The sequence below is a fragment of the Monodon monoceros genome, unplaced genomic scaffold (assembly GCF_005190385.1).
Source record: "Monodon monoceros isolate NGI ecotype Baffin Bay Population unplaced genomic scaffold, NGI_Narwhal_1 Super_Scaffold_7, whole genome shotgun sequence".
Taxonomy (NCBI): domain Eukaryota; kingdom Metazoa; phylum Chordata; class Mammalia; order Artiodactyla; family Monodontidae; genus Monodon; species Monodon monoceros.
Window position 1 is genome coordinate 24,378,122 of NW_021703784.1, and position 144,179 is coordinate 24,522,300.

The window sequence follows — 144,179 nt, forward strand, 5'->3', positions numbered from 1 at the left end:
CCAGAGACTGATTCATACTTAAAATATTTATAATGCCAAATGGTAATGTAAAAAACAATTAGGGAACAGAGATTATGATATCATTGATGATATTTGCTAAACCAAAAAGCAGCTGTGGGATAAATAAATTATTAGTTTCATCATGAATGAAAGCTTCAAAACATATGGCAATCTACTTATACAAGGGATAGGACTGAGAGTTATAGCAGCTGAAATAAGCTCTTATGCCACGCATTCTAATTAATGAAGTCCCAATCCCAATAATTAAAATGGAAACTATGTTTAAAAGCTATGTAAAGACCTTTGAATCTTCAGTCATTAGCTTGTTTGAAACTAATTTTTTAAAGAGGCTTAATGAGCTCTCCTTAAGCATTTACCACAATCATCTTGCTTTGTAACAAAAAAGCAAAAAATCAAACACAGCAAATTGTGAATTATTTTGATGGCATCTGAAACATTATAGAGAGTACATAGACAGTATAGAAATTGTCTAATTACATTGAGAATGGAGTTATTTATCCTTTAGAACACAATGTTTATTTTATAGACATAGATGATTGGAGTTGACACAATATTCTCTTTTTAAATGTGCATATCTTCCATTTTATAGCACAGAAACTGATGTAAAATAAGACTTGCTTGTGGTCAGCATAAGTGAGTCGGAGGGTTAAAAGCTCCTGGGATGCAAGAACATGCTGTCTTCAGATTCTTTAAATTCAAAGTATTTACTGAAGACTTAGAATGTGAACTGAGCACACAATTTCAGTTAAAGCTCTCTCTGGGTGACAGCCCGCATAAGTTGTCATTAGAGATCACTGAAGTAAGGCTATCTTCACTAAGTCATATCCATATGAAACTTCGCTGAAAATAGAAACTATAGTCTAATTGCCTTGAGATTTTAGCAACTTCAGTATTTCCTTGATCACTCTTTTTCTCATGTACTATCAGAATTATAAGGCAGGACATGTTTGGCAGACACTACAAAAAGGAACAATACAAAAACCTGAAATAGAAGTGTTTTCTGTTCTATTTTAAGGAATAATCACTTGATAAGAAAGTCCCGAATTAACTGCTTCACTATACATTTTAGCAGAGAGTAATTTTTATGATTTTAAAAACTTATTGTAAAATATGAAGTAGAAATTTAACCATACATATGATAAACATATGAGGCTCTTCTGAAGATGGTCCCTAGAGATAACTAGATTTGTTGACAGAAGTGCAATCTAGAATGGCACTCTATCATCATTTGCTTGAGATTGGCAAACTGGAATCTTCAGAAAATGAAGATTTTCTGTAGTGGTTTGATCTTCCACTTCCCTGGAAAATTCCTATAATGATCAATAGTGAAAGTACCCACTGGGTCTTCAGAGACACAAATGTAAGTGGTGAGCTATTTTTTGGAATTAATTGCATTTGGAACCTTCTCAGTAGGTACTCTCTGGTACTACAAGCATATGGTCATTTTCACATAGTGCTATTTCTGTAAAATCTATATTCTTTCCATCATCAGAATCCGCTTCCTTAAAGACAGCTGGACTAAATCAGAAAATGATTGCAATTTATTATCTTTTCCTATTTGAAGCAACAGATTTGCTAAAACCAAAACATCTGCTTACCTTATTTCAGGAATCTGTGCCAAAGCAACAGAATATTGATCAGCATCTCAAATATTACATTTAAATACCGTCTTTTATATAAAAGTAATAAAACTATTTGTTTGATGATGTTTTTTACCTGAGGAAACCAGGATGGTAGCAGAATAGTGAAGGAGCCCTTTGGGTATTAGTCAAAGGGCAGACCAACTGTTTTTTTTTAATGCAATGAGATGCATTCACCCAAGTACCAGTTACCAATCCTTGCACTTGTCCCTTTTCACCTCCCTCTTCCATTCCCATCAGCAACTATGTAACGTCCTTTAGAATCCCCTTCTCACTTCCCTCATCTTCAGCAGGCTTCTCTGTCCTCTGAGGCCATCAACTTCCAGCTCCACTCCATTAGGTATAAAGCCATGGGTTTCTATCTTCCTTGCCTCCCAGGATAAGATCCTACTCTCATTCAAAGCCAGACCTGTCAAAACTGCCAGTCATCTTACTCCCTGACTGGAGCTGCTCAGAAGAATTCAGTGTCCTTCCCAGGCTCCTAGAGTGGACCCTGCAAGTCTTGTATCTTATGATGTAGATCCCTTCCCCCACCCCACTTCCCCTACTCATCTTTGTATGTTTTGGCACTTCTCACTAAATCTAGCAAGCTGAGCTGTGTTGAACTGAAACTACTCACTTTTAAGCATGAGTTATTTTCAATAGCTAGAACCAGAACTGGGCTTGTCCCAGATTGCCTGCAGAACAGCATATGATCTCTGCTCCACTTTATTTTTTCAAACCATAGTGACCCCAGAAAGAGGAATGAGAAATTTCCAGTGACTATAAAGTTGCCAAATAAAATACAGGCTGCTCAGTCAAAAGTGAATTTCAGATGAACAACAAATTTAAAAATTTTTGGTGTAAGTATATCCCAAACAGTGCATGGGATATACTTATACTAAAAACAATTATTCATTGCTTATCTGAAATTCGAATTTAACTGATGAACAGCCTGTATTTTTATTTGCTGAATCTGGCAGCTCTACCAGTGACTCTTTAAAAATTCTCAGAGGACTCAAGGAATGCTTCTTTAGAGCACCTGGATGTTTGTATCCAAGCTCTGCACACTTCTCAGTTGGCCATATTTTATGTCTGTTAATGCAGCTGGGTTACTTTCTGAGCATCTCAGTAACATACTTTAGGAAATGCTGTTTATTATATAAAATTTTTACTTATCTTGTTAATTTCATAGAATTCCCTTCTAATACCATCTATCAATAATTTCAGCACAAAGAATACTGTAATGTTGCCCCAAATGTCGTGGAAAGCTGATATTCATAGAGTCATTACTATGCCTGAATTAAGTCCTTGTATTAATAATTAAATTTTTTTGAAAATTTAATTTTGAAAACACAATATGGGAAATAAATGTCTTTCATTTTGGGATTCCTTTTCTTCATTAATCAAGCACAGTGAGACATACTGTCCTCACTAACAGGCTGGGGAGAAGCAGCCTGGCAGGTGGAAGTGGAGCCTGTGGTGTAACTGCAGTGGGTCTTTTTTGGAAGAGCCTTCTCTAAATGTGGAACATCTGTAAACTGAATTGCTTCAGCTTCACTGTGTATGGGCTGGCAAGAGAAGAGAGTTGCCTCTTTCAGCATCATGTAAATCTTGGAGTCTTGAAATCTTGGTCAACAGAGGAATTCCTCACAGGTCATTTAGAGACATATCTTGTCTCGTTAAGGGAGGAAAAAGCAGGTTTCTTCTGCAAAGGAGCACCATTTTAGAATATTAACTGTTGTGTGTGTCGGTTTACTGATTAATGGTGATGGTGCAATGGAAGTTATACCCTAAAGTGTAAGGAAAGATGCCCTACAGCTTGTTCCAATCCTGAAAGTTCGTTACATTAATGTGTTCTTTCAGTGTTCTTGACAGTGATTACAGAAAAGACGTTCATTTCTTATTTTCCATGAAAGAATTTAGGAAAGATAGATGCCTCCCAGTGTAGAGGGATACAACTTTTGCCTTCTTCAAAATTTCAACTAGATCTCATATTCAACTTTAAGGGAGAGAATGACTAAGTCTGTGTAACTACCTGGTGTTGTAAGATGATAATGAATTAAGACGTTTATTCCAACATAAGCCCATTACCTGCTTTCCACCATATTGGCAGCTCCGGTTTGTCAGGCTCCAGGCACAACACGCACACTGCAGAGATGCAGAACAATGCCTGGATATCTGCCCAAGACTGGTCTCTCCAAAGGACAGACTCAATTTATGGTACCCATCTAAAGCTCACTGGGGGTTATTAGCGTCTTTTTCCTATTTGGTACAGGGAAGGGATGAGATTTGGAAAGCTGAGGCACGGGGCTTCCACCTGCCTGTGTGCAGAGCAGAAAAGCTGAGAAACATATTCATTAAACTTGATCTGAAGCAACCGAGCCTGCGAGGTCGTTCCTGAAATATTCATAAGGTGTGTTACCAGACTCGCTACTTAGAGGTGGAGTAGAAACACGGTGAAAAGGGGCACTCTGTACTCACACTTGGGGAAAAAAAGGCACTCACAACAGCACGCCTCACCACCACACTTCACTGTTTTGCTTTTAATAGGTCTGTCAGCCGTGGCACCCCACTCGCCTGTTCAATTCTACCTGCCTAGGAAAGAAGGTGCCCCAATAAGTGAGGGGAACCTGGCAGTAGGAGGAGGCACCGCGCGCCAGCCCCTCAGACAGTTCCTCCGGGTTCGCAGCGCTGATGACCCCCCAGCTCTGCGGTCCGCCAATCCGAAGTCCTACACTGCCCCAGAGGCCTAAGGCCATGGGGCAGAGGACCTCAGGACCTGGACAGGACACTCGCCCGGGCCAGGCCTACCTTCGTCCCCACCTCCCATTTTGGCCTCTGCCAGGCATGCCTCCTCCAGAGCCCTCGGCGTTCAGTTACTACGTGACCCGCGCCCGGGCCAAGATGCAGCTCTTGCGCAGACCTGTATCCCCCGGGTGTTCATTTTGGGGGTCAAGATGGGAGAACAGATGACGGTCTTGAGTGACCACGAAGCCTCTGAACCGAAGTAGTATGCACGTTCATTCCTGCCCCCTCTGCCCATAGTCTTGGCATTTCTGCTGCGCCCCATACACAGCGCAGCTCTCACGGTGCCAAAAGTCCTCGCCGCCACCTCTCTCCTCTTCAAGGGCATTCGCCCCTCTCCCCTCCGCTCCTCTAGGGTCGCCCCTGGACGCAGCTACTCACATGAATTTAGCGGCGGCAGAAGCTCAGCAGGTCCTGGCGTGCGGCAGTCGCGTCTCCATCTCCGCGTTCCCCAAGGGTTCCAGCTGCAAGCTCCACCGCGGCGATCGACGAGGTCGGTCCCCGGCGCAGAGCCTAGACCAGGGTGGCCGCGGCTGCAGCACCGGCTGCGGGCGCGGGAGGGGCGGAGGCGGGGCAGGAATCTGGGTCGCTAGGAGCAGAGCAAGCTGGGATGGACCCCAGGAGGCCGGCGGCAAGGAGGCAACAGAGAGCAGCCCGGGTAGGGAGTGCGGAGGTTTCCCTGGAAGCACACCGCGGGCGGCGACTGAGCATGCCCAGTCGCCAAGCCGCCCACACGGTGCGGGGGAGGGAGCGCGCGAGTCTGGAGGGAAAGGGTTAAATCTGCGGACCCTGCTTCTTAGGCAGAGAGCGGGGAGTAGGCTGCATTGGCAGAGTTTAATTGCTCCTGGGTCTACCCCCGAGAGGAGCCGTGGGCTAGAAGATGGTGAACCTCGGAAGACTGTCTATGGGATTCCCAAAGAGTCCTGGAATAAGAAGGCAAGGTGTACTCCTCGCTCCCTCCCCAGAGAATTGTTCAGAGGGCCAAGTTTGTTTTTTAGCTTAGCTCCAACCTCTGCGATCTCACCGAGTGGCTCCCCTAATCCAGACATCCACCCCTCACCTGCTTTCCTGTGCCTGGGGACCTCTCCTGCAGGAATGCCGGGGCAATCCCCACCTTTCCCGACTACTGGACTAGTCGGGTCAAGTTCTCAAAGAGCCAGCTCCTAGGTTTGTAATTGAGAGATGGCCTCAGTCCTCTCAGGTTACATATTTGCATTTTAATCAGGTTTCAGAAACAATACCTTAACCCTGGGGTTAATTATAATGGATGAATTATAGACACCAAAGGCTGGGGCTATAGGACTTGGACCAGAACTCACTTCACACACACACACACACAGACACACACACACACACACACACACACACAAGAGACCTGTGCCTTTCTTTCGTATTATGTTTCATATTAGTAACGAATGTTTCTCTCTAATGAGAAAGTTTCTTAAGTTAGAGGCAGCATAGGGCAGGGAAAGACAATGACCTTCATGGTCGGCCTTGATTTCAGTTTCATTTACCACCACAGTAGTTTACCCAGCTATTCTGCCCTCTCTTACCTGATCTATAAAATGGAGAGTGGTAATCCCTGTCTCTCTGGACTGTTGCGAGGATTAAGTAAGGCAATAAATGCAAAGCACCTGTTCCATAGTAGATGTTCACTAAATAAAAGTCTCTGCAGGTTCCACCTCCACTATACTATTTTTATGAAAGGTTAGATTAGTGATAGTCCTTAAACGCTGAACATTTATTGTGTTCCTTCCTCACATTAAATAATAATAAACCCTTGATCCTTCTAGCTTTTTATTGTTTTTAGAAGCATTAGTCTCTATTACCTTTTCTTTCAACTCTCCAGTTTCTTCATACTTCCTGAATAAACCTCTTGGAAAAAGTTAGACCAAGGCCATATATGAGTCCTCTTTGGAAGGAAAAGCTTTTCAGGAGAGATTCACTGTGGGCAGGTTTATCCACATGACAGAAGGATTTTACTCCAAATTCTTTTTAAAGTAATTTAATTTTCTTACATTTCCCTGTGGTCCTTCTTTCATAACTATTCCATAAAGTAAGGTATACCTGTATGGAAGGAAATTTACTTTCCGCTGACACTAAGTACATTTTAAAGTATCTGTGTTTGAAAAATAAACTTTTCAATATCCCCCAAACATACTATGTGTTTCATAATGCTTTGCCTTTATTTATGGTGTTCCAACCTTTCTGGAAGACTCTTCTCTTTCCATTCCACTTCACAAAGTCCTACCCATTCTTCAAGTGCAAATGCCACCTTCTTTCTGAAAGCTTCCCCAACCCCCAAGGCAGAGTTAATGCTCTGCTGCCAGAGCACCAGTGCATACTGGTATCACAGCACTTATCACAGTCTACTGCTATTGTTTAATCGATGTAAAACAATTTACTGAGCAACTATTATGTGCAGGCACAGTTCTGGGTGCTGGGAAAACAACAATGAACAAGACTGACAAGGTCCCTGCCCTCATGGAACTTAGAATCTAGTTTGAAGAAAATAGGCAATAAACACCTAAAAAGTGAATAATCTCCAAGGACACAAGTCAAGTATTTTTTGTCTTTGTGTTGTTCATCAAATTAATCTATAGGCCTTGACTCATTCTCTCAAAAACATCAATAAAAATATTAATATTGGCCCTAGGTCGACCAAACTACATGGACATGGATCCCTGCCAATGATTTTTACTCCTTTCATTTGACTCCCTCAGCTAATTTCTCTAGGTAGATACCTGCAATTCATATGATGAATGAAAGGGGATGGAGGAAGCCCAGAGAGTTTAATCTCCATACCAAATTATATCTTTTTTCTAAGCTCAAGGAATGACATTTCTCCAATGGCCAGATTCAGTCTGGACTCCCATATCTCCTACATCTCAAACATCTCCTTCAGGATCATGTACCACTCACAAACCCTCACCTTCTCACCACCTTTGTCCTCTATTTATGTCAATTCTCTGTTGTATATCATTTGACTGTTTGGATCTACCTACTGTCTGAATAACTTAAGCTTTTCTCTCTGTTTCTCTTACTGTCTGAATGTGAAACAGACTTGGCACCACTTAGAACCAACTTTTCCAAAGTATATTTGTACACATATATTCCATAGCAATTAGTGACAGCCTTGCCACCTGTTAACATTTAACTCAGGGCAGGATCTATATTCATCCTTGTATTAAAGAATTTAACAGACAGTTAATATGTGACAGATCCTCAATAAAAGATTGTAAAATGAATGAATGAATGTATACAGGTTCTCAACCCTTCTTGATTCCTCAGATTATAGGTCTTTTCTAATTGGTCTTCCTAATAAACCTAGTATTTGGGTCAGTTTTTCCCTTTCCTAGTCTACTAATTTCCCTCCAGTCACAAATTCACAGATTTCTACAATTCAGGGTCCACATAGCATTGTGAAAGAAAAATCCTAGCCATAATTCGTTACAAGTGTGTGTGTTTTAGCTAAAGCCACAACCTATCATCTATAAATCAGTATCACTATTGCTTCCTCCAATCCACAGCAACTATCTTAAAATTTTTTCTCTTTCCACCTCCTCAACCCACCATGTTTTTAACAATGTACATCCAGCTCTCCCCACTGCACCAGAGAAGAGAGACCATTGAGTACCATCACCTTAGGAATTACCTTATTATTGTATTTCCTCCACACCCTTTCTTTCCTCTTCCTAATCATCTCAGCAGAGTAGGTATTCTCTTCATTCTTGAGCTAGTCTGTACCAATAGGCTATCCTCTTCCATCTTTATTCCCTTTCTTCTGGCTATCACCAACTTTTCTCTTTCTCTCATCTCTCTCAACTATCTTCCACCTTCTAATAAACATATCCAGAGTTTGTTAAGAAAACTGACTTGACCATAGTGCCCTTTTAAGATATCTAAAAATAAACTATCTATTATAAAGCTCCCAGGGTTTTAAAGAATGAGTTTTAAAGAAAACTCCTTGGCCCATTCCCATTTCTAGGCATTTCTTTTCTGCTTCATCATGGCTACAGTTACACCTGCCAAGCCTATAAGTACGCAAAGGTGCAAGACCTTGTGCTCTGCTAACTGAAGCAGCTTTCCTACATATCCCCATCATTAAACATCTTTTATCTTTTAGTTGACTACTAGGTACTGTTCAAGGAAAACTACTATGATATGCAGCTTTGTCATAGGTAAACAAATAAAGCATTTCTCATCAGTTAATAAACATTGGAAAAATACAGCTAATAGATAATCTAGTAGGATGACATGCAGAGAGGTTTACAGAATTTCAGGTAATAGACTTGTTGGAGACTAATATATCTTTGAATTAATCCAGGAAATTCTCATGGGCTGCCAAACTGGCAGGGACCCATGCCCAGGTAATTTGAAGGAAATTGATATCAACCAGCATTCTTGGCCTTACCCCAGTGAATAGAAATTGACTAAATGCCAGACCAGAAATTCAGGGAAGGCTTTACTGGGGCTCCTGCAGCTGCAGGAGGGAGTGAAAACAAGCAACGGTTTCCCTTTCTTGCTCCCCGAGGGGAGGGCAAGCTGGTTCCTTATATGGAGTGAGGGTAGGTAGTGGTGAGTCTATGAGTCAGGCTGAAGGGGTAGCTTAGGTGTTTTGTCCACCCCTTTGGTGGTGATGAGTGCAGGGGTTTTTGCTGCTGACACCCTGTTTTTGCTCCCAGCTCTTCAGAAGTGGCAGTTGGGTTTTTTGGTCTTTTTATATCTTCTTGTCCTTAATTTGCCCCAACTGCACATGCATACAATTATTTTTAGTCTCTTATAGTTTCTTTGGATTTTGTTGCTCAAGGAGACGTTTGTCCAAGTGCAAGTATTGCAGCACTGCAGCAAAGGGTCCCAGGTCCCAGCCTGTCTCACGATTAATTGTTTGAATGAAGGCTGTAAAGTGTTTGGTGACATTTGCTACAACAGTGTTACATAATATTCAAGCACCAGCCTGGAAGTTAAGGGACCTGGACTTAACTTCTTTCAACTTTATCTCTAAAGTGAGGATGATAATAATAAAGAATATTTACCTCATGTTGTCGCTGGAAGGATTAAATTAGTAAATGATTTGTAAAGTGCTTAGCATAGTGGCTGGTCCATAGTGGTCCATAAATGTTAGCCATGAATCCAGCTGCATTATTTCTGGATAAAAAGTGTATTTAACAGAGTACCATGAGATCAACAGAGAGGTAGTTGAAGAAACTGAGATCACCTGATGTAGTATTTAGAAGTGATGAGTAGAGAATCCATGGAGGAGGAAGTTGTACCTCTAAAGTCTGCCCAAATTACGGCAGTGGGTCTGAGGAGGAAGGGAAGACCTAGGAGATGCTGTGCTCTGTCATCTGTTTGGACTCCACATTTGTCCATTAAAAGTGACAGAGTTTGGGTCTTTTCCAGACAGATGGATCTCTTACTGAGCACCATCCTTAGGAATTCATTTGAATACGAACTTCCCCACCCAAAGGTCTCTTTCTTTAGCAAGTTTAGATTGAGCAATGGGCAAGTAAGAATTTCCTGCCTGGATTATTTTGTGGGTGGAGTGGGAGTCCTGGCCCATTTATCTATTTTTAATCTAGCTCTGGTCTTAAGTGTTGTGACTTGAAGAATTGGTAGTAGGAGAAGTATGTATTGTATGTATTGTCTTCACAATGAAAGTAGAAATGAAACCTCTGAGCTTAAAAAGTATTAGGCCTTGTCTCAATTTTACTTAATTGTTGTATAAAATTTAAAAATTAATTTAAGACCACTCTGTTTTCCAATAGAATAAATTTTATAGACCTATGGAGTTCTATGTACAAAACTGAAGTGACAGTTGGACCCAGTATGGTTGTTAATATCTATATTGATAAAATTGTGACTGAGATTATGTGAGTTATTCATTCTGCCAGAGAATGCTTTAAACAAAATAAACTAAGATTCTTAGACATGCTGCTATGGCAGTAGTTCTCAAAACATGATCTAGAGAAGGCTTTCCAGTGGCCTAAAGACTGGTCCAAAATGATTATTTTTAATTAATTAATTTATTTTTTTTTTTGGCTGCATTGGGTCTTCATTGCTGCGAGTAGGTTTTATTTAGTTGTGGCAAGCAGGGGCTACTCTTCGTTGCGGTGGCTTCTTTTGTTGCAGAGCACGGGCTCTAGGCATGCAGGCTTCAGTAGGTGTGGCACGCAGGCTCAGTAGTTATGGCTCGTGGGCTCTAGAGCTCAGGCTCAGTAGTTGTGGTGCACAGGCTCAGTTGCTCCACAGCATGTGGGATCTTCCAGGACCAGGGCTCGAATCCATGTCCCCTGCATTGGCAGGCGGATTCTTAACCACTGTGCCACCAGGGAAGTCCCCAAAATGATAATTAATTCACTTAATAATTCACTTAATAGTCAGTTATTAAGTACCTAGTATATATAATACACTATCTTAGATGCTGGGGGTACAAAGATGAATAAAACACTGTCCATGATCTTGAAGAACTCATAAGCGAGATAGAGCCACAACCATTTCTTCAAGGTCAGGAAACAACCAACCTACCAAATACATAGAAATAAAAATAGCAAATTAAGCAAAATGAGGTGACAGAGAAACATGTTCCAAATGAAGGAATAAGATGGAACAAAACCTCAGAAGAAGAACTAAATAAAGTGAAGATTAGGTAATCTACCTGATAAAGAGTTCAAGGTAATGATCATAAAAATGATCAAAGGACTTGGGAGAAGAATGGATGAACAGAGTGAGAACTTAGAAGTTTTTAATAAGGAGTTGGAAAATATAAAGATGAACCAAACAGATGAAGAACACAATAACTGAAATGAAAAATATGCTAGAAGGAATCACTAGTAGACTAGATGACACAGAGGAACCAATCAGTGAGCTGGATGACAGAGTAGTGGAAATCACTGAAGCTGAACAGAAAAAAGAAAAAAAAGAGATGAAGACAGTCTAAGAGACCTCTGAGATAACATCAAGCACACTAGCATTCACATTATAGGGGCCCTTGAAGGAGAAGAGAGAGAAAAAAGGGACAGAGAACATATTTGAAAATATAAGAGCTAAAAACTTCCCTAACCTGGGAAAGGAAACAGACATTCAGGTGCAGGAAGCACAGGGTCCCAAACAGGATCAACACAAAGAGGACACATTGTAATTAAAATGGCAAAAATTAAAGATAGAGAATATTAAAAGCAGCAAGGGAAAAGCAACAAGTTATGTACAAGGGAACTCCCATAAGGCTATCAGCTGACTTTTCAGCAGAAACTCTGCAGGCCAGAAAGGAGTGGCATGATATGTTTAAAGTGGTGAAAGGGGAAAACCTGCAACCAAGAATACCTGGCAAGGCTTTCATTCAGATTTGAAGGAGAGATCAAAATTTTATGGACAATTTGTCTGTTGATGGACATTTAGGTTGCTTCCATGACCTGGTTATTGTAAATAGTGCTGCAATGAACATTGGGGTGCATGTGTCTTTTGGTTTATGGTTTTCTCTGGGTATATGTCCAGGAGTGGGGTTGCTGGGTCATATGGTAATTCTATTTTTAGTTTTTTAAGGACACTCTATACTGTTTTCCGTAGTGGTTGTATCAATTTACATTCCCACCAACAGTGCAAGAGGGTTCCCTTTCCTCCACACCCTCTCCAGCATTTATTGTTTGTAGATTTTCTGATGATGCCCATTGTAACTGGTGTGAGGTGATACCTCACTGTAGTTTTGATTTGCATTTCTCTAATACTTAGTGATGTTGAGCAGCTTTTCATGTGCCTCTTGGCCACCTGTATGTCTTCTTTGGTGAAATGTCTATTTAGGTCTTCCGCCCATTTTTGAATTGGGTTGGTTTTTTTTTTTGATATTGAGCTGCATGAGCCATTTATATATTTTGGAGAGTAATCCTTTGTCCGTTGATTCATTTGCAAATATTTTCTCCCATTCTGAGGGTTGTCTTTTCATCTTTTTTATAGTTTCCTTTGCTGTGAAAAATCTTTTAAGTTTCATTAGGTCCCATTTGTTTGTTTTTGTTTTTATTTCCACTACTCTAGGAGGTGAGTCAAAAAAGATCTTTCTTGTCAAAGAGTGTTCTTCCTATGTTTTCCTCTAAGAGTTTTATAGTGTCAGGTCTTACATTTAGGTCTTTAATCCATTTTGAGTTTATTTTTGTGTATGGTGTTAGGGAGTGTTCTACTTTTATTCTTTTACATGTACCTGTCTAGTTTTCCCAGCACCACTTATTGAGACTATCTTTTCTCCATTGTATATCCTTGACTCCTTTGTCATAGATTAGTTGACCATAGGTGCATGGGTTTATCTCTGGGCTTTCTACCCTGTTCCACTGATCTATATTTCTGTTTTTGTGCCAGCACCATATTGTCTTGATTACTGTAGCTCTGTTGTATAGTCAGGGAGTCTGATTCCTGCAGCTCCATTTTTTTTTTTCTCAAGATTGCTTTGGTTATTCAGAGTCTTTTGTGTCTCCATACAAATTTTAAGAATTTTTGTTTTAGTTCTGTAATAAATGCCATTGGTAATTTGATAGGGATTGCAGTAATCTGTAGATTGCTTTGCGTAGTATAGTCATTTCACAATTTTGATTCTTCCAGTCCAAGAACATGGTATATCTCTCCATCTGTTTGTGTCATCTTTGATTTCTTTCATCAGTGTCTTATAGTTTTCTGAGTAGAGGTCTTTTACCTCCTTGGGTAGGTTTATTCCTAGGTATTCTATTTTTGTTGCAATGGTTAATGGGATTGTTTCCTTAATTTCTCTTTCATTTTTAGTGTACAGGAATGCAAGAGATTTCTGTGCATTAATTTTGTATCCTGAAACTTTACCAAATGCATCAATTAGCTCTAGTAGTTTTCTGGTGGCATCTTTAGGATTTTGTATATATAGTATCATGTCATCTGCAAACAGTGACAGTTTGAATGGTTAAAGATGTGGTACATATATACAATGGAATATTAGCCATAAAAAGGAATGAAACTGGGTCATTTGCAGAGACATAGATGGACCTACAGCCTGTGATACAGAGTGAAGTAAGTCAGAAAGAGAAAAACAAATATTGTATATTAACGCATATATGTGGAATCTAGAATAATTGTACAGATGAACCGGTTTGCAAGGCAGAAATAGAGACACACGTGTAGAGAACAAACATATGGACACCAAGGGGGGAAAGCACGGGGGGCATGAATTGGGAGATTGGGATTGACATATATACATTAATATGTATAAAATAGATAACAAATGAGACCCTGATGTATAGCACGGGGAACTCCACTTCACTGTACAGTAGAAATTATCACAACATTGTAAAACAACTATACCCCAATAAAAAAAAATTTAATGTTTTATGGACAAGCAGAGATAACAGAGTTCAGTCCCATGAAACCAGCTTTACAAGAAATGTTAAAGAAGTTTCTCTAAGTGAACAAGAAAAGGCCACAACTAGAAACATGAAAATTATGAAAGGAAAAAGTTCATTGCTAAAGGCAAATATACAGTAAATGTAGTAAATCAACCACGTGCAAAGATAGAAGGAAGGTTAAAAGACAAAAGTGGTAAAATCGTCTATATCCTCAATAAGCAGTTAAGGAATACACAAAACAAAAAGATGTAAATATGATGTGAAAAGCAGTAAATGTGGTGCGTGGAGTAAAAATTCAGGGTTGTTAAACTGCATTTGAAATTAAGAGATCAGCAACTTAAATTAATTATGTATATAGATTGCTATATATAAACCTTATAGTAACCACAAATCAAAAATCTATAATAGATACAGACACAAAGAGAAAGGAATCCAAACAACAATAAAGAGTCATCAAGTCACAAGGGAAGAGAACAAAAGAAGAAAGGAACAAAAAAGAGCTACAAAAATGACCCCAAAACAATGAACAAAATGACAGTAAGTACATACCTATCAATAATTACTTTAAGCATAAATGGATAAAACGCTCTAGTCAAAAGACATAGAGTGGTTGAATGGATACAAAAACAAGACTCATGTATTTGCTGCCTACAAAAGTCTCACCTCAGACCTAAAGACACACACAGGCTGAAAGTGAGGGCATGGAAAAAGGTACTCCAAGCAAATGGAAATTTTCTAAAAATCTGAAGTAGCAGTACATATGTCAGACAAAATAGACTTTAAAACAAAGACTGTAACAAGAAACAAAGAAGGATAATACATAATGATCAAAGGATCAATCCAACATAAAGATATAACAATTGTAAATATATATGCACCCAGCATAAGAGCACCTACATACATAATGCAAATACTTACAGAAACAAAGGGAGAAACTGACAGGATGTTAAAATAGGAGACTTTAACATCCTACTTATTGATACATCAATGGAAGATCATTCAGACAGAAAACCAATAAGAAAACACTGCCCTGAAAAGACACGTTAGACAAAATGGACTTAATAGATATGTATAGAACATTCCATCAAAAAGCTGCGAATACACATTCTTTTCAAGTGCACGTGGGATATTCTCCAAGATAGATCACATGCTAGGTCACAAAATAAGTCTCAGTAAAATTTAAGAAAACTGAAGTCATATCAAGCATCTTTTCCAACCACAATGCTATGAGACTAGAAATCAGCTACAAGAAAAAAAAAACTGCAAAAAACCAGCCACAAACATGTGTGCACATTCACACACACACACACACACACACACAACTGGGTGTTTTCTTCAGCTTTGTTTCCAATAAAGAAGTAAATCTCTACTAATCCTCCTTCTCCTCTCATCTCAATCACCCAGTCAGACTCCTTTGTGCTTGGTATTTGTTTAAGATGTCATTCCCCCATGGCAATGCAGGTCCAAAACATCTGTGAGTCTTGGTGCCCTCACTCTGTCAGCCAAGTCCAAGAAAATTTAATTAATCTCTAAAAGATGGCTGATCCTGCAGCAATCCAAGAATAAGAAAATAATGTTAGACAACAAGACAATAGTTCAAATATATTGCGACTGACACTGTATGATGTTCCTACTTGGAAAAAATTTTTTAAACAAATGGACTTTCTTTTCAGATTTATTTACTTATTTATTTATGGCTGTGTTGGGTCTTAGTTGTGGTACATGGGATCTTTGTTGAGGCATGCAGGATCTTTTGTTTTGACGTGCAGGATTCTCTCTAGTTGTGGCGTGCAGGTTTTTCTCTTCTCTAATTGTGGTGTGCAGGCTCTAGGGTACATGGGTTCTGTAGTTGTGGCACGCAGGCTCCAGAGCATGTGGGCTTTGTAGTTGCAGCACGCAGCCCCCCTAGTTGAGGCGCACAAGCTCAGTAGTTGTGGCATGCAGACATAATTGCCCTGTGGCATGTGGGATCTTAGTTCCCTGACCAGGGATTGAATCTGTGTCCCCTGCATTGTACAGCAGATTCTTTACCACTGGAACACCAGGGAAGTCCCTACTTGGAAATTTTAATGGGCCCATCCTGCAATGGCCTTTGCTGATGGGCAGCCTCAGGCAGGGGCATTGACATTTAATCTGGCTGCTTCTATACCAGAATATATTTTTATGGAGGAAATTTACACTTTTGAAGACAGTTTTGACGAACAGTCAAGTTTAGCGGACAGGAGAAAATTTAGGCTTCTATGGGGTCTATGAAAATTAGGCTGTGAATCAAATTAAGAAGTTATGGAATTTCTTCCTAGAAATTTATGCTACTTAGGTTGAACTGAAACCCTTTGGTGAAATTCCAGAAAGACAAGTTGTCTGTTTTGATGCCAAGATACACTTTGAGGACAATTCAAGATATATACAAAAAGATATATTTGCCATGGACAACAAATTAAAAATGCATCTACTCAAAATTAAGTCGGTAGATATGACCTAAAATACATAAAACTAAATGGGAATGGGAATACCAACTGTTTGTGAATGGTGCTGGACTAGACATAGCTCCATATGACATCATTTCTCTTCATGGTCAAAGCCCAACCAACTTCTTGGATCTCAGTGTTAGGGAAGCTCAGTGTATTAAATATTTTATTTGCTCATTGCTGATCCTAAGGTAAATAGTGAAATTTGCTATCATTGCTGATGATATCATCAAAGACTGCTGAACACTAGAACTCATAGCTCTGGTGGTCAGGCTTGAAGGAATCAATGTCCAAGAGTCTCAGAACATATTCAACAATATCCAGCTCCCTGTAACTTCTGGCATTGACTTGGAAGATGCAGTCAGGAAAGCTGTGGCCAGCATGGCAAGGAAGTGGTTCTTTTTTTTCTAATCCATTGTGTGGATAGAAGTCTCCATTCCTAGAAAAAGAGACATTTCTCATCATTAGGAGAAAATAGGTTTCCATTTAGGGAAAGAAAAAGTAAGTTAGAGTCAGGAATCATATGGAAAAATTTAAAATCTGTACTTTTTTCAAGAATAGATATATAAGTAGCCTAAATTATTTGGATCTCACATACAGTTTTCATTAAAATAATGGCCTGTTTTCTTATGTTATGTTCTTTACAATGGTAAATCTGCCAGTGAACAGCATTTTGTTGACTTTTGGGAGCAATCTAAATGGCCATTGTGGATACAGTGAAAAATTCAAATCAGGACCTAGTTTATTTAAGAGAATTCTGCTGGACCTGTAAGTCCAGAGTTAAAAAAAAAAAAAAGGAAGGGGAAAAATATCTCAGGCAAAATTACACTTAAAACAGATGGTTTGGTCATATTAAACTATTGAAAGGAGGGACTTCTCTGGTGGTCCAGTGGGTAAAACTCCACACTCCCAGCACAGGGGACCTGGGTTCGATCTCTTGTCAGGGAACTAGATCCCACATGCATGCAGCAACTGAGAGTTCACATGCCACAACTAAGAAGTCCACATGCTGCAATTAAGAAGCCCACATGTCTCAACTAAGACCCAGAGCAGCCAAAATAAATAAATAAATAAATAATTGAAAGGATACAGCTGAAATACAGCTATAACAAAAGTTATAACAAATGGCTATTACACAACATAATTACAAGTTTCTTATTCCAACACATATTGTGAATTCATTATTTTATTCCAAAATATTTTTATATGGTTTACCCCACATATATATTGTGCCATTTGCCTTTATCTTGTATACTCTCTTTATCTTACAATCAATATAAAACCTAAAGGCTTATTTGCGTCTGTGGAACAGACTTCTTTTATTTCAAAACTGAATAATTCTGATTCTTCGAAAATCTATGTAATTCATTCATTTTCAAGTAAGATAGCATTGAAGATCAAGTTTGTTATAGATATTAGTGCTTTAAATTGATTTTTTCTTCAGAATCTACCAGCTTTCTGCTGAAAGAGGGGAAAATATAATAAAGAAAGCATGGATTTTTTTCATGATAGTTATTTATGTGGTGGAGAAGAATTTGATTTAGGTTTTTGTTAACATGGGTGAGGTATTCATCCATCCAGAATTTTCTGAGACTCTCCAGATCTCAAATATTTTCTTTTATCGTCAGGTTGTATTTTAAATGATGAGTCTCAATATTTGGTTCATAAAATATGTTACCATATAATGGAGACATTTCTCCTACTAAGTTAATATGAAAACTGAAAAAGGTGACGATTACAATGATAAGTGTGCTCTCCCACTTGTTGTTGTGCTATGTCTCTAATAATAAACTTTGTACCTGTTTTTACTGTTTTGCCTCCTTCAGAAATGCATTTTTCATTGTGGGCAAGGGCCAGGACGTGTGGTGGCTAAGATTCCTGGTTTTCATCCAGGCTACCCTGGTTCAATTCCTGGGCAGGGAATTAAGATTTCACTTCACCCCACCACTCACTGCTGTCTCTCCAAGATCAGTTCCTGATCTTAGAGGAAATGTTTTCAGCTTTTCACTGTTGAGTATGATGTTAGCTGTAGGTTTGTCATATATGGCCTTTATTACGTTGAAGTATGTTCCCACTATGCACACTTTCTGGAGACTTTTTATCATGAATGAGTGTTGAAGTTTTTCAAATGCTTTTTTTTCATCTGTTGAGATGATCATATGGTTTTTATTTTTCAATTTGTTGATGTGGTGTATCACACTGATTGATTTGCAGATATTGAAGAATCCTTGCATCCCTGAGATAAATCCCACTTGATCATGGTGCATGACCCTTTTAATGTATTCTTGGATTTGGTTTGCTAGTATTTTGTTGAGGATTTTTGCATCTATGTTCATCAATGATATTGGCCTGTAATTTTCTTTTTTTGTGTGTGTGGTATCCTTTTCTGGTTTTGGTATCAGGGTGATGGTGACCTCATAGAATGAGTTTGGGAGAGTTCCTCCCTCTGAGATTTTTTGGAATAGTTTCAGAAGGATAGGTGCTAACTCTTCTCTAAATGTTTGGTAGAATTTGCCTGTGAAGCCATCTGGTCCTGGACTCTTGTTTGTTGGAATTTTTTAAATCACATTTTCAATTTGAGTACTTGTGATTTGTCTGTTCATATTTTCCATTTCTTCGTGGTTCAGTCTTGGTAGATTGTACCTTTTTAGGCATTTGTCCATTTCTTCTAGGTTGTCCATTTTATTGGCATATAGTTGCCTGTAGTAGTCTCTTATGATCCTTTGCATTTCTATGGTGTCTGTTGTAACTTCTCCTTTTTCATTTCTAATTTTACTGATTTGAGCCCTCTCCCTCTTTTTCTTGATCAGTCTGGCTAAAGGTTTGTCAATTTTGTTTATCTCTTCAAAGAACCAGCTTTTAGTTTCATTGATCTTTTCTATTGTTTTCTTTGTCTCTATTTCATTTATTTCTGCTCTGATCTTTATGATTTCTTTCCTTTCACTAACTTTGGGTTTTGTTTGTTCCTCTCTCTCTAGTTGCTTTAGGTGTGAGCTTGGGTTGTTTATTTGAGATTTTTCTTGTTTCCTGAGGTAAGATTGTATTGCTAGAAACTTCCCTCTTAGAACTGCTTTTGCTGCACCCCATAGTTCTTTTTTTAAATTAATTTTTATTGGAGTATAATTGCTTTACAGTGTTGTGTTAGTTTCTGCTGTGCAGCAAAGCGAATCATTTATGTATACACATATATCCACTCTTTTTTAGATTTCCTTCCCATTAGGTTACCACAGAGCATTGAGTAGAGTTTCCTGTGCTATACAGTAGGTTCTCATTAGTTATCTATTTTATACTTGGTAGTGTATACATGTCAATCCTACTAATTATGTAACCTAGGGAAAGTTGCTTAACGTTGCTGAGCCTCAGATTCCACATTTGTAAAATTGAGGACATAAAACTTATCCCTAGGGTTGTTCTTGCTAGGATTAAATAATAAAGTATGTTAAGTGTAGTAAGTACTTAATACCTCACTAAAATGTAGCTGTAGATAGATATGTTTTATAAAACAGTGCCCTTTTATTCATGTAAGAACACAGACATGAATATAAATCACTCTTAAAAACTATTTCCTACTTAAACAGCTTATACCGTTTGTCTTTTAAGTCTCAGTTGCTATATCTGTAAAATGGGATATGGAGATATTAATAATTAGAATAGTTTTGAGATAATTTTATGGGTTCTTTAATAATCTGATAATCTGAGCACTGTATCATCTGGCTTCTTGGTCCCTTGTACCTTATAAAGTTACAACATTTCACCTGAAATAAAAATTCAAAATATATTAGAAACTTGACAGTTCGTTACTCTGGAGGAGATTTTTTTTTTAAGTTTTTATTTATGTATTTATTTATTTATTTATTTTGGCTGCATAGGGTCTTCATGGCTGTGCGCGGGCTTTCTCTAGTTGCGGCAAGCAGGGGCTGCTCTTCGTTGCGGTGAGCGGCCTTCTCATTACGGTGGCTTCTCTTGTTGCAGAACATGGGCTCTAGACACACAGGCTGCAGTAGTTGTGGCACGGTTGGCTCAGTAGTTGTGGTTCACGGGCTCTAGAGAGCAGGCTCAGTAGTGGTGGCACACAGGCTTAGTTGCTGCACGGCATGTGGGATCTTCCCGGACCAGGGATCGAACCCATGTCCCTTGCATTGGCAGGTGGATTCTTAACCACTGCACCACCAGGGAAGCCCTGGAGCAGATTTTTAAAGAGCTCTATGTTGATAATTTTCTTCAGTGGTTGCTAGCAAGATTGCTTGTTACGCATGCAGATTGTTGGGCCCTGGCCCCAGAGATTTTGAAACACACACTATAATCCAATAGAGAAACTATTAAAATTTATATTTGGTTTTAGCTGACTTATTATATCTAATGGGGTCTGGAACTCTGCGTTTTTAACAAGTACTCCAGTGATTCTGATACAGCTAGTCTGAGGACCATCCTTTGAGAAATATGCCCAAGGGCAGTGACCTCTAATGTGCAGTGTACATAACGTAGGTTATCTGGAAGAATATGTTAGAAATTCTATTTATAGTTTTGTCAAAATCAAATTAATCTCCACTCATATTTAGTATGCTGGAGGTTTCATTAGGTCTGCATGTCTGATTGTCACATGTCACAGATTCTGATAGGTGCTCTAAAAAAACACTGTAGAGTGGGAGTTCGCAGGCAGGGGAGCTGCCTCTGGCACCCTCCCTCCTTAGCTTTAAGCAAGACATGATTTTTGTGCCTGGTAAATTCTTACATAACCCAAAAACTAATTTTGAAAAATGGACAAGTGGGTTAGAAAACTCTAAATTCCCTACAGTGAAACTGAAGATAATAACTGAAGCACAGATAACCAACAGAAAATGGCAAAATAGATGCTCCTAGTATGAGGTCTTAGCCATAATGTAAGCAAAAGCTAAGACCATCTAAATCAGCTCTAACAAATATCCCCAAATTAGAAATGATCATGAAGATTATATGAAATATGGATTTACATCCAGGATAGTTAATGATGAAATTGCCATCTCTGGGCAAGTATCTTTGTATTTTGGGGTCTTTGAGAGATTAATGATAGTATGAAGCCATTAAATTAGTTAGACATTTTAAAATGAATTGTTTATAAATTTTTTAACATCTTTATTGGAGTATAATTGCTTTACAATGTTATGTTAGTTTCTGCTGTATAACAAAGTAAATCAGCTATACATATATCCCCATATCTCCTCCCTCTTGCGCCTCCCTCCCCTATCCCACCCCTCTAGGTCATCACAAAATATCAAGTTGATCTCCCTGTGCTATGCAGCAGCTTCCCACTAGCTATCTATTTTACATTCGGTAGTGTATATATGTCAGTGCCACTCTCTGACTTTGTCCCAGCTTACCCCACCCACACCGTGTCCATTCCCTATGTCTGCGTCTTCATTCATGTCCTGCTCCTAGGTTCATCAGAACCATTTTTTTGTTTTTTAGATTCCATATACATGTGTTAGGATATGGTATTTGTTTTTCTCTTTCTGACTTACTTCACTCTGTATGACAGACTCTAGGTCCATCCACCTCAATACAAATAACTCAATTTCATTTCTTCTTATGGTTGAGTAATATTCCATTGTATATATGTGCCACATCTTCTGTATCCATTTATCTGTCAGTGGACATTTAGGTTGCTTCCATGTCCTGGCTACTGTAAATAGTGCTGCAATGAGCATTGTGGTACATGTCTCTTTTTGAATTATGGTTTTCTCAGGGTATATGCCCAGTAGTGGGATTGCTGGGTCGTATAGTAGTTCTATTTTTATTTTTTTAAGGAACCTCCATACTGTTCTCCATAGTGGCTGTATCAGTTTACATTCCCATCAACAGTGCAAGAGTGTTCCCTTTTCTCCACACCCTCTCCAGCATTTATTCTTTGTAGATTTTTTGATGATGGCCATTCTGACCGGTGTGAGGTGATACCTCATTTTTGAGATAAATCTTTTCTTGTAGAGTTAAGAGAAACATTAAAAAAAATTGTTTTATCATAACTTTTAAAAATCCATAAATCCCACCCCTCTGGCCACCCTAAATATTTTCCTGCACCCTGAGTTATCTGTTATCTCTTTACTCTCTTTTACTTGAAAAATATGTTGCAGAACAATATTCTGTGATGTAAGCAGGTCTTCAGCCTCTAGAATAAACCATGTTCTGGGGGAGGGGTGGTGGTGGGAATTGGCCAATACTTTGCAGCTAACATGTTTTGCAATGGACCAAAAAACAATCCTCCAAGCAGAGTTTTATGTTTTGTATTACAAATTAAAGTCTGGCTCCTTTTCTTTTTCTTTTTGGTAACGTTTGCCTCTCATTACTGCATGGGAATATTTTCACCATATGACTTACAAAACTGGAAACTTTTCATTGAATTTTTATCACTATAGCATGAATAATTCATTCAGTCCTCAAATGTCACAATGAACATCAAGTGGTTTTACATAATACATTCTTGATGGAGTTTCAAGAAGCCAGCAATCCAGGGATGCAGCAGAGAAGACAACGTTTGGAAAGGAATTTCATATAAATTTATCATTTAACCAGGAAGGATAAAATAAGTGGACAGAAAAGACTGAGAAATAAAAGTGTGGGGTTTTTAAAACCAAAAATAGGAAAAAAAGCAAAACTAACACACTTGCCACTGGGGACAGAGGGGGAAAAAAACAGAAGGTAGCCAAAAACAGATGGTCTGGTGGGGGGGCAGGAGGGGAAATTAGGAACCTCATAAGTATAGGAATTGAATTTGAAACTGTAGTAAAATGGTATTACATTTCAGAACCATAATAAATATTTACAATTTTCAAGGACTCTGGGAACATTTTCAATGTTATCTGAGTGAGGAATCTTGAATGAAATATAATAGCTATTAGAATTCTACCTTTGAATGTTTATTAGTTGATAAGAGTACTCCTCCTTCTAGTATCCCTTTCTTTTGAGATTGACCATATTATGGTAATCCAGCCAAATGAAATTTTCAAGCCCTTTATGGAACAGGCTTTTAATTATCTATCCAACTGCTGTTCTCTCATTTTTTCTTGCTAATAGAACCCTAATTTTATTTTTCTCCAGATAGAGTGTAGCTTATCAAGATCTCTTCATCTCAGGGAGGATGGGTCTCATACCAGCCCCATGGAATTAATCATCACTAGCTTACACTAGTCATAGTAATCCCACTCCCTTTAGCTAATGATTGGCCTGGGGTAAGCATGTGTAAGAGTTTTCTATTGCTGTTGTACCAAATTATCACAAATTTATTATTTCACAGTTCTGTAGGCCAGAAGTTGGGGTTGGCTCGCTTGGTTTCTCTGCTGAGTTTTTAAGGACAGAATCAAGGGGTTGACTGGCTGGGCTCTTATCAAAATGCTCTGGGAAGGATCTGCTTCCATGTTTATTCATGTTGTTGGTAGAATCCGGTTCCTTGAGGTTGTAGGACTGAGGTCCCCATTTCCTTGTTGGCTATCAGCTGGGGGCTGCCCCTAGCTCATAGGAGCATCTTTTCAGTCTTTGCACATGGACCGTTGCATCTCAGAGACAGCAAGGGTGTGTTGAACCTTTCACACTTGGAAACTTTCTGACTTTTGCTTGGTCTCGCTTGCTCCAGCCCTGGTAAACATTTTGCTCTTAAGGACTCATGTGGTTATATTGGACGCCTAGATAATCTATTTAAAGTTTTGCAAACAATTATATCTGCATATTCACAGATTCCCAGGATTAAGGTGTGGATATCTTTGGGGGTCCATTATTCTGCCTACCATTATATGTAACACATAAATATTCAAAGAAAAAAGGGGAATTCCATTGGAGGCTTCATTTCCTAGGTGAAAAGATAGAGACTCTGCTCTTTTTATCCAGCTAGAGACACTAGTGGGGGACAATGTGTCTCGAGTGGCAGCAGCTACCTTGTAACCAGGAGACGTCAAGAATGAAGATAAAAGTCAACATACCAAGGATAGTGGAGCAGGAGACTAGAAAGCACCTAGGTCCTCTTGATGACATTTTTTATTAATTATTTAATTTATTTATTTTTGGCTGTGTTGGGTCTTCGTTTCTGTACGAGGGCTTTCTCTAGTTGGGGCAAGTGGGGGCCACTCTTTATCGCGGCCTCTCTTGTTGCGGAGCACAGGCTCCAAATGTGCAGGCTCAGTAGCTGTGGCTCACGGGCCCAGTTGCTCCCCGGCATGTGCGATCTTCCCAGACCAGGGCTCGAACCCGTGTCCCCTGCATTGGCAGGCAGATTCTCAACCACTGAGCCACCAGGGAAGCCCTTGATGATATTTTTGAATAGCAGAACCATGCCAGTGATTGCTTTTGTCTGGATGGCTTGTCATTTGAGGAAAAGTAATGATTTGTTTACAAGCAATCAGTTCAGTTTTCTGTCACTGGCAACCAAAAGCAATCTAAATGTTATGTTGCTCCTAGCCCTGATTTCTGGAACTGTACTGTGGGACACATCTCTACTTTTCTACACTTTAAAATGTAGTGTTGGCCAATCTGATTAATTTATATTGTAATTCATAATAAATATCTTCAGTGGTGGTGTCAACCTTAGCTTCACCTTGAGGCTGTATTCAGAATTACAGAGTCCAGGAAGAGGGTCCAGAGGTCAGCAAACTATAGCCCATGAGCCAAAGCCTGCTGGCATAAGCCATGGAGTTAAGAAAGGTTTTCATATTCTTTTTTTTTGACCTGCACCACACATCATGTGGGATCTTCCCTGACCAGGGATTGAACCCGTGCCCCCTGCATTTGGACCGCAGAGTGTTAACCACTGGGCCACCAGGGAAGTCCAAAAGGCTTTCATATTCTAAAAGATTGTAACTCCACACCGCCTGCCCCCCAACAACAACAACAAAAAAGAATATGTGACCACAAAACTGAAAGTTTATTATCTGGGCCTTTATGGAAAAATCATGCCAACCTCTGCACTAGTCCCAAAGAGGATTCACCTATCATGAAGTTGAGACTGGGGTTTTACTAAGGAAAGAGTTATTAGGTAAGCATTCAATACCTTTGAAAAATTATTATAAATCACTGTGTAAAGCTTTTGGCACAGGTAAAGATGAATTCTATCTTCAAATTAGGTTTCTTTTCAGTTCAACATTTATTGAATTTCTATTATTACAAGAGTATGGAAGACACTGGAGTTACATAATGAATAAAACAGGGTCTTAATGTAGCTAGAAATCACTTCAGGGAGTCATCTTCTCTGGCAGAAATTATTCACACAATATTCTGAGCAAAAGATAAGGGCCTGTATAAAAAGGATTGCATGCAAAATTTTATATGGATTGGGAATTCCCTGGCAGTCCAGTGGTTAGGACTTGGCTCTTTCACTGAGGGGGCCTGGATTTGATCCCTGGTTGGGGAACTAAAATCCCACATGCTGCACAGTGTGGCCAAATTAAAAAAAATTTTTATATGTATCTGCTTTTTTCTAAGGATATGAAAATAAGGATGGACAGCAAGTGGTTGGAAATTTGGGCCTGTAACTCAGGATCAGAAGAGTAGAAAAGGAATGAACAACCATTTAATAGCTACTTTATATATGTTAGTTAAATTGTTATATCAATCCCCAAAGGTAAATGCTGTTTTGCAATTTCTGCTTCACGTCATACTCCAATGACCATATTGCTTTCACTAAATCAAACTGTCTCCTAAAGAGAAGCAGGGACTGAAGATAAGATTAGGAGAAGAGTCACAAATCTCTTTAAAATTCTGGAGAGCCAGATAGGGAGACTGTAGAATAAAAGAGTCAAACACAAAACCTGAAGGATTGCCTGCATTTAATCATGGAAAAAGGAGAGAAGCTAGTGAAAAACTCTGAAAACAAGTGATCAGAATGTGTAAGGAAAACTAGGAGAGAATTGTTTCACAGAGGCCAGGAAATTTAAAAGGTTTAAAAGCTCCAGTACCTTCAAGCAGGGTGGATGTAGAGATGAAATAAACTGAATTTGGTCAACAGGACATAAGGTGATATTTTGTTTTGCTGTCCAATTTTTTTCCCTTTTTAAAATTAATTTTTATTGGAGTATAGTTGTTTTACAATGTTGTGTTAGTTTGTACTGTACAGCAAAGTGAATCAGCTATACATATACATATATCCCCTCTTTTTCGGATTTCCTTCCCATTTAGGTCACCACAGAGCACTGAGTAGAGTTCCCTGTGCTATACAGTAAGTTCTCATTAGTTATCTATTTTATACATAGTATCAATAGTGTGTATATGTCAATCCCAGTCTCCCAATTCATCCCACCCCCTACCCTCCTTTCCCCCCTGGTATCCCTACGTTTGATTTCTACATCTGTGTCTCTTTCTGCTTTGCAAATAAGTTCATCTATACCATTTTTTCTAGATTCCACATATATGCATTAATATACGATATTTGTTTTTGTCTTTCTGACTTACTTCACTCTGTGTGACAGTCTCTAGGTCCATCCATGTCTCTACATTGTTGTCCAATTTGGTAGCCACTAGCTAAATGCAGCTATTTACATTTAAATTAATTAAAAAGTCAAAATTCTGCTCCTTAGTTGTATTAGCCACATATGAAATGCTCAAAAGCTACATGTGGCTAGTGGCTAGCATATTGGACAACTCAAAAAAAATTTCCATCATCACAGAAAGTTCTACTGGAATGTATTTTTTTAAAGCATCCAGTAGTGCAGAAGCAAGAATGCAATGGGGAGATTTAACACGTTTTCCCTTATGCCCTCTCTAGTAGTTTGCAACATCTGGTTGATTTGATTTCTCTAGCTTGAGTTTGTGTCTTCACTTTTGCTATTCATTTTCAGCCTCACGCTCGTTTTACTGGACTATTGCAATGGCTGCCTATCTGCTTCCCCAACTTGTTCCTTCCTCCTTCTAATCTTTTCTCCATACAAATCATTCATCCACTCAACAACACTCTTGTCAATGCCACTTTTCCTGATAGTCCACTGTGGTAGGGTGCAAATGGGGGCACTGTCTCAACACCATAAGTGATTTCCTTCCCGCTCCCAAGTTTCCTTCCCTGCACTCACACAGCTCATAATCCAATGCAAGCAGCATAATTATAATACATTCATATCACACAAATAACGTTAGAGCAGGAACAATAGCTAATCATCACCCTCTCTTGTGTCTTTTATTTCTGATCTGTTACCAAATCTTTTCCCTTTTCACTTCACCACTGCAATAGCCTGTTACCTAGTCTTCTTTTAGTCTCTCTTCCTACCTTCCACCAGAAGCTCCGGTCAAATTACCCAATTTCTTTCAGGGATCCCCTTAGGCCTACAGAACAGAATGGCGTAAATTCTTCTAAAATGTAGCACAGCCCATCTTTCCTCTCCTACCTCCCTCAACATTCTTCCACACATCTTTCTATCACCCGGTAGTATTCACCATTCCCCTGGCACATTCACGCATATTCACCTCCCACTCTCTTGTCTATGCGGTGTCATCTTTCAGACCCAAAGCTTCTCTCCCATTCCCTTAAGACTCAGGAGGTAAGATGCACAGAGCCCAAGGCGGAGGGGGTCATTACTCAGGGACCGAGGGACAGAAACCTGTTTGACCGTGTCCATTTGGGGAGCTACCCCAAATAAGCTGCACTAACAACCCTTGCTATGCCCCCCGCAAAAGTCAATCTAATTTTCACTGTACCGGAGAGCAAGCCCTTCTCTAGTCAAAGACTCTTGGCAGAGAAACAGGCACTAAAGGCTCTGGGAGGCGAAAGGGATTGTGGGAACGCCGGTCATCTCCCCGCAGACTCATGGGAAATGTAGTGCAGTTTTCTCCAACATGGCTGCGCCCAGGAGAGTTGACGTGCTTGTACCCTCTGCGGCTTCTTGGGATAGAGTGGGAGAAGCTGCCGAAGGAGAGAGCACCCGCGTGGCGAGAACCCAGCCTGAGTCAAGGCGGAGGTTTGTGGCACTTCTTATTGGCGGACATGATGGATGCAAATCGCCGCTTTCTCTTTTTGGCCTCTTCCGGTCTCCTCTATCTGCCTCAAGAGCTTCGGACCTCACCAGGGAGAGGAGGGATGGTCCGTGGGCAGTAGGTTGTCTGTGCGTGGGGTGGTCCTGTCAGAGTTTGAGGTGCACGTGCTTGTGTTTGTTGCGGGTGCTCGCGTTGTGTCTGTGTCAATCTTCTGTTTCTTTTGGGGTTGGAGACAGGCGGTTGCAACCTGAGGAGTGTTGGTCAGTGGTGTTAGCTTCAGGGGTTTTTTTGACCCTGCCAATGCAGTGAAGAAAGGATGTTGCTGGTGGTCTGGTAACTTACAAAGCTGAATCTTCCTATGCCCTTTTTTGAGTAAAACCGGAGACCCCTGGGCTTGTGGTACTGTGAGCCTATAGTTTTGGCTGATTTCATTTAACAGATACTTACTGAGTACTTGCTGAACTCTAGGCACTCAAGTTATGTGCCTTCAAGTAGGTCACAGCCTTCTGGGTGAGCCCAGCACACAAACAGGGAATTATAATATAATGTGAAAATTGCAGGGATAGAGATACACATTAGATATTAATGAAAACATTGAAGAGGGCCACCAAGCTCAGAATCCTGGCAAAGAGGTTTAGGAGGTAAGATGGCAAGTTTAATAAGTTTAGGATTACTCAGTAAGCGTTTATTGAGTAACTCCTAGGTACTAGGTCCTGTTCTACGTGCTGAGTGCTACAGGGTGAATAATACAAACAAAAAAATCTCTACTTTCTTTTTTTCTTATTTCTTATTTATTTACTTTATTATTGGCGGCTCGGGTGAGGCACGTGGGATCTTCGTTGAGGCATGCGGGATCTTTCTTTGTCGTGTGAGCTTCTCTCTAGTTGTGGCGCGTCGGCTCCAGGGTGCGTGGGCTCTGTAGTTTTCCGCACGAGGGCTCTAAGTTGAAGCACGCGAGCTCAGTAGCTGTGGCGCGAGGGTTTAGTTGCCCTGCGGCATGTGGGATCTTAGTTGCCCCGCCAGGGATTGAACCTTCGTCCCCTGCATTGTAAGGTGGATTCTTTACCACTGGACCACCAGGGAAGTCCCAGAATCTCTACTTTCATAGAGCTTACTTTCTAGTAAGTTAAAGGAGGAAGACAGAATAAAGACAATTACTGAGGGCATTAGAAAATATAGAGTAGTTATTCTTCAAAGAATTAAAATGAGGTGATATGACAAGTGATGGGTCAATTTTTTCTAATCATTAAAAAAAAAATTTTTTTAATAGGTAATGCAATTTGAATAGCTGCTAAATTCAAAACTTACAAAAGAGGAGCTTCTCATTCCTGTACCTACTCTACCTGTTTTCCCTTCCTGGTGGCAACCCATATCACTGATATCTTGTATGTTCTAGAAACCTGTATGTATAATTTGTATGCCTGTACTGTACTTTATAACCAGGACTCATTTGATAGGAATTGAAGTTGTTTCCAATCTTTGCTGTTAATTAAATTTAATTTACATACAAGCACAGGAACATTTGTCTATACTGCTTGGTTCATTTAGGCTGTCTTATTTAAGGAGCGCATAGACACACATATTACCATTACCATTTAGGCAATATCCAATAGGATGTGTTGGGGTTAAACTTACTAACAGAGCAGATGTGATTTCTAAACCCTTGTTATCCTATGGAGAGTGTGCTTAGGCTGGACTCAGCATGGCTGGTATTCTAATAAATAGTGACCTGGCTCCTGTAACATCCCATAACAGTCCCATAACATGGCAAGGAGCACGCAAGCCTTTGTGCAATAGTGGAAATCCCTTGGCCAGGGAAGTGGCCTTGTTAGAAAGGGGCACCTCCACATCTCAGCAGCTGGTATCAGCCTATTCCTTGGTGAGGTGACTCGACTGGTCTTTCTTCACATGGAGTAATACTGCCTCACTGAGGGAAGAAGGGAAAGGGGATGACAGAAATGTGATTATGAGGCTCCATCTACTGGTGCTGGACTCTAAGTGTCAGACTTGAAAAAATGTATTCAGCATCATCTTCTTTCTCATTTCTTCCACTTTGCAGTCTTTGCTCATGTAACATTTTTAGAAAAAAATTCTTAGTAGATTCATCCCTGTTCTTCATTGCTAACTGCAAAAATGATGATCTTGGAATGGAGTGGCAATAAGATAATTCCTTTGAGAGTCCTCAGCTTTTCTTGGTCTTCCTAAACAAGTCTTATCTGGCTCTTCTGGAAATTAACAGTAATTTAGTAATAGACGTATTTAATACTTTTTACAAAGTTATGAGATAGTGTCAAAGAATAACACAGCCAGACATTAGTTAAAGCAGTGAAAACAGACTTCATTTAGTAATTATTGACAGTAGGAGAAAGAGCTAAACTCCATTCCAATTTGTGTGGAAGTGATTAGGGTGTGTGTGTGGGGGTGCTCAGTAGAGTCGGAGAAGTAAAAAATTATAAAGGGTGGGTCAGTGTAAATGCAGTTAGGCCAGCTGGCAGTTGTCAAAGTTAGGATTCCATCCTGTCACAGAGACTGAGAGACAGAGGCCCTGTCCTTCCTGATGATTACATTTTAAAGGGGGAATTCCCTGGCAGTCCAGTGGTTAGGACTCCGTGCTTTCACTCGGAGGGCGCAGGTTCAATCCCTGGTGGGAGAACTAAGATTTTGCAAGCTGCATGGTGCCGCGAAAAAAACAAAACAAAATAAAAAACATTTCAAAGGAATGGTTCTTAGGTTCTTGAGAGAGACATGTCTGAGTTGCAGGAGATACATGTTCACAATTGTAAGCTGGTTTTTCTTTCTTTTTTTTTTTTTTGCGGTACACTGGCCTCTCGCTGTTGTGGCCTCTCCCGCTGCGGAGCACAGGCTCCGGACGCGCAGGCCCAGCGGCCATGGCTCACGGGCCCAGCCGCTCTGCGGCATGTGGGATCCTCCTGGACCGGAGCATGAACCCGTGTCCCCTGCATCGGCAGGTGGACTCTCAACCACTGCACCACCAGGGAAGCCCTGTAAGCTGGGTTTTTTGGGCAATTTTATTTAATTAATTTATTTTTTGGCTGAATTGGGTCTTCGCTGCTGCATGCGGGCTTTCTTTCTAGTTGCGGCGAATGGGGGCTACTCTTCGTTGTGGTGCTTGGGCTTCTCATTGTGGTGGCTTCTCTTGTTGTGGAGCACGGGCTCTAGGTGCGCAGGCTTCAGTAGTTGTGGCACACGGGCTCTGTAGCTGTGGCTCACGGGCCGTAGAGCGCAGGCTCAGTAGTTGCTCTTAGTTGCTCTGCAGCATGTGGGATCTTCCTGGACCAGGTCTTGAACCTGTGTCCCCTGCATTTGCAGGAGGATTCTTAACCACTGTGCCACCAGGGAAGTCCCATAAGCCGTTTTTAATAAGTGCTTTAAAAAAGAAGGGAGGTCAGGGGCCTATTGTTAGGAGATGTTAGAACAAATAGTAAAATATCCAGGCAGCATTTTAAGTTTTCTCAGGCAGCCATTTTAATGGGGAGCTGGGGTCATCGTAGGGTATGGCTTTATGCTGCTATAAGCTAGAGTTTGGTGAAGTTTTTTAGTACAGGGTTTGGATGGAGTTATGTGCCAAGAATAGGCACTATTTTTCCTGTATTATAGGTGAAGAAACCTAAGCACAGAAATAAGTAAGTAACTCACACAGGGTCATATAGCTAGTAAATTGTAAACCTGAGGTTTGAACCTAGAACCTGGACCCCTAAACACTGTGTTATACTGTCTCAAAAAACTGAAGGAGGCTCTGGGGAAACAAAAATATGATTTAATTCTTGTCATCAAAGAGCTCATAGTCCAGTGGAAGGGGACAAACATTAGAACAAATAATTAGTGCAATGTTAAAAATATATATTCAGCTGTCCCCTTCCTGTGTAACGATGGCTCCTAAAGCTTTCTGTCTAACCTCATTTCTTCTCATTTTTCCACTTTATGTTTTTCATCTGCCAGCCAGACATTGCAACTGTGTATCTGAACAGTACTTCAAACATATTATATCCTAAATCTGACTTATCACCTCCCTTACTGAGCAGCTCTTCCTGACCCTCTTCTGACTTTCCAGTTTTGGAATGACATCACTAGCCTTTCAGTCACTCAGGCTCTGTCCTGCTAGTAACTGATCTCTGATTCTTCTCTCCCTCATGTCCGAGTAGTCATCAGGACTATTGATAATTCTTGAACTTTTCTTTTGCCCTCTCCCCTTCTCTCCCTATTTCCTTTCTTCCTACATACAGCCTTCACCCTAGATCAGGCCAGCATTTCTACTTGTTAAGCAGGGTTATTGCAAGTCCTTTTGCCTCTCATTTCCCTATTGTGCTGTCCAGCCAGCCTGTTTTACTGGCCTTACCTCCTATCACATGTGCTCCATGTATTAGTTAAACTGGATTACTGGCCGTTGTTTCAATAGTCTCAGCATTTTTCTCTGTACATAAAGATTAATAATTAGATTTTTGACTGTTTGAGAGCTGTTTTGGAATATGATTTATTTTTATTTTTATTTTTTTGCGCTACGCTGGTCTCTCACCGTTGTGGCCTCTCCCGTTGCGGAGCACAGGCTCCGGACGCGCAGGCTCAGCGGCCATGGCTCACGGGCCTAGCCGCTCCGCGGCATGTGGGATCTTCCCGGACTGGGGCACGAACCTGTGTCCCCTGCATTGGCAGGCGGACTCTCAACCACTGCGCCACCAGGGAAGCCCTGATTTTTTTAAAAATAAATTTATTTTATTTATTTTTGGTTGTGTTGGGTCTTCATTGCTGTGCGCGGGCTTTCTCTCGTTGCGGTGAGCGGGGGCTACTCTTCGTTGAGGCATGCGGGCTTTTCATTGCGGTGGCTTGTCTTGTTGCAGAGCACGGGCTCTAGGTTCGTGGGCTTCAGTAGTTGTGGCACGTAGGCTCAGTAGTTGTGGCTCGTCCTTTGATACTCAGCTCAAGTCCCCTTTTGTTTTGAAGTTCTCCCAAACTTTTCCAGTTGAAATTGATCTTATCTTTTTTGTCTCTAATTTGTATCACGTCTAAAGACCATTAACACTTAATTATCTAAAGACACGTCATATTCTTTCATTGTTTAATGTTTGTTTTCCTCAACTAACTTATAAACTGGTTGAAAGCATAAACTATGTATTATATTTGTATGCTGTAGAGTGCTGAGACCATAAGTAGGCATGTGTATATTCACTCATTATCATTTGTTTATCCCTTCAACAAATTTTTGTTGAGCACCTACTGTGTGCTGGCATTCCTTGGAGTTTACATCCTGATGGGGGAATTAAGCCAGCAAATTAATCATCACAAATTGTGTTAAGTTCTGTGAACAAAATAAAATAGACTTCTATAATAAAGCATAATGTAGGGTGCTGATTTGGATAGTGCAAAGACCTTTTTTGGAATAGCACTCAGTAACTACTTGCTGATTGACATATTTCAAAAAAAATGAAAACACAATTCTATGGGGTTCTTATACCTGTTATTTTAAAAATTATAGATACAAAAATATATAACATATAGCTTAAAAATAATAAAACCACCACCTAGCTTAAATATTTTTGATGCCTCTATGTGTCCCTTTCATATCACAGTTCTCTCCTCCCCCCATGAAATAACTTCTCTCCTGAACTTTGTGTTTATCATTTCCTTGCTTTTCTTTGCATTATGCTACATATGTATTTCTAAACAACATATGGCTTACTTTTGGATTTTGAACTTTATATAATGGAATCATACTGTATATTCTTCTGTAAATTTTGTCTGTTTGTTTCTTCTTTTTTTCCTTTCCTAATATTATGTTGTGAGATTTGTTTGTGGCACATTTTACCTTGGACTTCATAAGTAAAGGGAACGCATGTGGGAAAATAGCTCACTTAATAGCACTAAAGCATTGACATGTTTTGTAGAACCTACCAGAGATGCTATTAGATGTTCTTGCTTCTTTGATACCTTCTTAAATATTCCTTTATTGTCCATGCATGTGTTTGTTCTCACTTCTCTTGGTTGGTGACAAGTATGGTAACCATTTAAAAATTATCACATAGAAATATTTATAAACTATAAAATACATGAATAGTATTATTATAACTGTTTCTTGGGACTCTTTAAGGTTGACATTTTATACTTTTTTTTTTTTTTTAAGTATTGCCATGGACAGCAACCACCAAAGTAATTACAAACTCAGTAAAACTGAGAAGAAGTTCTTAAGGAAACAGATTAAAGCCAGGCATACTTTGCTGAGACATGAAGGCATTGAGACAGTATCCTATGCTACTCAGGTGACCTAAAACTATTATTATCATTTGAATGTAAATGTATTGCCATGTTAGTGTGTTCTAAGTAATATTTCTTAATAATTGCTCAGAGAAGAAGGCTATAATTGTTCCATCATGTGTTACGATCTGTGTTAAATATACATATGATAAGACCTGCTAACTTTCTATTTGGGGACATAGCCTAGTATAGTTTGAATTTCCACTGAGGAAGTTGTAATTCTGTATTAATAACAATAACACTATACAACTGTTTACAGTTTACAAAGCATACTTATATTCATTATTATATTTAATTCCCTAGAAATCCTTATGAGGTAGATGAGAAAACTAAGGTTCTGAAAGGTTGTGATATGTCCATTGATATAAGGTGCTGAATAGAAACCTAAAGCTAGATTTTTTTGTACCCTAATGCAGTCTTCTTTCTTCTATTCCTAACTGCATCTCTATTATAAAGTATTTGATTATATGCTGTGAAACATTTCTTATTTATGAGACCTTATTTACAAAGCCTTTTTATTTTCTGATGGGCAGTGATTAAATGATATATATGTATGTATGTATAGATACCCCCCCACCCCCCTTCCACACACACACACACACACACACACACACACACACATACACATACACACAAACTCTTCCTGGGCTATGAATGAGAAGAACTTATTTTAACTCTTAGCTTCTCCACGTATTTGTACATGAGCAGTACCCTTTGACCTCAGCTTTCTTCATTTGTAAGGACATAGTATTACATGCTTTTTATTCCATTGGATTGTTACATTCTAAAGAGAACACGTATATGATAGTACTTCTTAGTCATTAAAATACCACATGAATGTAAAGTATTCTTACCATATTCTTTCTGGTTCTAAAGATATAGGATAACAGTAGTAAGGCAGCTTAGCTAGCATCTAACTGAGGACCAAAGACATACAATTTAGGAGGTGAAGCTGGGATTAAAATTTAGACCTCTTGATTCTCAGACCAGTACTCTTCTCTAATGCTTTTTCTGTCTTCTGTACTGCATCATAGTTTAGGAATGAGTGCTCTATTTAGGGAGATTTAATATTAGCAGGTAAAAGGCCCAGACTTATATTTTCTTAAATATTAATAACTTCAGGCCCTCTCACCCGTGGCATCCACGCACAGCGTGCCTCACGCCCAGGTTCCTGCACTGTTCCCTCGCAGCCATGAGACGCCAGGTGCTCCTTTTGCTCCTGCCACCCGTGCTGGCCACACTGGGGGCTCAGGGGCTCCATGACCGATGAAATACAGTGTAACGTGATGAGGCAAGCTGCCTGTGGTGGGAGATGCATTCCTGTGGCCTGGCTCTGCAACGGAGGGCAGGAGTGCCTGGATGGGGCGAACGAGCAGTGTGCTTTGCAGGTGCGAAATCTTCATCAAGCGCTAATCACTGGAGAAACAGTTGTAAGGTATCATCCAAAAAAACCAGCATCATGGAGGATTTTTCCTTTCCTGAAGTACACCTTCAATAAAAGCACATATACATGAAAAAAAAAACAAACCCAATAACTTCAGAGAATTTAAACCAAATCCCTCAAAAAAGGATGGAGTAGATAATAGATTAGAATTAATGTCTGCACGCACTTCCTGCCAAGACCCACTGAGGCTGTGAGGCATTCAGAAGATTTATGATATACCCTATTTTCATCAATTCTCAAGCATAACTGGCTTTTTTTCCCCTTACAGGGGTTGTGAAGACAAGTGGTAAGAAAAGAAATGGGTTAAGTTTCTTTGCTGCCTCTGAAACTTGTTTCTGGTTGAGGTTGACTTTTTTCTTCAGATCTCTAGAAGCTTTAATCTCACCTTTATGGCTTCCAAAGTGTCATTTTATTTGGACTTGATTACTTTTTTCTCCTCAATATTTTTAAAGGAAGAGAAAACAATTGTAGATGGACTTCCAATTATATATTATCAATCTAGGGGAGAACAAATGCTTTTTTCACTGTATAAGTACAGGTGCCTTTGTACAACTTTATAGTGATTGTTAGATTTTTTTAGAGCCATTATCCTCAGATTATCAGGACTGAAGATAACTTAAAGTCTGAATTCTCTTCTTCGTATTACTGGAAAAATTGCTTGGCTGAACAACTATTAAATTAAGCATTTCATTATATTCTATAACTCACATGTAATAATAAATAAGTTCCTCCCTTCCCTCTACCATTGCACTCATTTTTGTGTGGTTTGCCTTTAGCATTGCCCACAAATCACTTGGATAGCATTTTTGAGGACCTTTAGTATTCCTCAAGTCACCTCTCACTGTTTTCCCCAATTCCTAGATGGGACAGTGGACCCTTGACATTTACAAAACCTTTGCAGTTCCTTAGATTTGGGAATATTGGAAATGTTTTTGTAATTATGGCTACATATGACCAAGCTATTTCTGGTACTTTAATTTATAACTTCACTGAATGAGGTCCAGGACAAGCCATCTGAGACTAAATTTTATACCATATTTTATAGTATTGTATTAATGTGTTTATTAGTGTGTGTGTGTATATTTACATACATATAAAGTATTGGCTGCCCCATGAAAGAACAGAGCTTTACTTATTATCCAATTTTTTTTTTTTTTTTTTTTGCGGTACGCGGGCCTCTCACTGCTGCGGCCTCTCCCGTTGCGGAGCAACAGGCTCCGGAACCGCAGGCCCAGCGGCCATGGCTCATGGGCGCAGCCGCTCCGCGGCATGTGGGATCCTCTCGGACCGGGGCACGAACCCGCGTCCCCTGCATCGGCAGGCGGACTCTCAACCACTGCGCCACCAGGGAAGCCCTATTATCCAATTTTATAATAATTGTTTTATATTCTTTTAAAACAGTGTTCTAGATATTCCCATTTTATGCATATGAAGCTAAAACATTATGTTCTACACTCATAAATCAGGTGTTGGCAGACTACTGTCTTCAGGTCAAATCTGGCTTGTGAGATAAGAATGAGTTTTCCATTTTTAAGGGTTGTTTAAGAATAAAACAAGACTATGTGGCAGAGGCTTATATGACCTGTGAAGCTTAAAATATTTACTATCTGGCCCTTTTCAGAAAAGTTTTGCCAATACCTGGTATAAATGATGAAACTGATGAGTGTAGGCCATCAGTTGTTTACTTTTGTTATGCTACAGAGTTTAAAGATCTTAATGCTGTGTAGAATGTTTTTTAAGTACAAAGACTATAATGGCACTAGGCCATAAGCATCAGAATAAAAATAGAAAACCTCCCCTACCTAATTCCTTGAGTAAAGTTGAACAGGATTGCAAATGACAGGAAGTAAGCATGATATTTACAAAGGAAAAAAATTTAATTGCAAAATGACTGAATAACCCACAAACAGAGGAAATTTTTCCTGTTTTATGTTCAATAGAACTTGTAATTGTTTTTTTCTTCCAGCCAGTACCTTTACCTTTAGGTTTTAGTAAACATTGTATAATGGTTATATCAAAAAGTATGGATTCTGGAAACTGACAGAAGTAAATTTGAAACCCAGTTCCAACTAATCACCACCTTAACCTCATTTTTCTGATTTTTAGTTTCTTTCTGTATGAAGTGGGGCTTATATTACCCACTTTGTAGGATTGTTGTGAAGATTATGTTAATGAAGATTGAGTAGGTAAAAACATATAGCACAGTGTCTAGCAAAAAAGCAAGTATTGGGCTTCCCTGGTGGCGCAGTGGTTGAGAGTCCGCCTGCCGATGCAGGGCACACGGGTTCGTGCCCCGGTCCGGGAAGATCCAGCATGCTGCGGAGCGGCTGGGCCCGTGAGCCATGGCCGCTGAGCCTGCACGTCCGGAGCACAGGCTCCGCAATGGGAGAGGCCACAACAGTGAGAGGCCCGCGTACCACAAAAAAAAAAAAAAAGGCAAGTATTATGTAAATCCTTGTTTCTTCTCTCTGCCTCCTCTTTCTGTTTCATTATGTTAAATTTATGAGCAGTGAAAGTTATCTTTTAATTTGTATGTATATGGTCATTAAGAAATGAATATTTTACTGAAAAGGCTATTAAAAATCAGTATTATTTACAATATCTTATTTTTAAATCTCATTTTAAAATAACAGATTGATATCAATTGCTCATGTTACTTTATTTTTTTGTTTTTTTAGAGCCTGATTGTTGCCAATGGTGGTTTGGGTAACCGAGTGAGTAGGAACCAACTGCTCCCGGTGTTAGAGAAGTGTGGATTGGTGGATGCTCTCTTAATGCCACCTAATAAGCCCTACTCATTTGTAAGATACAAAACTGTAGAAGAATCCAAGAAAGCCTATGATATTCTCAATGGAAAAGAAATAGTGGATGACTTAGGACAAAAGATTATTCTGTACTTGAATTTTGTGGAAAAAGGTATATCATACAGGTATCTTTTTAAAAATGGTTTTTGCTTTTGTGTGTTTTCTTTTCTTACCTCAGTTGGAAGTTTCAGTTATTGTGAAACAGAATTGAATGTCAGTTAAGCAACCCCTTTTTGTTTAACAAACATTCTTTAAGTGCCTAGTTTGTACAGGCATGGGACTAGTAGTTGAAGAGAGGTTATTTAGACATAGCTTACCAACCTAACAATACATTTATTATGTATGCATGTTATTTTGGAGCCCTGCTATCTAACTGTGTCTTTCAAAATTTATTGTTGAGGATTTAGATCACCAATTTATTTTACAGTGTCTACCCAGAAGCTTTCAATTAATCACTTAGGAATTAATTGTGATCCAAATGATTATGTGCCAAGGTTCATGATTATGGAGGAGCAACTTTAGCTACCAAAGATCCCCAAAGCTTTAGAGTGGTGATGTCCAGTAGAACATTCTGTGATGATGGAAATATGTTCATATTTTATATCTGTACTGTCCAACACGATTGTTTGGTTTTTAAATTTAATTTTATTTAAATTAATTAAGTTAACTAATTTAAATAAAAGCTTTGTAGACTGATTTACAGAATTGCTGCAGGGATTATTACATCTTTTCACCACTGAGCCATGGAAATGAGATACATTGAGATGAACTTAGACTTCTAATCTCCTCCTATTATATTCATTTGCCACCTATTTAGGCAATTAAAGAGTTTTGTTTAGATATGCTGGGAGTGGGTAGGAGAGTAGAATATGATCAAATTTATGTTTTATAAAATAAGGTTCAAAGGAAACTTTAACTCCTTTAAAGATATATTTTAGAAGTTATAATTCTCAGTGTCTATAGGTACTTAATTTTTTAAATTTCTTTAAAAATTTCTTTATTTTAATTTATTTATTTTTGGCTGCAATTGGGTCTTCGTTGCTGCACTCCGGCTTTCTCTAGTTGTAGTGAATGGGGGCTACTCTTCGTTGCGGTGCACGGGCCTCTCACTGTGGTGGCTTCTCTTGTCGTGGAGCATGGGCTCTAGGCGCGCCAGCTTCAGTAGTTGTGGCACGTGGGCTTAGTAGTTGTGGCTCGCGGGCTCTAGAGCGCAGGCTCAGTAGTTGTGGTGCACGGGCTTAGTTGCTCCGCTGCATGTGGGATCTTCCCGGACCAGGGATTGAACCCATGGCCCCTGTATTAGCAGGCGGATTCTTAACCACTGCACTACTGGGGAAATCCAATATGTACTTAATTTTAAATTTGACTTAAGCTTTCAGATTTTGAAAACTAGATTTTTTCGTATTTTGTGTTTGTGATCAGTTTTTGAAAATTGTATGCTTTAGGAATAAGTCTTTTTTTAATTGGGGTACAGTTGTTTTACAATGTTGTAGGAATAAGTCTTAATCAAAAAATATTGTCCTTGGGTTTTCCCCCATTCAGCATGTTGAACACTGTAAGAAATTGCATGAAATGAGTTTTGGAGTGTTTTTTATTTGAAATCCTGTATTAGGTCCAGATGTACTTTTTTAATGTATTTTTTATTGAAGTATAGTTGATTTACAAGGTTGTGTTAGTGTCTGGTGTACAGCAAAGTGATTCGGTTTTATATGTGTGTGTGTGTGTGTGTGTAAAAGAATATGAGAAAGAATATATATGTATGTATACATATGTATACATACATATATATTCTTTCTCATATTCTTTTCCATAATAGTTTACTACAGGATATTGAATATAGTTCCCTGTGCTATACGGTAGGACCTTGTTGTTTATCCATTCTATATATAATAGTTTGCATCTGCTAATCCCAAACTCCCAAAACCATCCCTCTCCTACTGCCCGCCCCCCTTGGCAACCAACCACAAGTGCATTCTCTATGTCTGTGAGTCTGTTTCATTTGTGTCATATTTTGGATTCCACATATAAGTGATATCATATGGTATTTGTCTTTCTCTTTCTCACTTACTTCCCTTAGTATTATAATCTCTAGGTGCTTCCTTGTTGCTGCAAATGGCATTATTTCATTCTTTTTTATGGCTGAGTAGTATTCCATTGTGTTTGTGTGTGTGTGTGTGTGTGTGTGTGTGTGTGTGTGTGTGTATGTTTGTATTTACCACATCTTCTTTATCCATTCATCTGTCAATGGACATTTATGTTGCTTCCATGTCTTGGCTATTGTAAATAGTACTGCTATGAACATTGGGGTGCATGTATCTTTTTGAATTATAGTTTTGTCCTGATGTATGTACAGGAGTGAGATTGCTGAGTCATATGACAACTCTATATTTAGTTTTTTTAAGAAACCACCACACTGTTGTTTTACACTCTTCTATTACTTGACCATAGGAGCAAAAATGAGTATTTAAATTTTTGTATTCAATATTTAGAATCTGGTTTGTTTATGGAGGTGCGTACTGTAGATATTATGAGAAACCTTTTTTCTTAGTGAGATTTAAAAAGTGGCTTAATTGTGTTCAAACAAAATATTTAAGTAAATACTGTTCTATTTGCTATTGGTAATTGCAGTGGATAAAATGTACCATAATTTTTATCTTGGCCTTTATTTTTTGTTTTTAATATGTTGTGTGCCTTTCAGCATTCTTATTTCTAAAAATGAGGTTTGGGATTTTATGAACTGATAAATGGCTATTGGACAGAATTATTTGTCTATGAGAACTTTAAGTTTTGTATTTTGATTATTTTAATTTCATTTCCCCAGCACAGTGGAAAGAGTTGGGGCTTCAAGCCTTGCCTCCAGGCCTCATGGTAATAGAAGACATTATTTCTTCTGAGGATGAGAAAATGCTTTTGGAAAGTGTTAACTGGACAGAAGATACAGACAATCAAAATTGTAAGTAAAACTTTAAATCTGGTATTTAAAAGTTTCTGCAAAATGCCTTATCCTCCTTTGGTTTATTAAAACTCTTATTTCCTCAAAATTACTGAAAGTACCCTGGATACAATGTTAGGTAAGTCATACCAACAATTCTTAAGAGCATTAATAATAAATAGCATTTATATAGGTATCAATTTAAAACTCCAAACTGATTAATATTTATTAGTCAACATTTGTGCAACTAACATTTATAAGCCGTTTTATATACAGTTGGTTGTCTGTTCCGTATGCATGAATTCCGTCAACCATGGATTGGAAATATTTGGAAAAAAAAGAGAAATTCCAAATAAATAAAAAAAAAAAGAAAAAGAAAAAGAAAAAAGAAAAATTCCAGAAAGTTCCAAAAGCAAAACTTGAACTTGCCGCATGTTGGCAACTATTTACATAGCATTTACATTGTTATTTACAACTATTTTACATAGCATTTACATTGTACTAGGTATTGTAAGTAATCTAGAGATTATTTAAAGCATGCTGGAGGATGTGAAAGCTGTATGAAGGTTACATGCAAATACTGCACTATTTTATGTAAGAGACTTTATTGTCCTTGGATTTTGGTATTTGAGGGAACCAATCCCCCAAGGATACCCAGGGACAACCCTATGTTGTCTTATTTGGTTCTCTCCACCCTAAGACAAATTTCCTATGAGGAATCAGTAGTTCAGTAACATATCATTATAATGTAGTAAGAACCTCCTGGAGAAATTTACAAATTAGTTACTTTGACTCTTTTCCAGATCATTAGCAATCTTATGAGTGGCAGTGGACATGTTTAGCTCTTTCAGATTGACTGGATGAAACCCTTAAAAGTTTGTTTCAATTTTAGACTTAAAAGAATAGCAGCTATGAGGTAGAATGTTTCATTTTACTAAAGACAATAATTTAGCAGTTAACAAAAGTTACCATTACTAAACCAATCCTTATTCATAAAGTTGACTTTGAAATACATGAGGAATCAAATTCTTTTTCTCCTAAATAGTTTACTTTCTTCTCTTCATACAGTTCAAAAATCCTTAAAACACAGAAGAGTAAAGCATTTTGGCTATGAATTCCACTATGAGAACAACCATGTAGATAAAGATAAGCCATTACCTGGGGGTAAGTAATTGTTGTGTTTTTTTTATACATTAAAAAAAATTTTTTTTAATTTATTTATTTAATTAATTTATTTTTGGCTGCATTGGGTCTTCATTGCTGCATGCAGGCTTTCTCTAGTTGTGGCGAGTTGGGGCTACGCTACTCTTTGTTGCAGTGCACGGGCTTCTCATTGCGGTGGCTTCTCTTGTTGCGGAGCATGGGCTGTAGGTGCATAGGCTTCACTAGTTGTGGCATGCGGGCTCAGTAGTGTGGCTCGTGGGCTGTAGAGCACAGGCTCAGTAGTTGTGGCACACAGGCTTAGTTGCTCCGTGGCATGTGGGATCTTCCTGGACCAGGGGTCGAACCCGTGTCCCCTGCATTGGCAGGTGGATTCTTAACCACTGCACCACCAGGGAAACCCAGTAACTGTTAATAAATAATAAGGGCTGGTAAAAAATTAATATATTAATAATATTAGGATATCATGGTTGAGATTATTTTTCATTTGTCATTTGTAGGTAAACTTATGAAACAGTTGATTAAATTTAAACCATTTTAATTAACTAAATAGTGTAGTTTTGTGTTAAAAATGTTATACATATAAATAAAGCTAAATTTAATTTCTCTTGAACACTATCCATACTCCCATACTCCTCTTCAGAAGTAGTACCATTAACAGTTTAGTGTATACTATTTCAATCCTTATAAATGAGTTTACATCCAAATAGCCTGTAAACGTATATAGGTGTTAACACGTAGTATTACATTGTATGTTATAAATTGTATATTCATATATTACCACAAGAGATCTTATATAGGTTTTCATTTTATTGAATGTTCAATAATAGCTTATTCAGTTAATTTCCTTTTGCTAGACATTTAGGTTATTTCTAGTTTTTAGCTGTTACAAGTTGTGCTGCAGTGAATATCTTTGTATACACCTCTTTATGCATTAAAGCAAGAGTTGCTCAAGGGAAACTACTAAATTAGAATTGTGTCAGAGTTATGTTCGTTTAAAAATGTCAATAGACACTGACGAATTGCACCCTAAAAAAGCTATACCAACATACTCTCACAAAGTGTATACCTCCTTCCCCCTACCCCTAGCAGCATGTGATATTGTAAAACTTTTAACTTTATAATCACCTGATTACTAGTGAGGTTGGCCATTTTTATTTCCTTTTCTGTGAATTCTTTTTCATCTTCTTTACCAGTTTTTTCTAATGGGTGGTCAAATATATTAATAAGAATTTGCTACATAATCAGGATATTAATCCTTTGGTAGAATTCTTCGTTGGAGTTAAATTTATCTGTATTTTTATGACTTTAATCTTATTTAAATATTTCCTTTGCCTCATGAAATAACATTTATGACTCCAATAAAAGTAAGTTAGTTCCACTTTGAAAAGCATGTATTTTAAAGAGAAATAATTTAAAATAATTAAATTTAAAGTAAATTAATAATTTAAAATAACAAAAAAGAAAGTGGTCAGGCTAATTCCAGTATAAAATATCATAAATGTTATAATCTTATTTCTGTTTTACAAAATACCAAAATTGTTGTCTGCAAAATTGTTCTTTTGTACATTTTATTTCATAAAATCAATAAAATAACTTTAAAAGATACTTAAAATTTTGTTTTAATTTTACTTTGCTTGTGAGTTTACTGTTATGTTTGGATCTGACCACTAAACTAAAAGCTGTGTGATTTTGTTTTGTTTTGTTTTGTTTTTGCGGTATGCGGGCCTCTCACTGTTGTGGCCTCTCCTGTTGCGGAGCACAGGCTCTGGACGCGCAGGCCCAGCGGCCATGGCTCAGGGGCCTAGCCTCTCCGTGGCATGTGGGATCTTCCCGGACCGGGGCACAAACCTGTGTCCCCTGCATCGGCAGGCGGACTCTCAACCACTGCGCTACCTGGGAAGCCCCAAAGCTGTGTGATTTTTATCATAGTGACTATTTTTTCATTCTTGGGTAAAACATGCAAAGTAAATATTTTAATATGTTTCACCTTTATGATTACTGGTTTCAGGTCTTCCGGACATTTGTGATAGCATTTTGGAGAAATGGTTGAAGGAAGGTTTCATTAAACATAAACCTGATCAACTGACTGTTAACCAGTATGAACCTGGGCATGGTGAATATTTCTTCTTCTAAAATTCCAGTCATATATTTCATAACTAAGTGGGTTATATAACTCTCTAAGATCAAAGATAGTATTTTTTAGCTCGAACTGACTCTTAATTTGCTTATGTTTGTTACCTGTGTTGATTTCAATCCATTTGCAATTCTACGCTCAGTCTCTTGAGGAATTTGCATCTCTAAGTGTAAACAGACACAGTTGCTATTTGTGATTTTCTTTGTTCTCCCTCAACATTTTTTTTTAGAGAGGGAGAAGATTGCTTTAAAAACAAAGGAGGCATGTAAAGTGGAAGAAATCAAATAATTTACAGGTACATAGAAGAAGACTAACTGGTTGGATCATCATGCTCTTCTTTCTCTTCTGTTGAGAATGTGGAAGACAATTCTAGGATGATATTTTAGTAAAAAATCTTTAGGTTATTGATTTTTTGCACTTGTTAGCAGCATCTTTGTCTGATATTTGTACTAATCAAATGATATTGAGGGTTTTATTAATGGCAGGACTTATGGCGTTTTTTCCTTCTCTGCATTTATCAGGATGTTTTATGATAGCTTATTTACCTATCAGTCTTTCCATTGGTCTATAAGCTCCTTGAGGACAGAGATTGTGTCTTACTAGGTTTAGGTACTCTCACCATGTAGCAAGGTCCCTTTCAAGTAAGAGATACTCATTTAACATAGATTGAGAGACTGGTGGAAGAAGCCATATCTTAGTTATTGATAAGATTAGTCTTCACACCTGGCTGTTGTTTTTGTTCTACAGGTACTTGGGAATCCAGTATTCAGAGGTTAAAATGACTTTGTTAGTTATCTTTCACACTTCCTCTTGGGCTGGGATTGAGTAAATGTTCTAGTTAAGCAGTGACTCTCAAATCTTTATTTTACAGTCAGGTCACAATGGTGCTTTAACATGAAGTTATATTTTTAGTTTAGACTTAGTTTAATTTTATTCACATTGACCTTAAATGTTTCCTTTTAACTAAAATTACAGTATGTTCCTGTTTATCAAATGATGTTTTCACTCTAATACTATGAGGCTATATTTAGAGTTGTCTTAAATCTACTAAAAGGAAAAATGAAGTGACCTGTTATCCTATCTTCCATCTCAGGAATTCCTGCTCATGTTGACACGCATTCTGCGTTTGAAGATGAGATCGTTTCTCTCAGTTTGGGGTCAGAGGTAAATATTCAAACATTTTTATTAGCTATCAACAAATGCCTTACCTTATACAATGCCCTTTTCATAGGATTTCTCACATTTCTTAATCCAGGTGAATTAAGATTTAAAAATGAAATGTAAAGGCACCATTAACAGTTTCATTTCTTACAGACTGTGAAATTATCACAGTCTCTTCTTTTAGGTGTCCAAAGTTTTATCTATCAGTTCATCAGATGCCAGGAAAAGTCCTGTAAGTTAATTTTTACATTTTACTTTTAGAAGTTAAATAAAATCCAGACTTCCATTTTGCAATAATTTACTGTAGCAGCATTACCATCTAGTGGCTAAAGATAGTAGCTGCAGGCTATAGATAAAAGAAACAAAACTAAAATGTAAGTGTCTGGAATTGTGATAAACTTTTTCACATATAGTGTATGATTCAGTCCCTTCAACAACTTTGAGTAGTAGAGGGTAATGTCCTTATCTTTACAAATGAATAATAAGAGGTTCATGTTTATTCATTGACTTGTTTTTAATAGTTGTACTTTATTTGAACTGCTAAAGAAGCTATCAAAAGTCTGATTTAAAGCAATCCTTGCAAACTGCAGATAGAATTTTAGATAGAAATCAACTTAAAAGCTTTTGTACAGCAAAGGAAACCATAAGCAAAATGAAAAGACAACCTCAGAATGGGAGGAAATATTTGCAAATGAAGCAACGGACAAAGGATTAATCTCCAAAATATACAAACAGCTCATGCAGCTCAATATAAAAAAAAAAAAAACCCAATTAAAAAATGGGCAGAAGACATTTCACCAAAGAAGACATACAGACGGCCAAGAGGCACTTGAAAAGATGCTCAACATCTCTAATTATTAGAGAAATGCAAATCAAGACTACAATGAGGTATCACCTTACACTGGTTAGAATGGCCATCATCAAAAAATCTACAAGCAATAAATGCTGGAGAGGGTGTGGAGAAAAGGGAACCCTTTTGCACTGTTGGTGGGAATGTAAACTGATACAGCCACTGTGGAGAACAGTATGGAGGTTCCTTAAAAAACTAAAAATAGAACTATCATATGATCCAGCAATCCCACTACAGGGCATATACCCTGAGAAAACCATAATTGAAATGGACACATGTACCCCATTGTTCATTGCAGCACTGTTTACAGTAGCTAGGACATGGAAACAACCAAAATGTCCAATGACATTTCGAGATGTGATACATATGTACAATGGAGTATTATTCAGCCATAAAAAGGAACGAAATTGGGTAATTTGCAGAGATGTGGATGGACCTAGAGTCTGTCATACAGAGTGAAGTAAGCCAGAAAGGGAAAAACAAATATCGTATATTAACGCATATATGTAGAATCTAGAAAAACGGTACAGATGAACCTATTTGCAGGGCAGGAATAGAGATGTAGACATAGAGAACGGACATGTGTTCATGGGGGGGAGGGGAACGTGGGAAGAATTGGGAGATAAGGTTTGACATAAATACACTATCATGTGTAAAATAGATAGCTAGTGGGAACCTGCTGTATAGCTCAAGGAGCTCAGCTCGGTGTTCTGTGATGACCTAGATGGGTGGGATGGGGGTGGTGGGAGGGAGGTCCAAGAGGGAGGAGAGGACTCAGTGGTTAACAGTCTGCCTGCCAACGCAGGGGACATGGGTTCGAGCCCTGGTCTGGGAAGATCCCACATGCTGCGGAGCAGCTGGGCCCGTGTGCCACAACTACTGAGGCTGTGTGCTGCAACTACTGAAGCCTGTGCGCCTAGAGCCCATGCTCCGCAACAAGAGAAGCCACTGCAATGAGAAGCCCGTGTACTGCAACAAAGAATAGCCCCCGTTTGCTGCAACTAGAGAAAGCCCGCGCACAGCAACGAAGACCCAATGCAGCCAAAAATAAATAAATTTATTTTTAAAAAAGAGGGAGGAGATATAGATATACGTATAGCTGATTCACTTCATTGTACAGCAGAAACTAACACAACACTGCAAAGCAATTATACTCCAATTTAAAAAAAAAGAGAAATCAGAATTTCAGATCTATAAGAATCTTTAAAATATGAGGTTGTTTCAAAATCTGATCTTGTTCCTGGATGCAAATACTGTTTACTAGTATTTTTTTGCATTTGCTTAGTTCTTATCACTAACTATAGTGCTTTGGCTTTTTAACTTTTGCTAAGCTTGTGTGATTATGTTGATAATGTGACTACAGAGCTAGTGTATTTGATGAGACAACCATCTTATCAACTACATGTGTGGATTCTTATTAAGTGCTTTCAAAAATAATGAGGACAGGAAAGGAAAAGAGCTCTTCTTTGACTGGTTTATTTTAATTTTACCTCTTATCCTGGCTTGTAGCTTTAGGGGACCAGTAAAGAACATCTTTGTTTTTTCCTTCTGTGTAACCAATTGAGAAATGAAATGAAAGATAAATGAATATCAGACTGTCAACTTAACTACTGAGAAAACATGGAAGATCATGGCTTTGGATCTGTAGCCAAGTGGACTTGTTAATAATTCACCTATGAATTAGACATACTGTCCTTTACACTGGTACAACTGGAGACTTTTCCTATAGAGGCAGAGGCTGCCCCTATAACAGAGGACATGAGGAAGCATAAATTAGATTCTGCAAACCAGCGGGATTTGAGAAAGAGAGAGGAAAGGGCTCATCCAAGCAGGTTTGGCTCCAGGCTAACCAATCAGCTGAGGTGCCTTCTCTCCTGGGGAGTTGGAAGTGAAGGAATGGAGAAGAGTGAGGTTTGTTCTTATTACTTTCACTCCTATAGAGATTCTCTCCATTCCTAGGGAAATAGAAAAATGGGGCCTAAGTGTTCCTCCAACACCCTAAAAGTTCATTATATAGTTGTTTTTTTTTGATGTGGACCAGTTTTAAAGTCTTTATTGAATTTGTGACAATATTGCTTCTGTTTTATGTTTCCGTTTTTTGGCCGCGAGGCATGTGGGATCTTAGCTCCCCCTGACCAGGGATCGAACCCGTACCCCCTGCACTGGAAGGTGAAGTCTTAACCACTGGACCACCAGGGAAGTCCCATTATATAGTTTTCATTTTTTTAACAGACCTTTATCGGGGTATAATTGCTTCACAGTACTGTGTTAGCTTCTGTTGTACAACAAAGTGAGTCAACCATATGCATACATATATCCCCATATCCCTTCCCTCTTGAGCCTCCCTTCCACCCTCCCTATCTCATGTCTCTGGGTCATTGCGAAGCACCTACCTGATCTCCCTGTGCTATGCTGCTGCTTCCCAGTAGCTATTTACATTTGGTAGTGTATACATGTCGACGCTACTCTCACTTCGCCCCAGCTTTCCCCTCCCCTCCCCCATGTCCTCAAGTCCATTCTCTATGTCTACGTATTTATTCCTGCCTTGCCACTAGGTTCATCAGTACCATTTTTTTTTCCTTTAGATTCCACATATATGTGTTATCATACGGTATTTGTTTTTCTCTTTCTGACTTGCTTCACCCTGTATGACAGACTCTAGGTCCATCCACCTCACTACAAATAACTCAGTTTTGTTTCTTTTTATGGCTGAGTAATATTCCATTGTATATATGTGCCACATGTTCTTTATCCATTCATCTGTCAATGGACAGTTAGGTTGGTTACATGTCCTGGCTATTGTAAATAGTGCTGCAATGAACATTGTGGTGCATGTCTCTTTTTGCATTATGGTTTTCTCAGGGTATATGCTCAGTAGTGGGATTGCTGGGTCATATGGTAGTTCTATATTTAGTTTTTTAAGAAACTTCCATACTGTTCTCCATAGTGGCTGTATCAGTTTACATTCCCACCAACAGTGGAGGAGGCTTCACTTTTCACCACACCCTTTCCACCATTTATTGTTTCTAGATTTTTTGATAATGGCCATTGTGACTGGTGTGAGGTGATACCTCATTGTAGTCTTGGTTTGCATTTCTGTAATAATTAGTGATGTTGAGCATCTTTTCATGTGCCTCTTGGCCATCTGTATGTCTTCTTTGGTGAGATGTCTATTTAGGTCTTTCACCCATTTTTTAATTGAATTGTTTGTTTTTTTGATATTGAGCTCCATGAACTGTTTGTATACTTTGGAGATTAATCCTTTGTCCATTGGTTCATTTGCAAATATTTCCTCCCATTCTGAGGGTTGTCTTTTCGTCTTGTTTATGGTTTCCTTTTCTGTGCAAAAGCTTTTAAGTTTCATTAGGTCCCATTTGTTTATTCTTGTTTTTATTTCCATTTCTCTAGGAGGTGGGTCAAAAAAGATCTTGCTGTGATTTATGTCATAGAGTGTTCTACCTATATTTTCCTCTGAGAGTTTTATAGTGTCTGGTCTTACATTTAGGTCTTTAATCCATTTTGAGTTTATTTTTGTGTATGGTGTTGGGGAGTGTTCTAATTTCATTCTTTTACATGTAGCTGTCCAGTTTTCCCGGCACTTATTGAAGAGGCTATCTTTTCTGCACTGTATGTTCTTGCCTCCTTTATCATGAATTAGGTGACCATATGTGTGTGGGTTTATCTCTGCACTGTCTATCCTTTACCATTGATCTATATTTCTGTTTTTGTGCCAGTACCATACTGTCTTGATTAATGTGGCTTTGTAGTATAGTTTGAAATCGGGAGCTTGATTCCTCCAACTCTGTTTTTCTTTTTCGGGGTCTTTTGTGTCCATATGAATTGTAAAATTTTTTGTTCTAATTCTGTGAAGAATGCCCTTGGTAGTTTGATAGGGATTGCATTGAATCTGTAGATTGCTTTGGGTAGTATTGTCATTTTCACAATATTGATTCTTCCATTCCAAGAATATGGTGTATTTCTCCATCTGTTTATGTCATCTTTGATTTCTTTCATCATGTGTTATAGTTTTCTCAGTAAAAGTCTTTTGCCTCCTTAGGTAGGTTTATTCCTAGGTATTTTATTCTTTTTGTTGTGATGGTAAATGGGAGTGTTTCCTTAATTTATATTTTTGATTTTTTTGTTGTTAGTGTATAGGAATGCCAGAGATTTCTGTGCATTAATTTTGTATCCTGAAACCTTACCAATTTCGTTGATTAGTTCTAGTAGTTTTCTGGTTGCATCTTTAGGACTCTATGTATAGTATCATATCATCTGCAAACAGTGACAGTTTTGCTTCTTCTTTCCAATTTGTATTCCTTTTATTTCTTTTTCTTCTCTGATTGCCATGGCTAGGACTTCCAAAACTATGTTGAATAAGAGTGGCGAGAGTGGACATCCTTGTCTTGTTGCTGATCTTAGTGGAAATACTTTCAGTTTTTCACCATTGCTTATGCTGTTTGCTGTGGATTGGTCATATATGGCCTTTATTATGTTGAGGTAGGTTCCCTCTATGCCCATTTTCTGGAGAGTTTTTATCATAAATGGGTGTTGAATTTTGTCAAAAGCTTTTCTGCATCTATTGAGATGATCATACGGTTTTTATTCCTTAATTTGTTAATATGGTGTATCACATTGATTGATTTGTATATATTGAAGAATCCTTGCATCCATGGGATAAATCCTGCTTGATCATGGTGTATCCTTTTATTATGTTGTTGGATTCTGTTTGCTAGTATTTTGTTCAAGATTTCTGCATCTATGTTCATCAGTGATATTGATCTATAATTTTCTTTTTTTGTGATATCTTTTTCTGGTTTTGGTATCAGGGTGATGGTGGCTTCATATAATGAATTTGGGAGTGTTCCTCCCTCTGCAATTTTTTGGAAGAGTTTGAGAAGGATGGGTGTTAACTCTTATCTAAATGTTTGATGGAATTCGCCTTTGAAGCCATCTGGTCTTGGACTTCTGTTTGTTGGAAAATTTTTAATTATGGTTTCAATATCATTACTTGTGATAGGTCTGTTTATATTTTCTAATTCTTCCTGGTTCAGTCTTGGAAAATTGTACCTTTCCAAGAATTTGTCCATTTCTTCGTGGTTGTCCATTTATTGGCATATAGTTGTTTGTAGTAGTCTCTTATAATCCTTTGTATTTCTATGGTGTCAAATGTGATTTCTCCTTTTTCATTTCTAATTTTATTGATTTGCGTCCTCTCCCTTTTTTTCTTGATGAGTCTGGCTTTATCAATGTTGTTTATCTTCTCAAAGAACCAGCTTTTAGTGTTATTGATCTTTGCTATTGTTTTCTTCATTTCTATTTCATTTATTTCTGCTCTGATCTTTATGATTTCTTTCCTTCTACTGCCTTTGGGTTTTCTTTGTTCTTCTTTCTCTAGTTGCTTTCGGTGTAGGGTGAGAGTGTTTATTTGAGATTTTTCTTGTTTCTTGAGGTGATATTGAATTGCTATAAACTTCCCTCTTAGAACTGATTTTGCTGTGTCCCAAAGGTTTTGGGTTGTTGTGTTTTCATTGTCATTTGTTTCTATGTATTTTTTTATTTCTTCTTTGATTTCTTCAGTGATCTCTTGGTTATTTAGTAGTGCACTGTTTAGCCTCCATGTATTTATGTTTTTTACAGTTTTTTTCCTGTAATCGATTTCCAATCTCATAACGTTGTGGTCAGAAAAGATGCTGCATACGATTTCAATTTTCTTAAATTTTCAGAGGCTTGATTTGTGTCCCAAGATGGGATCTATCCTGGAGAATGTTCCATGTGCACTTGAGAAGCAAGTGTATTCTGCCACTTTTGGGTGGAATGTTCTATAAATATCAATTAAATCTATCTGGTATATTGTGTCATTTAAAGCTTGTGTTTCCTTATTTATTTTATGTTTGGATGATCTGTCCATTGGTGTAAGTGGGGTGTTAAAGTCCCCCACTATTATTGTGTTACTGTCTATTTCCCCTTTCATGGTTGTTAGCATTTGCCTTATGTATTGAGGTGCTCCTATGTTGGGTGCATAAACAGTTACAATTGTTACATCTTCTTTTTTAGATTAATCTCTTGATCATTATGTAGTGTCCTTCCTTATCTCTTGTAACAGTCTTTATTTTATACTCTATTTTATCTGATACGAGTATTGCTACTCCAGCTTTCTTTTGATTTCCATTTGCATGGAATATCTTTTTCCATCCCTTCACTTTCAGTCTTTATGTGTCCCTAGGTCTGAAGTGGGTCTCTTGTAGACAGCGTATATGGGTCTTGTTTTTTGTATCCATTCAGCCAGTCTGTGTCTTTTTTGGGGGGCCTTTCATCTATTTACATTCAAGGTTATTGACATGTAAGTTCCTATTACCATTTTCTTAATTGTTTTGGGCTTGTTTTTGTGGGTCCTTTTCTTCTCTTGTGCTTCCCGCCTAGAGAAGTTTCTATAGCATTTGTTGTAAAGCTGGTTTGGTGGTGCTGAATTCTCTTAGCTTTTGCTTTTCTGAAAAGCTTTTGACTTCTCCATCGAATCTGAATGAGATCCTTGCTGGGTAGAGTAATCTTGGTTGTAGGTTTTTCTCTTTCATCACTTTAAGTATATCCTGCCACTCCTTTCTGGCCTGCAGAGTTTATGCTGAAAAATCTGCTGATAACCTTATTGGGATTCCTTTGCATGTTATGTATTGTTTTTCCCTTGCTGCTTTTAATATTTTTTCTTTGAATTTAATTTTTCTTAGTTTCATTAATATGTGTCTTGGTGTGTTTCTCCTAGGGTTTATCCTGTATGGACTCTCTGTGCTTCCTGGACTTGGGTGACTATTTCCTTTCCCGTGTTAGGGAAGTTTTCGACTATAATCTCTTCAAATATTTTCTCAGACCCTTTCTTTTTCTCTTCTTCTGGGAACCTATAAGTTGAATGTTGGTGCATTTAGTGTTGTCCCAGAGGTCTCTGAGATTGTCTTCAATTCTTTTCATTCTTTTTTCTTTATTCTGCTCCTTGGCAGTTATTTCCACCATTTTGTCTTCCAGCTCACTTATTCGTTCTTCTACCTCAGTTATTCTGTTATTGATTCCGTCTAGTGTATTTTTCATTTCAGTTATTATGTTGTTCATCTCTGTTTTTCTGTCCTTTAATTCTTCTAGATCTTTGTTAAACATTCTTGTATTTTCTCAATCCGTGTCTCCATTCTATTTCTGAGATTCTAGATCATGTTTACTATCATTACTCTGAATTCCTTTTCAGGTAGATTGCCTATTTCCTCTTCATTTATTTGGTCTTGTAGGTTTTTACCTTGCCCCTTCATCTGTGACATATTGTTTTGCTCTCTCATTTTTTTTTCCTTTTTTTAATGAGTGTGATTGTGTTCCTGTCTTCCTAGTTGTTTGGCCTGTGGCTTCTAACACTGCAGTTTGTAGGCTGTTGGGTAGAGCTGGGTCTTGGTGCTAAGGTGAGGACCTCCGGGAGACCTCACTCTGATGAATATTCCCTGGGGTCTGAGGTTCTCTGTTAGTCCAGTGGTTTGGACTCAGAGCTCCCACTGCAGGAGCTTTGGCCCAACCCCTGGCTCATGAACCAAGATCCCGCAAGTTCTGCGGGATGGTAAAAAAAAGGAAGAGAAAAGGTGGGAAAGGCCTTGGCTGTGGAGGGTGGGGCCGAAGCAGGGGTGATGTTTGGGCAGTGGGTGGGCCTATGTTTAGGACCAACAGGGCTGGGAAAGGCTGTGGTGGGGTGGGGGGTGGGGCTTAAGCTCAACAGAACAGAAGGGGCTCAGGAGTGCCTGCTGCCCCTGGTCTCAGAGAGTGGGGGACCCTGCCCTGGGAGCCCAGCAGGCTTCCTGGGCTTGAGTGGGCGGGGCAAACGCCCTCCACTCCTCTCCTGCTCCTCCGGTCCTGGAGGCCCCTTTCCACCTGCCTCTGCTGATCTCCCCGGCCTCCCTCATACGCCCCCAGGGCCCGTGAAGCCTGGAGGGGGCTTTGGAGGGCGGGGGACTGGCCTGGGAGGTCAGCAGGCTCCCCGTGCCCAAGTGGGAGGGGCAAATGCCCTCTGCTCCTTTCCTGCTCCTCTGGTCCTGAGGGCTCCTTCTGCCTGCCTATCCTTCTCTCCCGACTTCCCTCCTACTCCCCTAGGACAAACCCAGCCTGGAGGGGACCTCTGAGGGCATAGGACCCGGCCTGAGAACCGGGCAGACTTCTCCAGCCAATGTGGTAGGGGAAATGCTGGGCCCACTCCCCCCTGATCCGAGCCCCTGAGGGTCCCTCCAGGCATGGGAACCCCTCTCCCCTCTCAGCCACCCCTCAGCGGTGCCGGTCCTGTCCAAACTCCACTTCTCCCCGCCTCAGTTCCCCCACATCCTACCATCCTCCTTGGGTGTTAGGCTCCCCGAGCAGAGTCCGGCAGGCGCCCCAGTTATGGGGAGACGTGAATTCTGCATCTTCCCACACCGCCATCTTGACTCTGCCCCCCTCTATAGTTTTTAATTAAAACTTGTGAAGAGGGGAAAACTTACCTCGAGTTGCACTGAAAATCTGCTGTAATTGTTATCTCCATTTGGTGTCTCTGGAAGCGTATACTTTTTTTTTCCAGTTTTTTTTTAAAAAATTGAAGTATAATTGACTTACAGTATTATATTAGTTTCAGGTGTACAGGATAGAAATTTGATACTTTTATACATTGTAAGAGGATTACCACGATAAGCCTAGTTGCCATATGTTGCGATACAGAATATAGTCAATAATATTGTAATGCTGTACATTATATCCCCGTGACCAATTTATTTTGTAAGTTTGGGAGTTTGTACCTCCTAATCTCCCTAACCTATTTCACTCATCCTTCCATCGTCCTCCCCATTGGAACCACTAGTTCTCTGTATCTGAGTCTGCTTCTGTTTTGTTATGTTTTTTTTAGATTCCACGTATAAGTGAGATCATAACATCTTACAGAAAAAACCGGAACAAACTTTTTTGGCCAACCCAATGTTTGTCTTTCTTGTCTGACTTATTTCACTTAGCATAAAGCACTCTAGGTTCATCCCTGTTGTCGCAAATGGCAAAATTTCCTCCTTTTTTATGGCTGAATAATGTGTGTGTGTGTGTGTGTGTGTGTGTGTGTGTGTATCTCACATTTTCTTCATCCATTAATGGACATTTAGGTTGCTTCCATGTCTTGGCTGTTGTAAATAATGCACATGAGGGAGCACATATCTTTTCAAGTTAGTGTTTATTCCTTTGAATAAATACCCAGAAGCGGAATTGTTGGATCATATAGTAGTTCTATTTTTAATTTTTTGAGGAACTTTCATACTGTTTTCCTTAGTGGCTGAACCAATTTACATTCCTACCAACAGCATGCAAGGTTGCATTTTTCCCATATCCATGCCAACACTTGTTATTTCTTTTTGATAATCACCATTCTGACAGGTGTGAGGTGATACCTCATTGTGTAGCAATCACCTATTCTATGCTAGGCCTGAGGTAGGTACTATAGTAAGTTTTTCCTTATGAGGAATAGCCAGGTCCTCAGGAATAGATATACATACGACTACTATTGTTCTTGTTGTGCTAGCTGTCTTATTTGGGTTATCTGTGTATATGAATCTGGTGATTTATTTTGCTTAAGGAGGAAAGCCCAGGACATAAATAAATGGAATTTAGGAAGCCTTCTCTCCAAAAATGTACGATACACCACCTATATTTTCAAATAAATTATTTATGATGAACTTATTCATTCATTTATTCACCCCAAAATATTTGTGGAATATAATCTACTAGACAGAATCTAACAAGTAAATGAGGATAAAATCCAAAAAATTTTTATTTAAGCTAAAATGTTTCATTACCTATGTAGCCTTATCATGTACAAAGGAAAACTTAATTTTACTGAGGTGGTTTGTGACTGATCTTGCTTTGAGAGTCCTTATTTGGATGGTGGTGGATTTCACTTCACAGTACCTGCAAACAAATGAAGCCACAGTGTGATAAATGAGAGCTGATAGCAAGTGGTCTCAGTGCAAACACATAAGCATGATCATATTATCTCATAGGTGTTTAAGCTATTGAATATTCAGTGATGGCTAAAGTGCCTCTAATTGGGCATCTGTTCATTTTCAAGCTTATTTTTCTGTTATGCAATGTATATTTTGCTCTCTTTTATGGCATTTGGCAATGTGCTTAGACCATTAAACTAAAAGATGCCTTTTCTTTTAATTTTACATTCCTCTTGAGCTCAGCCATATAAAAGCATTGAAAAATCATCTGTATTTAGGGGTGAAGAGGAAGAGAGGGCAGAATCTATTATTCAGCTGTTGAGACCTAGTTTTGTAATGTAGAGTTGTGTTTGAAAGGTGGAATTTACTGACGTTGTGCTCTAGAGTAGATTTGTTTGTGGTGTTTTCTTTTAAACTTTTAATCGGATCTAATTTTCCTTGTTTCACATAGGCAATACTGTAGACAAGTTCCCAGGTATGTTCCCTAAATGTATTCATGGTATCTGATGAACTAGGAAAGTTTTCACGCTAGAAACATGAAATGATGCTCAGCTTCTTACACCCTCTCTCAGAAGCAGTGAGAAATAAGTTCCTTGGGCCCCAATGGTATTTAGCTGCTGCATCTACTACTTGCAGATCACTGTTACATGCCGTAAGGTACCATCTCAACTTCATGTATGAGATCTTTTTCCCCCTCTTGATAAGACTATTAAGGCCTGTACTTTAGAAAATTGCTTCTGACTGTAGGACAAGGGAGCAGAGCTCGTTTTCTTTCTTTAGTCATTTTTACATGGGAGGTCCTATGTCCTGTGCATTGATTCCAGAGTGTGTTGTTACTGCCATTATCTCCTTCCTTTGAGTTTCACAAGACTTGGTAATCTTGAGATTCCAGTTTTCAAAGAATTTAGCAAATGAATTCATGGCTCCTAGTGTTGGGAAACTGGTTTGTTGTGGTCCTTGATTTTAACTTTTCTTAAAGGATGGAAACTAAGCAGACTTATGTAGTATAGGTAGGAGATTTAAAGGTCACTGACAGCAGCTGTTGGTCTCCAACATATGCTAGGCAAAATTCCTATTAATTCCTCTGCTTTGGAAAAATATGGTATACCACAAGCTTCTCTTTCAACTACTTTTCAGCTTAGGAAAGTATACTTCTGGGAGTGTCATCTTTTGTAGAAGGACAAAAAGTTATATTTGTTTTACTAAAAATGTTCAGGGTTGCTCTTCTCCCTCACAGTGGACTAATTATCTCATGATATGGTGGGATTCTGTATTTATAAATCCAGGGAACATATGTTAACAGACATTTTTGATATTGTTGTATTTCTTCCTTTGTAAGTAGTTTGTAGCTTCAGTCTTGTATCCTTGCAGTTGTGTCTGTCTCCCTTTTTCCTCTTCTCCTTTCTCACGTGTCCAAACATAGCAGACATGGCCATGATGAGGTATGTGGAATCACTTGTTTGCTGTTTAAAATAAAAAGCAAACTTACTTCATTTTGTTACTGAGCCAAACTTGGGTCTGCTTGCCCGCTTGCAGTAAAGCCAATCTACTGACACTGGATTGTGGTGAGGGAAAGGGCAGCATTTATTGTAAAGGTGCCAATACAAGGAGGATGGGTGGCTCATGCTCTAAAACCCTAAAGTCTCCGAAGGGTTTCAGAAAAGCTTTTTTAAAGGCAAGGTGAGGGAGGGGTGTCCCAGGATATGTGATCAGCTTCTGCACAGGTCTCTGATTGATTGATGGTGAGCAATCCTTAGGTGCCAGATGGTTTGGAGGCTACGTGCTCATAATCATTAAGTAATTTCTTCCTTTGATGGTGGTTTTAGCATGTAAAAAACTCAGGAAATATGCGTCAGATACTATTATCTTGGTACTTCAGAGAGGAGCTAAGGCAGACGATATGGGGGAGGGGTCTGTCCCAGGAAGACCCCATAGGGTCCTGCTCAGTTACAGGTGGGTCCAGTTAGGGCAACTTAGATTTGGCAGGCTATGGGAAACAGGTGGACTTCTTTCTAGTCTGCTAAATTCTCAGGTATGAAATATTTTCTCCAGCTAAATATAGTCACTTCTGTCCTCTCAGCTTTCATCATTCTGTATAAATCACACATTATTCTTTACCTCTTATTGTCTCTTGTTGATATACCCTCAAGGGTTTCAAAAGGTTAAAGGTCTCAGCCTATTTTTAACCAGTAAGGATCAGGATTAAGTTTGTCTTCTTTCTCAGAAGTGTTCCCAGTAGCAATATATTTTTTCATTTTCCTGTTTAGCCAACATGGAGGAGATCTGTTTCATGTACTTTCTGTTATGCATCTTATCTTTTTTTTCTTTTCTTTTTTTTTTTTTGGCTGTGCCATGCAGCATGTAGGATCTTAGTTCCCCGACCAGGGATTGAACCTGTGCCCCCTGCATTGGGAGCCCGGAGTCTTAACCACTGGACCGCCAGGGAAGTCCCTGCATCTTATCTTTATTTGAGTAAATACTTGAGTGATAGGTGTGTCTGGGTTTTTTTTTCTGTTGTATTTTGGTTGCGTTAAAGGTTTTATAAGATCAGAATGTCTAGGATTTTTTGTTTGTTTGCTTTGAACTGAACATTATCCTCAGTCATGCCCCATTGTTGCAGGAGAAGGGGGTGTGAGAGAATGGTCATGTCCCAGGTCTTGGGTGAGTTCCTGGGATGAGCTACCAAGTGAGGATTCTTGGCTTCACGTAGGAAAGAATTCTAGGGTGAGCCATAGTAAATGAAAGTTTGTTTAGAGAGAGACACATTCCATAGACAGAATGTAGTCAGTCTCAGAAGGTGAGACCGGGGTCCCAGGCTGTGGGGGTGGTTAGTTTTTAATGGGCTGGGTAATTACATATGCTAACGAGTGGGAGGAATATTCTAACTGTTTTGGAGAAGGGATGGAGATTTCCAGGAACTGGGCCACAGCCCACTTTTTGGCCTTTTGTGGTCAGCCTGGGAACCATCATTGTGCCTATGGGTGTGTCATTTCGCATGCTAATGTGTTACAATAAGCTAATGCATTATAATAAGGCTCAGGGTCTACTGGAAGTCAAATCTTCTGCCATCTCAGGCCTAATTAGGCGGATTAGTTTTTATTGTATCCTCAATGGCTGTGTCATTCTTTTAATGATTTTGCCCTGCCCCCTTCTCTCCTGTCTTACCATGAGCTTGCTGGGAACTTGATCTTTATTGACTCTGCCATCTCAGAAAATAAAGAATATAGGTAAAGCCAAAAAGAATAATTGGAAAAAGCTCCTGTGGAACAAAGCCGTCACAGGGCAGAATGATTCAGCAGTTGCTGGCAAGCATTATTTATTGTGAATCCTTAGTGAATTTTTGAAAAAAATCTTTTTTTTTTTTTTGGCCTTTAACAAGCATTATATATTTTTAAAATTTATTTGTTTATTTATTTTTGGCTGTGTTGCTGCGCATAGGCTTTCTCTAGTTGCAGTGAGTGAGGACTACTCTTCATTGTGGTGCATGGACTTCTCATTTTGGTGGCTTCTCTTGTTGCAGAGCATGGGCTCTAGGCATGTGGGCTTCAGTAGTTGTGGCACGTAGGCTCAGTAGTTGTGGCTCACGGGCTCTAGAGCGCAGGCTCAGTAGTTGTGGTGCACAGGCTTAGCTGCTCCACGGCATGTGGGATCTTCCCGGACCAGGGATCGAACCCGTGGCCCCTGCATTGGCAGGCAGATTCTTAACCATTGCGCCACCAGGGAAGTCCCACAAGCATTATATTTCAGATACAGATACTGTGATGATATTGATAATACTTTATTTTTATGATGGAATATTTTAAGGAAAATTTGATTTTCATAGAAAATGTACATTTAATTTTATAAATAAGAGTCATTTCCTTAAATTCACAAAAACTCCCCAGAGAGGGGAGAGGGTCTGGAAATGGAGTTAATAATTAATCATGCCTACATGAGGAAGCCTCCATAAAAATCCCAGTAGTATAGAGATATTCCAGGTTGATGAACACGTGGAGGTGCTGGGAGAGTGGTGTGCCGAGAGAGGGCATGGATGTTCTGTACTCCTTACCTTGTCCTATACATCTCTTGCATCTGATGTTCATCTGTATGCTTTATCATATCCTTTTATAATAAACTGATAAACAGTAAGTAAACTGTCTTCCTGAGTTCTGTGAGCTTCTCTAGTAAATCAATAATAATCATCAATTATAATCATTAATAAGTATTCTGTACATTTTCTAACATAATTCCCATAACATTTGGATTATTTGGTAGTGTATTTTTCTTCCTTGAAACTTGGCTTTTATATTTCAGCACAAATGTTTCCACATTAATTAGTGTCATGTTTGTATTTGTCTTGTCAGTTCTAATCATTTGTTTAAACTGAGATTTCCCTATTTTAAAATCATTACTCTGTTGACAGGAGGGGATGTGTTTGAATTTCACAAATATATATGTATTTTGTATTTTTAAAACATGTGGAATATTAATTAGCCAGAAACTGTAATCTCTAGGTGGGCAGAGAATATGTCTCTTATTCACCATTGGAGTCTTTGATGCCTCACACAGTGATTAATAAATATTTGTCTAATGAATGAGTTATAGTCTAGTCTCTCAGAATATTTTCCCATCAAGAGTTTTCACCCAGACAGTTTTCATTCCTTTAAGCCACAACTGATCATCTCTAATAATGTAATTAATAAATACGCTATTATTTTTTCTTATGTGTGGACCTTAGTGTCTATTCAGAAAATTGAAGCCTATATATAATGGCTTAAAAATGGGCCACAGTGGGGTTTTCTCCCCTTTTCCTAACATTTTATTATGAAAATTTTCACACCGAAAAGTTAGTATTATACAGTAAATACCTATATACTCACCACCTGATGCTACAGTTAACATTTTAATATACTTGCTTTATTAAATATCTGTTCATCTAACCACCCTCTGTCTGTCTGTCAGTCCATCTTGTTTTATTTATACGTTTCAGGGAAGTTTCATTTCACACCCAAAACTTCAGAATTTATCTACAGTGTTTATAAAATAGTATGCTTTTGGAGTATGACTATTTGAAATTATATGTCATCATTTGGAACAGATAATTGTTTGGAAAATTAAATTCTATCATCTTACTTTATTTTCCATACTTAGATTGGAATGGCAGATGAGAAAGGGAAAAAACCAGCTTAGATCTGTATAATTTTGTATAGTTTACAAAGAATTTTCATGTGTATTGTCTAATTTGATCCAATATTATTATTAATAATAGTAGGTAACAGTTACTGAATGCTTTCTTTGGTGCCAGGTACTGCCAAGTTTACCTTTAATGAAGGTACTATGCTAAATTATATTATCCCACTGATATTTGGTTGTCATATTTATTTTTCAGATGGATTGATTTGTTCATTTTAAATATTTTTCAGCCCTGTCACACGCCTTTTTAAAATTCACATTTGTTAGCTGTTTAGACTGAAGTATCAGTGTTTGGGTTCCTGAGCACAAAAATATTTTCTTGGCTGTTGTACCTTTATATGTTGCTATTTATAATATTTGATCGTAATTTAGGAAGAATTGCTGAAAATCCTCCTGTGTTCTTTGTTTATCTCTTGTAAATCAGTCTCTAAAATCCAAAATGTTGCATGACTTTAAAGACAAATGGATTATATGAGAATCTGCATCTAATAGTTACTTCCCCTTATATTATGAATTATTAATATTTCTATGAATAATAATAGTGTTTTTTGTATTTATGATGTGCCAGATACTGTAATTTATATCCACTTAATAGTCCTGTAAGAGTTGAGGAAACTGGACACAGAAGGGTTAAATGACTTGTCCTGAATCATATGGCCAGTAAATGAAAAATCCAGGATATGAATGTTTCAGCTCCTAAGTCCTTGTGTTTGACCACTACCCTAGTGTTTTGCATAGTATATGTGTGTTCCTCAGACCATCCGCATCATAATTTCCTTAGGTGACTGTTAGAAGTGCAGATTCCTGAGCCTCATGATACATCTACTGAGTCTCTCTGTGGATTAAATATGTTTTTTAGTCATTCAGTTGATTCTTATGTACACTAAAGTTTGAGAACCTCTGTGCTATGCCATCCTATAAGCATTACCATGTTTTAATCTCTATTAGCCTAGAAAGATAGCCAGAATCATTCTTATTCTTGGAGTACATGACATTTTGGATTGATCTTTATGCTTTTGTCTTTACTTCAAGATTGTCATGGATTTTAAGCACCCAGATGGTGTCACAGTGCCTGTTATGCTGCCTTGTAGGAGTTTGCTGGTGATGACAGGAGAATCTAGATACCTTTGGACCCATGGGTATGTACTGAAATGACCTTGATGACAGGATACCTTTTGCTCTGTGGGAGTTCTCATTCTTTTCTTCCTGAGCCACCAGAACCATGCTCCAGGCTTGCACATTGAGGCTTCTGGGTTTAAAACCCCAGGGACATCTATGGCTTTTTTAAAACTTTTTATTTTGAAAAAAATTCAAATTTAAAGAAAAGTTGTAAGCATAGTATGGTTAATTCCCTTCACCTTTCACATAGATTTACAAATTGTGAATATTTTGCTATGCGTTTTCTCTCTCACATGTTATCATTATTATTATTTTTGCTGAATCATTTGAGAGCAAGTTGCAGCCATCATGACTCTTTACCCTTACATGCTTCATTGCATATTTTTATTTTTTAATTTTTTTAATTTATAAATTTTTTTTAATTTATTTTTTTTTAGAAGGTGTTGGGGGTAGGAGTTTATTAATTTTATTTATTTATTTTTGCTGTGTTGGGTCTTCGTTTCTGTGCGAGGGCTTTCTCTAGTTGTGGCAAGCAGGGGCCACTCTTCATCGTGGTGCACGGGCCTCTCACTATCGCGGCCTCTCTTGTTGCGGAGCACAGGCTCAGTAGTTGTGGCTCACAGGCCTAGTTGCTCCGCGGCATGTGGGATCTTCCCAGACCAGGGCTCGAACCCGTGTCCCCTGTATTAGCAGGCAGATTCTCAACCACTGCGCCGCCAGGGAAGCCCATTCATTGCATATTTTTAAAGAGCAAGGACATTGTCTGTATCGGGTTGGCAAACAATGGCTCGTGAGTCAAATTCAGCCCTTATTTTTACAAAGCTCTTGAGCTAAAACTGGTTTTACATTTTTAAGGGGTTGTAAAGAACAAAACCAAAAAAGAATATGTGGTAGAGACTGTATGTGGCTCTCTGTGCCTGTAATATTTACTATCTGGCCCTGTTATAGAAAAAGTTTGCCAGCCCCTGTTTTATGAAACTGCAGTGTAAGCCTCAAATTCAGGAAATTCAACATTGTAAAATACTCTTATCATACTCTTATACAATCCATCATGAAATTGTGCTAGTTGTACTTTATAGTATTGTCAAAGAAAAACCAGACCCTGACAGTAGTTAAAGCAGCAAAACCAGATTTTACTCAGGAACTATTGCAACAGGGGAAAAGAGACCTCAGTATAGGAGTGGGCTCAATTTGAATACAAAAAGGAGAAATGGAGTTTTATAGGCAAGGAGTCTGGGATTGGGAATGGGGCAGTGTGGGTGGATAGAAAACTACTAAGAGGAAACATCAGTGGTAAGGGGGAATTCTGGCTAAACCAACCATAAGATTCTTGCTGAAGGCAGGCCAGGACGATCAGACATCACCTGGGGGAAAGATGCGGGTAAGGAATTTGGTCAGATACCAAGAATGATCAGATATCGAGGGTGGGGGATTCGGGCTAAACTGACTTAGCAGGATTCTTGCTAAAATGGGGCTAGATCTAGAACATACCCAAGGATAGGTCCTATTTGGGCTCAGAGGAACCTGAGTAAAGTTTGGTCACGGAGAGAATCTGTCAGTACCTCTTGGTAAGTTTTCCCTCTGATCTAGGATTTGGCCCATTAACCTGCATTACACTTAGTTGTCAATTCTCTTTAGTCTTCTTTAATTTGAAACAATTCCTCAACTTTTCTTTGTCTTTCATGACATTTATGCTTTTAAGAAGGCCAGTTGTTTTACAGAATGACCCTCAATTTGAGTTTGTTCGATTGAATCTAATCTGAAAGAAATGGGTTATTCACTTTGGGCAGGAATGAATCCTTAGCCTTTTGAGGTGGAAGCATCACACTGCTAAAATTTACATATATTGTCACTTAAAATACTTCTGAGCTCTGTACTTATTAATACTGCCATGGTTGGAGATTTTAGCTGATGCATTTTTATAAAAATTGAAGGAAGTGAACATGTAAATGAATTTGTAACCTGTCTTAAATGAGCCATAAAAACAGATGGCCTGATTTTGTGCACTAAGGATTAAATTTGTCTGATTTCTTTTTCACAGCCATTTAAAATATTTTTAACTTTCAGTAATTGAAAAGGGTGATGTGATCTAGTGGTGTTTAAAGTATTCCTGTAATTTTGAGAATATTCACATTTTCTTTTGTTTTAGGTTCAAGGATTTTTACTATTGGTACCATTTAAACTTAAGAGTAATAGCCGTACAACAAATACAAAATAAGAAATTACTTTCTATAGGCCTATGTTATGAAAATATTTTAATTTGTTCTGGGTAATAGTATAGATTACTTCTCCTAAACATCATCTTCATCAGATTATTTTCTTTTTAAATGTTAGGAATAGGATCTCTGGAAGATTGACTTGCAGGTTAATATTTATTTTTAAACCTTTCTCTAGAATCAAAATTTTCTATAATAATTTCAGGGGAAAAAGAACCTTCAGTATTATTTTTAAAGGCTTCCACTGACACCCGTTATCTGTAATGTGATTTGTGTGTGCGTGTGTGTGTGTGTCAAGAAGAGAGAGAGAAGGAGGGAGAGAAGGGAAGGGAAGACACACAGAAACAGGAACAGAGACTGACCAAACAAGTGGTATATCAACTACTGACGGGTTCCTTGGAATCTGGATGGAAGGGAAGATAAATTGAAAACGCACATTTAGTGCACTTAAAAATACATATAAACTATAGAAATAAACCTTGATTAAAAATATTTTGATCTCTGTGCTAAAAAAGCACTAGAAAGCACTACTGAAGAAGGTTGTTGATTAACGCGGCCAATTCCAAATACTTTTAATTTGATATATAGTTTACTATTCTAGCCAGCAGGCCCTAAATCAAATATGGCAAACTGGCAACACATGGGTCAAATAAGCAGTCAGGCTGTTTGGCTGGTGTGGTAGTGCTCAATGTTGTGGCATTTTAAAAAATTGGTTACACGTGAAAATTAGGAGCCTTTACACAAGAATCTGAATTTTCAGCTTCTTTTGAAAATTGAGAAGATCTGAAACCACAGTATCTTTTGGCAGCAGTAGCTGAGACTATCAATGGCCTTCTATAGGTGAGACCTACATTTTCAGATTCTCTAGAGTTCCTACCACTTTCTATGACTCCTTGAACTACGGCTGAGTATCAGTTGTCATTTATCACTGTGCTTGTACTGTTGTTTTTATCTTATAACAGAGTTAAGTGAAAATTATATATTTCTTAAACTCATGTCTGTTTTAAAAGTGGGGAAAAAAGGTAGAATGAGCAGGAACATGTGTTTTAAGAAAAATGGAAGAGAACACTTTGTTTTTTTAAATGAAGACAATTCCTATGTTTTTAATGGCAAACAATATATTTCTAAACAAATCTACCTGCTTCACTCATTTATGTTAGTTGACTAGCCTTGGGTCGCATTAGTTCACGAGTTTGTGTGAGCTCTCCTTTTAAGTTATTTTTGGAGCATTTTCTTTGTGCCAGGCATTGTCTAAAAGCTTTACATATATTAACTGATTTAACTCATATTGTCACAGTGGAAAGTTTTTTTCATGGTTTTGTCCCCATTTTTAAAGGAAATTGGAGCATAACTTGTACAAAGTTACAAAACCATTAAAGGGCAGACACAAGATCAGAAAGCCAGGGAGTCTGGCTTCAGGATCTGTGCTCTTAACCATACCGTTATAGCTAAACTTGTTTGCTCCCTTTCATCTGAATTTATACAGTGCCTTGTAGCCTTCAGACTTTTGTCAACTCTTAATGCATTAAATTTCCTTTTCCCTTCCATTCACTTGTTTTTAACATGTAGCTCAACTTTTATTTCCCTTATAATGTATAAAGCTTTTTCTGACTGCAGTAGCCTGAAATAATTTCTCTCTTAACTCCTAAAGACTGTATTGTCTCCTACTGGTTTGTGATGTCTTTTCTGTTGTATTGAACTGTTACTTAAATCTATAAAAATGTTTTTATCTTTTTTTTTTTTTTTTTTTTTTTTGCAGTACGCGGACCTCTCACTGTTGTGGCCTCTCCCGTTGTGGAGCACAGGCTCCAGACGCACAGGCTCAGTGGCCACGGCTCACGGGCCTAGCCACTCCGCGGCATGTGGGATCTTCCTGGACCGGGGCACGAACCCACGTCCCTTGCATCTGCAGGCGGACTCTCAACCACTACGCCACCAGGGAAGCCCTGTTTTTAGCTTTTTATTTAATATTTTCCCAACTAGATTATAATTTAAGTACAGGGGGAAAAAAGATGTTCAGAGACATGTAAAGAATTAATTATTTTTAACATATGGATTACCTCTTCCTAAAAATCTGAGATTGGTACCCAAAGCAGTAAGTACTGCTTGACCTTTGCCTAAGATTTAACTCTAGGCAAGTGAAGTAATTGACTTCAGAGAGCCATTATAGAGAACTACTTAGTACCCAAGAGAGAATTGCTAATAAGAGTTTCAAGATATTCATTGTTCTAAAATATCTTGACTTTTGTTCAACACCATAGTTTTAATCATTTTCAGCTATTAGAGTAACAATCATATAATTTCAGGCATTTTTCGCTTGCTTTTACTTCTAAAAAATTGCTTTTAGCATGAGCTCTCTTAAAAGAGCCATTCTCCCAACTTGTTTTATGAGACTGGCATTACCCTGACACCAAAATTTGTTAAGGACATTACAATAAAATAAAATTACAGACCAGTATCTCTCAGAGAAGGTAAAAGTCCTTGACAAAATATTAGAAAATCCAATCCTGCAATATATAAAAAAGAAAACACATCAAGACTAAGTGGAGTTTATCCCAGGATTGTAAGATAGGTTTAACATTTGGAAACCGAACATTAAAAGAACAAAAGAGAAAAAGTATATAATCATGTCATCTTGATTGATGCAGAAAATGTATTTGACAGAATTCAGCATCCACTCATGATAAAAACTTGGCAAACTAGGATAAGAAGGAAACTTCTTCAGTCTGATAAAGGGCATCAATGAAAAACCCACAGGCAACATCATACTTAGTGATAAAATATTGAATGCTTTTTCCTAAAATATTGAACATGGCAGGGATTTCTGCTCTCATCACTTCTATTTAATATTGTATTGGATGTCTTAGTATAATAATCCAAGAGAAAGAAGTGAAAATCATGTATTTGAAAGGAAGAAGTAAAACTCTTTATGATTGTAGATGTAGAAAATCCTAGGAAATCTACAAAGTACTAGAATTAATAACTAAATATAGCATACAAGTTTGTAGCATACAGGGTCAATAATCAAAAATTAACTTGGGGCTTCTGTGGTGGCGCAGTGGTTGAGAGTCCGCCTGCCGATTCAGGGGACACGGGTTCGTGCCCCGGTCTGGGAAGATCCCACATGCCGCGGAGCGGCTAGGCCCGTGAGCCATGGCCGCTGAGCCTGCACGTCCAGAGTCTGTGCTCTGCAGCGGGAGAGGCCACAACAGTAAGAGACCTGCATACAGCAAAAAAAATTAATTTTGGGGGAAAGAAATAAAATCCTTTTTAAAATAGTATCAAGACCTTGTTACCAAAACAAACTTGGGTTCACTTGCCCACATGCAGTAAAAGCCAGTCTACTGACATCAGGTTGTGGGTGAAGGAAAGTGGAGCATTTATTGTTGGGCACTGTACAACGAATCCGGACAGCTAGTGCTCAAAAAGCCCAAACTCCTCAATGGGTTTCAGCAAAGTTTTGTTTTGTTTTTTTCAGTATGCATGTGGGATCCTCCCGGACCGGGGCACGAACCCGTGTCCCCTGCATTAGCAGGTGGACCCCCAACCACTGCACCACCAGGGAAGCCCCCAGGTATCTTTTTAAGTTAGTCTTTTTGTTTCCTTCAGATAAATACCCAGAAGTGGAATTGCTTTGTTATATGGTAGTTATATTAAAATTTTTTAGGAATCTCCATACTGTTCCGTAAGGGTTGCACCAATTTATATAACCACCAACAGTGTACAAGGATTGTCTTTTCTACACATCCTTGCCAACACTTGTTATTTTTGTCTTTTTGATAATAGCCATTCTTTTTTTTCACAATTTTTTTAACATCTTTATTGGAGTATAATTGCTTTACATTGTTGTGTTAGTTGCTGCTGTATAACAAAGTGAATCATCCCCATATCCCCTCCCTCTTGTGTCTCCCTCCCACCCTCCCTATCCCACCCCTCTAGGTGGTCACAAAGCACGAGCTGATCTCCCTGTGCTATGCAGCTGCTTCCCACTAGCTATCTGTTTTACATTTGGTAGTGTATATATGTCAATGCCTTTCTCTCACTTAGTCTCAGCTTACCCTTCCCCCTCCCTGTGTCCTCAAGTCGATTCTCTACGTCAGCATCTTTATTCCTGTCCTGCCCCTGGTTCTTCAAAACCATTTTCTTTTTTAGATTCTATATATATGTGTTAGCATATGGTATTTGTTTTTCTCTTTCTGACTTACTTCACTCTGTATGACAGACTCTAGGTCCATCCACCTCACTACAAATAACTCATTTTGTTTCTTTTTATGGCTGAGTAATATTCCATTGTATGTACATGCCACATCTTCTTTATCCATTCATCTGTCAATGGACACTTAGGTTGCTTCCATGTCCTGGCTGATAATAGCCATTCTAATAGGTATAAGCTGATAATCTCATTCTGGCTTTGATTTGCATTTCACTGATTAGTGATGTTGAGCACCTTTTCATGTACCCATTAGCCATCTGTATGTTTTCTTTGGAAAAATATCTATTCAGATCTTCTGCCTATTATTGAGTTCTTGATCTTTTTTTTTTTTTTTGCAGTGGCACATAGATTAAACTGTAGTCAGTTGTTTTCTATTTTCCCTTTAATTTACACTAGAATTCTATAGATAATAAATTTCATCTTAACTTGATCATATTTTTATCATGTTTGCTTTTTTTTAAACCAGGTTTATCTTTTAGCCTTCCTACTAGTTTTGTAAGTGGTTGATCTACTACCTTTACTGTATATTTGCCTTTACCAATGAGATTTTACCTTTCACAGTTTTCATATTTCTTATGGTCTTTTCTGCTTAGAAAAGTACCTTTAGCCTTTCTTGCAAAGGTGCCTTGGTGATGCTAAACTCTTTTAGCTTTTGCTTGTCTGTAAAACTTTTTAACTCTCAAGTCTGAATGAAAGCTTTGCTGGGTAGAGTATTCTTGGTTGTAGATTTTTCCCTTTCATCATTTTAAATATATTGTGTCACTCCCTTCTGGCCTGCAGAGTTTCTGCTGAATAGTCAGCTTATAACCTTATGGGAGTTCCCTTGTATGTAACTTGTTGCTTTCCCCTTGCTGCTTTTAATATTCTCTCTTTATCATTATTTTTTGCCATTTTAATTACAGTGTGTCTGGGTGTGGTCCTCTTTAGGTTGCTCCTGTTTGGCACTCTCCATGCTTCCTGCACCGGGACGTCTGTTTCCTTTCCCAGGATAGGGACATTTTCAGCTCTTGTGTCTTCAGATATGTTCTCTGCCCCTTTCTGTCTCTCTTCTCCTTCTGGGACCCCTATAGTGTGAATATTAGTGCAATTGATGTGTCTCAGAGGTCTCTTAAACTGTCCTCATTTCTTTTTTTTTTTTTAACATCTTTATTGGAGTATAATTGCTTTACAATGGTGTGTTAGATTCTGCTTTATAACAAAGTGAATCAGTTATACATATACATATGTTCCCATATCTCTTCCCTCTTGCGTCTACCTCCCTCCCACCCTCCCTATCCCACCCCTCCAGGCAGTCACAAAGCACCAAGCTGATCTCCCTGTGCTATGCGGCTGCTTCCCACTAGCTATCTACCTTACGTTTGTTAGTGTATATATGTCCATGCCTCTCTCTCGCTTTGTCACAGCTCACCCGTCCCCCTCCCCATATCCTCAAGTCCGTACTCTAGTAGGTCTGTGTGTTTATTCCTGTCTTACCCCTAGGTTCTTCATGACATTTTTTTTTCTTAAATTCCATATATATGTGTTAGCATACAGCATTTGTCTTTCTCTTTCTGACTTACTTCACTCTGTATGACAGACTCTAGGTCCATCCACCTCATTACAAATAGCTCAATTTTGTTTCTTTTTATGACTGAGTAATATTCCATTGTATATATGTGCCACATCTTCTTTATCCATTCATCCGATGATGGGCACTTAGGTTGTTTCCATCTCCGGGCTATTGTAAATAGAGTTGCAATGAACATTTTGGTACATGACTCTTTTTGAATTATGGTTTTCTCAGGGTATATGCCCAGTAGTGGGATTGCTGGGTCATATGGTAGTTCTATTTGTAATTTTTTAAGGAGCCTCCATACTACTCTTCATAGTGGCTGTACCAATTGACATTCCCACCAGCAGTGCAAGAGTGTTCCCTTTTCTCCACACCCTCTCCAGCATTTATTGTTTCTAGATTTTTTGATGATGGCCATTCTGACTGGTATGAGATGATATCTCATTGTAGTTTTGATTTGCATTTCTCTAATGGTTAATGATGTTGAGCATTCTTTCATGTGTTTGTTGGCAGTCTGTATATCTTCTTTCGAGAAATGTCTATTTAGGTCTTCTGCCCATTTTTGGATTGGGTTGTTTGCTTTTTTGTTATTGAGCTGCATGAGCTGCTTGTAACTTCTGGAAATTAATCCTTTGTCAGTTGCTTCATTTGCAAATATTGTCTCCCATTCTGAGGGTTGTCTTTTGGTCTTGTTAAGGGTTTCCTTTGCTGTGCAAAAGCTTTGAAGTTTCATTAGGTCCCATTTGTTTATTGTTGTTTTTATTTCCATTTCTCTAGGAGGTGGGTCAGAAAGGATCTTGCTGTGATTTATGTCATAGAGTGTTCTGCCTATGTTTTCCTCTTAAGAGTTTGAGAGTTTCTGGCCTTACATTTAGGTCTTTAATCCATTTTGAGCTTATTTTTGTGTATGGTGTTAGGGAGTGATCTAATCTCATACTTTTACATGTACCTGTCCAGTTTTCCCAGCACCACTTATTGAAGAGGCTGTCCTTTCCCCACTGTACATTCCTGCCTCCTTTATCAAAGATAAGGTGACCATATGTGCATGGGTTTATCTCTGGACTTTCTATCCTGTTCCATTGATCTATCTTTCTGTTTTTGTGCCAGTACCACACTGTCTTGATTACTGTAGCTTTGTAGTATAGTCTGAAGTCAGGGAGCCTGATTCCTCCAGCTCCATTTTTCGTTCTCAAGATTGCTTTGCTATTCGGGGTCTTTTGTGTTTCCATACAAATGGTGAAATTTTTTGTTCTAGTTCTGTGAAAAATGCCAGTGGTAGTTTGATAGGGATTGCATTGAATCTGTAGATTGCTTTGGGTAGTAGAGTCATTTTCACAATGTTGATTCTTCCAATCCAAGAACATGGTATATCTCTCCATCTATTTGTATCATCTTTAAATTCTTTCATCAGTGTCTTATCTTTTTCTGCATACAGGTCTTTTGTCTCCTTAGGTAGGTTTATTCCTAGATATTTTATTCTTTTTGTTGCAGTGGTAAATGGGAGTGTTTTCTTGATTTCACTTTCAGATTTTTCTCATTAGTGTAGAGGAATGCCAGAGATTTCTGTGCATTAATTTTGTATCCTGCAACTTTACCAAATTCATTGATTAGCTCTAGTAGTTTTCTGGTAGCATCTTTAGGATTCTCTATGTATAGTATCATGTCATCTGCAAACAGTGACAGCTTTACGTCTTTTCCAATTTGGATTCCTTTTATTTCCTTTTCTTCTCGGATTGCTGTGGCTAAAACTTCCAAAACTATGTTGAATAAGAGTGGTGAGAGTGGGCAGCCTTGTCTTGTTCCTGATCTTAGTGGAAATGCTTTCAGTTTTTCAGCATTGAGGATGATGTTGGCTGTGGGTTTGTCATATATGGCCTTTATTATGTTGAGGAAAGTTCCCTCTATGCCTACTTTCTGCAGGGTTTTTATTATAAATGGGTGTTGAATTTTGTCAAAAGCTTTCTCTGCATCTATTGAGATGATCATATGGTTTTTCTCCTTCAATTTGTTAATATGGTTTATCACATTGATTGATTTCCGTATATTGAAGAATCCTTGCATTCCTGGAGTAAACCCCACCTGATCATGGTGTATGATCCTTATAATGTGCTGTTGGATTCTGTTTGCTAGTATTTTGTTGAGGATTTTTGCATCTATGTTCATCAGTGATATTGGCCTGTCGTTTTCTTTCTTCGTGACATCCTTGTCTGGTTTTGGTATCAAAGTGATGGTGGCCTTGTAGAATGAATTTGGGAGTGTTCCTCCCTCTGCTATATTTTGGAAGAGTTTGAGAAGGATAGGTGTTAACTCTTCTCTAAATGTTTGATAGAATTCGCCTGTGAAGCCATCTGGTCCTGGGCTTTTGTTTGTTGGAAGATTTTTAATCACAGTTTCAATTTCAGTGCTTGTGATTGGTCTGTTCATATTTTCTGTTTCTTCCTGATTCAGTCTTAGCAGGTTGTGCATTTTTAAGAATTTGTCCATTTCTTCCAGGTTGTCCATTTTATTGGCATAGAGTTGCTTGTAGTAATCTCTCACGATCTTTTGTATTTCTGCAGTGTCAGTTGTTACTTCTCCTTTTTCATTTCCAATTCTGTTGATTTGAGTCTTCTCTCTTTTTTTCTTGATGAGTCTGGCTAATGGTTTATCTATTTTGTTTATCTTCTCAAAGAACTAGCTTTAAGTTTTATTGATCTTTGCTATTGTTTCCTTCATTTCTTTTTCATTTATTTCTGATCTGATTTTTATGATTTCTTTCCTTCTGCTAGCTTTGGGGTTTTTTTCTTCTTCTTTCTCTGCTTTAGGTGCAAGTTTAGATTGTTTATTCGAGGTGTTTTCTGTTTCTTAAGGTGGGCTTCTATTGCTACAAAGTTCCCTCTTATAACTGCTTTTGCTGCATCACATAGGTTTTGGGTCATCGTGTCTCCATCGTTATTTGTTTCTAGGTATTTTTTGATTTCCTCTTTGATTTGTGCAGTGATCACTTCGTTATTAAGTAGTGTATTGTTTAGCCTCCATGTGTTTGTTTTTTTACAGATCTTTTCCTGTAATTGATATCTAGTCTCATAGCGTTGTGGTCGGAAAAGATACTTGATACAATTTCAATTTCCTGAAATTTACCAAGGCTTGATTTATGACCCAAGATATGATCTATCCTGGAGAATGTTCCATGAGCACTTGAGAAAAATGTGTCTTCTGTTGTTTTTGGATGTAGTGTCCTATAAATATCAATTAAGTCCATCTTGTTTAATGTATCATTTAAAGCTTGTGTTTCCTTATTTATTTTCATTTTGGATGATCTGTCCATTGGTGAAAGTGGGGTGTTAAAGTCCCCTACTATGAATGTGTTACTGTCGATTTCCCCTTTTATGGCTGTTAGTATTTGCCTTATGTATTGAGGTTCTCCTATGTAGGGTGCATAAATATTTACAATTGTTATATCTTCTTCTTGGATCGATCCCTTGATCATTATGTAGTGTCCTTCTTTGTCTCTTCTAATAGTCTTTATTTTAAAGTCTATTTTGTCTGATATGAGAATTGCTACTCCAGCTTTCTTTTGGTTTCCATTTGCGTGGAATATCTTTTTCCATCCCCTTACTTTCAGTCTGTATGTGTCTCTAGGTCTGAAGTGGGTCTCTTGTAGACAGCATATATATGGGTCTTGTTTTTGTATCCATTCAGCCAATCTGTGTCTTTTGGTGGGAGCATTTAGTCCATTTACATTTAAGGTAATTATCGATATGTATGTTCCTATTCCCATTTTCTAAATTGTTTTGGGTTCGTTATTGTAGGTCTTTCCCTTCTCTTATGTTTCTTGCCTAGAGAAGTTCCTTTAGCATTTGTTGTAAAGCTGGTTTGGTGGTGCTGAACTCACTCAGCTTTTGCTTGTCTGTAAAGGTTTTAATTTCTCCATCAAATCTGAATGAGGTCCTTGCTGGGTTGAGTAATCTTGGTTGCAGGTTTTTCTCCTTCATCACTTTAAATATGTCCTGCCACTGCCTTCTGGCTTGCAGAGTTTCTGCTGAAAGATCAGCTGTTAACCTTATGGGGATTCCCTTGTGTGTTATTTGTTGTTTTTTCCTTGCTGCTTTTAATATGCTTTCTTTGTATTTAATTTTTGACAGTTTGATTAATATGTGTCTTGGCCTATTTCTCCTTGGATTTATCCTGTATGGGACTCTCTGTGCTCCCTGGACTTGATTAACTATTTTCTTTCCCATATTAGGGAAGTTTTCAACTATAATCTCTTCAAATATTTTCTCAGTCCCTTTCTTTTTCTCTTCTTCTTCTGGAACCCCTATAATTTGAATGTTGGTGCGTTTAATGTTGTCCCAGAGGTCTCTGAGACTGTCCTCAGTTCTTTTCATTCTTTTTTCTGCTCTGCAGTAGTTATTTCCACTATTTTATCTTCCAGGTCACTTATCCGTTCTTCTGCCTCAGGTATTCTGCTATTGATCCAATCTTGATTATTTTTCATTTCATTTATTGTGTTGTTCATCGTTGTTTGTTTCATCTTTAGTTCTTCTGGGTCCTTGTTAAATGTTTCTTGCATTTTGTCTATTCTATTTCCAAGATTTTGGATCATCTTTACTATCATTATTCTGAATTCTTTTTCAGGTAGACTGCCTATTTCCTCTTCATTTGTTAGGTCTCGTGGGTTTTTATCTTGCTCCTTCGTCTGCGGTGTGTTTTTCTGTCTTCTCATTTTGCTTATCTTACTGTGTTTGGGGTCTCCTTTTTGCAGGCTGCAGGTTCGTAGTTCCCATTGTTTTTGGTGTCTGTCCCCAGTGGCTAAGGTTGGTTCAGTGGGTTTTGTAAGCTTTCTGGTGGAGGGGACTAGTGCCTGTGTTCTGGTGGATGAGGCTGGATCTTGTCTTTCTGGTGGGCAGGTCCACATCTGGTGGTGTGTTTTGGGGTGTCTGTGGACTTATGATTTTAGGCAGCCTCTCTGCTAATGGGTGGGGTTGTGTTCCTGTTTTGCTAGTTGTTTGGCATAGGGTGTCCAGCACTGTAGCTTGCTGGTCGTTGAGTGAAGCTGGGTGCTGGCGTTGAGATGGAGATCTCTGGGAGATTTTCGCCATTTGATATTATGTGGAGCTGGGAGGCCTCTTGTTGACCAGTGTCCTGAAGTTGGCTATCCCACCTCAGAGGCACAGCACTGACTCCTGGCTGCAGCACCAAGAGCCTTTCATCCACACGGCTCAGAATAAAAGGGAGAAAAAGTAGAGAGAAAGAATTAGTAGAAGTAGGAAGAAAGAGAGAAAGAAAGGAAGGAAGGAAGGAAGAAAGAAAGAAAGAAAAGAAGGAAAGAAAGAAAGACAGGGAGGGAGGGAGGGGGCGAGGGAGGGAGGGACGGTGGCAGGATGGAGGGAAGGAGGGAAGGAAGGAAAAAAGAAAGAAAGAAAAAGTAAAATGTAATAAAGTTATTAAATTAAAAAATATTCAGAAAAAATTTTTTTAAAAATGGACGGATAGAACCTTAGGACAAATGGTGGAAGCAAAGCTATAGAGACAAAATCTCAAAGAGAAGCATACACATACATACTCAGAAAAAGAGGAAAAGGGGAAAAAAATCATAAATCTTGCTCTCATAGTCCACCTCCTCAATTTGGGATGATTCGTTGTCTAAGGGAGGGAAGGACGAAGGAAAGAAAGAAAGAAAGAGAGAGAGAGAGAAAGAAAGAAGGTAAAATAAAGTTATTACAATCAATAATAATTATTAAGAAAAAAAAACGGACGGATAGAACCCTAGGACAAATGGTGGAAGCAAAGCTATACAGACAAAATCTCGCACAGAAGCATACACATACACATGCACAAAAAGAGTAAAAGGGGAAAAATTCCTAAATTTTGCTCTCAAAGTTCACCTTCTCAATTTGGGATGATTCGTTGTCTATTCATATATTCCACAGATGCAGGGTACATCAAGTTGATTGTGGAGCTTTAATCCGCTGCTTCTGAGGCTGCTGGGAGAGATTTCACTTTCTCTTCTTTGTTCTCACAGCTCCCAGGGGCTCAGCTTTGGATTTGGCCCCGCCTCTGCGTATAGGTCGCTGGAGGGCGTCTGTTTTTCGCTCAGACAGGACGGGTTAAAGGAGCCGCTGATTCGGGGGCTCTGGCTCACTCAGGCCGCAGGGAGGGAGGGGCACGGAGAGCGGGACGAGCCTGCGGCAGCAGAGGCCAGCGTGCCGTTGCAGCAGCCTGAGGCTCGCTGTTCGTTCTCCCAGGGAAGTTGTCCCTGGATCCCAGGAACCTGGCAGTGGCGGACTGCACAGGCTCCCCGGAAGGGAGGTGTGGATAGTGACCTGTGCTCGCACACAGGCTTCTTGATGGCGGCAGCAGCAGCCTTAGCTTCTTATGCCCGTCTCTGGGGTCCGCGCTTTTAGCCGCGGCTCACGCCCGTCTCTGGAGCTCCTTTAAGCAGCGCTCTTAATCCCCTCTCCTCGTGCACCAGGAAACAAATAGGGAAGACAAAGTCTCTTGCCTCTTCGGCAGCTCCAGACCTTTTCCCGGACTCCCTCCCAGCTAGCCATGGTGCACTAACCCCTTCAGGCTGTGTTCACGCTGCCAACCTCAGTCCTCTCCCTGTGCTCCGACCAAAGCCCGAGCCTCAGCTCAAAGCCCTGCCCGCCCCAGCGGGTGAGCAGACAAGCCTCTCGGGCTGGTGAGTGCCGGTCGGCACCGATCCTCTGTGCGAGAATCTCCCCGCTTTGCCCTCCGCACCCCTGTTGCTGCGGTCTCCTCCGCGGCTCCGAAGCTTCCCCCCTCCACCACCCGCAGTCTCCGCCCGCGAAGGGGCTTCCTAGTGTGTGGAATCCTTTCCTCCTTCACAGCTCCCTCCCACTGGTGCAGGCCCCGTCCCTATTCTTTTGTCTCTGTTTTTTCTTTTTTTCTTTTGCCCTACCGAGGTACGTGAGGAGTTTCTTGCCTTTTGGGAGGTCTGAGGTCTTCTGCCAGTGTTCAGTAGGTGTTCTGTAGGAGCTGTTCCACGTGTAGATGTATTTCTGGTGTATCTGTGGGGTGGAAGGTGATCTCCGTGTCTTACTCTTCCTCCATCTTCCCCTCGTCTCCTGTCCTCATTTCTTTTTATTCTTTTTTCTTTTTTCTTTTCAGCTTGAGTGATTTCCACTACTCTATCTCCAGCTCAATAATCCATTTCTCTATATATCATCTAATCTGATTCCGTCTACTGTATTTTTTATTTCAGTGGTCATATTTTTCAGCTGTTTGTTTCTTCTTTATATTTTCTAACTCTTTGTTAAAAATTTCTAACTTCTCGCTCTGTTCACCCAATCTTCTCCTGAGTTCTTTGATGAACTTTACAATCACTACCTTGAACTCTCTGTTGGGCAGATTGCTTATCTCCACTTTACTTAGTTCTTCTTCTGGGGTTTTTATCTTGTTCTTTCATTTGGAACATATTCCTCTGTCACCTCATTTTGCCTAATTTGCTGTTTTTATTTCTATGTATTTGTTGGGTTATATTTCTCAATCTCAGAGAAGTGATCTTACCTAGGAAGTGTTCTGTGGGGCCCAGCAGCACACTGCCCTCTGGACACCAGATCTATATGCTCTAGGGGTGCCCTCTATGTGGACTGCATGGTTCCTTAAGTTGTGGTGGGCAGACTACTGTGGGCTGTCTGGTAGACATGGTTTGTACTTTAATTATATGGTTGATATTTTTCTAGATGTGTAGTCAACATATCTGATTCTTGATAAAGCAGTATCAACAACTTTAGTATAAAATTATGCTTTTTAAAAATTTGCTGAGATCTTTCAGGCCTGGCACATTCCCTGTGAGTATGAAACCCACTTCTATAGGCAGATAACCTTGGTAGAGTGTGTCAAGCAGACAACTTGGCTTTAGAAGATTTAAGTCTCAGAAATAAATTTAACAAAAGATATACAACACGTATACTCTAAAAATCATGAAACATTGGTAAGAGAAATTACAGAGCAAAATAAATGAAGAAATAGAGATGACATAATCATGGGTAGGGAACTTAATATTGTTAAGGTATCAGTTATTCCCAAATTGATCTAATGAGTTAGTGTAATTCCAATCAGAATCTTAAAAGACTTTTTTTGTAGAAATTGATAAGCAGATTCTAAAATTTACCAGGAAACGTGAGTGATCAAGAATAATCCAGGGCTTCCCTGGTGGCGCAGTGGTTGAGAGTCCGCCTGCCGATGCAGGGGACATGGGTTCGTGCCCCGGTCTGGGAAGATCCCACATGCCACGGAGCGGCTAGGCCCATGAGCCATGGCCTCTGAGCCTGTGCGTCCGGAGCCTGTGCTCTGCAACGGGAGAGGCCACAACAGTGAGAGACCCACGTACTGCAAAAAAAAAAGAATAATCCAAACAATCTTGAACATAAGAACAATGTTGCAGGATTTATTCTACCTGACGTTTAAGATTTACTATATATAAAGCTACCTAATCAAAAGAGTGTAGTATTGTTGTACAGATAGACAAATAGACCAGTGGGACAGAATATATTCATAGACATGGTGTCAGTTGATTTTTGACAAAGATGGCAACACAATTCATTGTGGAAAGGAAAATTTTCAACAGATGGTGCTGGGACAATCAGAGCTCTATGTGGAAATAAAATGAGCCTTGATATACCTCACACCATTCACAAAAATTAATATGGGGTAGATCATAAATTTAAATGTAAAAACAAAAACTAGGAGATGTCTAGAAGAAAATACAAGAGGATACTTTTGCAGCTCTGGGGTAGGCAAAGATTTTTTTAGAAAGGTTTCAGAACACTGTAAAAGAAAAAGAAGACAACTGCATCAAAATTTAAAACTTCTGCTTATCAGAAGACAGCATTAAGAAAATGAAAAGCCAGGCTATACATGGGGGAAAAAGTATCCACAATACATATATCTAATAAAAGACTGGGTATAAGATTTGAACAGATCCTTTACCAGAAGGATCTATGAATGGCTAAAAAGCACATGAAAAGAAACAATATCATTAGTCATCAGAGAAATACAAATTATAACTGAAATTTCATATCACTTGCTACTTGCTAAAATAGCTAATATTTAAAACTTAGTACCAAGTGTTGGTGAGAATGTCAAGCAGCCTGAAACTCTCATATGTTGCTGGTGGGAGTGTAAAATTATGTGCAACCATCTTAGAAAACTGGTAGTTTCTTACACTATGACCCACCAATTTCAATCTTAGGTATTTTCCCAAGAGTAATAAAAGTATATATCTGAAAAAGATGTGTATAAGCTTTATTTGTAATAGTCCCAAACTAAGAATGCCAAATATCAACAAACAGGAGAGTTAGGATAAATTATGGCATATTCATATAATGAACTTTTACTCAGTGATTAAAGAAAAACAGTGAACTGCTGAAACACACAGCTACATGGCTAAATCTCAAAATTATGTTCAATGGACAAAGCCAGATACAAAATAGTGCCAACTATATATGAAATTCAAGAACAGGCAAAATTATACGGATAGAAATCAGAATAGTGGTTGCTTTGAGGGGGGCGGGGAAGACTGACTGGAAAAGGGCACGAGGGAATTTCCTTGGGTAATTGTCTTGATTGGGATGGTGGATACATGGTTGTGTGCATTTGTCAAAATTCATTGAACTGTACACTTAAGATATGTGCATTTCACTCTATAAATTTAACTTTGAAAAGGCCATATTTTCTTACTAAATGATTCCTTTTTCCCGTTCAAAAATTTGATCTTACTTCCAAGATTCCCTTTAAACTTTCTTATAATCTACAATGGCTTGTACTTTTCTCTCTTTAGTTTTCAATCTTTGTTTTACTTATTTTATCTGTTAATCATATACTTTTTTGTTCCATTATCTGTTGTTTTCTGACGATGTCCTTGACTTGCAGCTAGATTTCACTTACTGAGAAAGATATATTAGAAATTCCAGTGATAATTATGTATTTGTCTATTTCTCCTTTTAGATTTTGTTTTCACTTTTTGCTTTATATATTTTGAGGCTGTGCTATTAGTTAGGTGCATACAAATATATAGGGTTTTTACATAATATTTTTCTGTTGGATTGACCCTGTTATCATTATGAAATGTTCCTTTTTATCTCTATTAACACTTATTGCCTTAAAGTCTACTTTGTCTGATTAGTATAGCTATACCACATTTCTTTTGGTTTTGCTAGGTATATGCAAAATATTTGTTTTTTGTATGTTGTATCTTTTTTTTCTATCATTTTCAACCATTCTCTGTCCTTATTTATAAGGTGTGTCTCTTGTAATCAGCACATAGTTGGATTTTTAAAAACATCCAATCTGAAATTCTTTGTTCTTTAATTGGATTTAAAGTCCTTTTACATTTAACATTACTGATAATTGGATTTAACTTTACTATCTATTTGTTTCCTCTTTGTCCCATCTGTTTCATGTTTTTTCTTCCTTGGCATTGGTATTAATTAAGCATTTGTTATTTTTCTACTTTTCCCCCTTGCATAGTTTGTTAGCTGTAAATGATTACCCTGGAGCTAATTTCCTAAGAGACAAAGACTTCTATTTCTTTGATTTTTTTCCACAATGCTTAGCAATTCAGGGAATCCAATAGATATTTGCAATAAATTCTTCTAGATTTACTCTATTTGCTTAATATTTTTAAAGGACATGAAATATTTTTCTGAATACAGTGTTAAATAAACTAATTTGACTGTTGTTTTTAGAATCACACCCAGAAAATTTGATACTGTTCAAGCGTCCAGGGGTCACAAAAGTGGAATTATCACCGGAGATGTTGAAGACTTAACTTTAAGCAAGAGGGGAATACGGACATCATTTACCTTTAGGAAAGTGAGGCAAACACCTTGTAATTGTAGTAAGTATATAATTTTGGTTCTCCTGTAAAATGGAGTAAATCTACTATGAAAATCTTTTAAAGTCCCATAAGAACTGAGAAGAGCTTTGTCTTAACTCCTCTAATGGCATTTCCTGTGTTCTGCCTTGTATTGTACTTACATATACTTTTCTTAACCACCCCCGTGGTTAGGTTTATAGTCCTTGAGGGCAGGGACTGCATCTTACTCATCTTTATTTTCCTCAAACATAGTACTTGAGCATAGTTGGATTCTAAATGAATATTTTATTTATTATAGTCATGGTTAAGAATACTACAGTTTGGGAGCATTAAAATATCACTTGTAGGGGCTTCCCTGGTGGCGCAGTGGTTGAGAGTCTGCCTGCCAATGCAGGGGACATGGGTTCGTGCCCTGGTCCGGGAAGATCCCACATGCTGCGGAGCGGCTGGGCCCATGAGCCATGGCCACTGAGCCCGTGCGTCCAGAGCCTGTGTTCCACAACAGGAGAGGCCACAACAGTGAGAGGCCCGCGTACCGCAAAAAAAAAAAAAAAAAAAAAAGATCCCTGCATGGTGGGGGAAAAAATAAATAAATAAAATAAAATATCACTTGTACAAGAATAAGTTTTTTTGGAAACAGCTTGTCACATTTCTCAATTACTTCTCATTAACTTAACAGGGACGTTGGAGATGACAAACTGTTCTATAGTAAGTGGATAACTTTAGGGGGATAAACAGTGTTTGTTTTAGTCAGTTTGGAAAGGAGTGCTCAAAAACTTGTCGAGGATGCTGTTCTGAATTGTCTGTATAAGTGCATCATGACCTGTATTTCTTGGACTCAAATAAAAACCCCTTGTGTTTTATAAATAATATTTTACAATAACAGTGATGTTATGAGCTTTTTACATCCTGGTGGTTTCAGTTATGGGTGGTATCTTAGCAGGAGCTTTTGGATTTAGTCATCTTAAAAACATTTTAAATGAAAAATCTTTATTATATGTATAAGATATTATTCTGTTAGGAAACTTGGACTCTTCATATTTGATAACTTCATGTTAATGAAGCTTAAAATAGGTTTTAACAGGTTTTTGTTTCTTTTGCTAAAAATGTCACTGAGGACTTAAAAACAAAATTTTTTTATCAATTAAAAAATATTTATTTAGTATTTGATGAACATCTAACACTGCCAGTAGCTTTACAAGGTATAGAAAAATAAAGCATGGCTCTTGTTCTCAAGGAACTTGAAATTTAGTAGAAGAGACAAGTTGGTTTTCTTATGCAAATGTTTTTTTGTTATGGGCATTAATTTAAGGGTTGCTATAAGAAGCTCTGATTATATATTCAGTTTACAGATTTTTTAAAAGTTCAAGGCCATCTTTTGGATACTTTTGGTCAAAATTTGTGGATTTAAGTGATCCTCCTTTCACATAACTGAGATGTTCATAATTTCCAAGAGAATAAAATTTTTAGCAAGACCAGCTTAAGATAATTGTAATGTATATTGTAGTGTAATTGTAATTCTGATGTAACCAACATAATGTAACCCATCTGTTTCCACATGTATGTTTTAGAGCTCTCAAGCTTTCTGGGGCTACCCTTTTCTTAAATGTCTACATATAGTGTTTAGAACTTCACTTTACACATTAGTAGGGACTAGATAGTTCCACTCCCATTCAAAGTTTGGAATCTTCTAGTTATATTTAGGGAAAATTCCTGAAGCCATCAATTCTTTGCTGCCACATGCTTTCTAATTATTGCTAAGTCTTGTCTGTGGTTTCTCTGAGAACACTACTTCTTTCTTTATTCTCTAGTATACTACCCATAAAAAGATGTTGTGTGCCACAGACTGGCTGAAGACAAAGGGAAATTATAGCATAGTCAAGAAAAGACAAGGACTCGAAATGAATATTAGACGTTATTGCAGAGAACAGGGAACACTTCAAAATTAATTTGAGACATTGTATCCTAAATTTCCTGTCATCTCCTCTACTTGCTGGTGTTCTCATTAGGATTTGCTCATTCTATTGAAGGAGGCAACACAGTGTAGTCATTGAGAATGTGGATTCTGGAGTCTCCACTGCCTGGGTTCAAATCTTGACTCTGTGACTTAACATCTTTGTCACTTTGGGATCATTATTTAATATTCCGTGAGTCAGTTTTGTCATCTGTAAAATGAATGTAATAATACCTATTCATAGTGTTACTGTGAGGATTGAGACAATATATGTAAACCGCTTCAAATAGTATTCATTAAATCTTGTGATTATTACCAAATCACACTTTGTTTCTAGGTCTGGTTCTTCTGAGAGTCCTAGGGTCCCCAGAACTCCTACCAAGACAAAAACCCTAAATCCTGTTAATTGCTAAATTTCTTCTGGTTACACCAGGCCCATCAAGATGCTTTCCTGAATAAGAGGACCCTTAATCCCAAGATGAAATAGGCATCTGCATTATAAGGCATGCAGAATTACAGTCATATTTTGTTTCAAACGGATTTACCCCTTCTTGTATTAGACCCCTCACATTCATAATTGGGCTTGCTAGGTAAGAACTACTTTTTTTAACTGATAAATCAGAGCCTATTTAACCCTAGTCATCAAATGTGGATTGATTTGCTTTTTCTTTTTGAGAAAACAATCATACCTTATGAATCATTTGGATAAAAATAATGGTTTAGCGACTTCCCTGGTGGTCCAGTGGTTAAGACTCTGTGCTTCCAATGCAGGGGGCGTGGGTTCAATCCCAAGTCGGGGAACTAAGCTCCCACATGCCACGTGGTGCGGCCAAAAAATAAATTAAAAAAACAAACAAATAAGTAAATGGTTTATATTGCTTTCTTTTATTCATTAGGTTACCCTTTGGTCTGTGACAGCCAGATGAAGGAGACTTCCACATCATTTCCAGAGAGTGATAAAGAAGCCTCACAACTGGAGCAAGAATATGTCCATCAAGTTTATGAAGAAATTGCTAGACACTTTAGCAGCACGAGACATACCCCTTGGCCACACATCGTGGAGTTTTTGAAAGCTTTGCCAAGTGGTTCATTAGTTGCTGATATTGGATGTGGAAATGGAAAATATCTTGGCATCAATAAGGAGTTATATATGGCAAGTAATTGTTGCTTCTGGCTTTCTTTTTGCTTTATTTGTAAGGGTTATTATCACCTTCATCATGATATAATGCTGTGTTTTTAGGTCACTGCAGAAAATTGTAACCAACAGGTTGAAAATTAATGAACACTCCCATTCTTTTTTATTCCTCTAGAAATTTATGGGCATGCCATTATTTGCAGTTTTTTTTTTTTTGGTCCCTTCAGATTTTGCTTTCTAAGATTATTTTATCAGTAAAACTGTCTTATATTTATAAAACTCTTTACAGGTTATAAAGGATTTTTATAGAAACCATTTTCTTTCCTAGTTCCTTGTAAGTATGAGAAGTATAAAGCAGATATTTTCGTCCATCTTTTATAAATGAAGAAACTGAGGCTCACAGAGGTTATATTACTTCCTTGGTGTTATATTATTAGAGGATATAACTGGAACTTGAACCCATGCCTTATGACTCCAAATCTAGTGTTCTTTTACTCATAATAGAAAAAAAAAGGTTAGTATTTATTGTTGTCTTACTGTTGAGAAAATTAAACCTCAAGTAGATTAAAAATTTGACCAAGGTTATAGTGCTAGACCTAGGACTTGAACCCACTTCTCTCTGATGCCAAAGTTTCTGTTTTCAGTTGTTATAATTTCCTTTTCTAATGGATCACTTTTTTCTCTGCTGTGCTAAGAAGTAGGAAGTTCTCCCTGCATTAGTGCATTGTTGTAAGTACTTGTGTCAACACTGCTCTGTGAGGACTGGAGCTTCCCTTTCTCAAGATTAGGGGAGGAAGGACTAGAGTAAGGGGAGTATATAAGGAGAATGAGAGCAGTCTACCTTCATGGGCTGTTGTAGTTTGTCAGATTGCTTGTAATCTTTTATTTTTACCTCATCCTAGATATTGTACACCTACATGAAGAAAGAACAGTACTACTGCAATTGAGGAAAGGTAGACTTTGTGCATTAAGAGGCAGATAAAAGAATCGCTTTTCATCAAGAGAAGACAAGTATTCATATATTGTCATCATGTTTACAATTAAATTTTAGTTTATAAAGAGTAAGGTCTAGTGAATTAAGTTTGTTCATGTTGAAGAGGAAATAGGTTTTAGATTTGTCACAACTCTAACCACAGCTTAAAACAAAGTATATCTTCTGATGTTTTAATCTTAAGGTACTGTCCAAAAATGTTTCTCAGGAAGCTCTGCTTTTACACTTTCTTGATGATAACCTGTGGCTATGTCTAGTCAAGTATCAATTGCGACAGTGAAACTAGGTTGAAGTCAAACACATTGACTTAGTCATATGATAATATTATCCTGTTACAGTTAAGAAAAATGATTTCTTGATAAACTGAACCAAAAACCTGAAGCTGATTCAAGAAGGAATATATTCAGAAGAAATAGAAAATCATAAGTGTACTCACTCTCCATAATCTACATTCATTTTATCAGTGGCAGTCTGCATGTGTTCTTTCCTGTCTGCTCTTTCTGGAACCTACTGCCATTGTCTGACCTCTAGGGAAGGCTCAGTAGGTGTGGTTCAATGAATGAATGAAAACTACTTGTCTGGGTTGGAGTTATGGTTTTCATTATACAAGAAATGGAATTATGTATGGTAAAAGAGAAAACTACTTTTTTAAGCTGCTGAGGCTCCAACCTGGATGGAGCAATGATACTTGAGTGTATTTTGAACAGCCATCTTTGAGCATGAAAATATGTGCATTTCTTGACATTCATGAGAGGATGTGACCTGAGACATTCGTTCTGGGTATTCAAATGTATATCTAAGATAGTCTCAGAATTTAAAAAATTATTAGTATCACTATTTTATATAATTTCCTTTACAAAGTGTATTTTAAAAATACTAGCTGGGGCTCTCATGGAAATAGTTTTATAAACAACTATTCATTTCTCTTAGAAGTAAATGTGGTGAATCTGTTCTTATCTGATCTGAGTTATGCATGAGCTTGTTCTTCTGCTCTTTAACTCAAAATTTCTATATTCTAGCTAAGAAACATTTCTTATTTAGACTCCATAATTCCTAGCATCAGCATTAGCTGTTGGCTTTATTTTCAGAGTTAAATTTTATAAGAAAGATTTTATACTTTCAAGAAACTTATTGCCTTTATAACTGTACCAATAATAGATGAGATGTGCATACCCAGAGCTTGGTCTAGCTTATTCACTACATGATGTTCTGTGCATTGATTTTAGAGTACCTTCAGTCTGAATGTGTTTCTTAGATAAATACTTAACTTAAAAACAAGACCTGTATATATGCTGTCTATAAGAGACCCACTTCAGACCTAGGGACACATAAAGACTGAAAGTGAGGGGATGGCACAAGATATTCCATGCAAACGTAAATCAAAAGAAAACTGGAGTAGCAATTCTCATATCAGACAAAAGAGACTTTAAAATAAAGACTTTTACAAGAGACAAAGAAGGACACTACATAATGATTAAGGGATCAATCCAAGAAGATATAACAATTGTAAATATGCTCCCAACATAGGAGCACCTCACTACATGACAAATGCTAACAGCCATAAAAGGGGAAATTGACAGTAACACAATCATAGTAGGGGACTTTAACACCCCACTTTCACCAATGGACAGATCATCCAAAATGAAAATAAATAAGGAAACGAGCTTTAAATGATACATTAAACAAGATGGACTTAATTGATATTTATAGGACATTCCATCCAAAAACAACAGAATACACTTTCTTCTCAAGCGCTCATGAAACATTCAACAGGATAGATCATATCTTGGGTCACAAATCAAGCCTTGGTAAATTTAAGAAAACTGAAATCATATCAAGTATCTTTTCCAACCACAACTCTGAGACTAGATTAGGAAAAAATCTGTAGAAAATACAAACACATGGAGGCTAAACAATACACTACTAAATAACCAAGAGATCACTGAAGAAATCAAAGAGGAAATCAAAAAAAAAACAAGTGACAATGAAAACACGACAACCCAAAACCTATGGGATGCAGCAAAAGCAGTTCTAAGAGGGAAGTTTATAGCAATACAATCCTACCTCAGGAAACAAGAAACATCTCAAATAAATAATCTAACCTTACACCTAAAACAATTAGAGAGAGAAGAAAAAAAACCCCAAAGTTTGCAGAAAGAAAGAAGTCATAAAGAACAGATTAGAAATAAATGAAAAAGAAATGAAGGAAACAATAGCAAAGATTAATAAAATTAAAAACTGGTTCTTTGAGAAGATAAACAAAATTGATAAACCATTAGACAGACTCATCAAGAAAAAAAGGGAAAAGACTCAAATCAACAGAATTAGAAATGAAAAAGGAGAAGTAACACCTGACACTGCAGAAATAAAAAGGATCATGAGAGATTACTTACAAGCAACTGTATGCCAATAAAATGGACAACCTGAAAGAAATGGACAAATTCTTAGAAAAGCACAGCCTTCTGAGACTGAACCAGGAAGGAATAGAAAATACAAATAGACCAATCACAAGCACTGAAATTGAGACTGTGATTAAAAATCTTCCAACAAACAAAAGTCGAGGACCAGAAGGCTTCACAGACGAATTCTATCAAACATTTAGAGAAGAGCTAACACCTATTCTTCTCAAACTCTTCCAAAATATAGCAGAGGGAGGAACACTCCCAAACTCATTCTGAGAGGCCACCATCAACCTGATAACAAAAGCAGACAAAGATGTCACAAAGAAAGAAAACTACAGGCCAATATCACTGATGAACATAGATGCAAAATTCCTCAACAAAATACTAGCAAACAGAATCTAACAGCACATTAAAAGGATCATACACCATAGTCAAGTGGGGTTTATCCCAGGAATGCCAGGATACTTCAGTAAATACAAATCAATCAATGTGATTAAACATATTAACAAATTGAAGGAGAAAAACCATATAATCATCTCAATAGGTAAAGAAAAAGTTTTCGACAAAATTCAACACCCATTTATGATAAATCCTTTATCAGTTGCTTCGTTTGCAAATATTTTCTCCCATTCTGAGGGTTATCTTTTCGTCTTGTTTATGTTTTCCTTTGCTGTGCAAAAGCTTTTAAGTTTCATTAGGTCCCATTGGTTTATTTTTGTTTTTATTTCCATTTCTCTAGGAGGTGTGTCAAAAACGATCTTGCTGTGATTTATGTCAAAGTGTGTTCTTCCTATCTTTTCTTCTAAGAGTTTTATCTTACATTTAGGTCCTTAATCCATTTTGAGTTTATTTTTGTGTATGCTGTTAGGAAGAGTTCTAATTGCATTCTTTTATATGTAGCTGTCCAGTTTTCTCAGCACCACTTGTTGAAGTGGCTGTCTTTTCTCCATTGTATATTCTTGCCTCCTTTATCAAAGTTAAGGTGACCATACGTAAATGGGTTTATCTCTGGGCTTTCTATCCTGTTCCATTGATCTGTATTTCTGTTTTTGTGCCATTATCATACTGTCTTGATTATTGTAGCTTTGTAGTATAGTCTGAAGTCAGGGAGCCTGATTCCTCCAGTTCCGTTTTTCTTTCTCAAGATTGCTTTGGTTATTGGGGTCTTTTGTGTTTCCATACAAATTTTGAAATTTTTCTTTTTTTTGCGTTACGTGGGCCTCTCACTATTGTGGCCTCTCCCATTGTGAAGCACAGTCTCCGGATGCGCAGGCTTAGTGGCCATGGCTCACGGGCCCAGCCGCTCCGCGGCATGTGGGATCTTCCCAGACCGGGGCATGAACCCGTGTCCCCTGCATCAGCAGGTGGACTCTCAACCACTGCACCACCAGGGAAGCCCTAAATTTTGAAATTTTTTGTTCTAATTCTGTGAAAAATGCCATTGGTAGTTTGATAGGGATTGCATTGAATCTGTATATTGTTTTGGGTAGTATAGTCATTTTCACAGTGTTGATTCTTCCCATCCAAGAACATTGTATATCTCTCTGTATCATCTTTAATTTATTTCACCAGTGTCTTACAGTTTTCTGCATACAGGTCTTTGTCTCCTTAGGTAGGTTTATTCCTAGGTATTTTATTCTTTTTGTTGCAATGGTAAATGGGAGTGTTCCCTTAATTTCTCTTTCAGATTTTTCATCATTAGTGTATAGGAATTCAAGAGATCTCTGTGCATTAATTTTGTATCCTGCTACTTTACCAAATTCATTGATTAGCTCTATTAGTTTTCTGGTAGCATCTTTAGGATTCTCTATGTATAGTATCATGTCATCTGCAAACAGTGACAGCTTTACTTTTTCTTTTCTGATTTGGATTCCTTTTATTTCTTTTTCTTCTCTGATTGCTGTGGCTAAAACTTCCAAAACTATGTTAAATAATAGTGGTGAGGGCTTCCCTGGTGGCGCAGTGGTTGAGAGTCCGACTGCCAATGCAGGGGATATGGGTTCGTGCCCCGGTCTGGGAAGATCCCACATGTCGCGGAGCGGCTGGGCCCGTGAGCCATGGCCGCTGAGCCTGCGCGTCTGGAGCCTGTGCTCCGCAACGGGAGAGGCCACAACAGTGAGAGGCCCGCGTACTGCAAAAAAAAAAAAAAATAGTGGTGAGAGTGGATAACCTTTCCTTGTTGCTGATCTTAGAGGAAATGGTTTCAGTCTTTCACCATTGAGATGATGTTGGCTGTGGGTTTGTCATATATGGCCTCTGTTATGTTGAGGTAAGTTCCCTCTATGCCTACTTTCTTGAGAGTTTTTATCATAAATGGGTGTTGAGTTTTGTTGAAAGCTTTTTCTGCATCTACTGAGATTATCATATGGTTTTTATTCTTCAATTTGTTGGTACAGTGTATCACACTGATTGATTTGTGGATATTGAAAAATCCTTGCATTCCTGGGATAAATCCCACTTGAACGTGGTATGATCCTTTTACTGTGTTGTTGAATTTTGATTGCTGGTATTTTGTTGAGGATTTCTGTGTTTATGTTCAGCAGTGATATTGGCCTGTAAGTTTCTTTTTTTTGCGGTATCTTTGTGTGATTTTGGTGTCAGGGTGATTGTGACCTCATAGAATGAGGTTGGGTATGTTCCTTCCTCTGCAATGTTTGGAAATAGTTTCAGAAGCATAGGTGTTAACTCTTCTCTAAATGTTTGATAGAATTCGCCTGTGAAGCTATCTGGTCCTGGACTTTTGTTTTTTGGGAGCTTTTAATCATAGTTTCAATTTCATTACTTGTCATTGATCTGTTCATATTTTCTATTTCTTCCTGATTCAGTCTTGGGAGATTGTACCTTTTAAAGAATTCATCCATTTCTTCTAAGTCGTCCATTTTATTGGCATATAGTTGCTTGTAGTAGTCTCTTTTGATCCTTTGTATTTCTGTGGTGTCAGTTGTAACTTCTTTTTCATTTCTAATTTTATTGATTTGAGTCCTCTCCTTTTTTTCTTGATGAGTCTGGATAAAGGTTTATCAATTTTGTTTATATTTTCAAGAACCTTCCCTTCCTCTTTTGTTCTCTTTTGTGATTTGATGACTGTCTTTAGTGTTGTGTTTGGATTGCTTTTTCTTTTCTGTGTGTGTATGTATTGTAGCCTTTTGGCTTGTGGTTACTTTGAGATTTTGATATAGCAGTCTATATGTATATATACAAGATTATTTTAAATTGGTCGTCTCTTAATTTCCAATGCATTTCCAATATCCTGCATTTGTACTCTCCTCACAGTTGCTGGTTTTCGATATCATATTTGCGTGTGGATGATTTCCTACCTTTATTGTATGTTTGCCTTTACCGGTGAGCTTTCCCATTTGTAATTTTGTTTTTAATTGTGGTCTTTTCTTTTCTGCCTAGAGATGTTCCTTTAGCATTTGTTGTAAAACTGGTCTGGTGGTGCTGAATTCTCTTAGCTTTTGCTTGTCTGTAAAGCTTTTGATTTCTCTGTCAAGTCTGAACGGGGGCCTTGATAGGTAGAATATTCTTGTTTGTAGGTTTTTCCCTTTCATCACTTTAAATATATTGTGCCACTCCTTTCTGGCTTGCAGAGTTTCTGCTGAAAAATCATCTGTAACTTTATGTGGATTCCCTTGTATGTTATTTTTTGCTTTTCCATTGTTGCTTTTAATATTTTCTCTTTGTCTTGAATTTTTGTCAAGTAGATTAATATGTGTCTCAGCATGTTCCTCCTTGGGTTTATCCTGTATGGGACTCTCTGCACTTCCTGTACTTGGGTGATGTTTTCCTTTCCCGTGTCAGGGAAGTTTTCAGCTATTATCTCTTCCATAATTTTGTCAGGTCCTTTCTCTCTCTCTTCTCTTTCTGGAGCCCCTATAATGCGAATGTTGGTACATTTAATGTTGTCCCAGAGGTCTCTTACATTGTCCTCATTTCTTTTCATTCTTTTTTCTTTATTCTGTTCCATGGCAGTGATTCCACCATTCTGTCTTTCCAGTCGCTTATCTGTTCTTCTGCCTCATTTATTCTGCTATCGATTCCTTCTAGTGTATTTTTCATTTTACTTATCGTATTGTTCACCTCTGTTTGTTCTTTATATCTTTGTTGAATATTTCTAGTATCTTCTCAGTCTGTGCCTCCATTCTTTTCCCCAGATCTTGGATCATCTTTACTGTCATTACTCTGAATTCTTTTCCAGGTAGATCGCCTATCTCCACTTGACTTAGTTATTCTAGGGTTTTATCTTGTTCCTTTGTGTTGAACATATTTCTCTGTCATCTCACTTTGTCTAACTTTCTGTGTTTGCAGTTTCTGTTCTACAGGCTGCAGGATTGTAGATTGTAGGCTGCAGGCTGCAGGATTATAGGTGGGTGAGGCTAGTCTAGAGGGTTGTGCAGGCTTCCTGGTCAGCAGGACTGGTGCCTGCCCACTGGTGGGTGGAGCTGGGCCTTGTCCCTCTGGTGGGCAGGGCCATGTCAAGGATGTGTTTAGAGGTGGCTGTGGGCTCAGGAAGAGTTTTGGCAGGCTGTCTGCTGATGGGCGGGGCTGTGTCCCCTCCCTGTTGGTTGTTTGGCCTGAGGCATCCCAGCACTGGAGCCTACAGGCTGTTGGGTGGTGCCAGGTCTTGGTATCAAAATGGCGGCCTCCAGGAGATCTCACACCAATGAGTACTCCCTGTTACCTCTACCTCTGCCACCAGTGTTTTTATTCCCACAGTGAGCCACAGCCGCCACCCCACCCCACCCCTCCAGTATACCTTCCAAAGCCAGCAGGTAGTTCTGGCCAAGCTCCTATGAAGTCACCGAGTCCCTGGGTCTCGGTGTGCATGAAACTTTGTGTGCACCCTCCGAGAGTGGAGTTTCTGTTTCCCCCAGTCCTGTGGAGTTCCTGCAATCAAACCCTGCTGGCCTTCAAAGCCAAATGCTCTGGGGGTTCCTCCTTCCAATACCAGGCCCTTAGACTGGGGAGCCTGACATGGGGCTCAGAACTCTCACTCCCGTGGGAGAACCTTTGTGATGAATTTTCCAGTTTGTGGGTCACCCACCCGCAGGAATGGGGTTTGATTGTGCTGCAAATGCGCCCCTCCTACTGTCTCGTTGTGGCTTCTTCTTTGTCCTTGGATGTAGAATATCTTTTTTGTTGATTTTTGTTCAGCAGTTAGTTGCGATTTTGATGTTTTCTTGAGAGGACTTTAGTGTTTTTGTGAGAGGAGGTGAGCTCAAGTCCTTATACTCCACCATCTTGTCTCCACCACTGTCAAGAGTTAAGTACATTAATATAAAGAATCTGCTTTAACATATGGTGGGTATTCATTAAAGGCAATTTCATTAGCCTGTTTACCTTTTTCCATATTTTGGATTATTTTCTTAGGATAAATTTTTTGAAGAATGATTATTGGATGAAAAATTGTGAACATTTTTATCTTTCTTAAAAAATGGTTTGCTAGGGCTTCCCTGGTGGCACAGCGGGTGAGAGTCCGCCTGCTGATGCAGGGGACACGGGTTCGTGCCCCGGTCCGGGAAGATCCCACATGCCGCGGAGCGACTAGGCCCGTGAGCCATGGCTGCTGAGCCTACGCGTCTGGAGCCTGTGCTCCGCAACGGGAGAGGCCACAACAGTGAGAGGCCTGCATACTGCAAAAAAAAAAAAAATGGTTTGCCAAATTGCTTTTTAAAATTGGCCTAGCCAATTTGTACTGTCAACAACACTTTATGACAGGAAGTTGTATCACAGTGCTATCACTGTGGTATACTTTGGTTTTAAAATATTTTTGATACTTTAATAGGAGAAAAGTTAAACCTTGTTTAGTTTGATTACTAAGTTGGATACTTTTTCATTTTTACCAGTACTTCCAGAATTTAATATTATGTTGAAGACTTTAAAAATTATATAGAAGTATAAAGTATACATTTTAAGCGCAACCAATATCTGCTTTTATTGTCATTCATCTCCATCCCACATACAGAAATATGTAGCTTTACATGAGTCCCTTACCATTAATGAGTATTTATACATAAGCTATTTTCTGTCCTGTTTTTGACATTATGTAGCATTATTAGGGAGAATTTCAAATATCTGGTACTATCCTTGGTATAAAAACTTAAGGGAATTTAAAAATAGAAAGGGAAGAGAAGAAAATACTGTGATTTGACTATAGTATTTGGAAGACTTAGGCAAAATAAGTGAAAGGTGAAAGTACTGAGCCAGGCATGAGTCAGGACTACATTAGACCTGGTACTTTATGACTAAAATTGCCCCGATTTCATTTGTTGGTGAAAAGGAGTGCTCTGTACAAATAATTGTAAGAGTCTGGCAGGAAGAAGAAGGAAATTTTCTCTAGTTTTTGTTCGGTTGTTCTTCTCCTTGTTCTGTTTTATCTGTGAAACTCAGATAATAACTTTCCTCCTCTGAGTAACTGTCAAGCTCTATCTCTGGGGATAGGCACATTGGATTTCTTCTTGTTGACTTTTAGCAAGGTAATAGTTGGGCATACTTGAAACTTCTGTTTCCATGAACTGAATTTTATTGTAATAAAACCTGGCAAAGACCAAAATATAATATGCATATTGTTTGAGTGGTACTGTCATCTTGATATTGTGACTATTGGCATAAGATATGGAAGAAAATAAATAAGAGTAATAGCCAGTTATATATCTTATACAGGTAAAGGGAGCAATTAAGTGGGAATTGTGCCACTGTTGTTATTAATGGGCCCTTAGTACTTTTCCATCTTAAAATTATATCAAAATGATATTGCTATACTTTACCTCTAGCTTGGTACCTTTTATTATACCTCAGATATTAATGCAGCTGTGGGCTGGAATACTGAAGCTATTTAATATTTATTAGAAACTGAGCAAATTCATATTAGGTATGACTGGCATGGCAGTGTGACTTAATAATTGTTTTGACATGAAGATTCATATCTTTATTCTCAGATGGACTGAGGGAACCCTGATCCCTTAGCAATGATCAGTGCTTACTTATAGCAAAAATTCAAATGAACCTGAGGTGGCTACTTCTGTTAGGTGAAATCTACTTATACATATCTTTTCTCTCTTGTAGAGATTGGGTTAAGAAGAAATATCTGGAGATAATTATTAGTGATTTAACATTCTTTAAGCTCCTCCTATTCCTCCCTCAATTTATATGTGCACATTGCACGTGCTTGTGTGTGCTCTCTCTTTGTCTCTGTCTTTGTTTCTGTCTCTCTCTATATATGGTATTTTTAGAACTAAACAGCAAAACTGTGTACAAAAACAACAACAAAACTAGAGAGAATATAGGCAGTCCTAGCCCACAAATACTTGCCACAGAATCAGACATATGCATAAGGCATGTTAGGCCTCAGCTGCTTGGGGAGATGAAAGGATGCTGCCAGCTGCCTTCAGTGTTGTCATTCCCATAGAATGGTTTGGTTATGCCAAAAGGTTTAATTCAATAGCATTTTACAAATTTTGAATTCAGGTATTTAGCAGAACAAGACTCAATGGCTTTAAAAAATGAAATAAATTATTTAACTTTATTTGGGAAGATTTTATTTTATGATGGTGCAAGTAATACATATTGAAAAGTATAAAGAAGAAGGAAAAAAAATAAGCCATCCTCCTGATATCTGGGCCATTACTGAATAGTTTATATTCTAATACGAGATACCTTAGAACCTCTTTATTTGTAGCTTCCCCCAAAAGACTAAATGTCTATGTTTATGCGATAATTTCCATTTTAAAATGTGTGATATTGGACTTCCCTGGTGGTCCAGTGGTTAAGACTCTGCACTTCCACTGCAGGGGGTGTGGGTTTGATCCCTGGTCAGGGAACTAAGATCCCACATGCCTTGTGGCACAGAATATAAGATACGATAAGATATAAAATAAAGTGTGATATTACAAAAAGATCAAGATTCTGGGTCGTGATTAATTAGATGCCAATTAGGACCTCCCATTTCCACCAATGTTATTTTTATTCTAGTTATTTTGTTTCCATTCACTAATTTGAATTGTTTGATACCTGTTAAGGTAATAAATGCTGCCCTGTAAATTATATAAGCTGACTTTGTACTGGTTGTAAGAACCTATAATATCATGGTCTTAGACCCTTTCACAATGAATATGAAATCTGTCTAATAACTTTATGACGTTTAAACAAGTTGTTCTGAAATTCTTTCTTTATCTGTTATAGATTGGCTGTGATCGTAGCCAAAACCTTGTGGACATTTGTAGAGAGAAGCATTATCAGGCCTTTGTCTGTGATGCTTTGGCAGTACCAATCCGCAGTGGGTCTTGTGATGCTTGCATCTCCATTGCTGTTATTCACCATTTTGCTACAGCAGTAAGTATTGTCTTTCTTGTTCCAAGAACTTGTAACTAAGTGGCAGGAAATGTTCATGGATTTTACTGATTTGGACCCCATTTTAGCTTTTCCTTTCTTTCCATTCTCTTTTCTTGTCAGTTTACTGCAGTTTTTAAAGAAAGCCTGTGGAATGGAGATGAGTTACATGGGAGCTGTGATTACTTAAACAGAGACTATGCATTTATTGCTGCACATTTCTGCCTTTTTCCTACCTGAGTCTTACTCATCTTTAAATGTCTTCCTCAAACCCACAGAGTCGCAGAATTTAGCTGTAAGAGACGTTAAGAGATCATCAGCTCTAAGCCTCTTGAGTATTCTCTCTGTCTCCTCAGCCTCTGAGCTGCTTCTTTATTTCCATTTCCCATCTTGCTTTCTCGGCTCTCACTCTCATTCCTGACATCTGAGTCTCATGTTCTTCCCATTCTATTTTTCTTCTTTTCCTGTTCTTTTTTTCAAAACTCAGGTATTTATATGGTAGTAGTATGCTGATGCTTTTAATTAGTCACTCTGCTTCTAATTTTAAAAATAAGTGAATTTAATATTTTATATTTTTCTTATAGGGAAAAAATCTTATTATTCCTAGGTGTTACTCGTTTCCCCCAATCTAAGCAATAACATTATAGATCCCTTTGTGCTGGAATTCCTGGCAGTTTCAATATATCTTATGATCTCAACTGAATTTCAAACAAAGCAGAAAAGCCTCTATGCCTCTGTATTATTATCAGAAAGAAAAAAAAATTTTCCCCTTTTATCAACACTTTTTTTCCTCTCAATTGCAGAGCAAAATTCTCCTTTTTTCCCCCTTTTTTTTAACTATAAGGTTTGTTTCATGTTTGATTTTCTGTACTGTCCATCTTAATTGAAAATAGTCCTATAGTCAGTTATATTTTCCTGTTTCCTCTCTGTATCTCTTTCTCGTTGATAAATGGCAATATGGTTTTTTGTTTGTTGTTTTTTTGTTTTAACTAGAAGCGTAGAGTGGCAGCTCTCCAAGAACTTGTTCGACTCCTAAGACCTGGTGGGAAGGCACTCATCTATGTTTGGGCAATGGAACAAGAATATAATAATAATAAGTCCAAGTATCTTAAAGAAAACAGAATTAGCCAAGAAAAGAAAGAGGAAATCAGCAATGATACATCAGTGCAAGAGTTGCTTGTGAAGCAGATGCCTGATGTGGGCAATCAAGATTCAGCACCTTCTGTTCCCTCCATTAATGACTTTCAGGATAGAGGATATAATTCAAGGAAAGTTACTAATTCCAAGTTGCCTATTCACACTAATAGGACTTCTTTTCATTCTCAAGACTTGCTGGTTCCCTGGCACCTTAAGGAAAATCCTGGTAAGGGCAAGTCTATTGAGCCATTTGGACCATTAGGATCCCATGACCCAGGTCCTGTGTTTCATCGTTACTACCATGTGTTCTGTGAGGGAGAAATGGAAGCTGCCTGCCAGACTTTGAGTAATATCAGCATACTGCAAAGCTACTATGATCAGGGGAACTGGTGTGTGATTCTTCAAAAGGTCTGATCATCTCTATGAACATATATACAGTGAATAAATGCTCAGCTTTTTTTTTAAAAAAAGGAGATTAAATTACCTGTATTATTAGTTAAAGAGAAACCGTGCGGAAAAGTATCAAAGGAGAGTGCCTGAGAGAAATTATAAGTAGAGATTAGTTAGGAAATATTCGATCTTCTACTATTGCTGACATCATTTAATCCATAAATGTAGGCTTCTCCTATAGGGAGTAACAGGGATGGTTTTTAAAAGTGATTGAAGTAGTTTGTGAAATATTTGGGATCCTAGGGTAAGAGCACAGCATTTTAAAGATAAACTTTTGTTATAAAGTGTTACTAAATGAACTAAATCGTATAGAATCTTAGTGAAGTAATCACATAACATTTTATCAATAATAAAGAAAATATTCCTGTTCAGTAGAAAATTGTCTGAAGTTTTATCTGTGATTGTTAGCTCTGTAAAAGCATAGATGATAACCACTCTGTCACTACACCTTACTAGCACAGGGCTTGACACATAGTACGTACTCAGTAAAATTTTAGTCAATTGGATAGTACCCATATATTAATATAGGAACTTTCATCCAGTAAATACTTATTAAACCTCTACTCTGTACAAGTTACTATTTTAAGTTCTGGAAGGGGAACAGTGAACAAGAAAAAAACAAAGTCCATGCCCTCATGGAGCTTACATTCTAGAAGGAAAGACAGACAATAAGCAAACAGATACGGGTGATAAATGCTGTGGAAAAAAATAAAAACAGGAGGGGGTTTCACGTGAGAACAAAAGGTTATTTTTAAAGGGCTGAAATAACTACTAATCCTGACTATAGTTATTACCAAAAGTTAATTGGTATTCCTGATGCATTGATCTGGATGCTAAAGGCAACCCAAATATGCTCTTTTTTTTTTTTTTTTTGGCTGAGCGGCATGTAGGATCTTAGTTCCCCGACCAGGGATCAAATCCTCGCCCCCTTAACCACTGGACTGCCAAGGAAGTCCCAGCAAATATGCTCTTTTTTCTTTAAATTGTTTTTTATAAATTTATTCACTTATTTAATTTTTGGCTGCATTGGGTCTTCGCTGCTGCATGCCGGTTTTCTCTAGTTGCTGAGAGCAGGGGCTACTCTTTATTGCAGTACACGGGCTTCTCATTGCGGTGGCTTCTCTTGTTGTGGAGCACGGGCTCTAGGTGCACAGGCTTAAGTAGTTGTGGCTCGCGGGCTCTAGAGCGCAGGCTCAGTAGTTGTGGTGAAAGGGCTTAGTTGCTCCGCAGCATGTGGGATCTTCCCGGACCAGGTCTCAAACCCATGTCCCCTGCATTGGCAGGCGGATTCTTAACCACTACACCACGAGGGAATAATAACTCCTTTATTTAAATAGCAAAACTTAAGAATTGTCAGTTAGACCTAATTATGCCCTGATAGCCAAAGCTATGGTGTCATTATTGGGTATTTCTAGTTCTTTCATAGTTTGTTCCAGTCCAGTGCAATCAGGGATTATGTTTTACCTACATATATGCCATAGTTACCCAGTTAACATACCTTATGTCAAGCTTCCAGGAGGCACAGAGGTCAAATTATCATGCAGAAGGGAAAACATTTTGGTTTTTTTTTTTTTTTAACATCTTTATTGGGGTATAATTGCTTTACAATGGTGTGTTAGTTTCTGCTTTATAACAAAGTGAATCAGTTATACATATACATATGTTCCCATATCTCCTGCGTCTCCCTCCCTATCCCACCCCTCTAGGTGGTCACAAAGCACCGAGCTGATCTCCCTGTGCTATGCAGCTGCTTCCCACTAGCTATCTATTTTACATTTGGTAGCGTATATATGTCCATGCCACTCTCTCGCTTTGTCCCAGCTTACCCTTCCCCCTCCCCATATCCTCAAGTCCATCCTCTAGTAGGTCTGTGTCTTTATTCCCGTCTTACCCCTAGATTCTTCATGACCTTTTTTTTTTTTTCTTAGATTCCACGTATATGTGTTAGCATACAGTATTTTTCTCTCTTTTTTTTTTTTTTTTTTTTTTTTTTGCGGTACACGGGCCTCTCACTGTTGTGGCCTCTCCCGTTGCGGAGCACAGGTTCCGGACACGCAGGCTCAGCAGCCATGGCTCACGGGCCTAGCCGCTCCACGGCATGTGGGATCTTCCCGGACCAGGGCACAAACCCGTGTCCCCTGCATCAGCAGGCGGACTCATCCACTGCGCCACCAGGGAAGCCCTCTTTTTCTCTTTCTGACTTACTTCACTCTGTATGACAGACTCTAGGTCCATCCACCTCACTACAAATAACTCAATTTCGTTTCTTTTTATGGCTGAGAAATATTCCATTGTATATATGTGCCACATCTTCTTTATCCATTCATCTGTTGATGGACACTTAGGTTGCTTCCATGTCCTGGCTATTGTAAATAGAGCTGCAATGAACATTTTGGTACATGACTCTTCTTAAATTATGGTTTATTCTTAATACTGTACTCTCAGCATGCATTGCTTTGTAGTAGTAATGCTTTAGACTACCTAAAGAAAAAACTCTCTGTGAACGATGGCTGTGCAGGCAATTATATATCTTGTTACTATATGTTAGTGATGCTAATCTTCAGCATTAAGCTTTCAAAACAGTACTCATCAAAAATCAGTCTTAGATGAGACACTGATTATTTTGTTGTGGAATTTCTGAATAAGATTATAATTGTTCACTATAGATGAATTTGTAAGGTTCATGATATGGGAAGAAAGAATTGCAGGGTGAAAAATAGTTTTATTTCTGATATACATTCTAGGACTTTACATCACAATTTGAAGTTTAACACATACTAATAAATTTTAACATCTAGATGAAATAGATGATTTTCTTATTTTATGTTTAAAGAGTAAGGTAATTTATTTTCAATATTTGTATTTACATAAGAAAACTCTTTAAAATTAAGGTGAAAATTTAGATATAGCTTTTTAAATGATGGAGAGTATAGATAGTTTTTCAAAATTCTATTAGAAAAAAATTAAGACCCCTGCTGGGGACCGCAGACAGTCACAGAAGCCATGGTCAGATTTCCACCAGCCTGGCCAGTGATTGACATTTATACGTCTCCACACTAGAAAGGGTAGGTTGGCAGGTATCTCAAACATTTCACTAGCTACTCCAAATCCTGTGTACAAGTTCCATACACTGAAAGAACAATCTGTATAAAACTTTGTTCATCTAGCTTATAAGAAACGAATATATTTTCTATCTGGGAAGTTGGCATTTTCTTACAGTATTAAAAGCCTTCACTCTTACCTTTAGAACTCGAAGCTTGACACAGCTTTAAAGTACCTCGAGAAAGAGCAGTTGTACGGATCTCTGAAAAACTATATTATTATACATACACCACACTTCAAATATATCTTATACTCAATGAAAGAACAAAGTGCATAGTACTTATTTCTTATGTTAGGAAACAATTGGCTGCATTCTCCTTCTATGAAAATCATGTTTACCTATGCCCAGTGAAAGGATTCTGCTTTCAATTGGAGAGAGTACAGTAAGTGGAGATCAACATCCTTTAAGAATAATAAGTGCTGGATACACATAGGTAAACCACAATGTATAAAATTGTTAGAAAAACTTTGTGCTTGGTAGCTTGGTAACAAGATCTTCTGGTTACTCTAAGGAACTCTTCATTGTCCGGTGGTTGAAGAAGCCTTGATCCCATTATCTTCACCTTGATCCCATTATCTTCTCCATGAGCTACTGCATACAGGAAGATTCAAGTTAGCCTATACAAACAAAAGAGTTCCTAGTCTAGGAAATCAAACACTGCCTGCTTCAGCCACCTGGGTTGAGTTCCATCCCCTTTGCCTCAAAGTTCTTTCATCTACCTAGTGAGAAACATATACATTTACAGAATGAGAAACAAGACTCTCTATAGAGTGCAAAAGCCTCCCGCCCTCAGTTTCTTTGGCCATGGAAGAGAGCTCCACTGCAGCTTGCAAGGACAGGTGGGAAAACTAGCTTTGCAGGTCTCCCAAACATTTCAGCAGCTGCTCCAAATCCCGGATACAAGTTCCACACCCTCCATGAACAATCTGTATGAAACCTACTCCTACTAGCGTGTAAGAAAAGCTTCCATTTTCTCTAAGGGAAACAAGGCCTTTCCTGCGGTGTGAAAGGACTTCACTCCCGTTGGTTTTTAGAACAGTGCATTCTGGGTGGGCTTGATGGTTCCTATAGGAGAAGCAGTAGGACAGATCTCTTCAATAGTTCATTTCCTGCATCCACACGTCAAGTGTATCTCATGCTCCAAGAACAAATATGGTGTGCAGCACTCCTTTCTTATGGTAAGAAACAACTTTCCAACATTTCTTATAGAAGCCTCGTGCATGATGACGCTGCCTGAAAGTCTTTTCCTTTCAATCCTATTGACACCACATACCTTGAAGTGCAACGTGATGTAAGAGACACAAAGACTTGATTTACAAGTTTATGGAACCACGTTAAGTGAGACATGATCTGAGAAACACAAATACTAGATTCACAAGTGTTAGGATGAAATGCACATGTTACCCTAAAAAACAACTTCCCTAGAGAAAGAACACGGTCACACCCACAAAAATATTTCTTCTTTGTGCTTGGTTTAAAAAAAAAATCTTGTGAGGACTATGGGAGACTCTGCATTGTATGAGGGTTGAAGAGGCCTGTGGCCTCTTCAGTGGGTCAGTAAGGCATTTTCAGGAGGTGAGACACCAAGTATCCTAATGGAACACTGAAGTTACACATCTGTGAACTAAGGGACTACATTCCTCAGCTGCTTGGGTTAAGGTCCTTATACTGAAACAAGTGTGCCTCATGAATTCTTTCCTTAGAACACGTGAGACATACCATACCATGCAGTTCCGAACACAAGGAAACCAGCATTTCCTGGTCGTTTAACAGGTTAGCATTTCTACTAGGCCGTTGGACAAGGAGCTCCAGGCAGCTCCCAGTGAAAGTTTAGAAAGGTAGTGTTGCAGGTCTACTGCCGTTAGCCCACTGCTCCAGTTTCCGTCTGTAAAGTGCATTCAGTGAGGAGCCATAAACTCTACAACTTCACGCATATTGCTCGTAAGGAACACGCACATTTTCTCTGCGGTAAAGAAATCTTTTCCTGCACTCTGAAAGTCTTGGACTCCTATTCCTTATTAGAAAACCGAGTTTGGCACAGCATTCAAAGGACCCCTTCCATAAACGCCATACATATCTCTAAAAGAATATAATCCATGTGTCCCCCTTCATCTACATCTTACCCTTCAAAAAACGCACAAGAGTTCTGGCTTGATAGTAAGAAACAATGGGCTTCCTTCTCCTATAAATATCCCGTTTCCGTGGGCCTCGTGAAAGGCTCTGGCTTTCAACGGTATAGAGCATACCGACGGGTGTGGAACATCGCTAAACAATGAGAAATGCGAGATACACAACAACTTGCTTCTGAGAAACACGTATGTTTATGGGACGAAAAACAAGCCTTTTTGTAGAGCCTGAAAGCCTCCACTGCTGAACTTCTTTAGCTCTGGAACAGAGAACTTACCGCAGCTTACAAGGACAGGTAGGAAAACTAGGTTTGCAGGTCTCCCAAGCATTTCAGCGCCTGTCCAAATCGCGAGTACAAGTTCCACAGCCTGCATAAAGAGCCTGCATAAAACCTAGTTTTACTAGAGTGTACAAAACGCTTCCATTTTCTCTAAGGGAAACAAGGCCTTTCCTGCGGTGTGAAAAGTCTTTACTCCCATTGCTTTGGGGAACAGTGTGCTCTGAGCAGGCTTGATGGTTCCTACAGGAGAAGAAGTAGGACAGATGTCTGCCCTGGTATATTTGCTGCAGCCACACCTCGAGTGTGTATTACGCTCCATGAACCAACACGGTTTGCAATACTCCTTTCTGATGGTAAGAAACAACAGCCGACATTTCTTATAGGAGACTCGTGCATGATGAGGCTGCCTGAAAGTCTTTTCCTTTCAATCCTATTGACACCACGTAGCTTTAATGCCACGTGATGTAAGTGACACAATGACTGCATTTACAAGTTTATAAAACCACATTCATTGCGACTTGAGCTAAGAAACACAAATGCTACATTGACAAGTGTTAGGATGAAATGCCTATATTCCCCCCCCACACACACACACAAAATAACTTCCCTAGAGAAAGAACCCGGTCACGTTCCCAAAAATATTTCTGCTGTGTGCTTGGTTTAAAAAAAAGAAAATCTCCTGGGGACTATGGGAGACCCTACGCTGTATGCGGATTGAAGAGACTTATAGCCACTTCAGTGGGTCATTGAGGCACTTCTGGGAGGTGAGACGCCAGGTCTCCTAATGAAACCCTAATGAAACTGCATCCACACTTCGAGTGTGTCTTACATTCCATGAACCCTAATGAAACCATAATGAAACCATAATGAAACTGCATCCACACTTCGAGTGTGTCTTACATTCCATGAACCAACATGGTGCGCAGTACTTTCTGATGGTAAGAAACCACAGCCGACATTTCTTATAGGAGACTCGTGCACATGAGGCCACGTGAAAGTCTTTTCTTTTCAATACCCTGGACACCACTTAGCTTCAAAGTCATGTGATGTAAGCGACACAATGACTGCATTTAAAAGTTTATGGAGGGCTTCCCTGGTGGCGCAGTGGTTGAGAGTCCGCCTGCCGATGCAGGGGACACGGGTTTGTGCCCCAGTCTGGGAAGATCCCACATGCCACAGAGTGGTTGGGCCCATGAGCCATGGCCACTGAGCCTGCGTATCCAGAGCCTGTGCTCCGCAACGGGAGAGGCCACAACAGTGAGAGGCCTGCGTACCGGAAAAAAGAAAAAAAAACTTAATGGAACCACGTTCAGTACAGCATGAGCTCGAAAAACAAATGCTAGATTGACAAGTGTTAGGATGAAACACCTATGTTCTGCTCCCCTAAAATAACTTCCCTAGAGAAAGAACACGCTGACATCCCCACACACATTTCTACTGTGTTCTTGGCTTAAAAAAAAAGGAAATCTCCACGTACAGACTCTACTCTGTACGTGGGTTGAAGAGGCTTACAGCCACTTTGGTGGGTCAGTGAGGAACTTCTGGGAGGTGAGATGCCAATTCACCTAATGGAACCCTAGTGTTACACTTCTGGGACCTAAGGCATGACATTCCTCAGCCACTTGGGTTAAGGTCCTTCTCCAGAAACAAGTGTGTCCAGCGAGTTCTTTTCCTGGAGCTTGTGAGACATAACATAGCATGCAGTACCAAAGAGAAGGAAATCCGCCTTTCCCCATGGTTTGAGGTTAGCATTGCTACTAGGCCGTTGAACACGGAGCTCTAGCCAGCTCCCAGTGAAACTTTAGAAGGATAGTGTTGCAGGTCTCCCTGCCGTTAGCCCGCTTCTCCAGTGTTAAGATCAGGAACAAGAAAAGGTTGCCCACTCTTACCACTATTATTCAACAAAGTTTTGGAAGTTTTAGCCACAGCAATCAGAGAAGAAAATGAAATAAAAGGGATCCAAATTGGAAAAGAATAAGTAAAACTGTCACTATTTGCAGATGACATGATACTATACATAGAGAATCCTAAAGACTCTACCAAAAAACTACTAGAGCTAATCAATGAATTTGGTAAAGTAGGAGGATACAAAATGCACAAAAATCTCTTGTGTTCCTATACACTACTGATGCAAAATCTGAAAGAGAAATTAAGGAAACACTCCCATTTATCATTGCCAAAAAAAAAAAACCTAGGAATAAACCTACCTAAGGGGACAGAAGACCTGTATGCAGAAAACTATAAGACACAGATGGAAGTAATTAAAGATGATACAGATAGATATATACCATGTTCTTGGATTGGAAGAATCAACATTGTGAAAATGACTATACTACCCAAAGCAATCTACAGATAAAATTCAATCCCTATCAAAAAAACAAAGGCATTTTTCACAGCACTTAGAACAAAAGATTTCACAATTTGTATGGAAAGAAAAAAGACCCCGAATAGCCAAACAATCCTGAGAAAGACACAGATGGAGGAATCAGGTTGCCAGACTTCAGACTATACTACAAAGCTACAGTACTCAAGACAGTATGGTACTGGCACAAAAACAGAAAGATAGATCAATGGAACAGGATAGAAAGCCCAGAGATAAACCCATAAACATATGGTCACCTTATTTTTGATAAAGGAGGAAGAATATACAAGGGAGAAAAGAGAGCCTCTTCAATAAGTGGAGCATGGAAAACTTTACAGTTACATGGAAAAGAATGATACTAGAACACTCCCTAACATTGTACACAAAAATAAACTCAAAATGGATTAAACGCCTAAATGTAAGGCAAGACACTATAAAACACTTAGAGGAAAACATAGGCAGAACACTATGACATAAATCACAGCAAGATCCTTTCTGACCCACCTCCTAGAGAAATGGAAATAAAAACAAAAATAAACAAATGGGACCTAATGAAACATAAAAGCTTTTGTACAGCAAAGGAAACCATAAACAAGACCAAAAGACAACCCTCAGAATGGGAGAAAATATTTGCAAATGAACGAACTGACAAAGATTAATCTCCAAAATATAAAAGGAGAACATGCAGCTCAATATCAAAAAGCAAGCAACCCAATCCAAAAATGGGCAGAACACCTAAACAGACATTTCTCCAAAGAAGATATATGGATTGCCCACAAACACATAAAAGAATGCTCAACATCACTAATCATTAGAGAAATGCAAATGAAAACTACAATGAGGGGCTTCCCTGGTGGCACACTGGTTGAGAGTCTGCCTGCCAATGCAGGGGACACGGGTTCGTGCCCCAGTCCAGGAAGATCCCACATGCCGTGGAGCAGCTAGGCCCGTGAGCCATGGCCACTGAGCCTGTGCGTCTGGAGTCTGTGCTCCACAACGGGAGAGGCCACAGCAGTGAGAGTCCCGCGTACAACAACAACAACAAAAAAAACTACAATGAGGTATTACCTCACACAAGTCAGAATGGCCATCATGAAAAAATCTACAAACAGTAAATGCTGGAGACGGTGTGGAGAAAAGGGAACCCTCTTACACTGTTGGTGGGAATGTAAATTGATATGGAGAACAGTATGGAGGTTCCTTAAAAAACAAAAGTAGAACAACCATACCACCCAGCAATCCCACTACTGGGCATATACCCTGAGAAACCATAATTTAAAAAGAGTCATGTAGCACAATGTTCATTGCAGCTCTATTTACAATACCCAGGATATGGAAGCAACCTAAGTGTCCATCGACAGATGAATGGATAAAGATGTGGCATATATATACAATGGAATATTACTCAGCTATACAAAGAAAGAAAATTCAGTTATTTTAGTGAGGTGGATGACCTAGAGTCTATCTTCAGAGTGAAGTAAATCAGAAAGAGAAAAACAAATACCGTATGCTAACACATACATGGAATCTAAAAAAAAGAAAAAAATATGGTTAAGAAGAACCTAGGGGCAGGACAGGAATAAAGACGCAAATGGAGAGAATGGACTTGAGGACAAGGGGAGAGGGAAGGGTAAGGTGGAACGAAGTGAGAGAGTGGAATGGACTTACATATACTACCAAGGGTAAAATAGGTAGCCTAGTGGGAAGCAACCACATAGTACAGGGACGTCAGCTCAGTGTTTTGAGACCACATAGGGGGTGGGATAAGGAGGGTGGGAAGGAGACGCAAGAGGGAGGAGATATCGGGATATATGTATATGTATGTGCTTCACTTTGTTATATAGCAGATTTATACTGCAATAAAGATGTTAAAAAATAAAAATGGTCAAACAGCTGCTATAATGATAAAAAAAAAAAAAGATCATGTTGCAGGTCTCCCTGCCATTGGCTCATTGCTCAGCTTCCAACTGTAAGGTGCATTCAGTGAAGAACCATTAACTCTACAATTTCCCGCACCTTGTTATTTAGGAACAGAACCTTCCCTCAGCGACTGAGAAGCCTTTTCTTACAGCCTGCCAGGCTTGGACTCCTACCCCTTTTCAGAACACCGAGTTTGGCATAGCATTCAAATGACCCCTTCCCTCAATGCTGTACACGTGTTAAAGAATATACTCCGTGTGTCCCCATTCATTCCGTCTTACTTCCTATGAAACACAAAGGAGCTGCAGCTTGATGGGAGGAAACAATGGCCTCCTTCTCCTTCTATGGATATCCCGTTGCCAAAGGCCCCGTGAAAGGCTCTTGCGTTCAAGGGTGTAGATCATATCGACGGGCGCCAAACACCGCTAAATGAGGAGAAATAAGACATACAGAACATGCTCCTGAGAAACACGTACATTTAACTGCACGAAAAGCATGCCTCTTCGTGGAGTCCGAAATCCTCCCCAGCTCAGCTTTTTTTGCCATGGGGCAGAGTGGTTACCGCTGCTTCCATGGCCAGCTAGGAAAGGTAGGTTTGCAGGTTTCGCCTGCCTTTCAGCGCCCGTCCAAACTGCGTGGACAATATCCACAGCCTGCCCGAACATCCTGCACAAAACCGAGTTTTACAAGAGTGTAGGAAATGCTTCCAAGTTCTCTCAGGGTAAAGAGGCCATTGCTCTGGCTGGTCGGCCTTCACTCCCACTCTTTTGGAGCACAGTGCCCTCTGGGCAGTGTTGATAGTTATGGTAGAAGAAGCAGTTGAACAGATGTCTACCCCGGTATACTTAACTGCATCCACACTTCGAGTGTATCTCACGCTCCAGGAACCAACACGGTGCACAGAACTCCTTTGTGGTGGTAAGAAACAAAAGGCAACAGTTCTTCTCGAGACTCATGCGTGATGAGGCCTCCTGAAATTTTGTTCCTTCCAATCCCGTTGACACCCCGTAGATTGATTGCCACGTGATGGAGCAACACAATGACTGCTTTTACAAGTGCATGGAACAACGCTCAGTGGGACGTGAGTGTAAGAAACTCTAGTGCTACACTGACAGGGTTAGGATGAAACGCCTCTGACCCCCTCCAAAAAGGAACTTTCCAAGAGACAGCACACGGTCACATCCCCAAGAACATCTCCGCCCGTGTGCTCGGATAAATTAAAGGAAATCTGGCAACTCTGGGAGACTCTGAGCTGTACGTGCCTTGAAAATGCTTATAGCCACCCTGGGGGTCAGTGTGGCACTTCTGGACAGTGAGACACCAGGTCTCCTCATGGAACCCTAGGGTTACGTTGCTGGGACTTAAGGCCCAACATTAATCATCCACTTGGGTTATGGTGGTCCCTGTCCAGAAGCAACAGTTGCCAAAGATTTCATTTCTTTGAGCTCGTGAGACAGCATAGCATGTAATACCACAGAGAAGGAGACCTGCCTCTCTCCGGGTTTGCAGAGGTTAGCTTTTCTACTAGGGCGGTGAGCACAGAGATCCAGTCAATGCCCAGTGAGAGTTTAGAAGGTTATTGTTGCAGGTCTCTCTGCGCTTAGGCCACTGTTCAGCTGCAGTCTGTAAAGTGCATTCAGGGAACAACCAGAATCTCTAATACGCCCCGCATCTCATTGGGAAGGCAGGAACAGCACATTCTCTCCTTGGTGAAGACGTCTTTTCTTGCAGACTGCCAGGGAGAACGGAACAGGGAAACAGGGACAGGGAGAGAGAGAGGGAGAGGGAGAGAGGGAGAGAAGGAGGAGAGAGGGAGAAGAAGGGAGGAAGAGACCTCTTTCCCTCTCTCTCTCTCTCCCTCTCTCTCTCTCTCCCTCTCCCTCTCTCTCTCCCTCTCTCTCTCCCTCTTCCTCCCTCTCCCTCTCCCTCCATCTCTCCCTCTCCCTCTCTCCCTCTGCCTTACCTCTGCCTCTCCCTCCATCTCTCCCTCTCTGGGAGGGAGTGAGGGAGATGGAGAGACGGAGGGAGGAGAGTTGGAGCGAGAGGGAGAGGGAGGAGAGGGAGGGAGGGAGAGCGAGAGAGGGAGGGAGAGAGGGAGGCAGGGAAAGAAGTCTTTCGCTCCCTCCCTCTATCACTCTCTCCCTCTCCACCCTCTCTCTCCCTCTCCCCCCTCCCTCTCCATCTCTCTCTCTCTCTCCCTCCACCTCCTTCCCTCTCCATAGAGGGAAGGAGGTGGAGGGAGAGGGAAAGAGGTAGAGCCAGAGCGTGCGGAAACAGGGACAGGGAGAGAGGAAGGGAGAGAGGGAGAGGGAAAGGGGGAGAGGGAGAGGGGGAGGGAAAGAGGGAGAGAGAGAGAGGGACAGGGAAAGAGCGACAGGGAGAGAGGGAGGGAGAGAGGCAGAGGGAGAGATGGAGGGAGAGGGAGAGTGAGAGGCAGCGAGGTAGAGGGAGAGAGGGAGAAAGAGAGAGAGAGAGGGAGAGAGGTAGAAGTGCTGAGGAGGGGGGTTCCCCCCCCCACTCCCATCCTCTCCCTACTGCTTTCTCTTTTTTCTGCTTCAACAAACACCAGGCGCCATTTAGATCAGCCCTGAAGTCAACGTTGATGCTTGGACAGCCTGACCTCCCTGCTGACTTCCAGCCCAGGACCATCGCTGGGAGATGAAGTCTGCGGGGCCCTGGGCGCAGGCTGCACAGGCACCTCCTCTGATGCCCAATCTCTCCTCGTTTACGAGGCAGCCCATACTCCCCTCCCTGACTCCCCAAGATTTGGGGCCTTTTTAATATGTGTCGATAATACCATGAGCTACTATTTAACTCTTCCACGAGGACCCATCTCTCAAAATGCAATGGTTTTCAGCCTTGGCTGCACTAGAGAACCCCCAGGGAAGGGAGAGATGTCTCTCCCTCCCTCTCTCTCTCTCTCCCTCTGTACTTTTGTCTACCTCTCTCCCTCTCCCTCTGGGGTGATGCCCGATGAGCTCAGAATCGCAGATGGCCCCCCCATCCCCTCTCTGTGGCTTGCATGGGGGATGGACCTTCTCACTGTGGCCCGGGCACGGCCTTGACATTCAGACATCGGGTCCTGCATGGACACTTGTGTTTGTTCCATAGCGCATGTGGCTGCAGTCTGTGCTTCTGTAGATGGGGGCTGTGCATGAGCCCTTCATCTTCCCGCAGACACCACTGGTGCTCGCTCGGCCTCGCGGGTGATGCAGGGGGAACGGGGGACAGCCTTGTGTCTCCACCTTCTTGGGCTACAGACAGGCCACGCTGGTCCTGTGGTGACTGGGGGCTCCCAGGAGAACCCCACTGCAGACCAGAGAGGTGGCCCCAGAGAAGGCGGCGTACGTCTGGGGCCAGGCCTCATCAGCGAGCCACGGGCCACCTGCAGCAACAGGTGTCTCACCGTCCAGGGGCTGGGTGTTCGGGCGCCGTAGGGATGAGCTGCTGTCTGCACGGCAGCCGTGTTTGACTTGTTGAGACCGGGGAGGCCCCTTGGTGGCTCCTGGAGAGCCTGGCCGCATTTCTTCCTGCCCTTGGCCTTAGAGCCCATCACGTTCATGCCATTTCTGGTTCCAAAAGGACCTGTGTTAATAAAGACCACGTGTTAGGACAGCACCAAAGTGTCTAGAAATCCGGGCCAGGAGGAGGAGGGAGGGGGATTGGCTGTGCCCGCCAGTGGCCTGGGAGCCCTGCCCGCCTGCAGAGACCTGGCCCGGGGCCCATGGGGAGGGCATGGCCCACGGTCCCCTGTGCCTTCCTTCTCTGGGTTCCAGGAGAACTGTGTGATCCTCAGGGAGCTGGTGAGGCTGCACGCCCTGAAGTCTGGTCTACTGGGGTTCCACACGCATGCCGACTCCGTGCTGTAGATGAACATGGACAAGACCAGCCAGGTGGTGGCCACTGTCCTAGGTAACACCACCTCCCCCTGAGTCCCAGTGGGGACGGGGGTCAGGCGGACCTTGACCAGACATGGTGCTGCCTGAGACCCCACTGTGTCAGCCCTTGGGGGCCGCCTTCCCGGACCCTTCATTCTGCCTCGAGGGGCACGGGGTTGGGGGTGGCTGGGGGGCCGCCGCAGGGACGTAGCCGAGCCTCTCCAATCCGCCCGCAGGTGAGCTGGCCCAGAAGCTGAAGCCCCTCGGGGAGCAGGAGCGGCCGTGATCCTGGAGCTAAAGAAGGCTGAGTGCCAGAGGCGGGGCCTGCACTTTGACGGCCCCATCAACGCCTGGGACCCGCGCTACTACATGAACCAGGGGGAGGAGACACGCTACCACGTGGACCAGTACCTGCTCAATGAGTCCTTCCCGATGCAGACGGTCACACGCGGGCAGCTGGGCATCTCCCAGGAGCTGCTGGGGCTGACCTTCGACCTGGAGGAGGGCACCAACATGTGTCACGAAGATGTGAGGCTCTAAACGGTCTGGGACGCGGCCTCGGGCAAGGTCATCCATCGGCAAGTTCTACCTGATCTCTATCCTCGGTGCGTGCGTGGGGGAACCTGTCGGCCGTGGGCCAGGGCTCCTCTGTGGAAGCGGGACCCCACCCACGTCCCTCCGCAGGGAGGGGAAGTCCGGACACGCGGCCTGCTTTGGCCTGCAGCCAGGCTGCCTACAGCATGATGGGAGCTGCCAGATCGCCATCGTGGCCATGGTGGCCAACTTCACCAAGCCTACACCCAACCTGCCCTCCCTGCTGCAGCATGATGAGCGGGAGACCAACTTCCACGACTTCGGGCACGTGATGCACCAGCTCTGCTCCCAGGCGCAGGGCTGCAGGCAGGGGGCGGGGAGGGCCCAGGCACGCGTGGTCCTCAGGCAGGCCCTCGCCATGGGATTCTTTCACTGACATCACCCCGCACGTGGTGACGCCCTCGGTGTCAGCTTCCATCATCAAACCCCAGGCACTGGCAGTGTAAACAACGGAAATGGATGTCCTCGAGGCTCTAGAGGCTGGAAGACCCAGATCAAGGAGTCAGGGCTGGTTCCCTGCATGTTAAATACATGTACTCAAGAGTTGCCTTTAAAAAAGACAAAAGAAGAGAAAGGAACGTTGCCTGCAAGTCTGCTGACAGCTGGTTATGAGAACCAGAGGGAAGGCTCTGGGGCTGGGGGCGCAGTGCCCTGTGAGCTCTGGAGCTGCTGCCAGTCTCCGTGGAGGCTCAGCAAGTCCCAGTGACTTCCCCACGTCGGGGGCGCCAGCTGAGCGTCTGGCCCCAGAACCCACTGCTCGTTCAGTCTTCCTGTGGTCAGCCCTTCATCCTGAGAGCGATGCTCTCATAGGCTGCACCGGGGCGCGTGGGGACGGTTTACTGAGCTGTACAGACGTCACTACTGCTTTGGACCATTTTCATCACCCTGAAAATGTCCCTCACACCCTTAGCTATCACTCTGTCCCCTCGCCAGCCCCTGACAACCAGGAACCCACTCGCTGACTCTGTGGATCTACCTGCTCTGGACGTTTCTCCTCAGTGGGGTCACACCCTGTGTGTCCTTCTGTGTCTGACTTCTCTCGCTGAGCATCGTGTTCTCAGGGTGTATCGACGTGGCAGCGAGTGTCAGGGCTTCACTGCATTGCATGGCTGAGGGACGTAAAGGAGACAAGAGAAAAGAAAAGAACGTTGCATGCAAGTCTGGTGACAGCCGGTGATGAGAACCAGAGGGAAGGCTCTGGGGCCAGGGGCACCGTGCCCTGTGAGGCCCTGGCGCTGCTGCCAGTCTTGGTGGGGCACGGGCAGCACCGTCCCTCAGGAGCTGCTGGACAAGCTCATCAAGTCCCGGCAGGCCAACCCAGATGCGGCCGGACCGAGGGAAGGGAAGGGGGCTTCCGGTCTGCCCGGCTGGAAAGTGCGGCCTGGACACGTCTCCTTCCTCCTGCCCCCCAGGCCTATTCAACCTGCGTCAGATCGTCCTGGCCAAGGTGGTTCAGGCCCTGCACACGCAGACGCCTGCAGACCCGGCCCAGGAGAATGCCTGCCTCTGCCAGGAGATCCTGGGGTTCCCAGCCACGCCAGGTAGCCATGTGCACGCCGGGCCCACCTTAGTGGTCGGTTGGCAGCTACTGCCCAGGTCAAGAGGATCGTCTGGTGGTGTGTGAAGGGGGACCAACTGACGGGCTCCGGCTGAGGCCTGCTGACCTCTGGCCTCTTCCTGCCACGGTTCCTTGGCTGGTCCCTCCAGCTGTGGCCCGCGGAGTCCGAGGGTGGGGTGGGAGGCTCTGCACGTGCTTTCTAGAGAGCCTGGAAGAGGCAGGAGAGGGCTTCATACCCCAGACAGAACGCATCGACGAGGTTTGCCCGTGCGTGTCGGTGCGGACACGCGGTTCACTCCCTCGTGAGAGCTTTAACCAGAGATCTCCCCGTGGTGGAGGGCAAGCCCTGACTCATCTCTCGCAGCCTTGGCAGCTGACCTTGTAAGAGGCTTAGGAGTGAACCCTCGTGAGCTTCAGCAGAAAGTCGGCAAAGATTTATTTGTGTCCCTCCACTGAATTGCCAGCAAGGTCCCCGTTTTCTAGAAGTGTTGGGCCAATACTCTCTCTAGTGGCAGGGGACTCAGACAAGGCTGCTTTGAGGCCCCCACCCCCGCTCTGTGGCAGGGGCACTGAGCGGCCAGGGGGCCAGGCAGGAGCCTCTCCGCGTGTGTCCCAGTGACCGACCTGCCTGCGACCTTCGGCCACGTGGCAGGAAGTCCTATGGCTACTTGTGCAGCGAGGTGTACTCCGCGGACACGTTCCACACACACTTCAAGTAGGAGGGCGGCCTGAGTGGCAAGGTGAGAGGCCGGCCTGACGCGCAGACCAAGAAGGCGCTCTTTGGCTTGGGCCTATATGTTGTGCCGCCCTCCTGGGCCTCCTGGGTTCTGAGGGCCCTGCCCTGGACCCCCTGCTCCCCTGCCCTTTGTTCAGTCACAGCAGAGGTGGCCACATCCACACCCTCTGTGAGTCGGTGTTCCACCCTCCTGCAGCCCCGCCCCCTCTCCGCAGGTTGCCATGGACCACAGAAGCTGCATCCTGAGGCCAGGGGATTCCGAGGATGCCAAGGGCAGACATGCTGGCCTTAAATGAGTCGCAGAGGCCTTAAGTGGGCTTGTGTGGTTGGGCTCACCTCTTATGTTTCAGTGAACTTTGTGAGAAGACAGGGCCTGGGAGCTGCAGCCTCACAGTTGGGCTCCACAGTAAGATGTGTGGGACAGACCTCAAACTGACCCAAAACATGGAGGAATATCAGCCATCTAGAGGTCTAAAAGAGAGCCACTGCAGCTAGCCCATAGGTCCAAGAAAAATAAATTCTTATTTATGTAACTGAGTTTTGGGGAGATTTGTTCCAAAGAATTATCACAGCAAGAGCTGACTAATACAGCATCCTCCAAATCACTGCTATGTACATGGCTGCCACCATGCCTACATGTAAGGCAATTGTGTCCTCAAACTTTGAGAATTCTTGAATTCTTGGTGCCTCTCCAACACAATGTACATGGCTAAAGTTTCCCCAAATAACTTCACTAATGTACCACAAAGACCTCCCTAAACTTTTATTACATGTAATGCAAAGTTCTTTCTATTCATTTTCTGTTTCTACGTAGTTAAAATGCTTTTTATCAACCTAAAAGGATGGAAAATTGGAACAAAACATCTCTGTGGATAGCTGTTTTTCACAAAGGAAAATTACTAACAAACCAGGCATTTCACTGAGTGTAGAGCACTAATGCCCCTAGTGCCTCTAAATGCCAAGTGAACAAAGGCACTTAATAAATATTGAATCCTGCTCTCTCCACTTGAGAGGGGAGAGCAAGCTATTCTCAAGTAGTGGAGGGATGCTCTTAGGAGCTATTTGCAACATTCTGTGAACCTGGACACTGTGTAGCTACAAAGAAACCTTTTGTCTAAGTAAACTAACTAGAGAAACTTTAAAGTGGAAAAAGAGAGAAAGAATGAGAGAATACCCTTCTCATGGTGACTCATTCACTTATTCATTCATTTACCAAATATTTACTATGTGTATAGTACTGTGCTGAAAACTGCACAGAACACGGAGATGTATCCCCGTTCTCAGGGAGGTTAGATACCAGAGAGGGAGATAAGATGTAGATGCCTTATGGCAGTTCCACATACGTCTTGTTAAACTGTTTACAAGTTCAGGGGAGAGAAGGGATCCAGAAATTGCTTGGATTCTCAGTGAAGTCTTCCCAGAGAAGGAGGTGTAAAATAGATTGACTAGAAAAAAAAAATTAATGTCATAGGTAGATATGAAAGGGAGCAAAGATGCACAGATAATTAGACCCAGTTCTTTTTTAAAAAGTCTAGAAAGTGAAATTAAAGCCAAATTATGGAGGGTCTTGAATGTCAATCTTAAGAGTTTGGCTGTATTGTGTTGACAATGGGTGCCACGGACGGTTTGGAAGAGGGCAATGGCATAACCCAAGAGCCTTGGGAGGTGTAAGAGAGGTTGCAGGGAGGAAGATAGAAAGACATGCTATTATCCGAAGCAATCATCGTAATCCAGGTGTAAAATAATAAATGGTAGAACCGGAGTAATGGCAACACAGATGGAAGGGAGGAGTATGAGAGACACTAGAAAGAAAAACTGTCAGGGCTTCACCATTGATTGGATACATTCATTTCTCCATTTAACAAAGGTTATCAGTAACTGTGCTAGTCGCTGGGAATCAAGAGTAAGCAAAACAGTCATGATCTCTTCCTCACGGACCATATGGTAAACACCTATCTAAAACTGGATGTGAAATGTGATGAAGGCTATAAGCGAGAGGTACGTGGTATTATGTGAGCTATGGTAGGGGGATGTGATGAGTTGAGTAGGTAAGGGGATACTTTCTTGACAAAGTGACACATGAGAAGAGATGAGAAGGATGAGGAGGCATCAATCAGTTGCAAACTAAACAGAAGGACATTTCACGCAGAGGGGCAGCATGGGCAATGTGCCGTTGTAAGTATGCAGGCCTGAAAGGAGGCCACTGTGGGCTGGATGATTGAGAATGAAAGGAAGGAGGTGCAAGACGAGGCTGCAGAGATCATGCTCCATCCTGCCCAGGGGATGCCCTGCCCTGCAGACTAGCGCACCCAGAGTGCCAGTGCACAGCAAGATGAGAAGCCTGCTCTAGAATGCAAGTCAACACTGCTTCTTTCACCAAGAAAGTCTTGCCTGTTAAACTAAGCAGCATATCTAGTGGACATATGATGAATCTAGAAAGATGAGAGTATGCAGAGTTGGAGTACGAGGTGCATTAACTGCACAGGGAGTATCTGTGCAAAGACACTCAAGCCTGACACCTGCTGGGCAATTTAAATACTGCAGGTGGGGATGACTAAACGCCAGGGGTCCAAGTGTGAGAAGAGACAGAAAGGAAAATAGAGATGCTGGCCAAAGCAAGCCTGGGAGAGATCATGGCTTGTATCCCACAGGTGATGAGGCCTGGGGCTACCACTGGCTGAGTAAGGGTGCCTCCGCTGATTAGAAAAAGGCACCCCGCTGCTGAAGGACCGATTAGATAAAGGGAGTGATCCCAAAAAGTTCCCCTTCCTCAGGGCCAAAGAGCCCCATGAGGCTTGGCCGAGCACAGTTCAGACTACACGCCTCTGTGCAGAGCACACGCTGGGAGGCTAGTGTGCACTAACGCTGTGTGGGCAAGCCATTAGCAGCATTATTTTAAGCGTATGTTTTTACGTTAGAAGATCACTTAACCTGAGTAGGCAGATGAACTTAGAGGAACAGAGCCCAGGGGTCGCAAAACCACCCAGGAGCTTCTGCCATAGTCCGGGCAAAATGTAATACGGATGAAGAAGCAAATTTAGGAGGAGGCCAAAATCTACAAGCTGGACCCACCAGATGCAAGACATAAAGAAAGTTCAGTGAAGGAACTCTGAAGAGAATGGGCTCTGCAATAAATTTTTCTTAAATTCAATGTAAAATATTCGGGAAAATTAAGTACAGTGGCCTTTAAGGTCCCTTCCAGCTATAATTTCTTTTGATTTCTACATTATTACTCTGGTTAAGTAAAGTCCCTTCAGAGGTACAGAACAGTTCCTACACCTGAATAGGATGCAAAGAATAATCTGGCTTCTCTTCACCAGGGGATGAGTTGAACTGTCCTTGCAGAAGAGATAACAGATGGTGTGAACCCCAGATCCTAGAAACAGGCCAGGCACACGATAAGTATTCAGCTTTTTGAAAACAAATGAACAATCATTTCCTCTCCTAAATCTTCACACCCTTGCTCTCCTGGCTACTTTCTCTCAGCTTATAAACATCCTCAAATATACTCACTTAAGAGAGACCTGCGCACCGCGATAAAGAGTGGCCCACACTTGCCACAACTAGAGAAAGCCCTCGCACAGAAATGAAGACCCAACACAGCCATAAATAAATAAATAAAATTTAAAAGAAAAAAAAAAATATATATATATATATACTCACTTAAAAAACTCTCAGACCTATGATTTTGTATCATCTTGTGGGTAACCTAAGTATCTCCCATGCCTTCAAACACCTGTCCTCTCAAAAAGCCCAGATCTGAACCTTGGGCCCAGACCCGTCTACCAGGCCTCTCTAAAGCACTGAAGATCAAGTAAGATCCTCTCGCCACCCCCAATCCCTCTCTACTGTGCTCTGTATCTCACAAAAAGATGCAGCTGTAAACTGTCACCCACGCTTGCTGCCCTCCCTTTTCTAACTGGTCACCAGGTCCCACCCATTCTCTCTCGGATCTCCAAAATGCAGTCCAACCTTTTATAACTTAAGTGGGACCTTTAGATTACAATTCACACTGCACCCAATCAACTGCCTTCCACATGGAGGTCCGAGTGAGCCTCTAAACCAGAAGTCCATCTTATTGTTTATTAGGGTTTCCCACAGCCTTCAGGATAAACATCCAAACTTCTGACAGGACAAACAAGGTCGCTTTCTGTTTGTCCCCACTAGGTTTCCAGTATAACTCTCATTTCTTTCCCAAACCCTGAGTTCCAGTCCTGTACATTAGCTTTGCCATATTTTCTTATATTTCTCAACCTTTGACGCACTGCTCCCTCCTGCCACCCCAGGAGGTTCTACTATCCTTAGAAAGGATGGCACCTCCTCCAAGAAGCCTACCCTGAACTTTCCCTTTTAAGGTTCTGTGCTCTGCAAAGGGGAAAGGTGAGGGGGAGGGATAAATTAGGACTTTGGGATTAACATATACACACGGCTATATATAAAATAGGTAATCAACAAGGACCTACTGCATAGCACAAGGAACTCTACTCCATATCCTATAATAACCTGCATGGGAAAAGAATCTGAAAAAGAATGGATATATGTATAACTGAATAACTTTGCTGTACACCTAAAACAAACACAATATTGTAAATCAACTACACTCCAATATAAAATAAAAATTAAATTAAAAAACAAAAGATTCTGTGCTCTGCAGCACCAGAACTCACTTCTTCCAGAGCACTGACTACTGTGCTTGTGTTTACCTGCTGCCCAGTAGAAGGGGAGATTACCTAGGGCAGAAGCATCGTCTCCAGCAGCCCTTGGTTCTGACAACTCATTCAAGTGCCAGGATACTTTACACACATAAGGTACTTAATTAATTGTAAGAACCCTCAGAAAGAGTGGTTTTTAATGTCATTTTACAAGTGTGGGGATTGCAGTTCAAAAGTAACCTGCACAGGCCACAAACAGCATAAGCCCTGGAATTCAGACCCTAAGCTGCCTTCACACCGGTGCTCTTTCCACTATATGATACGACTATTGAAAAAAAGACTTTTTTGGGCTTCCCAGGTGGCGCAGTGGTTGAGAATCTGCCTGCCAATGCAGGGGACACCGGTTTGAGCCCTGGTCTGGGAAGATCCCCCATGCCGCAGAGCAACTGGGCCCATTGAGCCTGAGCATCTGGAGCCTGTGCTCCACAACAGGAGAGGCCACGACAGTGAGAGGCCCGCGCACCGCGATGAAGAGTGGCCCCTGCTCGCCACAACCAGAGAAAGCCCTCGCACAGAAACGAAGACCCAACGCAGCCTAATTAATTAATTAATTAATTAAACGAATTTATTTAAAAAAAAGATTTTTTTATCCTGAGCCCTGTTTTAATGGAAAGGAAATGAAGCTGGGATATATCAATTTCCTAATCGCTTTGGTCTGTACCACGCAAAGTCATTCAACAGACCAGGTAACATCTGTGCAACAATTAACGATGCTCCAAACTGTGCTAAGTGTTCTACATTGCAGAGTCTACAAGCATTAACAGAGTGAGTCCTTGTAACCGCCACAGAGAGCGGGTCCTGTTAAGCCCATGCTACAGATGACAACACTGAGACCTAGACGCCTTAAGGCACTCGGCCGGGGTCACCGAGCTGGCAGGAGTCCTAGGCCACACGCCCCGTCTAGTGCATGCACACCCGAGCACTGTGCACCGATTCTAGTGCCCACCCTCCACCTTGCACCATCTAGAACCCCGCTTTGCAGCGCCCACATGAGAGCCCCTGGAAGCGGGAACTACAAACCTGTCTTGCCAAGCCGTGGCTGGAAGAAGCTCTGGATACAGATCAGGGGCAGAGGGTGCTCAGGAGCGGCGCCCAGTCCACCCTGCAGAGGCGGTCAGCATTAAGTCCAGCAGGCGCTCCCGCAGGGAAGCGCGCAAGGCGGGCAGAGGCACTGAGACCTGCAGCGCACACAGGTCCTCACAGCGCGGGAAGAAGTCTGCCGCGGTGTCGCAGTACAGCTTCACCGAGTGATCATGGCCCGAGCGCGGCTTAGGGGACGCAAGCTGTGGACACGATGCCCACACCCGCCTGGGGTCCCCGGCTCGCCTCCCGGCCCCTTGGGCGCTCACCGCCCGGCGGCTGCGGCCCCGCTGCGTGCGCAGGATCCGCGTCGCAGCCAGACGACGTAGGGCCACGGGCCCCAGCTAGGCCAGCACCTCCATGCCGCACTCCCGCGCCACCTCCCGCGGAGAATCGCCGGCCCTTGGCGCCAGCCCCATCGCCTTCCGCGCGCGGGGATGCGTTTCAAACCGGCGGGCGGCTCCGTGGGGGCGGGGCTCGAGGACGACTGCGCGCTCGCCGTGCGTCCGCACGCAGCCCCGCCTCACATGGGGACGCGGCCTGAGGAGCAGGGGCGGGAGCTTTGAGACTAGGGCATCGCGAAAGGTAGGAGGTGTGGAGAATTTGGGGTTCACAAAAAGCGTTTGCTGACTCATCCAGTGAGACATGGTTGTATCAACCCATCTTAAAAGTAGTACAACTCCTGATAAGTGTCTGTGCTTGCCCCTCCCAGGAGAGAGCGTGTACTCCCTGAGGGACACATGAAAAGCTGAGTGAACGTCTGCCTGTGGTCCGTTACCTGGTGCATGGGTGTGTGAATTTCTGCGGCGAGCTCTTAATTTCTGTAGTTTCTGCTGACTTGACACGGTGGTTGGCAAATGGTGACGTATTCCATGCATTCACGACATGATCGTGGTTACTAATAAATACTTTGTTCGCTCTGCATGTCTGTGTCCTAATATTTTCTTTTTATAAGAACACCAGTCATATTGGAATAGAGCCCACCTATCTGACCTCATTTTACCTCAATTACCTATTTAAGGGCCTTATCTCCAAATACAGTCATATTACGAAGTATTGGGGGTTAAGACACATATTAACTTGAGCAGGACACAATTTAGCTGATAATAGAAGGTAAGAGTAATTTAAGCAAGTAAGTAACTATTTTTTAAAGTGAGTTGCTTAAAGATATGAATTTACTCAAGAAGAACAAGAAGAAATTACATAACACTGTATGTTATACAAAGATATTAAATTAAGCATCATAACATCCTGTGAGATGGGCATTAGACTAAGCAAGATTAAGCAACTTATCCAGAATTGCATAGTTGGTACTTTCCAGAATTTAAACCAGATATTTTCCCAGTTCCATTCTACATTATATCTTCATTTCATTATTTGAAATGAATTTTGAGTCTTCATTTTGCATAGTTTCTGAATTTATATGGGGATAGAATGGAGTTGGATATTTTCAGTGACATTCACACATGGGGAAGGAAATTGAGTCCAGAAGCTTCAGCAACGTTTCCATGGAGAACGCTAACAACAGAACCAGAAACACTGTTATCCTTTTGGTTCAGTCATCTTTCGTAACACACTACAAGAATTAATTTTAAGAAGCCCAATGTTTTCCAAACTTTCACCAATGGGTTCTGTGGGGTCCTCTAATAATAGCTAAGAGACTTCTTAGTTTCACATTCCAAGCCACTTAAGACCAGGAGTTCTGATTGTTCTTCGTGAGAAAATCAAGTGACAATCATAGCTCATAATTTAGGATGGTTTCTTCAGGGCCCAGGCAAAACCTAATACACAGTAATAATCCTTGTTAATTGCATCTTTGACAATGATTAATCGGGTATCAAAGAGGTGTATAAATTGGGAGAAATGATGATCAAAGAGAAACATAGGCCACAGATGCTCAATTATTTATGAGTTTAACTTTGGTTAAGCTAATTTTCCTTCTTCTAGACAATTTCCAATTCATCTCTGCAAAGAGACCAGAATAACCACCTTCCAATACAAGATTTATTGTGTTCCTTTAATTAAGAGCCTACAGTGACTTTGATATTCACTCCACGAAGTTTTGCTATGAGAGAAAAGGAGCCATTATATTTTGTCTTGAATTAGATATGCCACCATACTTGACTTAGCTCATCTTACTGGAAGCACTCTGAGGGCAGATCCTACAGTCTTATTACATCCTCTACAGAATAAAACCAAGGGAATCACACATAGTTACAGCTGGAAAAACACTTGTTCTGGGTTGATATTTTTAGCCTTTACCACCAAGACTTTATCACCAAGACCTATCTTTAGGGTCTCTAAACAGAAGACCTTCTTGCCTTCCGTTTTCATATTGACTAGGAATGTAAAGGGAAAAACTGAGAAGTAGCCATTGTCTGCTAGCAGCCAGCACAGATAAATCATCTGTGGAGATATTGTTTCTTTCAAAAGATATAAACATAAGAGGAAGTCCTAGAGTTTGTAACAATTGTGCATAATAAAATTCCATGAAAACCTAGAAATCCAGATGCAGATCAGTAACATATTGGTTAAATAAGCTGTTATGTTCATGCAATGGACAGCTGTACAGACATTAAGAAGAACGAGATACTCTTTTCTATGAGATTCTCTTTTCACTGAACTCATCAGTGCTGCAAAGACAATGTTACATAATACTTTTTCTTTAACATTATATCAGGCATCTTCATCTTGTCCTGTATTTATTGCCAGTGTTACTAAAGTTTATCATTTACCTCTTTCTCTTTTAGATATATAATTTCGTCTTACTGTGGAAGCATTCATCAATCCCTATTTTACTATTTTTTTTTAATTAGAAATGAATATTGAATTTTATAAAATATCTTTGGAGGATATTTCAAGTGATTGTATAGTTTTGTTCTCTTGACATTGTTATATGGTAAATTATATTTTGTTATTTTACATTATGCTATTTATTATATATGGTATTATGTTTACTAATTACATTTATTATATTATAATTACATTGTAATTAAGGTAGCATTTTGTTTCAGATAGACAAAACAACCAGTGGGATAGGAAACATCTTAAAATTAGATGCAAGAGCATAAGGGATTTGAGATAAAATTCACATTTTTGGTCAGTAGCAAAACTTATTCAACAAAAGTGGGAAAATATGGCTATCATTACTAAATTCTAGATACAGCAACTAGTTAAAAGTAAAAAAATAATGAAACTGTAGAAGTATCAGAAACCTGGGAGACTTGAAATAAATTATTTATGAGGAACACCTTTCTAAGATTCAAAGAAAAAAGGATACATTTAATTATATAAGAATTAAAATTTTCCTCATGGCAGAATGCACTACAAAGGTCAGAAAACAAGCAAAAGAAATTGGGAAATGTATTTTGAAATAGATATGCTTTCTTTACAACTTTTGAGAGAAGCACATGTTTCTTTTTCCTTTAACCTGTTATGTAGGTATTAATCTATAATGTAAGTGCATGGTTCCTTTCCTTTAACGTGTAATGTGACATTTAATCTATATGGTAAGTGCATGGTTCCTTTCCTTTCATCTGTAATGTGAGTGTCAACATGGGGCACTGTTTCCAAGCACAGACTTTGGATGTTCCTGTACTGGTCCCATCACTGACCATCCACAAAAACTTACAAATGTTGCTTTACTTTCCTGGGGGTTAGAGTGTTAGCTAAGAAATGGAAGCAAAATAGAACTTTCCCCCAGGGATGATAGGTTTAAAGGAGTAAATATGTAAGTGACTTAGCACAGTGCCTAGTACAAGAGAGATCAATATAATTACTTATCAATTTTTTAAAGAGACAGATGAAAGAAATAAAATGTGGTGATTTCAATCTATTGATATATATTCTTGACATGAAACTACCTTTTCATTCATTGTATGACCTAACTTGCTAATGCTTTTTCTTACTCTAGTGAACTTGGGTAGCTAATATCGTAGATCAAAATTTTTGCTTTTATACTTACAAGTAAATTTGACCTGTAAGTTTCTTTTTCCTTACAGTCCTAATCTATTTTCAGTATTAGGATTATATAGACTTCATAAGATGAATAAAGGAGCATTCTTCCTTTGCTACTCTCTAGAAGTTTTTCTTTATTAATACTGATGTTATCTGTTTAATAGAAGTTTGATAGAATTCCCCACCCAAACGATCTGGGTGGGTCTGTTATTTTCTTGGTGAAAGATTGTAAACTATTGACTTAATTCCTTTACTGGTGAAAGAACTCCAGCTATTTATTTCTTCTTGTGTCAGTTTTGGTAAACTCTAGGAGCTAGGAAATTGTCCACTTCACATAAATGTTCAAATTTACTGGCATTTCATATATTCTCTGTTTTTACTCTCTGCTGTGACATTGTCCTGATTCTTTCTGTGTATTATTTACTTTTGTTTTTGTTTTGCTTAATCAAAGTGTGTTTTTAAAATATTTTCAAAGAATATTTTTTGACTTACTAAATCACCTCAATTTTATACTTTTTTCTGTTTTATTAAGTTCTGCTCATATCTTTATTATCTATTTTTTCTATGTTCTGAGGGTTTATTGTTTTGCTCTTCTGATGTCAATTAAAACACTTGATTATTAATTTTAAGAAATATTTTTAGTTATAAATAGTTGAATTTTTTGAAGATTCCAGCTTAGTTGTAAATATCTAAGGGTCAGCTCCTCCACATTTTTGCTGGCCTAAGGCTTAGTTCACCCTATAGCAATGTATATATTGACATTTTTCCCCCTCCACTTTCTGTGTTTTGCTACTTCACACTTTTCTTTGGAGAGAAGCCCTCTGAACTATCCTTTAGTTATTTTACAGCCAATAAGTCTTTAAAATATGTGTATTTTTAAGAGAAATCTACTTATATAATTAGGCAGAAAATCTGATTTGCCATATTTTTTAAAACAGCATAATTTCACTCTTCTCCATGATTAATCTGCTGTTTTACACAACCTTTGAGTTTTTAGCTTTATCAATGACATGTACTTTAAAAATGTTTTAAAGATCCTACCCAGTCTTTTAAAACATCCTTGCTCCTTGTTTCAGTTCTAGTTTTATGTATATTTTCTGCGTTGCACCTGATCATTCCAACATTCAATGGATGGCCTTGGGAATCTAATTCTGGTATTGATTGTTTTTGCTGATTCTCTCCCACTGTAGCTGATTTCTTCATTATTGTGTACATTTAGATCATGAGCTCATGTTTAGCTAAACTTTATCTGTGGGAATGCTATAGGCCTGGGTTGAAGGTCTACCTCTCCAGAGAGTGTTTAGTTCTGTGTTTGGAATACCACCGATCTGGGAGCATTTTAAGGTAATTTCTTACCTTCTGTTTGCAAGACCACAAATAAATTTGCAACCCAAACACTGTGAACACAGATCTGGGGTTCAGAGTTCTCAAGATTTCCTACCTGTTTCCTACCCAGAGCAGAGGCCAAGAGAATTTGGTCTTAGTCTCCCTTTGCCAGCAGATATTTTTTTTTACTGGCACACCCTTTCATTAAAGGTGAAGCTAGGGATAGATAGGTTTAGTTCTAACTTCCCATCTAGTAGGGATGGAGTCTTATCTCCTGCCTCCCATGTGGTCATGGCCATTTTAACAAGTCTCCATACCAGGTGTGTCATTCAACTATGGCCTGTATTCCAAATCCAGACAGCTGCCTATTTTTTATGGCCTATGAGCTATGAATAATGTTCACATTTTAACTGGTAATATTTTAAATGGTTACTTAAGTACCTAAATAATATCCTCAATTTTGCCTCTTTGGTCTACAAAGCCTAAAATATTTGCTATTTCGCTCCGTAAAAACAGGCTTGCCAGCTTCTATTCTAAGCTATCAAGATCTTCAATCCACTCTTAATATAGCTATAACTCTCACACATGTACCCCACTTCTTTCATGGGTCCTGGAAATTTCTACTGCACACTTCAAAAATCAGACTTGCACTGAAAAATAAGTTGTTTACATTTAACCTAGCATATCTAACTCTTTTCTTTCAGGAGAGTTTTTCAAGTAATCTTGCCCACCATAGTCTTCAGAGCTTCATTAATAATGGCAAAAAATTAAAACAACATTCAACAAATCGGAATTGTTCATAACAATTACATTACAGAAGCACATACAGTAGAAAACTATAATCTGTTATTGAAACAGTGAGACATAACTAGTTTTATTTTTCGAGAACTATGTTTATTTAGGTCTCTTTTGTTTAAATGTCTATTTCTGTGTATGTATGTATATAATCATGTATTTATATACACATACATTATTTATATGATATATTTATATAAATATGTGAAATACATACCTATACACATACTTTTTTTTTTCTTTGCTGTACACGGGCCTCTCACTGTTGTGGCCTCTCCCGTTGCGGAGCACAGGCTCCAGACGCGCAGGCTCAGCGGCCATGGCTCACGGGCCCAGCTGCTCCGCGGCATGTGGGATCTTCCCGGACCGGCACACGAACCCGTGTCCCCTGCATCGGCAGGCGGACTTTCAACCGCTGCACCACCAGGGAAGCCCTACACATACCTTTGATTTATATTTGTATACATACACAGGAATATAATTATATATATCATATATTTATATACATTGAACTGAAAACTGGTAGTATACATATATATTATGTATAAATGTGTGTATATGTGCATGTGTAGAAAAACAGGTTGAGAGATATGTAAGCATGATTTAGACAGGGTTCAAGATTTTAAAAGTAGTTATGTGTAGGTAGTGAGATTATGGCCCACTTGATTTAAAATATTGCATATTTTTACATTAATTGTTATGAACAGATTCCTACATAAATAAAATTATAAATAGTTATACATACTTGTATGTGTAATGTATAATTAAAATATATATACTATTATATTTATATTATATAATTGTCTTATAATAATACATTATGTATTGTGTTATATAGAATACTTTAAATATAATGTATTATATCAGATAATAATAATTATATATTTATATATTATGATGTAATTGTTTTATAATCAATATTACATGATATATCATATTAGTGTGTGAACATATTAAACATATAAATATATTGCATTAGTCATATATTTTGTGTACAATATATGCTATGCAAAAATACATGTTAATATAAAACATAATTGTTATACATTAATTTAAACAGTAATATATTACATTTATACACCAATATAATATTGGTATATGTATATTATATTTAATATATACATAGCTAATGCTCTTTAAAGCCAACTGCTACAAGAAGTAGAATGAGACCAGGAGTATGGCCAAAGCAAATTCTAAAACAGATTATTTATATTCATTTATATGTCATTTTCCTGGAATCTGCGTCTGGCTATTAGAGAGCACACACAGCAAAATTACAATAAAGTGCCCAGGAGGACATGGGATCCTTTATTTACTGGGACCTCAAAGGAAACATAGTGCTATTCAGTCCCCCATCAAAGAGCTAAGAGCAAATCTTGAAGTACCCAGTAAAAGCCAATTCAAACAAAACAGCTTTTCCACTTAAACTTGAAAAAGTTAAGTTCCCAAGAGACCCCCTACGTCAACCACTGAAGCTCATTTGGCAGTAAAAACAATAACATTCAGCGGACAGCAAGAAATCTAAAACAATAGTTGTTTTAACAACAAAAAAAATCCAGCAGCTAATTAGTGTCTTTCCTGTTTGAAAGAAGGTGGTGGGAAGTGGACAGAAGACCCGATAGGAAAGATAAAAAGAAGAGGAAAAGGAAAAAAGAAGTTTCCAGTTTGACAATCAAGCTGTCTTCTGCATCCATTTCATCCCAAGACCACCAAGCCAATGTGGAGGTTTTTTCCTCCTTCCCTTTTCTTTTCATGAGACTGATCACAACCATCACTGCAGAGTCCATTAAATTAAGAAATGCTGTTGCATACATGTGTGAATGAGCTGTGAGTAAAGTGCTGAAGTAGAGGACACCTAAAGTGAAACGTCCTCATGAATGTCCATGTGGCTGAGCAGGAAGTTAACCTGTCATAGATGTGCTAAATAAGAAGAGTTGGGTTTTATTTTATTTACTTCTCCCTGGACTGTGTTGAATGACTGTCATCGACAAGTTCAGGCTACTTTTTGCTGAGGATTAATGCACTGGGAGAGCTGAGAGAACACTGAACAGTAGAGCTGTCTTTTTCTTGACCAGTTCACCTTACTTTCCCAAACTCAAAGTCTTTCCCTATTTCTTTTTCCTTTTTATTGTAGTAAAATGAACATAACATAAAATTCACAATTTTGATCATTTTACAACTCACTGTACCATTCAGTGGAATTTAGTACTGTCACAATGCTGTGAAACTGTCACCACTGTCTAGTTGCAAAACATTTTCATCACCCCAAAATGAAACCTACACCCATTTTAAGCAGTCATTCCCTATTTACCTCTCTTCCAAACCCCTGGCAACCACTAATATATAATATTTTCTGTTTCTATGGATTTGCCACTGCTGGAGATTTCATACAAATGGAACAATACAATATGAGGCCTTTCGTGTCTGATTTCTTTCACTTAGTTGCATCCATGATGTAGCATGTATCAGTAATCCATACACTTTTATGGCTGAATTCCCTGATCCTGTTTTCTTCATACTGTTTGAATACAAACTTTAAAATATGTTGAGGGTGAAGCTCTGTTTTAATGGCACATCTATGAGGCCAATTCATTTAAAGAAGGTGAAAATAGAGAGATTGTTGTGAAATGATAGTCGTTGAGAAGCCTCAGCCAATTTGATAATGAAAAGTTTGGGAAATGTTGCAAAAAATTATCTGCTTTATATTAAAAGCCTTTTAAACCAGGATTCAGGAGGTCGTCTTTTTCTTGAGGTAACTTAAATGAGGCAGAAGGAAATAACTGCCCTTTAAAACAGATTTTGAAAGGATTCTATTTATTCTTAATAGACGAATGGGAGTACAGGTTGTTCATATCCAATATGGACTCCCTGTCCAAACACTGTTTATCATTCTAGCCACCACTATCGAATAATATTTCTTGAGAGTAATGCAGCTTAATTCCTGCATATTACTTTTTAAAATTCATCTATCAAGTCCATTAATACAGTATAAACAAGAGAAGTTCATGTTTCAGTGCAGTTCAAATATCAGGTATAAAGAAAGAACCCCTCAGTAAGGAAAAGAATCCTATATCTCTTGCCAGAATGTGGTCAGCTCTGGGGTGCTTTGCTAGCTGAAAGACACTTTTATTGTTAAGAGAATAGAGGTTGTCTAGGAGGGATGAGAAGCAAAAAATTTTAAGTACTTTTTTGTGTTGAAAACAGTGCTAGGCTATCAAGGCTCACCATTTTACATATGTGAGAAGCGAAGTTACAAGTGTTTTAGTAACTTACTAAAAGGCACGCAACCACTAAATTCAACCAAGACTTCAATCCCAAATGTGTCACACTGAAGTTTGAGCTAATATTGAGATTAATAAAAATAGCACTAAATTAAAAGTTCAGAGGTGTATTTTATTTCGTACTCTTTCACTAACCCTCTTTGGAGATAAATCATTTCATTTATATGGGCCTTAGTTTTCACAACTATAGTAGTTGGAAGTTTGACTAGGTGACCCCTATGCAGTCTTCCAATTCTAAAATCTTCCATTAATTTGGATTCCTACAATAATTGCCATTGCAATATATGCATGCTGCCACCAAGTAGCAGTAGAGAGCACTAGTTCCTTTTTTAACCCTAGTGGGGAGTGCATTTTGACATCAGACTTATCTGTGAATAGTAAAACCTGTTAATATAGCACAAAATAATATGGTATTATTCCCTGTAAAGCAGAAGCTTTACATTGTGTCTATGAATCTTATCAGAATCACCTGTAGGCTTTGAAACATAGAGGAAATCCAGAACCCATTGAATGAGGATTTTCAGAGATGGGACTTGGGTATCTGGATTTTGGGGCTCCCATCATTTGTATATTTTATTTTATTTTATTTTATTTTATTTTTTGCCTATGTACAACATTTGTCACATCCTCTTGAATCTTTAGCAATTTCTGTTTGTTTTAAAAGTTTCGAATATTCCATAATCTTCACCCACTTTTCATAAGGTGTTACCTGTTATTTTTATTCACTCTTGTGCTTCTCCTGGTTGAAACCTTTTTTTCTTTTTTTGCGGGGGGGGCCCTGCCTCATGCCTTGCAGGATCTTAGTTCCCTGACCAAGGATTGAACCCCAGGCCCCCAGCAGTGAAAGCGCCAAGTCCTAACCACTGGACCACCAGGGAATTCCCAAGACTTCTTTTTTAAATGACTTTTTTTCCCACTCTAATTCATTCCTGGTATCAGTTTCATGTGGGAACATTAAACCAACCTTGCATTACTAGAATAAAGACACTTTGATTGTGATATATTACTGTTTTACATACCATGGATACAGTTTGTGCTTTTGTTTACAAATTTTGCATACATGTTCAAAAGAGAAACTGGCCTATGATTCTATTCTTGTAATATTCTTTTTAGTTTTGATCTGAAGCTTATGTTGGCCTTATAAAATTTTTGAGCAATATATTATTTTCTGTTTCCTGGAAGGATTTATGTAAGATTACCAATATTTCTTCCCTGAATATTTGGAAGAATTTACTTGGAAAGCCATTTATCCCTGGAAATCATTTTCTGTAAAGGTACTTCATTATACAAACAACTTTTTAAGTAGATATAGATTTTTTAGATATTTCTTTTCTTGGGTTATTCTTGTTAGGTTGCATGTTTTAAGAATTTGTCATTTTGGATGAATTTTCAAATTTATAAATATAAAACTATAATTTTAGCAGCTTTATTAGGATGTAATTTACATAGCATAATTTAACCCTTTAATGTATACAATTCAGTGGTTCTTAGTGTAACCACTAAAAGACGTGTGTAACCATCACAACAATCCAACTTTAGATTTCTGTCCCCCCACAAAGAAACCCATTACACATTAACAATGTTTTTTGATTCGCTCAACCCTCTCAGCTCTAGGCAACCACTAATCTCCTTTCTGTCTCTACAGATTTGCTATTATGGGCATTTCATATAAATGGGACCATACAATATGTGATCTTTTGAGAGTGGCTGCTTTTCTTTATATAATGCTTTCACGGTTCATCCATGTTGTAACATGGATCAATATTTCACTCCTTCTTTTTATAGCTGAATGCTATTCTATTCTACGGATATTCCACATTTTGTTTGTTCATTTGTCAGATTGATTTTGAATTTTTTCCACCTTTTGTTTTTAGAAATATGCTTCTATGAACATTCACGTACAAGCCTTTGTGCAGACAGAAGTTTTTATTTCCCTTAGGTATATATTTAGTAGTGGAACTGCTGGGTCATAGGGTAACTCTATGTTTAACACTTGCAGGAACTGTCAAGCTGTTTTGTAAAATGGCCGCACATTTTGTAAAATGGCTCAGACTGTACTTTCTATCCAAGGGTATCCAAAGCCACTTTAGATGCAAAATGTTTAAAGTTGCCCTTTGCTGCCACCAAAATCGTAGCCACTGTGGGCAGTCTGCAAGATGGCATCTTAGGCTTCTGAGGAAGAAATTAGAATACACAAGAGGGGAAATAAGTGTCCAATTACATAATGTAATTTTCATATTTAATTTTATGGGAAAAGCAATAATTAGTTGGCTTTTGGTTTTAAATGGAAATAGCCACTCATTGGAAGATAATTAATTTCAATTTATTTTACTTTAAATCATTCTGTGATGAAAACAGTTATCAAAAAAGGTCTCCAGAATGGAAGGAGTGCCAAGTCAGAGGTATACAACATGTTTTAATTCTCTCGGAAGAATTTCTCTTTAATGGCTTGTTTTTCTTTCCTTCTTAAAAGAAAATTATCAAGGTACTTTCTGCCATCTTAAAACTAAGTTTTTAGTCAAATGAAATGGCTTTTCTGTTTTTGAAAATGTTGTGTGATGCTTTAATTTAGTTTCCCAGAAATGCAGATTGAAGACCTTTTATTAACTTAAAATATCTTAATTTCCAATGAAGATCAAACCCTCCTAAATTACCTGTAACTTAAATGGCATATTTATCATTTCTCTCTCAGTACCAGTGGATAACTTCTCCATCAGTGAAGGAACCATGCAAAGCTGCTAGACAGAAAAGGAGAACTATAATTTTGGGAAGTGGTTGAAAAGGAAAAGCTACTATTAGAATTGGTAACTCTTTCTTTTTTTTAATGCTACTAGAATTTATACCCCTTATATATCCGGTGTGCTAAAATTAAAACAGCTTTAATGGTTATTCCTTAATGGTTAATTATTTCCTTAACGGCTAGCTGTCAATATTATTTGTGGTTCTTATGGAACGCACCTAGGATGTTCCTGACAAATAGTGTTTAATATGTATTAGATATTAATTTTAATATGATAAAGCTCTTGAAGTGACAAAATCCATATCCATATACGAGGTCACCTTTCCTCCCTTTCATGTGGGGTCCATGCCTTAGGAAAGAGAGGGACGCATGTGATGTGTCTAGTGACAACCCCAAAATAAAATAAATTAGGCAGAGCCCTTGGCACTTTACAGATATGAATACCTTTTATTGTCATCACAACCCTGTGAGCAGACAATGTTTTACAGCAGCGCAGACAGGTTAGGGTCAGGTGCAGCGGGGAAGTGGGATCAGGCAGGAGAAGAACATGTGGAGAGTCGGGGTGGGTGGGCCGGTTCTGGAGCCTTTACTAAGGAAAGAACAAAAATCACAGATGATAATGACTGCTTTTTCCAAATGCAGGAATCAGTGGGAAAACTAGATGTGCTCATGTTCAGAATTGTGATCAGTTATGTCTAAATATGTAAAAGTCAGTTACTTTCCCATAAGCCAGAAATAACACTAAAAAACAAGGAAAGATCCCATTCGCAATAGTCACAAAAATTAGTAAATATCTAGATGTCAGTTCAGTGTTCACCTGAAAAAGTTAGTGCAAAAGGATAGATGAAATATTTTGAACATATATGTTAACATTTATAAAATGTAATGTTAACATATGATCTATTAACATATAAAGCCACTGACAAAGGGAATGACAGATCGGTGGAAAAGTCCAGAAACCGGTCCCTGTTTACTTGAGAATTGTATTTTAACTTAGACAATTTTAAAGTCTAACTTGACTTTTTGTCTAATTGATAATTCATTTAAACAGAAATTCATTTAAACAGAAATTATATATTTGCATCACAGCATACACAAATTCTAGTCAGTCGAAAAGATGTAATTGCAACTAAATGCAAGAAGCAGATATAAAATACAGGAGAGAATTTCTGTGTAAGTGTAAGGAGTACAGAAGCCTTCCTAAGTAAACCATAAAATTCAGAAGCCATAAAGTAAAAGATATTTAATTACATGAAAATTTAAAACTTTTCTACAGTTCAAGACATCAAAACAAAATGACAGACACAAAAGTTTGGTAGTATATTAACATATAAAAGTTACTGTTGATATAGAGAAGAACCCACAAATAAATGAAAAAGGATAACCAAATTTTAAAAAGGCAGGGGGTGGTTTCTACCCGTATGAGCAAACAACTCAGAAGAAACACAGCTGGCTACTAGACAAATGAAGAGGGGCCAACTTCTTTAGGAAATGCAGATGAAAACCATGGGATTTTCTTCCCCTCTGTTGGGCAGAAATTCTAAAGACTGATAACATCTGGTATAGACGAGGGAACAAGCACACTTTGCCTATGTTAAGTATAATAAATGTGTTCAATTTTGGAGCGAGGTTTGCAGCATCCATCAAAGTTCAAAACTCTCTTGCTCTTTGACCAAAGACTTTTACATCTAGGCACCTGCCCTCTGCCAGTACTCTGCCTTTCACAGAAGTGTGCATAAAATCAGGCATCCACAAGTCCAATGAGGGATACTTACGTAATGGAGAAAATCTAGAGACAACCCGGATGTCCTTCAGGAGGGGTCTGATGAAGGAAATTAGGATCCATCCGTGGTATGGAGTAACGTGTGTGTGGAGAACGGGGAAGGTCTGTGAGCAAACTGGGAAGATGACCTGATACGTCATCAGGTCAAAAGGAAAAAGAACAGGTGTAGAAGAGGACATGTCTATTATTCCACTTAGAAACCCACAGTGTTTGTATTTGTAAATACTATATATGTATATATGTACATATGGAAACACGCATATATACACGTATACACATTTGTGTATATGATCCTGAAAATGCACAAAAGACTGTTAATGGCAACCACCTCTATGGAAAGGAATAGATCTTTATATTTTTACTCTAGTTTTCCTAATCGTGTGCAAATTTAGAGTTAAATTTTTATTTAAAAGTTAGGCAGTCAGGAGAGGCCTAGTGACTCTTTTGTGGGCCTCTCTAACCTCAAGATGCACTCGTCTCGCCCTTCTTCTTTCCGGTTTGTCTTTTGGAGCAGACACCACTGAAACGAGCATCTTGTCATCACTTGCCAACTGCCTGCGGTTTTCTTGCGCCCTCCTAACCCTCACCACCTTTGTCAGATGCTGTTTCGCGCTGAAGTGGTGCCTTTCCCCTCACACACACCCCTCTTATACCTTGGGAAGTCCCGGGGTTTCTCAGTGGGCATTCTAGAATATTCATCCCAAAGATGCAGTGGGTTTTTCAGCCACATGCATTTGGGGAAAACCCTGTTCCTGTATGAATTATCCTCTTGGGAGTTCACGATTCACCGGAGCTCTTGAGACACTCTAGGAAGTTGAGTCAAGAAACCCTTGTAGCCCTGTTAGTTCAGGATTTCCTAAATTTCTATGACTGACTGTGGCACCGCTTTTCTAGTCACAACCATCCTTATCAGCTTCCATCATAGACTCCCTGGGGAGCGCTGCTCAGACTCTTGACCTGGAAGTTTTGCAGTCCCAGGATTACCCGCTGCTTCCACACCCTCCCGGCCCCCTGCTAGCGCTCTGTCAGCCTGGCACCTTCTCCCTGCCCCCCAACTCATTCAGGCCACAGGCCCTGCCCTCGCTCTGGGATTTAGTGATAACGCCTGGGAGCGGTGGACCAGCACAGACCACGGCAGTGCTTGGCGTGGCTCACAGGGTTTAAAACACACAATTTGAGCCCTTACTGGAATATGGTAAGATGATTTAAAGCCAGATGTCTTATTTCATAATCCCCGTGTCTCTGAAAGTGGGAGAAACAGACTGGGAGGGCCGTATGTTTCAAGCAAAAGGGAGACTGTTTCTCTGTGGAAATGAAGAACAGGCACTCACAGTTAACAGGTAACGTAGGGAGTTTGTGCTGAGTCTGCCATGTTGGGCCTGTTATACTCATTTATATGACCATTGGGTCCCTATTGGCATTTGCATTTACTGCCCATGCTTGAAACTCCCCAGTGTCCCTGTCTTGGTCACGAGCCCTAATTCTGTTGACCTAGAAAGTTCTTTGTGAGAGCTTTCTAGCAGGGCTCTCCCGCAGTGTTCCCACCCTCAAGCCCCTATGTCCTAGTGCTTCTTCTACAACGCAGAACTGCTTGTTGTGCAGACCTGATTGCTCCTCGTTGCTCCAGGATCCGATCGACCCAGGAGAGCGTGTCTGCAGGGCCCTCTGCGGTCTGCAGTCCTGCCGCCAACCAAGCACCCAGCATCCCAGGTGCTGCCCACAAACACATGGAAGAATTCTCAACATCACTAATCATTAGAGAAATGCAAATCAAAACTACAATGAGGTATCACCTCACACTAGTCAGAATGGCCATCACCAAAAAGTCTACAAACAATAAATGCTGGAGAGGGTGTGGAGAAAAGGGAACCCTCTTGTACTGTTGTTGGGAATGTAAATTGATACAGCCACTATGGAGAACAGTAAGGAAGTTCCTTAAAAAACCAAAAATAGAACTACCACACGACCCAGGTGTTCCACTACTGGGCATATACCCTGACAAAACCATAATTCAAAAAGAGTTATGTACCACAATGTTCATTGCAGCTGTATGTACAATAGCCAGGACATGGAAGCAACCTAAGTGTCCATCAACAGATGAATGGATAAAGAAGATGTGGCACATATATACAATGAAATATTACTCAGCCATAAAAAGAAATGAAACTGAGTTATTTGTAATGAGGTGGATGGACCTGGAGTCTGTCATAAAGAGCAAAGTAAGTCAGAAAGAGAAAAACAAATACCGTATGCCAACACATATATATGGAATCTTAAAATAAAAATGGTTATGAAGAACCTAGGGACAGGACAGGAATAATGATGCAGATGTAGAGAATGGACTTGGGGATGGGGGAAGGGGAAGGGGAAGTTGGGACGATGTGAGAGAGTGGCATGGACATATATACACTACCAAATGTAAAATAGATAGCTAGTGGGAAGCAGCCGCATAGCACAGGGAGATCAGCTCAGGGCTTTCTGACCACCTAGAGGGGTGTGATAGAGAGGGTGGGAGGGAGATGCAAGAGAGAGGAGATATAGGGATATATATATGTATAGCTGATTCACTTTGTTATAAAGCAGAAACTAACACACCATTGTAAAGCAATTATACTCCAATAAAGATGTTAAAAAAAAAGTTTCACACAGATAATTTCATACAATCCCATAATAACCCCTTTTCTTCCCCTACCCCTTATATTGTCCCTCCCCTTTCCCTCTCCCCACTTGTAACCACTATTTTTTTCTCTGTATCTGTGAGTCTGCTTCATTTTTGTTGTATTTACTAGTTTGTTGGCAACAGGCTGTCTTCGACACTCATGGTTTCAGATCACACACCTCTTTGACAGGTTTCACAGTCATCCAGAAGGAACCACCCCAAGTCAGGTAGTTGACCAGAGCCCAGAGTCAGCCTCTCTCGTGAAGAAACATCCTGGCTTGAGATGGGAGAAAATTTCTCCTTCTCCTGATCCCAGGCCTGCCAGTTTCCTGCCTTGACATTTCTTTCCACAGCAAGCAGCCCACCATTAAACAACAAATAACTTGTGAGCAGTGGCAGTGCCAGCTTAATAAGTCTGGGCATCCCAGCCCCTTTCTGCACATCACCACCTACCCCTCCTTTGTTACACACTTATGAACATGTTCTAAGTTATTTGCTTAGTGTCTTTTTGAATCACGTTGCCCCTAGAAGCCTCACTCTAGCTCATTTAGACTAGGGTTTTCTGACTCAGACAAGGGCTGTATGCCATGGTTAGGGTTCTCAGATGTCATGGGATTCAGAGGAGTTCCTCTAGAAATTATGGGCTGAAAACTGAATAATCTCATAAGTCTTTTAGAATGACTAAAAAAAATCAGCCTGCAAAGCAATTTAAGGCCCAACCATACTTACTGACTAGGCCTCGTAATTTTTTTTTTTTTTTTTGGCCTCGTAATTTTTTAATTTAAATCTTCGGGGTTCACTGAGCTTCCTGAGTGCTGGGCTTAGGTCAGCAAAATATCTAGTGTACCGTCCTATTTGGCAACCGTATTGCATGGCAAGAAGCCACCCAAGGCTTCTAAAAGGGTGAAGCGTTGGTGATACTCAAAGGCCGAGCAGTCATGTCATGTTGAAAGTTGCTCTCTGGTCAGAAAACTGGAGATGTGGAGCGAGTAAGGATTTCTTTGTCTTTTCTCTTCTAACATAGTCTCCAGCTGCAAATTATGACACCCTAAAGGAAAACACATGTGGTGATTATTTCGCTGTATATTTACATCAAAGCATCATTGTTGTACAACTAAAACTAATCCAATGTTATACGTCATTCATATCTCACAAAAAATAAAGCTGGGGAAAAAAGGTTCAAATCTTAAAAATAATTCACACTCATAAGCTAATTGATTAATAAATAAAATTTAAAACTCTGTATTAAGGCAGAGGTTTATTTTTTCTTTTACTTGTCTTCAATTTATGAACAATAATAATAGTTTATTATTGTTTATTTTAACAACGTTAATTAACAGTATTATTTATATTCAGTAATAGTATGATATTATTACCCCATAATTACCCCTTAATCTCCTCTGCCTGTTACGATGTGCTGGGCTATTATAGCCTAGCTGGAAATCCTAGAGATAAATCCTAGACAAAGGATTTCTCTCTACTAACTTCTGTTATAAGAATTTGGGCAACTCAGCAAGTCACTGAACCTCTCAATTTCATCAGCCATAAGTATCATATTACTTACTTTTCAAGGTTTCCGGGAAGACAGTGATGTTTGCAGCAGTTTGTATAAGACTTGTCATATGGTATCATGTAAAGTAGTTATTATTTTTATCAATAAACACATACTATCCCATGCACATTTTCCTTTCTCTGTCCCTCTTTTCCTTGTGAAGTGATTGCCTGTTCATGTCTCTGAGTCCATAGTCACTTAAGTTTTCTGATCATAGACAGGTATAACAAATATCTGAGTAACCTTCATAATTTTCCATTCCTTACATTTTAACTTTATTGCACTGACTCCATCAGTCTGTAGGCTTACCATATCTGTACAACAGTTCCATCACAATTCACTTGAACAGAGCTGGCTCCTTTAGCTAGCTTAGAAATATCAATTGACCACTAGATGTCAGACTTGCTCAGAAACCACATTTATTTTTTCACAACCGGTGTTTCACAAACGGTTCTTAACAACCGTTTCATGAAGGTCACATTTCCATCAGGAATCAATTTTATTTGAGTTTGCAAGTCTATGTTTCATGCCAGTATAATTTGTTTTCTTCAAAGATAAAACTTAAGCACAGATTCTGCTATCTTTGCACCCCACGTGATGGAGTGGCTGACACACACTTGTCCATGGACCCAAGTTACACTGAGGAATAAAGACAACTGCAAAGCCCTAAATAAATCAAATGGCAATGAAAGACCAGATTCAGAGAGCGGTATGATGACAGTGACAGTTAGAAGCTACATCTAAAAGAAAATATCTATTATTGATACGAAAGAAAGCAGTCATCAAAAAACGTCATCAAAAGACATCAAGCCTTTTGGAATAAAAGGTCTCTTCTTTTTCTTTAATTGCACTGGGATCCTGAACCAGAGCAGTAGGCATGTGAGTTTGCAATCTTGGAGGGGCTGCTTAAAGAACTGGCTCACAGGATAGCCTACATAAGTGCTTAGCGACTTTAGTGCTTAGTTCAAAAAGTCATCTAAATGTTTTCTGAACATAACAATAGACATAAGCTATAACAAGACTGATGAAAGAGAAAAAGGAGAATGAACTATAGAGGAGAGACCTCTGTGGCAAGAATAAATGTACCAAGGCACACAGAACATTATTTTTTATAAATTAAGTTCCTAGGGTCTAAAAGAGTGTATAGCAAGACAAAAAAATAAATTTGATGTGAAATTTATTCATTTTGCTTCATTTTCTTCCCTACATAGGTTTATAATCTGTGAATTAAAAATATAACTTACTTTTATTTTTGGATAGTCATACCCAAATTAATAGTCCAGAGCTAACCATTACGCTATGAACCCTCCATAGTACATTTCAAAGCAGCTATACCGTTGTCTCTTAAAAGGCAATATTATTCTGATGATTCTATCTTCATATTTGACCCTTGTTCTCAAAACTCCAGAAAGTAATCCTAGGAAACACTTGTGTTCTGATGAAAGAATCTAAAAGGTATCTATTTCAATTACCTACATTTTCAGGAGAAGGAAATACATACTTGTAGGTAATTAAGTGCTCAAGATCCTATGTCTAGTCAGGACAAGATAATTTTGGGGGTCCCTTTATGTCTTATGAACAGTTTGATCAGACAAGACAAGCATTCTTCAATGTTTTGCAAAGCAGGCAGGAGAGGGAGACTTTCCTGGTATGATATAGCACAATATATCTTAATCACAATGGCCAAGGGGACAACCTCAGAATTTGAAAACAGTTGACAGACTCAATTCCCCAAGACCATGCTCTCACTCTAAGGTTAATTCCTTCACTGGTGACAAAGGAGGCTCTTAACTTTATACCTTCTCAAAGTCACTCAAGCAAAACTTTTTAGGTTAGTGGAATAAACACAGGGCTTGGGATAGATGGCTTGGGTTAAAATCCTACCTGACTTGTCAATTAGCCTTGAGCTAATTCTGAGTGTCAGGCAAGTCAATTGTTAAGGTCAAAACTGCCCATTTAACCTCCTATTATAATGGTCAGAATTAAAAGTAGTTTCCTGAGAATCTGGAAGGGAAAAATAGACCTGAACACAACTCATGCAGTATAAAACGTGACAACATAGATAATTTGGGGAATCACGTTCTGTTTTTTCCAGGACAGTCTCACATTTCAGGTAACAAAATGTATTAAATGAGTAACTTTATGTAAAGTATTATTACACTTCTGTAAAATTTCTTTTGTATGTAGATTAATTTTTATTTATACAAACCTCATTTCCTAAGGGATTTGAAATGGCTAATAGGAGCAAGTCAGTCACAAGTAAAATAAAATTAACTGTATTAGTCAGCATGTATTTGCATATAAACACATTTATATGCTGGAAAACTTTCTGTGTTATGTTTTATTTCTAAAAATATACTCATGATATGTCTAAGAGTAGAAGAACAAAAATGTGCTTTAGGTGGTGAAAATGATTATTTCAGTGAAGGAAATCAAGAAGGGCTCCATGGAGCCAGCAGAGCTGGGCCTGCACTAAAAGATGTAAATGGTTGAGTCTTTCAGGGAGCCTGGAGGCGTCCTCATAAACACCTGTGGGCCACTTCCCACCACCACCCGCCCCTGCCAGATGGCTTCCTATGGAAAAGGTCTGGGAGCTGCCCTATGTGGATACCATGGTGATTCTTGCTTGTTAGATTCTTCCTTGGGGGAGCAGCAATATTAGGATTCCTACATGGCATCTTCATAATGTCAGTGATATAAATGCAGTTATATAAATCTCCCTGCTCTCCTGCCCTTCCAGCCTTTTCCTCCTCTCCCCTTTCCACTTCTCTCTTTCCCTCCCCTCCCCTGCTCTTTCCTTTCCTTTTCTCATTTCCTTTTCAGTTTTCAATTTTTTCTTTTCCTTCTTTTACCCCCATACTTACCTCCCCCACACTTTGATGTTTGATTTGCTAATGACCAATGAAAACAGCAAATACCAGGGAAAGTATAAATGGATCAAAAGTCCTCAAATTATCCATTACTTGAACTAATTACCCTAATGATATATTGAAACATAAAGTGTGTTCAACTCAGCCATGCATAACCTCTTCCCCAAATCTCTGTAAAAGGCTTGTGGAAGATCTGTTTTGCCCATTGGTGGATAAAAATATCATCTCTGATGAGCTTCAAACTGATGCCAAAATGCAAGTTCTCTCCTTGTTTCTTGTTGGAAATAAAGTTACACAGATTTTTATTTTTTTGTGCACTAAGCACTGTTACTGAAAACCCACTAGATTTAGATAATCATATTGGTAGAGTTGAGAGTTTTGTTTATATTTACCTCTTGGCAATCCTACAAACCTCTGCTTCACTATGCACCATTTCCTATGAGACCCTGCAATATTCAGGACAAAGATATGGTTTATCAGTGTCCCAGTCACTTCTGGCTTTTTGGGTTTTTTTTTATTAATTTCATAATTATTAATTTATTTAATTTCATCATTACTAATTTAGTTTGGAATGTGCTCTTCATTAACCCTATGCATAATAATGCACATTTAGATCTACAAGATTTCTGACCCTAATTGTCTAATAAATAAACTTTAAACTGGTATACATTGCAGCTCAAAGAGACACTAACCATGATATACCCAAATACTAGGTTGTTGATACAGCTAGTATTTTTAATTCCATTCCCCTACCCATTTACTTAAACAATGACATTTCAATGCTTATATGCTTCTTATGAATTTGAGTTATATAAATAAATTTCAATATTCTGTTAAAGTAACTATAGTCAAATCACTGTATGTTTATTTATTGATTTGACATCTGTGATGGTTAATTTTAGGTGTCAATTTGATTGGACCACGGAGTGCCCAGATATTTGGTCAAACATTATTTGGGGTCTTTCTGAAAGGATGTTTTTGGATGAGATTAACATTTTAATTGGTAGACTAAGTAAATCAGAAGACCACTCCCTAATATGCCCTCAACCAATCTGCTGAAGGCCTGAATAGAACAAAAAGTCTGACCCTTCCCCAAGTAAGAGAATTCTTTCCTGACTGAATACCAGCCACCAGCACACCATTTTTCCCGTCTTCAAACTTGAACTGAAACATCAACTGAAACATCTGTTATTCTTGAGTCTCGAGCCTACTGGCCTTCACACTGGAACTAAACCATCACCTCTTCTGGGTCTCCAGCTTGCTGATGTACCCTGTATAGGTCTTGAGATTAGCCACTACCCTCCACCAATTCCTTATAATCTCTCTCTCTCTCTCTTCCCATATATATGTGTATATATATATATATATATATATATACATAAGATGATAGATAGATAGATAGATGATAGATAGATGATAGATCTCCTATTGGTTCTAGTTCTCTGGAGAACTAATACACCATCCAACATTTAGTTTTCCTTCTTAACAGCATCCCAGTCTCCCTCCTTGGGAATTATTTCCCTCACAATGCATACACATTGCATACACAATGCTTCACAGTGGGACTTTAGGTGCCTGCAATTCTATTAACAAGAATAAGCTGGATACCTTATTCACTAGACAATATAAAAATAAAAATTGACAAGACGATAAAGATAATATTGACAAGATTAATAATCATGCTTACAAAGCCCTTACTCTGTGCCAGATCCTGCTCTGATTGTATTATGTGTATAAACTCTTTTAATCACACAGCAACTCTTATGTCCATTTCACAGACAATGAAAGTGAGGTACAGAAAGTGAGATGGAAACTGGTGGAACCTGGATTTGAGCCATAGACATTCTGACTCCAGAGACTATGAAGAGCCAGATAAAAGGTATGGATTTTTACTCAGAAGGCAACTAAAAGCCAGCAAGAGGTTTTTCTTAGTAAAGTCAGATCAGGTGTTTCTTGAAGTCTCCCATCCACACTTATTCGGCTATGTCAATCAGAGGAGATGACCCAGAAGCAGTATGGGGAGCCCAGCTGGGGAAGAGTTGGGGAAGCCTTGACTGATTGGTACAAGAGCTTCAACTGGGCCACTCACTCCAAGGGATTTATCTCTTTATTTCCAAAAAACACTAATCCGAGCCTATTACACCAAATAAGTACTTCTTCTCAGTAGCCCCCAAATTGTCACCCAGAAATCTTGTGACTTCCACTCAAGCAATTGGAAATTTTCCACCAGGATCATGACTCAGAGGGGCAGAGAGTTGGAAAATGCCTAGAGTTCTCTCATTGTCCTGTGGGCCCAAGCAGCATGGCCAAGGTTCCCACTTCCAGGTATCTTCATTTCCAAGCCTGATGCTCCAGCTTCCCACCAGCTTCTGTAAGTCCCAACAGGCCTCCAGAACCTCCTTTTTTAGGTAGTTAACTAAACTGGCTTTCTGTTGCTTGCAAATGAAGAATCTGAACTGA

The 144,179-nt window shown here is 39.6% G+C and overlaps 1 protein-coding gene and 2 pseudogenes across 4 annotated transcripts; all 3 read left to right on the forward strand.

The window, feature by feature from the left end:
* The first annotated feature begins 15,886 nt into the window (after positions 1-15,886).
* On the forward strand, positions 15,887-16,680 carry LOC114887521 (annotated as a pseudogene).
* An 11,363-nt stretch (positions 16,681-28,043) lies between these two features.
* ALKBH8 (alkB homolog 8, tRNA methyltransferase) lies at positions 28,044-98,591 on the forward strand. 4 transcript variants are annotated; one of them, XM_029209316.1, is made up of 13 exons: positions 28,060-28,172; positions 34,325-34,460; positions 38,578-38,815; positions 41,525-41,656; positions 42,704-42,799; positions 44,808-44,912; positions 46,027-46,097; positions 63,117-63,223; positions 68,898-68,993; positions 81,879-82,030; positions 84,860-85,116; positions 96,673-96,822; positions 97,813-98,591. In XM_029209316.1, exons 2-13 carry the CDS (start codon positions 34,332-34,334, stop codon positions 98,368-98,370), a joined length of 2,091 nt encoding a protein of 696 aa, XP_029065149.1. In that variant the 5' UTR covers positions 28,060-28,172; positions 34,325-34,331; the 3' UTR covers positions 98,371-98,591. The 4 variants fall into 4 exon arrangements, with proteins under 4 accessions (XP_029065148.1, XP_029065152.1, XP_029065149.1 ...); XM_029209318.1 differs by lacking the exon at positions 28,060-28,172 and adding an exon at positions 31,147-31,193; XM_029209315.1 differs by lacking the exon at positions 68,898-68,993 and having other exon boundaries at positions 28,044-28,172.
* Positions 98,592-111,758: 13,167 nt separating this feature from the next.
* On the forward strand, positions 111,759-115,260 carry LOC114887522 (annotated as a pseudogene).
* Positions 115,261-144,179: the final 28,919 nt, after the last annotated feature.

Excerpts from the sequence above, each read along its gene's own strand:
- ALKBH8 (XM_029209315.1), top strand. The coding sequence starts at position 28,051 with ATGGCTGCGCCCAGGAGAGTTGACGTGCTTGTACCCTCTGCGGCTTCT. Across the intron at positions 41,657-42,703 it reads AGATACAGACAATCAAAATT|TTCAAAAATCCTTAAAACAC; the intron begins GTAAGTAAAACT and ends CTCTTCATACAG. Across the intron at positions 96,823-97,812 it reads TTCACCATTTTGCTACAGCA|AAGCGTAGAGTGGCAGCTCT; the intron begins GTAAGTATTGTC and ends TGTTTTAACTAG.